Source organism: Idiotropiscis lumnitzeri, chromosome 17 (assembly GCF_059441095.1).
Source record: "Idiotropiscis lumnitzeri isolate Australia: NSW breed Sydney's pygmy pipehorse chromosome 17, RoL_Ilum_1.0, whole genome shotgun sequence".
Classification (NCBI taxonomy): domain Eukaryota; kingdom Metazoa; phylum Chordata; class Actinopteri; order Syngnathiformes; family Syngnathidae; genus Idiotropiscis; species Idiotropiscis lumnitzeri.
Window position 1 is genome coordinate 10,357,120 of NC_142407.1, and position 130,221 is coordinate 10,487,340.

A 130,221-nucleotide genomic window follows, 5' to 3' on the forward strand; every position below is an offset into this window, starting at 1 on the left:
ATAAAGAAAAACAGAGCTCATGTAAACATTTTTATGTTGTCACGCTGCCCAAAATCAATTAAAGGAAGCAGAAAATGGAAAACACTTATCGGGCACTGTCCTCAATTAAAAAAAATGATGTATGGCCAACTAGTAAATTAGTAACGAGTGCAAAAGTCATGTTTAACATCTTGTGGTGGTCATGTGGGGACGTTTTATTGCACGTTCACTAACACTTGTCCTGTGTCTCAAATGACCTCCGCCAGCTGCGGCGATAAATGGAGACAAATTGCTTCGTATGTTTCGCGAATATTGGCTGAAATGTCTGCGACGTCGCGGGGCAAATATTTGACCCGGTCTGCTTCAATCACGTTTAAATGCTACACGTTGCTCTTGGATTCTTATTTTTTTTTTAATCATTTGGGGATGATGATAAGGAAGTACCGGAAGCATCATTATGATTCTTATCAGTGTGGGACCAGTTTTAACCTGTCAGTCGTTGCCTTTCCTCGAACACGCTGCATTCTGGAACAAACATTCACATTCACGCCGTATTTATTAATATTTTTGTATTAAAAAAAATCTATAATACACATCTGCATTTGGGCATTTCATTGTGAAAAGAATTTGAGGAATGGGATGACGGTTCCAGAGATGCCCAGAATAATGAGCTCATTGTTTTGAAGTTGGACTGGTTTGAATCCGACCCGAAATGTGGACGGATGAAGTAAATCTGAAAAATATTGATCCTCCAAAGTGCATGTGAATTCTCTTTCTCGCATGAACTTGACTTGCATTTCTCGTGATCCATGAGCTTTACTTTTGAATTTCCAGTCGTATTTCTTTTGGCTGTCACGGAACATTCTTCTTCACTTGCCTCTTTTTCCTTCACGGCGGAAGATTATTTGAAAGCCTTCTTTTCCCCTTCTGTCTCAAAGAGCTCCTTGTGCTCCTTCCCGACTTGAATCCAGTTTGTCTTTTCGACCACACTTCACCTAGTGTGGGCGATGAATGGCCTGCTAGTCCTGTTAATTGTCAGGCTTTTAAATACGACTGACCTTTGGCCTCTTTCTCGGTGATTCTAAACAAAACGGCCACTTTATCAAAGCACTCGCCGATTCCACCCACAGTGCTCTGATGGTTTACGGGTGTAATGCAAAAGAAACACAACAGGTTTTGGCTTGTTCCACCTACAAGGAGCTCTGAAGTATTCAGTTTCATTCTGCTCTTTCTCCTCGGCAGCCTTTGCATGAATGCACGGCGCCGCTGGTCAGACCAGTTTTCTACTCCTGGCCTGATTACTACTATTGGCTTCGGGGAGTTTGCACAGTTCACAATCTTCCTTTGAGCCCGTCCCCCTGTCGTGTTTTATGGAAAGAGGCTTTGAAAGCCAAACGCGGGACGAGTTTGGGATTTTAAATGTTCAGAACAGCAAGCAAGACGGACCCTCTGCAGGTGTGTGTTACTTTCCTTTCCTCAGACACTTTTACTTACCGAATACCTTGTTGTGACCTACTAATATTTGCCATGGTAGACTCGCAGGTCACTTGATTAGGTACACCTGCATGCTCTAATGACAATCCGTGTGCTAGATCCTATACGTGCCGTCCAAAAAGGTGATAAAGATCCGTCACATAAGGAAGTCTTTGTCGTATTTTCTAGCTAAACGAGGCCAGCAAAACCTTTTTTGGTATGATGCAATGCATTTCTACAAACACTAATAATGAATATATCGTTAAATTAATACTTCTTCAACCCTCCCAGTCAAAACTGGGAATTATTATCTTTTGTTTGTGGATGCGGCGCTTGCATTGGATTGAGATGCTTATTTCTTCTTTACACATAAAACACCGAAACCAATAATCTAATAATCAACTTGTTTTATTTACTTTTCATTTTTATTTATGTTGCTATTATTCTTCATTTATTATGTAATTAGAAAATGCTGATCCACTTTTGGTCTTGTTAATAAACACCTTACCAAAATACTTTGCATGATCACATTAGCCTGGAACTCTAAAATAGATAACACACACGCACGCACGCACGCACGCACGCACACTCAGAGTCAGTGCTGCATATTGTAGATTCTCTCGGCTCCTCAACGATGCCATATATATCTGCCGGGTAATCTGAGTTTATGTACGAAGAGATTTCTCATACGTAAATTGAACACAATAAAACAATGTCAGAGGAAGTTTACGCATAGCAGAAGAGCGGTGGAAAACAGGGAGGGTGCGGCTCCAACAATGCGGTATTGCACACACGATGGGTGGGAGGGCAAAGGCAGGCAGGTAAAAACACTCAGGAGCTTCCTCATTGTGGAGCAGGAAGGCATTCGGACGTCTGTCGCAGGTATGGTGAACTCGTTTGTTTCTGGGGAATTGTTTACGTGAAATTGGTCGTCTTTAGGTTGTTGCATTTCACTTTTCGACTGCAATGTAGGCAAAGATTAGTAAGCGACGTGAGTCTCATGTTTAATAAAACATGATTTTTATTGATTTAAATGTTGCCTTGAAAGTATTTGATTGCTTAGGTGTAATATATCTAGCGTGTTTAGAAAGAATATCAGAGCCAGTGTGTGGGGTCAAAAGTTAAAACATCCTTCAGAATACATTGCTCCTTCCGTCATGTGACGCTTTGAGATGCTCTCACTCACGGGCGGGCAAACTATTTGACTGGCGGGCCACAATGGGTTCTAAAATTTGCCAGAGAGGCCGGACCAGGAGCAGATGGATGGAGTGTTTTGGTAACATCACTTTTTCGGAGAAAAAAAATACATTTAATTTTAAATGAAATGGAAGAAAAGCATTACAACAATATACATGTCTTTAAAAAAAACAAGGTTTATCGATTTAATTGTTTTCAAGTACGGCGGGCCGGATTAAAACGTTTAATGGGCCGCATGTGGCCCCCGGGCCATAGTTTGCCCACACCTGCTCTAAGTACAATTTGGGCCAATATGGGCAACATTATTACCGTTGCTGTCACGGCGTTCACCGAAAGCTCTTCTTCTTCACAATGCTCTTCTGGGGATGAAGAATTCTAGACATTTATCGGCAGGTTTTGGCAAAAACGATGAGGATGCAAAATTTCAATTTGCATCTGATATAAAGTGCGTCATGCCCTTGTACAGCTGTGAGTCTTCCATTGGTGGACAATGTTCTCCTCGGCGACCCCCTACAAGAACCAGCACTACAGTGAGCTGAAGAAGGACTGCATCAAGAGCAAGAAACTGTTTGAGGATCCCGAGTTCCCGACCATAGATGCGTCACTGTATTTTCGGAAACCACCACCTGGTATGGTGCAATGGAAACGTCCTGGGGTGAGTGGCATTCTTTACGCTCGGGAATTTTTCGTATTATTGTTATCAATTCTGACTCAGCAAGTGAATTAAGTGCAACAAAGAAACATTTTTGACTGAAAGAGGCGCGGGGGCGGGGGGGGGGGTAATTTATGTGAAGAGACACCAAAGGAAAAACCCCAAAAAGCGACTACTGATTTAAAAAAAAAAAAATCTTTAATAATGCAAGTTATGAACCAGATGCTTGATCCATTTAAAAAAAAAAAAAAAAAAGCAAACATTCAGCGGTATTGGCACAAGATGATAGCGGTTACTCAACGTCCTATCACATGGTTTGGCGGCCTTACAACAACCATGTGGTGCCCATTGTGACTCATGTCATGCTACCAAATACGGTCGCTTGCCCCATATAAATGTCTGCTTAACTAGTCGTGGTGGTCAAATATTTTTGTGTGATTTATTTGTGCTGTGGTGCTGCAGGAGATCAGCAATGACCCTCACCTGTTTGTGGAGGGCGTCAGCTCGCATGACCTGCACCAGGGTTCCGTGGGGAACTGCTGGTTTGTGGCCGCCTGCTCGTGCCTGGCGTTGAAGCCCAATCTCTGGAAGAAGGTGAGATTAAGGGATTGGGTGATCGGAGTTACATGCCAACGTTGACAGCAGGAATTCACCCCAGGCTGTTTCAGTCATTCGAGTGAATCTTGAGTTTCTTCGACCATTTTTTTTGGTTTTGCACTACTTGTCATCATTCTTTTATCTTGAAAGATGTTTTTTTTTTTTTGGTACTATTAAAAAGTTTCCATTGTGTATCCAGGTAATTCCTGACTGGAAGGAGCAGGAGTGGGATGCCAAACACCCGGAGAACTATGCCGGAATTTTTAATTTTCAGTTTTGGGTGTTTGGAGAATGGATGGATGTGGTTATAGATGACCGGCTTCCTACAATTAACGGAGAGCTCATTTACTGTCACTCCAGTGACAACAATGAATATTGGAGCGCTTTGCTGGAGAAAGCCTATGCAAAGTGAGTCAAACACGTAACAACCGACATATTCTGTTGCTAGTCTGGAACGATGTACGCAAGTATATTTCTGGTAAGACTGCTCACACGGTAAAGATTGAAAGTAAAACTATTAGCACTTGTTTTGTATACAAAGATGCAAAAATTGACACGGTTGTTAGTCTTTTTATTTTATTAGGGAAATTTAATATTCACAAAACCAAATTCTTAAAATTTACTCCATGTTGTGAGATTTATTTGAATGATATTGATTGCTAAATTGAGTCTCTTAAGTTTGTTGATAACGAGAGGTAAAAAAAAATTGCACATATACTCAAAGTTGTTTCGGCAAAGTCTGTCAACAAGCTCTCTCTCTTTCTCTCTCTCTCTCTCTCTCTCTCTCTCGCTCTCTTTCTCTCTTAGCGTACACATCACCGCAACAGCGCCCTCTCTGGTGCGGGTGGCAACAAACACCCAGAACTCAAGAAATTTAATAATCCACACAAAAATCACAGTGTGGCGGTTGCATATTAGAATTGTGGACTGTAGCAAGTCAGTATCAAACAACACCTGCTAGACTCCTAAAACTGTCCTCGTATTGTTATCTCCTTTGTGTGTGCCTTTAAACTTTGCCTAGCAACAAGCGGCAGGTGCCCCATTGATAAAATGGCACTGATAGTAAAAACAAATACAACCTAAAAGTGCCTTGCGACGTGCGTCCAGGCTCTCTGGCTGCTATGAGTCACTGGAGGGAGGCAACACCGGCGACGCTGTGGTGGACTTCAGTGGAGCTGTGGCTGAGGCCATCAACCTGGAAGCGGAGGCTTACTATAAAGACCAGAAGAAACTGGACCATCTCTTTACGGATCTACTCAAGGTGTACGACCGTGGCGGGATCATAAGTTGCTCCATTAAGGTGGGTGACGTGTCCTCACATTTGAGCGGACTAGATTGAAAAGAAATCATCCTTACGGGTGAGATGTTTTCTTCCCATAAGGCTCAACCTCACGAAATCGAGCTCAAGATGGCCAACGGGTTGGTGAAAGGTCACGCCTACTCGGTGACGGCAGTGAACAGGGTGCGTCTGGGTCACGGGCTGGTGGCTTACTTCAAGAATGAAACCATTCCCATGATCCGCATGAGGAATCCGTGGGGCAAGACTGAGTGGAATGGAGCGTGGAGTGACAGGTGGGATCGGACCCCGAGCAATCCCTGTTCGCGTCTTACATTCGGTGTGTAATCATCTCGCTTTTCATCTTTCTCAGCTCTGAGGAATGGTCAAAGGTTGGCGACACCGAACGGGGAAACCTTGGCATCACCGTGGAGGACGATGGAGAGTTCTGGTCTGCAATTGATTTAGCACATGGCAAACGAGCCTTCGTCAGAGACCACGCCCCCCTTTTAATCATTTCGACTTGACCCTCCGCATGCAGGATGTCTTTCACGGACTGGTGCAAGCACTTTACGGATGCCGACGTGTGTCGTCTCATCAATACGTCGGTCATCAGCATCCATAAGACCTGGCATGAGGTTGTCCACTTTGGGAGTTGGACCAAGCAAGCGGAGCCTCTCTTAAACCGCTGCGGCGGCTGCGCCAACCACAAGCAAACTTTTCTGCAGAACCCTCAAGTACGACGAAGCAACACCATACGATACCGGTATTTTGTATTATTATATAACAGCGTGAATGTTGTATCTGATTTCTTTTTTTTTTTTTCTCAACATCTTTTTCTAGTACATGTTTGATGTCACAAAGGAGGCCGACGATGTCCTCGTCTCCCTCCAACAAAGAGATATGAAAATCCACAGGAAATTTGGTCAAGGGGAAAATCTCACAATCGGTTTCGGCATCTTCAAGGTAAAGTCACTCCACAGGAAATAATAAGTGAAGTTAAACAATAAAAGTTAAACTACTCGCACGGAATGAAGGGTCATTGAGTAAAACAAAGGGAGCGAAGCAATTCATGTTCAGTGTGGGATTAATTAAAAAAAACAGGAAAAAAATGATTATGTTCTTCTCATGCTTTATAAAAATGTCCCTTGGGTAGACAGTCTGGGATCCGTGGACACAGGCCAGAAGACAATTTGTTTTGGGAAGAAACAAGGCTCATTTGTTTGAATTTTGACTTTGGCTGAAGAGGTTTTAATGACACCTATTAAGTTAGATGGTATCAGGCCTTTTTTGTCAACAATACACTATGAAGAAAAGAAAACCTTGCAGGACAATCCAGACAGTGACGCAACAAACAACCCGTTACACTCTGCAATTTTTATTTTTAAAACACTCGCTTTCTCCCAGAAAGTTTCTGTTCAGTCTTGAATTATTATTTTCGCAGATTAAGCTTTCCTCAAATACGTTTGTGCCAAGCCTTTTGCTTTAATGCCGTTGATTTGACATCTGGCTAAAGTTAAACACACATCATGCACTCTTATCGTGCTGATTGCTGACACTTGTGAATGTTCTGGACAGCATTTGGGGTCAGCACCACAAATCAACATGTCATTTTAACAAGCCGCTGTCTGCACATGGCCGACTGGAAACATTCATTTTACCCTCGTTATCTCATCTTGTTAATATTCGTCTCCTCCTTCACGAGATACTGTCTAACATGGTGGGAAAACGAGGAATTGTGTGTCAATGATATTGCTCTTTTCGAGCAAAGCATGGGCAATGTGAGGGGTCCTTGCTGGTTGATGGAACTCTTCATGAATTGAGAGAGAGAAATGGAGACGGAATTCTACTTTGGGAATGCTTTTAGTCATTACCTGGTAGCGACCAGCATACGTTTCCTGACACACTCTCCCGCCTGACTCTAACTGACCAATCAGGAACGAGCAGAATCGAGGCAGGAACAAGCGAATGAGAATCACAGATTAAACATTAACTCAGCTGCTTGCGCAACACCATTGAGAATATAAAAATGTACAAATGTGTAAATAATAATTCTGCAAATTTAAAAGTCAATTATATATTTTAAGAAATTAACTTCAATACACAATTCACTTTGTTTATTGTTTATTCTTACTAACATGAATTAAGGCAAGCCTTCTGCAAATTTTATTAAAACGTATTCATCTTCCATGATCAATGAAACAGAAGGTTAGCATCTATGATAATCGTCGCTCAAAAAGGTGCAAACAAAATGTGGATCATACAAAGTCAAATAAGCCTATGGACATTTTTGTGTTTCAATACAGCTAATTTCATTATACTAAACCATATACATTATTATTAATTAAATATTATACATCATTAAGGTTATAATTCCATTAATGTGCTTGTTCTCCAAAACTTTATTTGCAAACGTCTAACATCACATAAAAATCTTTGTATTCGACACCCCACCAAATTTGTTACAAAGCGATCGCTCACAGACATTTTAATGAAAACAGACAGCTAAAAAAATGTTTTTCGATTCACTTGTTTGTTAAATTTCACTTTTGGTGGATGCTAGCAGCCATACATCGCATTACTGTATTTGTTTGTCCACATCAATTCATAACTCCGACACCAGGGGGCAGAAAAACACAAGTTCCCTCATTGTTAAGCGGTTCAGTCAAGTACATTTTTCTGCCTTGAATCCATTTCAGGTGGAACTAAACAGAAAATACAGGCTGCACGACATCCTGACCCAGAAGTGCGTGGCGACGTCGACCTACATCAACGCCCGCACGGTCTTCATGAGATGCACTTTGCAGCAGGGCCGTTACGTCATCCTGCCCACCACCTTCAAACCTCACACGCTGGGCGACTACATGATCCGACTCTTCACTGACGTGGACTCGGGCTGCAGGTACTGTCAATATCACAACACACCAACAAAAAGACAGCTCTGCAACATTTTCTGCATTTTGCCTATCATGTGCATCTAGAAAGTCTTGAATAGGAGTTAAATGTGTGTGCTTCCAGGGAGCTGAACGAGGATAAGCCGAGGGTGAGATGCTGGAGTTCTTTTGTGGGATACCCGCAAGTTGTCACCCACGTCTACGTCCACGCCGCTGAGGGCCTGCAGAACCAGGACAACACAGGGGGTTGGTTGTTTGGTTTTAACTTAAATTTAAGCACAATTCTAAAAATTGCCGTTTATCATCCCCATGCTTCCACGCAGGTGCAGACCCATATGTGATCATAATCAGCGAGGGCCACTCAGTAAAATCTACAATCCAGAAGGACACTTTGACACCAGAGTTTGAAACTAGTGGTGTTTTCTACAGGAAGAAGCCGAGGAAACCTTTAACTGTGCAGGTAAGGCGTTTGTTCACATTCTCAATTTTATCAGCTGTTTTTTGTTTTCACTAATAAGTAATAAGTAAGTATCCTCCTGATTTATTGTGAAGCCCTGTATTAGGCATACAAACATGATCACTGGTCACAGAATGCCTCACTATGAGGTCAGCCACTCTCCTCCTTCTCCATGTATAGTTGTATTTTTCACAACATTGTTTTTGTCTCTCAAAACTGCCTGCTTGACGCCAGATCTGGAATAGCAACGCGGTGCAGGACCAGTTCATGGGCCAAGTGGTGCTGTCTGGTTCCGCAAAGGACACCACCGATCCTCAGAGGCTTCGGCTGAGGAAGCAAGACCGCAACATGGCCGACGAGATGCCCGGCAGCGTCAGTCTGAGAATAATCACGTCCACTCAGCTCACCGCCATCTGAGGCTCACGCGGAACTGTGAAACCATGACAACGGCTTGCCATTAAGGTCGTCACTTTCTATGATTTACGTATTTGTAAAGCAAGGTAATGTTGGACATTTTTATTAACCTCCTTTGTATCTTATGAGTAACTTATACATTTTTTAAAGAACTATTTTCACTTATGATAATCTGTAAGGTGTTCATTTTGTCATTTTAATATGATTTTTTTTTTCCATTTTGATATTCATTGAACAAGTCTTGAAGATGTTACTACACTGTATCATATTGAGGGGTGTTTCTAATATTTAGGCAAAATATTAGAAACAGGTCCAAGTATGATGCATTCAAACCCGATTAATATGTGACACTGTCGATTACAACTGAGTATTATCTTTGTTTACGCAGCTCTTGTATTGATTACATTGTTTCTTCCGAGTCTAACATGCAAGCAAAATATAAAAACACAATATACCACCTTCCGCAATTCATGTTCTGCATTTAGCGCCGCAAAATTCCACAAAGTTGAAAAGTGGCACCTTGAATACAACTCACTACAATCAAGATCCATTACAGCAACTCGGTTTCTTTTTATTTCAGTCCAGTTCCCAAACGGCGATTTTTCTTTTTCTTCTTTTTACACTCAAGACACAGCCATGCACAATTCAAAGTTCAAAAAGTCTATTGCTTCAACCACAATTAAAAATAGTTTATCCAAAACCTCATTTCCCCCGTCGTGCTTTTTTTTTTTTGTCCTTTCTCAAAGGCGGGGAGCAGCCTGCTGAGGTACGCCAGATGGATCAGCAGTTTTACAAAGCTTGACAAGAATAAGAGTAGTAATCATGATAATAATAATTTAAAAAGTAACATTTTTTGTCTTTGTTCCATTCTCTTGATACACATTAATAGAGGAATTTTCAACACCACGTGTACAGATCGACACATTCAGAAGATAGGAATGTACAGGAGCAACCACAGAACGGGGAAGGCGGCACATCTGAGGTCGTGCTCACAGTTCGCGCCTGTTTCGTGGGCGGCGCCAAGCGTCCTCACAGGGCAGCCATACCCAGCGCGCACACACATACACACACTAACTGACACACTCATCAGTTCGCTGTCCACATGACGGAGTGTCTCGTCTGATTGGGCCCAAAATGGGAGACCCTGGAGTGCAGAGGGTGTGCGTGTTCATTTTGTTGCGATTGCGGAGTGCAAAACATTGACTGATACATATCATACAGCAACCTGAAATGTCTTATTTTGAAGTTACATCATTTGAAAAAAAATAATAAAAAAGGGGTAGGTGAGGATCGAGGGGATGGACCCCTCTTTCATATTTACATACATACATACTGTACATACAGTCGGTAGAAAAAGTCTACACCCCCCCGTTCAAATAACAGTTTTTTGTGGTACAAAAAAATAAATCTGTTCAAAGTTTTTTTTTTTTTTTTTTGTACCGAGAGGGTGACCTTTAACAAGTGCAACCAGAATGCAATTAGCAAGATAACACACCCTCTTATAATTCGGAATTAAGTCAGTACACAACTGCCACCATTCAAAGTGCCTCTGATTTTGCCTCTCAATTCCGAATCACCTTCACCTTGGTGAAGAGCTGCACTTCCAACAGACAATTGTGTTCTGATGGCGAGGAAATATGTTTGTACCAGTTTGAAATTACGGCCAAAAACGTTTGTTTCAAAAGACCATAACACATTTTGTTTGAGAGAGCTTTGTGGAGTCAAGGCGGAGAGAATTAAAAAAGCCGTTTCAATTATCCGTCAAGGTTCGCACAAAACCTTTAGGGCGTCCGCTAGAAACTCAGGAAAATCCTGGCAGGATATTTGAGATGTACTTGGGGTTAATCACCCATTTCCCCTCCCGAGTTTTTTTTTTTTTGGCGATTGAGTTGTATCACAAAAACCTGGCATTTAAACAGGGGTGTGTAGACTTTTCATATCCTCTGCACGTATCCGAACAATCTTAACCTAAGTGAATGATGAGATACAGTGTATAAGGTTGTTTTACATGCATGACTCTTGTGTCACATCGCTCCATCTTGTGGACCTTTTTGCTGTACACCGGAGGTACAAAAAGTGGCTGAGCAGCTCCCCCCCGCACCTCGAAGTCACGGTGGAGGATTGGACTCGTGGAGACTGAGCTAGCCCTCGGACACTCACGCACTCGCAGTTTAATTGGGTGAAAGGATGTCGCACAATGATAGGAAGACAAGTGCACGCACACACACGCACACACACACGTGCACGCACAATGGTTAGTGTAGTTACATAGGGGATACCCCAACGCAAACCAGGCTGTGCGGTGTAGTATTTGTGCAGAGGTGAATGTCGGGAAACATGTTTGAAATTTTCATTGGGTTCCACAATTGATCATTTTGAACAAATATGTTACGGCGACTGAGAAGGCCACTGATGAAAGCAAGGTCTTCTCATAGACACAGCAAGAGAAAATAAATATTTCTAAATCCTGGACGGATGTTTTATGTTGGTCTCAAGGAAGTAGACAAGGGCGGTCACCCTCTCGTAATTCATAATAATAATAATAATAATGGAGGGAGTGGCCATATTTTTATTTTAAAAAAACTTGGTAGGACGCTTTTATAAGTCACATCTATATATGAGCAAGTGAAAAGTAAAACACAAAAGAATAAAAGAGCAATTAAAAAAAAAAAAGGATTTTAGTGTACATTTTAAGTAAGATTAAGTTGTAGTTTGTTAAACTCACAGGAAATATTCAGCAACTATGTATAAAAACCATGTAAATAAAAGCTGCCGCTGAGCATTTTGTACGTGTTTTAAAATACTCAATGAAACATCGTAAATATGAGGTATAAACTCGGCAAAGCACGCGCATGCAAATTAGCAACTACAAAGGGCTTAGTGACGACTATGACAGTTAACTGGAGTCTAAAAGCATACGGGATCAAGGTTAAATATATCCTTATACCATATTCAACGTTAAATATTTGCTCAAACAATTTGAAATGGAGTCAGATTCGGGACAGAACTCTTGGAAAAAAAAAATGTCAACCAATTGACTAATTTATTAAGAGCAATGCTAAGCTAAAAATAAAGCAAGATGAACGAAGAATGCTCAAATCCAACTTTGGTCAGGTTAAATTAACCATGGCTTTCCCCTTGTAACTGCACTTTCACACACACACACACACACGCACGTACGCACACACAGCCACAGTCATACGAGCACAGTTTGGGTCGACGCGTGACTGACACACTGCAGGCGTGGGTGTGACTTGTTCTCCACACTGATGACACAATTGTAGGAAACTCAACCAAAAGCTCTTTGTTGAGAGTCTTGTCCCCCTCTTTTTTTGTTTTTTTTTTTGGTTTGGAAGCAGTTGTCCCCCGCCACAGAACCTATGTGCACGCACACACACACACACACACACGCACACTAGTGACAGACTGCTCTACATGTACAGAGTGCTGAAGACGTAAACAAAAAAAAGGTCTTTTTAGCAGCACGGTGCCGAGAGGCTGCAAGGCCGCCGTTCGTCCGACGTACTGTACGTATGGGTGGGCTCGGGGGGATGCTGGTGGGGGTGAAGGCGTTTGAGAAGGGGAGTCACAGAGCTCCATCCAGCACCCCCCATCCCCTCTGCACTTTGGGCAGCCACAAATATCAGAAGCACCCTTCCACTTTCATGAACGCACCCCAAACAGGCAGGGCTCCGGCCTTGGGTGAGGGCAGATGGCGCCCCCTAGCGACTGCTGTTCTTTATGGCTTCCTTGGCAGCTACAATCAGAGGCGTCAGGCTGGACAGAGGCTTGGCCAGCTTGAGGAACGAATGCTACACAGAGAAAAGAGGACAAGAACGAAATATAAAGATGAAACCTTAAAAAGCTTTCATTATTAAACAAAATGGAACCATGTTGAATTACATTGTGAAGTTATATTCAGATGGAAATATCACTTTGCTGCCATCTTGTGGTATCTTGGTGTCAAGGAAATTTGTTGAAGCGAGTTTAAGCATTTTTCACTCAGACAAAAAATGTTTTTATGCCAACTTGTGGAGTTCAAAGGAAAACAATTACCTCAGCTAATTGTTGGAAAATAAAAAAAAAATTTGAATGAAAAGCACTTGAAAGCATTTTTCAAACCTTGAAAACAATAACAGCTTTTGAGGTTTTCCCTCTCTTGGCAGTTTGCCTGGAAGACTACTCTAAATAAAAAAAAATAAGTGTCCACTTTCCTCCCATCTCGCATACTTTAATTTATCAGCTCGCTTTTACCTGAAGCAGCTCCTTGGCAGAACCTCTGCGGTCCACGTCCATCTCCAGGCAGCGGTTGAGGAAGTCTCTGAAAACGGACGACAGTCTCTCTGGATTCTGGAGCTCGGGCGTCCCGTTGGTAGCGATCAGGTATAACGCCTGCAAAGAAGTGACGTGATCATACAAGAAAACGTGAATATTTAATCGCGTTGGCAGTACAATTAACTCATTCACTGCCATTGACGGATATAGACGTCAAAAATTACATTCATTTTAGCTGGGTTGAATGCGTTAAAGGAAATTCTTACCCTGAGAGGATTCTCATTCAGATACGGAGGTTCTCCCTCCACCATTTCAATAGCCATGATTCCCAGAGACCAGATGTCCACTTTTGGACCGTAAGCCTTCCGGGTCACCACCTCCGGTGCCATCCAGTAGGGCGTCCCCACCATTGTGCTGCGCTTGTTCTGCTCTGGTGTTATCTGAGCGCAGAAGCCGAAGTCGGCTGTGGCGAGAGACGAGTGAACACTTCAAATCGACTTTCTTGGCCATTGGTCAGGTTTGAGTCAATAACTTACTGAGTTTGACAGATCCATCCATGCCCAAAAGGATGTTGTCACTTTTTATGTCTCTGTGGATCACCTGGTTGGAGTGCAGGAAATCCAACGCTTGAAGACACTGATGAGAATACAAACACGATTTAAATTTGAATAACTGCATTATGCGTTCCATTATATTGAATTTTGTATAATGACGACGGGTTCTATAATTGCAATGTGATAGTTGCTGCGTTAAAAAGGCTGATTACGTCCCAATGTAAGAAATTCTGATGGGATACTGGAAGCACAAAGGTATTGAGAAGAAATAATTAAGGTCCGTCACGCCTTTTCAGCTTTGTTGTAACGTGTCCATGGGAATTTTTCCCTTTTCAACCCACATTTACTCTGTTCTATTCCAAAATGTCTTTCCATTTTTTTAAAGGTCAATCCAACCGGGCTCAGTTGAGAGCGGTTGTTGCCGCTCAGGCCTCAGCTGTGTCCCTTACTTCTCTACAAACTGCTGCAATCTGGCCCTCGTCCATGCAGGTCTCAGTCACGACATCTGTCAACGAGCCGCCGGCCAAATACTCCATCACTACCCAGAGCTCGTCTCCCACCAGGTAACTGGGAAAAAAAAAAACACATGAGCAGAATACAACTAGAAATTTGTTGTGTGCTTGATGAAGTCACCAAGACAGTGACGTCATTTTCTAATTATAAAACTGATGGAAAACTGGTTATTACTGTGTGTATTCTTCATTCCTTAACAGTAGGGGGCAGTAAAGCAGCTTCTAAATAATGCTGGCCAGCATAAACACAAACTAAATGAAATTGAATAAATGACATTTTAAACTTTATCACTGACCTGTCCAGGTAGTTGACTATATTGGAGTTTTTGTTTTCCCTCATCACCAAAATCTCATTGATGATCAACTCCTTTTTGGGTTGCTGCTGCAGATTCATCTGCTTGATGGCCACCTGTAGTAGGAGTAGGATTAAATAAATCAATATGGTTCAAAATAAACATTTGTAAGATTATTTGTAAATGTCTCTTACCTCTTGGCCGGTTGCTATGTCGATGGCTGTATACACAGTGCCAGAAGCTCTGGAGGAAAAAGATTCATCATGTCAATAAACACTCACATTTATTATTTGGTCTTTAAAGCTAAATTAACAACAGTAATTTTAAAACTATTTTACATGATTCCATACACAAAACGAATCCGAATTGGAACGGGGAACTGTTAAAATGGTTTAAGTCATTTTTATTCAATGACCATACTTGAAGGGAAATTCTATTTGAATTTGGCACATGACAATAATCCACAACAATCATTTCCACCGCATCACATTTCCTGCTTAATCATCAGACTGGAGACACAAAGGACTGATTTAATTTTTACAAAGGCTACGAATGGGAATTAACAACAGCAGATTTGATGTTGCATTCTTTTATTAGTAATTTAATAAAACCACATTTTAAAGGTCAAATAAATATAAAATATAAATATAATTACCATATTAAACAAAGGTCTTTACGTGTGTTAATGTTTCCAACGATTGTCATTATAGTTCAAATTTATTAATTTAAGATTGTTCAGTTTAATTCAAAAAAGCTTTTAAAGTTTCCACTCACCCTTGTCCTATTTTCTCAAAGCGTGTGTACTTCTTTTTGGGATCCCCCACACTCACGATACTCCCTGAGTCAAAGACAAAACACATGCATAATGATTGTGCGTGTTGTGGGTGCACAAATGCATAAAAAAAAAAAAAAAAAAGGCAAAGACACTTTGCTCTCCAGCACATCTAATTTGAGAAATTAAGGCGAAGGAAGCATTTTCATCGTACAACTTAGAGACTGTCACTGATATGCATTAACCAAAAAAAAAAAAAAAGTGTAACGGGTCAAGTTATTTAGGACATTAATAAAGAGCATATCAAGACACATACTGAGTCTCTCCAAAATCTCCTCATCTGTCATTTTGGACTTCTTCCTCTGGCGGTCAGTGTGGCGATACATTGTGCTCGATGTGTTGTCGGGCTGGACTTGCGACTCGGGTGGCGTTACAACCTCTTTGATGGGAGTGGGAGGCTTGGGCGGGTCCATGACTGAGCGCGTGTAGATCTACGAGAGCGTGTGAAATGACGGAGTTATGGCAAGGTTTGATTTAGCATGTTTTGACAAAAGAAACAAAAAAAAAAAAACGCACAGATTTAGTGTGCTCGGGTCGAGGCGCGATGACGGGTGGCAGCTCGTCGTCGTCATCCTCCTCCTCCTCTTCCTCCTCCTCTTCTTCCTCTTCCTCCTCGTCTTCCTCTTCGGACACAGGTGGAGCAATCGGGGGTTCCGACGTTGAGGTTTTGGCACCCTGCTGGATGGAAAAACACATATAACACCACTAATAATTCCGAGCCAGTGGAACCCAAACCAGGAGATGTGCTAATTTGGTTAGAATTCATCTTATAAACCTAAAAAAAAAAACAAATCCTGTAAATGAGAGCGGTGTCACATTATTAAACGTGGTAGGAAAATGAGGCAGCACAATTGTCAGGAACAATTGTGCTAAAGGGCAGGAAAGTGTTAGCAGGCGAGTGAGAGCTCAAGGGAAAAAGGTGCACTTTGGTTAGTTTCTGTGCGGCAAAAACCGGCGATGAGAATGCACTTCCTATGAGGGACACGCTGACATATTGGACCATGCTAAGTGATGTTGCAAGATTGCAGTAAAATGCAATGCGGAGATGACCAGCGGACAATCTCGATTTGCACCATGCCTTTCACCGAGTGCAAAAGTCGACACTAAAACGCTTGAGCTTTATTTATTACGCCCAACCCTGAGTATTCGTCCCTCCCCATCCAAAAAGTCAGTTAGCCTTGGATCATTTTCCCCTTATGGAAACATCCAGTGCCAGTCTTGTCATGCATAAATGAAGCAGTGCAGCTTAGTTCTGGTGATTAAACAAGAAGAAAAGACCCAGTCCTTCCTTCGAACCCGTTTCAAGAAGGATTGGGCCAACCGTACAGAGCACAAATTAAGAGTCTGGATGTTTGGAAGTAGTCAAATAAGGCCATGCGGTTATGTCGTCAATGGTGATGAAGGTACGAAGGTGACCTCTCGATCAAGTCGGAAAGAAGATGAGCTGCAGGACATGCGCTTATTAAGTCATCGCGACCCGCCGTGGCACGCGCCCCTGCCTTGTCTCCACCAGCAAGAGGTGCTCTGACTCATACACGTTGTTGACCGCAGCCGCCATGTCGGTACAGAGAGTGATGATGCCTCGAAAAGAAAGCTATTGGCTACTCGGCGGAGGGCGTGATTTCGATCAAATGATTGGACCTTAAAAGCCAATGCAGAGATGAGCAATAGTAATATGGAGGAGTTACCTTGTCAAATAATGCGCTGCAGGTTCTAAGGCTGACAGGAGGCCCAGATGACAGCAGTCGGTTCTGAATGTGAAGGTTGAAAATGGATTTACTCAAAAACAAACCCACACAATGTTGAAGAGTGAGTGGATGTCAGGGGAGGGGGAGGGCAGGTGGTGAGGGATGGACGTCGTGTCCGTAAAACTGAACGCGGCAGCTGGAGTGTTGACGCAATACAGACGTCTTTCATTTCCATTGAGTAAAACGACTACGTTGTGCGCAAATCATAGTCTGCAATCAATACAACTTTTCTTGAGGCAGAAATTCCAATTCGAGATATCAGCAACCCGACAGCCTGCAGGTGACCTTGTGGTTCAAAAACAGAAAACAAACAAGAGGACAAACGATACCGGTGCGCAGCAGTCACCATCATGTCGCATGTCATCATCGTCACATTCATAGCTCCGAAACTCAATCCTTATTTTGAATTGAATAAACCTGGGTGGCCTAGGCCGCGATAAACCAATCAAAGCTGACGCTAACACCGATTTGGTGTGTTGATGGCAAATTCCTGTCAACGAATCACAGACGACTGCACTTTTATCAGGAGCAGAAGTTGGCTTTTGTTCTTCAAACAACAGTGCACTCATAATTACCGGCCTTGTTCTTGTATCAAAATCGTGAGGACAGTCCTTTTTTTTACCCGGCTGGTAGTGAATGAGTTAAATTACTCAACAGAGTATTATGAGATAACGGTTTAAAATATCACAAAATCCTAAGCCTTGATAACACGCAATGAATGTAAAAAAAAAAAAAAGTTCTACAACCTTCTTCTTCGTGTCCACTTTTTGATCATTCTGCCCACCGGACACACTAACATCCATCAACGGCACAAGTCCAGAGTCCTGTCTGCAGGGCAGAGAACCGATGCAACCGTCTGAGACGCCATCAAATACGCTCTCGCACGCAACCTCTTCGGCTTCCCGCCACCCTCGTTGGCCCTTCGCTGGCACTATCCAAGCAGCAGCCCTGCATGATCCCAGTGTGGTTGGCCCGGGGCGGCGAAACCCCCCCCCCCCACTCGCCAGACTCGGATTGCACTTCTTCACCCGACTGAGCGTGTGTGCAGAGAAAGGCATTAAAAGCATAGATTACTCTGGTCAGAGCTAGGAATGAGGTCAGCCTAGTGGGAGTCCTCCTCAGTGCAGTTGAGCCTCCACCGAAGTTCCCGCTATTGTTTGTATTTCAAAATCTAGTTAAGTCGAACGGAAAAAATAAACGATGAGCAGCGGTCGTTCTCACAGAGGATCCGTTTTTGAGTTGCAAAATTGACTGCAAAGTTCTGGGAAAGTAACATAAGAGGAATGTGCACATATTGCCCATGAAAGGGAAGCATGTGCACTGATCGTAATTCCAACAGTCATGTCGATGAATCGATTTGCACAAAATGTTCAAACTTACCTGTTAAGATTTTTACATTGTTATGGAAATTAAGATCAAATATGTCTCGTTCTATTGAAGACTTTGCGTGTATGCACTGTGTATTTTTAATAAGATCATAGGCTAAATGCTCCCGTTATGAATAAACAGGGCAAAGTAGCCACTTGGAGTGGGATTAAATACATTTAAAAAAATAAACATACTAAATAATAAACCAGAATTATACAAGAACTCACCAGAGTGTTTGCCGCTATATAACCGTGGGCAGACTTGTCTGAAACAGAAAGAAATGATCTCATTCAAATCGTGTTTAAAAAACATTTGGCATTTCCTTACTTAGCATTTTTGGAGTTCCGTACCTCCTGAGGTGAAGCTCATGTACTTCTGGTTGTTGACCGTCTCTTTGGAGTCATAGAACTTGAGCACATCCAAGACAGCTTGTGGGTTCTTCTTCTGCTCCAGCTTGGTGATGTTGGAGGTCTGTAGGAGACGCGCCCATTGCTCCGGGATGCCCTGCAACCCCGCACGTGAGGTCAAAGTTCAGAGGTTTCAGAATCATAATACAAACATCTGATGTTAACAGTTGGACTGATATCAGTTTTTATTTCCAACTACAAGTTTTCGGTTTCCATTAGAATGCATCAGGAGAAATTGTAAACTCGCTGAGCTTTGTTGCCATGGTAACTGCAGAAGGCGCTTGCTGACCAGTGGACTAAATTGTGAAAAAAAAAAAAAAAAAAAAAAAAAAAAACCAACGTGATGTTGACACTGCATGACGTGACAAAGAAAAAAAAAAATCTATTTTGTCAAAGACGTGTTCATTTCCATTCATCCATTTTCGGTATTGATTATCTGGCGCTGACCGCAGTTATAGACAAACAAATTTAAAGTCACACCTAAGGACAATTGCGAGTCTTCAAACAACCTGAGACGAATGCCGCCTGTGACATAGGCAATTAATATCCATGACTATCATGTTTTCTGATATTACAAAATATATACTGTATAATATGAGTCATAATAAGCATAGCTATTTTCCTTGCAGGCAAATCTTTTCATCAATAACTGAATGGAACTAAAGGATGTGACATGGTTTGTTTTATGTCTCATAAATGCCCAAATTTTCCAGTTCTAGTGAAGCCAAGATAGCTTTGAGCAACGGATGATTGTTGGACTTGTAAACGCCAAACCAAGTCTGCACGGCGCCCTCAGTGTGACAAAGAGCCACAGCCTGTCAAACGAACAAGCTCTTATTTGTTATTTTTAAATGACACAATTAAGCTTTTGGAATTCACGCTAACAAGCAATCATGCTCGCCAAGTAAAAAAAACTGGAAGACTTTGTTCAGTCTTTTGCTATTTGAGTTCATTGATGACAATGAAAGACCTGCCTAGTCATCATAAAAATAAAAAAATAAATAAAAAATAAAAATCCACACTCACTGTGAATTCTCCCGTCACTGCATCGAAGCCGACATGGATGGTGTGTTCAAAGTCGGAAGGAAGCGAAATCTCGGGACGCTCCTTCTCCTTCTTCTTATTTGCTGTGTAAAAATCATCAACACAAACCAATTTCAAACGGTTTTATTCAAAATGAACTTGACAAAGATGAGCGCGAAGGTGACTACTCACTTTTATCACCTCCAGGGAAGATGGAGCGCAGGCGCACTTTCTTGATTTTCTCTTCAGGAGCCATTGGAAGCGGTTTCGAGGCGGGATTCACTGATGAAGAGTCTCTGGAACTACTGTTCATTCTCAAGGGGGGGGCTGGCGGTTTCTCTTCAATATCGACACTATCAGACATCTTTAGCAGCACTCACAATGTCCTGGAAAAGAGAATGGGCGAGGGTAGAGCAAACTGACAATCAAGTCTTCAACGTAAAACATTTTGGACAGTATAGACGACAACCCTGTAAAACTTGAGATTAGGAGAGAGAGAATGAGTGTGGCAACTGATCAACAGCACTTCCTGTTTCCTGCGATGTGACGTTGCTAAAGGTCCAGTCAGGGTTGTGATGTACACAGTTCCTTTTCTGGTCAGCTGCTCTCCAAGGCAGCAGAATTGGGGTAATGGGACTGTCACATCAGACAGATCACACTGCATACAGAGGCATGGAACAGTCCTTGATGCAAAGCGGTCTGAGCTTTGGCCTAATTTGGCCTTCCAACAGCAGGAATCTGGTGAAAGCACCATTGGCTTTTCTGCGCTCGCAAAGTCAATTGAAATGTCGCACTTGTGACAACCTGGACTATATTTTATATTAAGATGTTCAACACTCGTGGATTGGCTTTTTCCACGTCCCCATCCCAAGAGCGTGTTCGTTCGACTCCTTCACTGCCTCGCCCTGAGGCCGAGCCCATCATGTGATGTGCTGCACGATTGTCCCAGAAAAACGGGCCAGCCGGGCCGCCCCCTTCATGGAGACCTACATTAACAAACAAAGGCCACCCCCTGAGCTCTTGCAAAGTGGGCACTATGAATCTCACGAACCACACGTGCCTTCATGCTGATCGAAAACTATTTCTAGATTAAATATCATATTATTAAGTGGCCATGTCTTTGCATAGGGCAGTGCTTCTCAATTATTTTCTGTTATGCCCCCCCTCCCCAGCAAGAAGAAAACAATTCTTGCCCCTTTCCCACCACAACTATAAAGCCAACACCCTGGAGTTAATACTCGCTGAGCACAATGGACAAGGAGAGCGCCACTGCCACCTACTGGAGTGGATGTGCAATTACACTTTATTGTAGTACGCCGTAAAAAAAAAGCATGTTCCGAAGGGTCACACGAGCCCCTCTCAGGAGCTGAGGTTTTGCAGCTTCAGTTCTCAAGAAAATCGAAAATCATCAAGAGTGAGAAAAAGGACAGCTGAGGAAAAGCGACTTTGAGGTGGGGGCTTTGAGAGGATGATGGACAGGATGATGGGATTGTGATGACACCACCCAGTCAAGAGATGCTTAAAAGAGAAAATTCTTTTCTCACCATCAAAAGGTGTCAAATCTGACAGGGATAGGATCTGGCAAGAGGCCATGATGATGGAGAGATGGAGCTCAGGCATCTGATCAGAGCTGCCTGGGAGAAGGAAAAATGTTGGAATCCTGAAGGTCACTATGTTGATGTTGGAATTGTGCAGCACATCAAACTGGCTTTCAGGACCGTGATTTGCAAACCGAGGCACAGCGACGAGCAGATTGTCCCAAAGAGCTTGGCAAAATGCTGAATTAAGATTCTGGGCAAGTGCGGGGATTAGCCCCGCCTCTGATTGATTAATTGATGAGATGTCTGTCTGTCAGGAAGTTTGGAGCAAAAGCTGTGTCAGCTTCAAAGGACAACAGGGAAGGACGTTCAACCTTTTACAATCTTTCTTCTTATAGGCGGCTGCTTTCTACTTTTTTTTTTATATTTATTTACTTATTTTTTTTTAAAAAAGGCTACCTTTAGAGTTCACATGACATTACCATTGTTGCACACAAGTGTGAGAAGGGCAAACTATAAATGAAATGTTGCGCTCATTAATGTATTTTTGGAAAGATATTTTCCGTTTGGGTCCGTGACCGTGTTTACAGTCTAAGGCAGCACAGTGTGTCTGACAACAACAGGGGGTGGGGGGGAGTTGATTATATCGTCACCTTCCGAAAATAATGGCCAGAGGCATGATTACATTTTTTTTTTAAAATATTAATAATTTTATTTCAAGGGTAGAATTGAATGATCTGTAAGGATGTAGTTGATTATAGCAGAAGCGGTAAGTATTATGAGATGTTTGAAGGAGAATTAAATTCCAAAATTGTGTGTTCTTTGCAACGTCACTACATTAAACTCTGTGTTCTGATTAATATTGTATTTTTGGCGGATATAAATTAATTAATTAAAAAGATCCGCCTGCTATTATCCATCTCAGGTGGCGGCCATTTTGCCTTGCACAGCTACTTGCTGACGACTGAAAATGACGACACACCTCAGGGCTCGGGGAACAACTGTCAACTGTTTTCTAGATTTGGTCATGTGACATTTGCAAACTGATCCCTAGGGCACTGTGATGTCAATTTCAGCCGCCAGCATGGGTCAACACAACACAAAATGGCCGCCCGCTGAGATGGTGGGTTTTTCCGCTTTAGCAATATTAATCAGAATATGGGCTCGTAGAACATATTATTGAAAATAACATTTTTGCCTTTTGCCTTTCAGGGAAAAAAAAAGAAGATATTTGTCAAAATACAACTCAGGCCAATTTTTTAAAGAAGGTGCTGATATGTGACTCACCATTGACGCAGTTCTGCAGTATCTTTAAAGCCACTAATGACGATATCATTGTGAGGACACGGCTTATGAGAAGTGCAACTGCGATGCGATCGATGGCGGGGATCACTATCTGTTCACCAATTACTGAGGGAAAATTGATCAATAGTAACAACACGGCATAATCAACTCAGCTGACATGCACATGACTCTCACTATAGAACTCATACTCAATCACAACCCCTCATGTCCTCCTTTGTGACACGTGGAAAAAAACACAAAAAAATGCAGTTATGAATGATAACACAACATAAAATGCAATTCCACTTTTAGCGCTATGATAAACAACTCCAGAAATTGACTGCAGTCGCAAAAAGTCATCGGGTTAACTACTGTATGTCATCATCACAAAGTTTGGGCTCTGCTCTTCAGCAGTTTTCTTTTTTAGCACCCGATGGCTGCTGGAGTCAGCTGTTTCCCAGACATCACTGATATGTCCCTTGCTTAAAGGCCCATTTACAACGCAAAGCTGCACCGTCCCTAAAATAAGCACCTCCTTGATTCAAAGTCTGCATTTCGCTTTAACACGTTTCTATCGTCTTCTTGAAAGCACTTAAAAGAATGTAAACAATGTCAACAATTGCGTCAGTATCCTTTGCTAAATGTATTTAAAAACAACTCCTGACACTTCAACACTCAGACGGATATTACAGAAGATGTTTTTACATTTCCTTCTCATGAAATATTTATCTCACCGCGACGGGCGGGCCTTTCAAACATTAATGCCGAATTTGAACTGCTAACACAGGAAGAGCTTCTAATCTTGAATCCATGGCAGGCCGGTAATGGCCTCGCCGAAGACGGGTGGCTGGCTGGCGGGGGAGATGTGCTCTCTTGTGGAAGCTTGGTGCGTTGACGCCATGGTTCGGACATATTCTTTTTGAATAAATAAATAAAAGGACAACAGACCGTTTGTGGTTATTTAATTCCGAGAGAATTAGAATTTCTTTAGAAAATTTTAATGCGTCGCAGGTGTTTTGTCCATACTTTGGAAAATGCTAACATTTTGTGTCGACATAAAAGGTCTTATATTCATTGGTAATATGCCAACTAGAGCGTGATTGCACAATAATAAAGGCTAGGCTAATGGAGTCTTTGACCGCGTACACTCGTCCATTCAGCCTGACCTCTTGACAAGCCGCTTAGTTCCGAAGATATCTCTTTTTACGTACTTCCTGAAGGGAGCTTCCTTTTTTTTTTTTTTTTTTAATTTTCCAAAGACAAATCTTTAGCAAGCTATCCCTCAGCCACTCGTTTGCCTGCAGCGCCGAGCGCAATCACCGCTAATCAGTTAGCAGGCTAGGCTATTAATAGCCACTAGCCAAACGTCACTGTCTGCTCTTACTTTAAGTGATCGTTGCCTTTTCATGAATCCCTTCAAAATCAAGTGTAAACCAAGAATTACATTTTATTTATTCACAAAGGTGACTTTTTCCCCCCCCTTATCTTTATGCTGTCGTTCATTTTATTCCCTGAGTTGTGAAGGCTTCAGTTGATCAGCTCCAACGGTCGAGGGATAACGTTCCCCTTATTAAACAAACTGATAAAACGAGTTAGTCCACCCTGCAGGCTTATTTATTCACCAGCAAAGCTTCATCTTTCCCCAATCCCCCCTACCCCCCCCCTGCTGGGGAGGTGTGAGAGCCCAGACTGTCTGCCATTTAATATTTAGCTATGTGTCACACTCGCAGGAGCATGCACGCGCGCAAAAAAACTACGGGTAAAACCTGACACTTTAATGAGATCATTTGAATGGATTCATGCATCTGTTCTCTTTTTCAATGACACGTCGCCAGCGAAGACAGAAAATTAAAAGTGTGAAAGAAATGAAATGAACGTCGCAGCTGACAATTCTGCTGCATGCAGCGACGGGATGAAAGTATTTTGACGTTGTTTGGTGTCAAGGGGACATCGGCTCTAGGATCCTGAAAGCATTTCATTAAAGAGGCAAGTTGTCTGTTTTGAAGAAACAACAATCCTTCCAAAAAAAAATGATTAGTCTTTTATTTTGACAGGCATTTACTGCACTTCCCAAGTTAGTTTAAAAAAAAAAAACAACACATTTCAAGTGAAATTAAAATTCAAATATTTGGTGATAAATTTGTATGAACGTTATAGTGTGAGTTTTAATTGAATTTTGTTCGATTCGTAATCGTCATTTTATTAAACGAGAAGCTGTTCAGGACCTGTCCAGATGTTTCACCTTCCATACAAGCAGGCAGCAGTTTCAATTAGCACTCACATTTGCCAGCAATGACGCCACACAAAAAAATAAACACGTGTTTTCTCGCACAAGCATGCTGTAATGCCTGTTTTCTGAACAGCCAATCAATTCTTGTCATGGGTGTGCTTCAAATGACACACTGTTAAACAAGCATGTGCAATCGAGGTGTGCTGTCGTCGGTTGCGTCAAGGACATGTGACCCAAAAAGGCAAAACGAGAGCAGACAGTGATGAAATGCTGACCAATAAACTTGCGTGTGTGCGGGAAAGCCAGAAGCAGAAATGGAACAAATTTATTCGAACAAGCTATATTTGTAACCAACATTTGCCTCATGCTTGTAACATCCCGAAGGCAGCTTTTGGGGTTTATTTGTGTGTTTCCACCCACCATCAAGGAATAGATGACTGAAAAAGTATTTGGACTCAGCAGACACTTCATAAAGTACACCAGCAGTCAAAAGGCAATAAATGCATGCGGTGGCTTTATATGTTTAGATTTTTTATATTCGTCTCATATTCGCTTTTGAGCCAGTGAATTAACAGAAAGCGTACACAATAGTTGCACCTCCCCACAGCTGAGAAAATACACCGAGCGCTTTGGAGGCGAAGCAACACGGTGCGATCTTCCCTTTCACCTGCATTTGCAGGGCTTGAATCATACGCGCGCCAAAACAGCTTTTGGGGGAATTAAGAGCAGTTAAATACCGCAGCTGGGGCGGACAGCGTGTGCAGCTCTCCCACACTAGAAGTCAAATCCAGTGGTGTCAAAAAAAATAAATAAAAAAAAATAAGAGGGCCAAAATGTGAGTTTACAACACTGTTCTTCTTCTGAATTCCCTTCACATCTAACTTCAATTGTCGGACCTCTTCAACGCAAGACATTCCAGTTCAGCCAGCCCCTCGGCGAACGCCTGACCCAGTGAAACTTGCTAATCTCTTAAACCTCTGCAACATTTCATCCTTATATTCAGCACGTCTCTGTCCATCTTCAGCCTCTGAGTCAGCTTACATTAAAAGGGTGTAGCGTCTCCAACTTGCCGGAACGTTGAGCCCTCCCAAGGAAACACTTTGGACTGTCCTTAAAGTCAAATTTACAGCTGGAGTTTGACGCATCGGAACGAGGACGCCACTCTCGGACAAACAAATACATGAATGCGCACAGACAAGCAAGTGTACTGTAAGAAGCAACAGACATCAAGTAGGGAGATTACGACTGAAGCTGTGTCAATGTGTCAGTGTGTGACTGTCTCCCTCCATCCATCTCTCACGCTTACTACCCCCCCCTCCCCTCCCCAACGCGAACAAAATGGCCAGATGGCTTCCAATCCTACATGCTAATCCACAACACACACACACACACACACACATACTCACTGCAGCCCTGAGACACCTACCACCAGGCACTGCTGGAGTCAGTTCGACCCTAAAACAAACACACGCCCTGCACAACATGTGCATTGATAGAAGACACGGGAGACCTTAACGGTAACTTGACGGAACAATATGCTATCCAGCAGCAAGTCTCACCCCGACTCCAACAGATGGAGGCCTCCTTGTACGTGTATCAGATTTCACAGAGTCCACTTTAAGTGGGCTGCAGGCCAAGACGATGTTCTGCTGCTTTTGTTAGTCGAGGCGAGGTAAGCGAGGCTGCGTGTGTTGGGTTACATCTGCCATAATGGAAAACAGAAGGAGGCCAAAGAAACGCAAACACGGGAGGGAAAATAGGCCAGCATGAAACCATGCAGATTTTTATTTTATTTTATTTTATTTTTTCATGGCATCACTCAGTGGAGAGCAAATCTCCGCCAAGGTCAAACGATATACACCGCTCAAGACACATACTTGAATGACTCAGAAGGAAAATAGATACAACTAAAAGTGAAAGCGAAAAGTGAATTTATTCTTATCTGCAAGTTCAGTCAAACTGAAAGTTGATTAGATAACGCCCTGATAATGACACAAGTATCATAACTTATGTTCGTTCCCTCGCGCTCGCATATTTATTTACTATCCAAACAATATAGTGGACGGTGCAGTTCTACCGATTTTTCCACTAAAGCTGAATACAAACGTATGAGTGTTGTGGGAATCGGCCATGTTACCCTTTGCCGACTTGTTTTCAGCTATGAAATTTTCATGAGTTGCATGTAACCTTCAGAGACAAGGGACACGGACAGAATAGAGTGAATTCTGCGCGGTGGGCAGAGCCATGTCAGAGGGACGTTCCTGTGCTTGATATCTGCAGATGAAGGTGTGAGGACTTTACGAGCACAACACAGAGGAAAGAAAATACTTAGACGACAGTGGAGAATACGTATGTGTGGATCAGTAAGTTGTATCTATAACTGGGACAATATGGTAAGGCAACTAAATATTTCCTCTTAACTCATTCAAGCAAGCCCAGGAAAAATACATTTACTTTTTGCCGTCTATATCCGTCAAGGGCAATGAATGAGTTAAATACGAGGGCAAGGAAATAATGTGTTCTCAAGTTGTGAGATGTGGAAATAGAAGCGTCGACTGGCTATCAACATACAGCAGACCCGTGTTAGCAGGGAGTAACACCTTCAGTAACCCATCCCCCAATTCTCCTTGCTATCATCTCACCCTCCCCTCCATCACTGCGTTGACTCCCTAAAATCTCCCTTACGCCTGACAGCTACACAACAGGTTTCCCAGCAGGCCTTGCGCCTCACAAATCTCAGGGACGGATCCCGCCGGAGATGGATCTCTCCCTTTAGCATACTTGTGCGCCGTGACTAATATGAGCGGAGCTGACGGCGGAAACGCACATTCATCTGGATCCCATCCGACCAATCGTCCTCCCATCGATGGGCTGTGGAACAATCTGAGGAATAGCGGCTTGGCTCTCACAGGACCGGCCCCCGCCCCCACTCCCATCCCCAAAGAAGTCAGGTGGCCAGATGTTGTATATCTGCTTGTCAGTGGAGCCGCCATGAAACGGCTGCACACATCCATGTCAAAGCCGGGAGATAGAAGCACATCCCGGCTTTGTGTGAATGGCTAGTGACCCCCCCCCCCAATCGCTCTTAAAAAAAAAGACATTTTTTTCTTCTACATCATCCTTTAAAGGGAGGCCTCAAACGGATGCACCGCAGAAACAACAAAAGAGCATCCGTGAGCATATGAAGCATCCGTACATACAGCTCCCATCCAACCATCAGATTCAGGTCTAAACCCAAAATAGCAAAGCGTCTTTATATTTTGGGGTCCTTGTGTTGCAACTGCAGCTGCTGCGGGCCTACACAAACGCCACTATTGATTAGAAACACCTCCCCATCACTAATTTGCGAGGTGGTGCCTGCACTCCGTGCGGCGTTGATGAGATGCGAGATGCAGAGGAGTGGAGGTGGGGGTGCAGATATAGGATGGTTTTAAAATTAAAAAAAAGAAAAAAAAAAGAAAGATCACGTCAAGCCCATTTTAATGAATGCAGTCACCCGGGCCCACTCGAACAGACTGCAGAGCAAACAGCTGCCTGCTTAGCCGGGCCCATTGCAGAGAGGAGGACGGGTAAAAAGGGCTACAAAGCACCCCGACATACATACACTGTCTCCCCCCTCCCTCGTCCTCTTCCAGCCTCCTCTGCCTCCCCCCTCTCTAACATCCCCATATTACATAGACAGAGGGGGAAATACCTGAAATATGTCTTCACATTCTCTCGGTCCGTGTTTCGCCTATGAGCCATCACCTGCGGTGGAACCATCGTCTTCGGTCCTGGTCCAAGTGACAGTTTAGGGCACGATTGCCATTCTCTTGTCAGACCAGTTCCTGACCCTAAAAGCAGGCTTGCTCGGCAGGCTGCAGGCTTCACTGGCTGGCTGCTCTCTGTTCCCTGGCTTGTGACGTCATCCGCCCTGTTTCGCCTATTGGTCTAGAGAATGAATATTAATGAGAAAGGCAGCTCTCGGGGAGGAGCCAGCAACGAGTAAGACTCGGTTGGTTTTCTGTTTGACAGAACAAACATGCTGATTGAGGCGGTCGGGAGGGCGGAACAGAATGGCCACTTTCTTCGTTTTTTTATTTTTTTATTTTTAATTTTTGAGGCATATTTTAACCGCATTACTCTTTTAAAAATAAATAAATACATAAAGAAATACATAAATAAAAAAACTTACAATATCAATGACAGATTTCCTGTGGATTTGTTCAGATTTTAGTCTATGTATGCACACAAATTTGAAAAAAAAAATCTGAAGCATTAGCATGCAGATGCTGTCAAAAGGTATTCATTCATGTTACAATAAAAATAAGTCATCGTGCGTGTGTGTGTGTACTTATTCAAGCACTAGCCCCCCACAGAATATTATCCAGAAATAACATTCGACCGGTTTTACGTCATTGCAGGCAATGGTGCAATGGAAAATATTTCTTTATCTGGGTTAAAATAATAAAAATAAATCACTGATGTGTGTCTACACATTAAGTTGTGCACACACTGTCTGTCTCCACCTGGCTACACTAGTGTCTGAATAAGCAAATTTTATTTTACAAAGTGCAAGTTGTGTGACTAGACACATCATGACGATTTGTGGCCATATTCGAATGGTAATCTGGTACATCAATTAAATATCTCACAATAAAAGTGCCCCAATATTTCTTATTTAATCATTGTAGAGATTTTTCTGATTTGTACGAAATACCAAATCAAGAGTCCATCTATAACAGCCTATAGCGGCAGTTGAGGATTCAGAGGCAAGCAGACACGGCAACCAAAATACTGCCTGCATTTGCCTTTAATTTTCCTATGATGTCATCTTTTTGCTCTTGCTCCTCTGTGATTGGCTGAGCAGCACAGCATCTGCTGAGTCTCATGGCTAGCATCAAGCTCAAGGTGGAAGCTTCACCTCGGCCCTGCGGATCCTGGTTGGTTCCCCTGACAACGCCTGTAACGTCAACACTCCTTGTTGAAAGGCTTCATAGCTGTTCCGTTGACAGCTTTGACTCAAATGAATAGCCCCGGTGATTTGAAAAGATAACACCATGAAACGTGTTTCATACATTTCCTAATTATCACTGTGAATGTTGCACAATTAAAGGCCTTTAATTCAGCCTCAAAAGCTCAGCAGAGGTCCGTGTATTTTGCCTTAAGCGGTCTTAGCTATATGGCAGATGAAGTATAATCCGACACGCATCTTTTGAGTATCTATTTGTTCTTGAACTCTTAGGACCGCTAAGCTTCAGTCGCAACATTGAAAGTAGAGACAAATGCAATTTTAATTTGCCGGTACAAATCCAACATTCTCAAGTAAGCACGAGAATCGCACACAAGTCACTAAATCATAATGAAAACTTTAAGAATCTGGGACAACATGGGCTAGATATGCACTATATTACGGAACACGTCATTATAAACGAGAAGTTTTACTCAAACACTTAAAATCTTAAATGCATACATTAGCCCATACTGTAGCATTACACTACACAAGAGCACACATTTTTAAATATAAAGCAATTATTAATTTAATAAAATGTCCAAAAGCAATGTCCAGTATTAATGGAATGGATGGAACTACACTGATGTCTGTTTTGGACAGTCTATTAAATGCGCTTCATTTTACAACATCAGATTAACCTCTTTAAGCCTTTCACTGGTAAACTTGGCATACAGAACATAATAGGTCACGCTCATCCATGCTACAGCCGCAGCCACAAACACAACGACTACTTTTAGTGTGTCCGTAAGTGTGCGCGTTGGCACGCTAGATCAACATCCAGCAACCCCCCCAAAAATAAAAATAAAAATAAATAAATAAATCAAGGAATTTAATTGAGGTTAGTGGGCCTCTATCCAGTTGATCACGGGTAAATATTGATGTTTTTTCTTTTTTTTTCTGATTGTAGCGTTAAGCGTAGACAGCTGAGCACAGTAATGACAGATTACAGCTTGATTTTAAATGTCGTGCACTCAGTACTTTGCAAGGCCTGGCCACGTGTGGAAATTTCGGTTTTATGGCACGTTTCAACCTGCTGCATCAAAGAGGATAATAAGGCTCAGTGGGAGCTAACACGGAGCATACCTGATGCATGTGAAAATCAAAGTGGTTGAATGAATTGCATTTGTCCATTCTAATTTTTTTTAAAAAAATCACCAAACGTAGACAACGATCAGAAAATTGTGAATTTAATTCCTCTTTTATACCTCAAAGGACATCAACTCTGATTCAGATGAGGTTGCGTTGACCTTTTGAATATAAAACAGGGAGGCAAACGTGGAGCCTCTATGGATTGTGAAGAGGACTTTAATGTTCATGAATACATATTCACATTAGTGTTCATTATTAAGCAGTTGCAAGCATGATCAAAAGCATATGTGAGCTCCAGGGACAGAAATGGCCATCCTCAATGAAAAATAAAGTCATTTATTTGTGTATTAGCCTTGAATGTGTTGCTGAAATTTAGTGTCAGCGCTAATCAGTGCATGTCAAAGTCGCTCAGGATCACCTATCATCTCTGTGAAGGCGACGCAACACCCTCGCCATGACAACCGCGGTTTGGGCAAACCCCACCCTCTGACAGCTGGCTTATTGTGCACAGAGTCTCTGAAGCGGCCTTGTTTCCCTTTGCTTGACCAGTTCAATAACTAATCTCAATGCAGCCGGCAGCGTGGAGATTGGAAAATGAGGAGGGCAGGCGGGTCCGATTAGTATGCTGAGGTCACTTTATGATTCATTCAGCAGTTCAGAAATGTGCATGCAACTTTGTTAACGATCTTCATATGCCCTGTTATTTTTGTTGACATCAATGCATTGCATTTAGAGGCAAACTCAACTTAATTTCCTAAATGTCACTTTGGTGATGGACATAACGGCTTGAACGACTCAGTCGAAAAAGAGACACTCTTTTTCATTTTGAAATGAAATAATTATGTTAAAAGATTATCACTGCATTATAGTGTTTCTCTAACCAAGACGGTAGATGACATTTTAATTTGCATCATCATTGTTCCGTGCAACACAACGACAATGCTGCAAAAGGTTCACTTAATTTGCCTCCTTTGTGTCAAATCTAAGACATCCAAATTTGGTAAACATCAACTAAAATGCATGCGTTTTTGCAGGACACGTGTTCATATCAGCTGAAAATCATCACACATGATCACAAAAGGGCATTTGACCGGTCAAGTCAACAGTTACTTTGAATGACATCATATGCAAAGCCTGACCAGACCTGAAAGGCAAACACACGCCCTGATGTTATGCCACACAGGCCACGCTTGAAGCCTCCCACCCCTCTTTTGTCACATGTAGGCTAATGAACAGCAGGCCCGTGCTCTTGATGTAAAGCGCTTTTTTTTTTTGGGGCCACAAGGGCCGCGTGTACTCACCATGTTCTGCTTGGGCACACACAAACAATAGAGCATGTCTGGAGTGCTTGGGGCCCAAACCCTGAGGAAGGGCAGATGGTGCCCGGAATCGAGGGCCGCACCCTTATTTCCATGAGAATAGATACTGACATAAGCGGGGGAACAGGTACCCTCTTCCCCTTTTTCCCCTCCTTTATGGAGATTAGAGAGTGGAGCGCATTTACCCGGCGGCGGCACTGATTTAGAACCCAATTAAGAACAAGCTGTCAGATCAAGGGCAGAGAATATCAACGGCTGATTTTTATTTATCGCCCCTATTCAGAGCATGTAGGCTATTGGTTAAACAATTTTAAAATGCATTTAATAGCATCCTCCCTTAAAAAAAACAAATACTGGAATAATAGGACAATCTGACGCGCCACACTTTTTACAGCCTTGAACTGTTGCACTGGCGTGATGTCTCCCTCTAGTGGCCTTTTGTGGAAAAACAGTCTCATAATATCAAGAGATGCATTTTGTATATTTTTTTTCCAAAAATTATATCACATTACTTAATAGTAATAACATTTTTATTAACAATAACCAGGACACAAAGCTGTGATGTGATTTTTTTTATTAAAATGTTAAACTGCTTAGCAAATGTTCACCCAAAGCACACTGGTTATTATATTAAAAAAAATAGCACTTAGATAATAAATGGTAAACAGTAAATGCTTAAAAGCTTAATTCTATCTTCGGCCCTTAGTGGAAAGAGTTTGAACATTTACAGCTTTTAATGATAGCACTGTAAAATTGCTCTCTGGCATTGGTGGAAAATGACAAAGTACAAATACTTCATTACTGTACTGATGTAAATTTATGTATTGATGTAAATTATCTTACTTATTTTATTTTCAGAGCAACTCAAACTAGCCTCATTGATCTCTTTGTATTCTAAATGGTGCCCTTTTTTTATATACCAGTTGCTCCTGCTCTGATGTGTCGCATATTTCTTTGCACATTATTATGCAAAATCACCAAATAATCAGTGTATTTTAAATCAAAAACATTTCTAACCCTTTCTTTAATCTTTGAATACCATCTAAACTGTGTCATCTTTATAGGCATTTTCCTTACAATTTTCAAAACTTTTCCATTTAATTCTGCCCACAAGCACCACAATCCAGCAGTGTTGGTTTGCAAGGCCCAGTGGTAACTTGAGCAGGCTGTTTTGTTATGAGATGATGAGCTAAAGATGTACACCTAATATGGTACACTGTTCTATTTTGGCTTTGCAAGATATGCAAGCAAAAAAAACTGTGTTAACTGAGTTCAAGTATTTAATTGTTTGAATTTTTTTAAATTAATGTCGAGTTAACGCTTTAATTTTGAGAGCCCTAATATATGATATATATATATATATATATATATATATATATATATATATATATACTTCTTCAGCATAGTACTTTGTCACGTCTACTCTCTGGCAGTGTTAGTTAATGCAAGCATAGAGGGGGCATAGGGAAGAGGAGCAGCATTGAAACGTAATAAACACGTCAAGGTTGGACAAAATGAGTCCATATGACCTGCAGTCGTGACATTCCTGTCCTGATGGTGACCGTCATATGGATCAAAGAGGCTGCTGGTTGTCCCACATCAGGCCGGCCTCTCGCCATCAATCCTCGCCTAAATCATCTCCGCCCCCCGCCGTTAGCTTGAAGCTACATCCCTTAGCCCGGATGCGCCGCCATGCGGACTCTAACGCCACAATCATTTAGTCACCTACCTGCCTGACACGAGTATCCAGAGTTGACCGAGAACGCAGACAGTAGCGTGTGCTGTGCACTGGAGCCCGCACTACGGCCAGACTAGCGCATACACACACGCTCTGTTGATATTATTATTATTCATAACAATATTTGTATTAGCCGCGTGTTAGCATCGATGTGGTTGCACTTGTATGCTAGTTAGCTGCCAGCTAACATTGGCTCAGCTAGTGACAGTCCGGCCGGAGGCGGGGAGAACTGCGAGGTGAGTCTATTATTTTGATGGTGCCCACACTCTGGACTCAGCTCGAAAAGGTGACCGTTGCCGAAATATTTTCACCACTATTCGAGTCACAAGGAGTTTTTATGGCGTTCCAGGCAGCGACAAGTCGAAGTGGGGACTTTTTGTTTTTGTGGTCGTCGGATGTCTTTTAAACTGAACGTTTATTCGACGTTGGCCCGGATGCTAGAAGCTAACATGCTAACAGGATAACTGTCCAGCATTGTGGCTCGAACTTTTGCACATTAACCCCTGCTTTGTCTTAATATGCCGACATACGAATTTAATAGTGGATACATTTAAGTAAGTGGGGAAAGAAAAGTTAGCCTCATACATTTTGCATGCAAGACTTAATGAAAAGTAAAAGTTTATTTGTTATTGAGTTGATAGAGGTGTATTTCATATTCTTGTTGGTAGTAGCAACGTGACAGGACTTCTAAAAATGCTTAGTCTCGTTGGATTGGACACTTAAACATAATGTACGACCACTCAGAATTTTGCAAATTATTTGTTGGGTCACAGAGAATTTTTTGTTTTCCGTTTAAAAAAGAAAAAAATTAATGTTTTTTTTTGTCCTTTCACCTATGGGAAATCTGATCAAAAAGCACTTTTCAATCAAGATTAAAGCCTAAGTTTGTTAGTTCACTGACAAGTTTCAGTTCAAAATATTAAGTAACTAAGTAAGCTGGTACGGGCCAAAATTTGCAAGGATTTTACAACGGTTTGAAGTGCCCATTTTGCGATTTATTTTTTGGAAAATTCCACAAAGGTGACCGACTCACTATCACATTGCTGCTTAGTCTTATTATTGTTGTCAGTGTTCAATTTAAAATGATTGAAATTAGTTATTTTTTTTACTCTTTCCATCTGATCTCTCTAACTTTCAGATCACATATAAGTTTCCATGTCCAAAGTGGCTCTGGAAACCAACCGCAATGTCTGTTGACGAAGACACAGTAAAAACCGCTAGCACACAGGCTAGCTCAGCTTCATCGCTGCAGATTTCAGAATGTTCTGGAAGTTTTAGCGGCGCTTCAATTTTGGCCGAAGGTGCAGCCGTGGCCGCCTCACACTTGGCATCTTCATGCCCAGTCCCCGGCACCGCCGCCTCACCAAAACACACCAGTACAGTGGACACTCTGATCCATTCTCATGGTGCTGGGCCAAGATCCAAAGGGAACGAGACTAGCATCAATCGCAGGAATAATTTCCCCCACACCAAACAGCATCAACAAATGAGGGTGGCTAAGCGCCGCAACACATCAAACTTTAGTTTCAAGCATCCGAGCTCTGGTAAAAGAAGACGGCGGGTAAACTCAGAAAGTGACTCCGTTCTACCCACCAACTTCCTCCTAGGTGGGAACATTTTTGACCCACTGAATCTCAACAGCCTGCAGGATGAGGAGGTCAACAGAGCGCTGAACGCTGAAACCCCCAAATCGTCCCCGTTGCCGGCAAAGAGTCGAGATCCTGTGGAGATCCTCATCCCCAGGGACATCACAGATCCTCTCAATCTAAACAGCTGCATAGGAGATAGCAGCTTGTTGGTGTCCCCCTTAAAAAGCGGTGGAAGGAGGAGGCATCGCAACAGGCATCACGGTGGCAGCTTTTCAACCCAGTTACACCTTTCCGAATCTTGCAAAAATGAGGTTAAAACTGGAGACTCAGTGTCATTACCTGGTACGGTAACCCGTTCTAATCTAGAAGCCTCTAAAGTGTCAGACAGAGTCTCGGGTGGTGAGGGGGACCCTCGTGACCACCCTGCAGACGACTCATCCAACTGGAAGGAAGATGCCACGTCCGTTTCTGTGGAGGATTCCACTTCTTCCGTTCTGATGGGGGCTAACCAGCACATTAGCAGGCGCAAGCGGCGGCGCAACTCTGGCAAAATGGACCCCCCTGTGACTCACTCTACCCCTGTGGCAAAATCGGCATCTGGTGAACAGAATGATAAACCTAGCGGGTCCAAAAATTCCTTCCACACGCCCAGGAGTGGATCCAAGTCTGCTCCGGGAGGTCGCCAGCACCAGCATCCTCACAACCAGGCCAGGGACCAACAGAAGAAGAAGTTCCAGTATGGCAACTACAACAAATACTACGGTTACCGCAATCCGAGTGCAAGTGAAGACCCGCGGGTGCATGTCTTTCGTCCAGAGTGGTTTGAAGGGAAACGCGTGCTCGATTTAGGCTGCAACTCGGGCCACCTCACGCTCTACATTGCAAAAATGCTGCGGCCCGCCCGCATATTGGGTTTGGACATTGACAACGGGCTGGTGCACGCTGCCCGCAAGAACATCCGGCATTACCTCTCGGAGATGCAGACGCAAGAGGCCCGGCGTGCAACGCAGGAGGAGCGCATCGTCTGTGACGGTGAGGAGAGCCACACGGTGAGCAGGGAAAACGGCAACACGCTCAAAGGGGAATGCGGCGTCCCTGATGCGGCGGACGACGGGGACTCATGTGGCTCAGAACAGGTCAAGACTCAGAGACAGGATGTCAAAACGGAAAAAAAGGAGCACGTAGGTAGCGATCAACCCGGGAGCTGCTCTTTCCCTCTGTCCCTGCAGATCTCCCGGGGGCCCATTGCTGCACCTCCTCTTACCGAATCCTCCACCGCAAAGCCAGGGGAGTTCCCCGCCAATGTGTCCTTCATCAAGGTAAGATGGCGTCTTCTGCAAACGGAGATGGTCCATTTCTTGAGCAAAAAGAAATAAAAACACAACAAAAGCATCCATGTTGATATAAAGTATTCAACATCATTTATAAAAGCTGGCCACCTTCTATTTTTTAACATCACATGACTCTAGCCCCATTTCCACCAAGGAATTGAGTTGGGTAGTTTTTGTGTTTCTATAGCAACATGATGTCAAGGGTGCCACTTTGTGTCACCCTGCGTTAAGGCTGTCCTCAGCTGTGATAGTTTACCACGCAAAAAAAAAAAAAAAAGAAAAGAATCGAAACACGCAACAGTGGTTTGATTGGTGGACAGAATTGTCAGCCTATCAGCTAGCTCTAAGGAATGCCAAAACCACAAAATGGACCTTTTCGCAAAGAACGCTTATTTTCTAATAAATGTCTTCCGTTCTCTTTGTCTGTGTACTGTTGATGTTTGCGTTTTTCTGTAAATGCGAGGTAGGTTGTCGAGTAATGTTTTCCCTCATTCTCTTCAGGCCAATTATGTGCTGCAGAACGACAACCTGCTCGTAACTCAGCGGCCTGAGTACGACGTGATCCTGTGTCTGAGCGTCACCAAATGGGTTCACCTGAACTGGGGCGACAGCGGCCTCAAACGCTTCTTCAAGCGAGTCTACAGACATCTTCATCCCGGCGGCCTCTTCATCCTTGAGCCGCAGCCGTGGCAATCCTACGTCAAGAGGAAGAAGCTGACGGTAAAATCAACGTGTCATTTTATGCCAAGCCTTTTTTTTATTGTTGTTCAATAATAATAATGATGATGGTTTCTGTCTTGTTCACTAGGATAATATCAACAGAAACTTTCACAGCATTCGCCTCAAGCCGGATCAGTTCTCATCCTATCTCACCAGTGAAGTGGGCTTCACCAGTTGCGAGTTCCTCGGGACGCCCAAGAGTTTAACAAGAGGTGGTGAATTAGTCCTTTATCAAAAACAACAATCATAATTACGTGTTTGTTCTGCATTGTGGTTTGATGCCGTGTTCAACTTCTTCCCTCAGGTTTTCAGAGGCCAATCTACTTGTTTCACAAATGACCGCTTCTGCCTTGTGAGGCTACTGAATGTGAGTAACCAGCTGCTGGACGGTTCCGTCGGCGCCTCAGACTCTTGACAAGGGACATTCTTCAAGAAGGGGACCAAAAGCAGGATCGTTTTTTGAACAGATGAACAGACTCTCCAATCACTGACACATTGATACGTGTGAAGCATGGCGCTGTCGTCCGTTTGGATACTTTGAGCTATATATCTTTTATTTCTCTACGACTACCACAATTGGCACATGCAGCAGGTCTTGTTCTGTAATGACTATTTCAAAAGCCGTTTTTATTCGCTCGGTTTGGCCAAACGTGATCGAGTGACTCGTTCCCGATCATGCGAGCAAGACGTGGTCGAAACAGACCACTGAAGTTGTTTCCGTTATTTAGAATGGTCAAGTTGAAATTCTGCTTTTAGACCATCAGCCTTAAATTTAGTTTTTCGCTGCCAAATCACAGCCTTGATGATCCGTTTTTATGCACGTGATGCAAATTAAGGCCCAGGAGTTGACTGAACATGAATAAATTACAAGTTAAAGCACCCATAATCTAAAACACGACAGACTTTATTGTAAACGTTGGACTCGCGTTAGGCAAAAACACGGTCAATTAAAACCACCAACCCTCCAGTTCATAATCAACATCCGGTTTTCTTTTGATAACAGGGCTAATTTTTTTCCCGCTTGGCTTTAAATGTCACCTCATATTTTCAAGTGTGGATGTTTTGGAAAAGGCGCCACCAATTCAGTCACATTCGTTCATCGGGCAGTTGGGATGCACCATTCTAATGGTAGGCAGCCCCTTTTGCCACGTGACCATCCGCTATACAGCAAGACGGTTGCATGTCAGTGACGCCATACCTCTACTTTTACATTCTGTTAAACAAATGATGTCCGTGTTGAGCTCTTCATGAATGTAGAATTGAAGCGACACAAGATCCCTAGCAGAGTTGTTGCAGCATCTTCAACACGCACAATATCAACGCAAATTAATGCACTCGGACCTGGTGGCTAAACCACAAAACCGTGTCATGCCTTGTTTTTAAGAAACGCATTCGTATGCTAATAACGTGCAGTTTAAGGTGCTGCCAAATGTTTTATGGGTCTTTTGCACTTGAATTTTGATGACAGTATGTCAGCTGTTTAATGCCAGCGGTTGTCACATACAGGCAGTCAGTGATTGATTGTTCCTGCTTTGGCGTGCACAAGCACTGCTGATCTGTAATTCACTGCTGCCGGGCGCATTTTGCCCGAGGAGAAAAATGTATGTTTCTGTTTCATTAAGTGATCAATGTACATACGTTTGGAATTTTGTTTTTTGTCATTTTTGGAGTTCTTTACTGCTTATTTGGCTGAAGTTGTGCGGCGAAGATTATTATTTTTTTTTAAACAGGATCACTCATCCGTCTTATGATGTAAATTGCATTTGTTTGCTTATTCTCCTCCAGAAGGCACATGGATGGAATATTCCATCGGAATTTTTTTTTTAAATGTATATAATGTATATATATGTGTAAATATATAAACTGATTACAAGGATCGTTGCACTCTCTCTTTGTTTCGATTGGTTCAGTGTTTTTGTTTTCCATACCTCCATCAGATCGTTTAAGTTATGTGATTTAATTGACCTCACCAAATAACATGCTCTGCTAAGACAATCCGATTATCTGGCATTAATCAGCCCAAGGACCTTCTTTTCATCTTTAACAACTTTTTTTTAAAATTATTATTATTTTGGGCAGCGCACATGTGCTGTAATCTTTTACCTCATTGCACCTTACTCCTTGAGCAGTGGTGTCTTAACTTTAAAAATGTCCAAGCTAAAGTGAGTCTTTACTGCGTATAACATTACATGAAATATATGCACCGTAAAAAAATCGAATAAGATGGAAAAAGACGTCCTCCCCTCGAGTGCTCTCAATCATCTGTGTACTGTACTGTAGGCTTAACGCCAATTTGAAACGGTACTTCTTCCGTTTGCAGCAGTAGACCAGAGATAAATGTTGCACATTTTGACACATAACAGCCCTTAAGCTGCAATTCTATTTTTGAGGAAGCAATATGCCAATGTATGGAAATTTCAACTGCGTTTCCCACACACACAAACTTAAGTTCCTCCAGCTGCAGCTTGAGGAACAAGGGGTGTATGATTTTTAGCTGCACTATATTTCATGTTGATTTTGCGCTGATGACTTGAGGGAATAAATTAGAGGTTTTTTTTCCATCAATCTTGATGTTTGTTTTGATTTGGGAGGAGAGGGTTGTGGGAATGAAATTTCCCCGCTGTTAGGGAAACTTGATTTTCATGCCTCCGAGCGACAAAATAGAGTCCGAATGTTTCTCTGTGGTTAAAATCTGAATGGATTAAAAATGGTTCCAGTCACGATGGTTCAATATTTCTCTTGTTGTCTTTCAAAATGAAAGAACTATGCTGCTAATAAACATCATTTTGATGGTTTAATCGCAGCATCAGTATAATTTAGCCAATGAATACTTCTGGTGAAGGATTTAGTAATTCACAAGCGGTGGTGTTGTGCCTTTTGGCGAGAATGCATCTTTAAATAAAAACCAATGTTTTAACCTGCCGTCCAATAAATGTGATTAACTTGAATAAATTGTATGGCCATCGAGAAACAATAATTCAAAAGCCACTTGTTAAAATGATTGACACGATATCTACTAATTTCAACTATTCGGTGAGGTATCACTCCTTTTGTCGCTTCCGTTTACTCTTTGACGTCAGCATAGTTTCATAAATCAACCTTTTTGCTGCTGGAAAACCTGGACTGACTTTTTTTTTTTTGTTCTCAGCTGTCATGTTAGCAGAGTGAAGACAGACAGCCCGGTGTAAACAAAGTCTGGGGGTGGTGGGGGTCTGCTGTTTTGACATTAGGGTCACGTTCGTGTACAAAAAAATTCATACCAGATGACAATGCATGACACAATAGAGCAGAGGTGGGCAAACCTTTTGATTGACAGGCCACAATGGGTTCTAAAATTTTACAGATGGGCCGGACCAGGAGCCGATGGATGGAGTGTTTTGGTAACCTCACCTCATCGGAGAAAAGAAAAATCTATTTAATTTTAAATGAAAGTGAACAAAAGCATTACAACAATATACATGTATTTGAAAAAAAAACTGTATTTTGAAAATACATTTTTTTTTCAACTTTGGCGGGCCGGATTAAAACGCTTCATGGGCCACATGTGGCCCCCGGGCCTTAGTTTGCCCACGCCTGCAATAGAGGCTCATGTTGATGAATCGCATCCAAAATTTTAATCCATTTTTAAATGTGTTGCTCCACTCATAAACAAGTGGCCAGAAATAATAATAAAAGTTTGTAATTGATCGCAACTCGTGGTCTAGTTTGTCGACATTCACCTGCACAGACATTTGACCTTTCTGTCTCACAGGCTGCATAACAAAGAATGTGCTTTGCAATCAAGACTGCTGAACTGGGATGTTTGATGTCTGGTTGGCAATGTTGTCCACAGACAGACAGAAAGACAGATGACAGACAGACACGATGGCGAGAACAAAAACAAGAGACACTTCATTCACAAAAGCGCTGGCCCACCACAGCTACTATTTGAGTCACTTGACTGTTATTGTGTCCTGCCAGTGCAACATTGGCCACGATTGGATTCCTTTGCATCACAAAGACATTTTAATAAATAATCCTTTTTATGTGTTCACAATCAAAGCGGGAATTCACTCTGCCCTGCGATTGGGCCGATGGGCCTAATAATAACCCTCATGAGGATGAGCACTACTGTTTAAAAAAAAATGGATATGTTCCAAAATCTTAACAAAAACAATTGTTGACTCCTTTATATATTTTTGATATATATTGCTGCTTCAAAATAATCACGATCAATATGACATAAATACTGTATCTGTTTTTGTCTTTCACAAAATATGTTTGCGAGGAACTGATTCACAAACTCAACGTCTTTGCTTTGCTTTTGCGGGAATGAAAAGAAGGGTGACTACCAAACAGAGTTTGTATTTTCACACCTTTATTAGTAACACTCCATTTCAGAATGTTTTTGAAATCGTCCATTATGAAAAAAGACATTGTACAATATTTCAAACAAAGAGATGGAATTTTTTGGAGCCTGTTAGCTTAAAGATTCACAGCAAAAGTGCTCATTTTCAAATCACTCTGAATTTTAGAGGGGCTGGAAGCAAAACTCAAGGCAGAGGAAGAGCACCCATCACTCGGTGACTGTTCTCGCAGGTTCCGGCTGAAGATTGGCAGGTCTTAAACGCGTATGGCACAGCACCTGCAAATAAACGTGGCCATATCGTGATCGTCATACATTTCCGTCTGCTGTAACGGTGCGGTACAAAGTGTTCAGAACTTTACCGTGAAGTTTTTTATTCGAGAACCAAACCATTCAATTACGTGATCCTAAAATATATTATTTCATGCTTGCATGCTCACCTGTATCGTCGAGGGCACCCATGATGACCAATCATGTACTCCTGAGCATAGCAGAACCGTCTGCAGAGTCCTCTATGACCACATGTCCAATATTGTGGTTCTGGATCATTGCCTGGAGATAGCAAATATTAATGACAGTATTAGATGCAACATTATTCTGCGGTCTCAAAGACCTTATCTGAAGTGTATGATTGACCACCATAATGAGATCAGTGTATATGCCTTTACACAGTTAAGAAAATGTTGCGATCCATTGCTTACCCTCCCCGACGGCAAACAGCAGGAGAAGCACAAGGAGAACCAAGCCCAGTCCCTTCATGTTTGAGCACCAATAAAGCTTTCAGATTCGGCTGTGGTCACGCAGCTGCTGCTGCATTTATACAGTATTTCAATCACGGGGGTGGAGTCGGCCGGGCTCTGACCAAATCCCAATAACAAAGTGTCTTTGAATGAAGAGAGTCTGAGAAGTAAAGCTCACAGCTGTCAGCTCACCCAATCGGGTCAACCTGCTACATGTGGACTCTTCAGTATTGGACAGAACACATGATGCTACATCTATTCATTTTTTTTCTTTTAATCTGATTAGGAAAGGGTGAGTGATCTAGTTTACTTACATGTGCATCCCTATAGAAGGATGGAGAGGATGCTCCCTAATGAGCAAGGCCCCCAACAGGAAATGTTATAGGACTGAGTCGAGTTTGAAAGACAGTGTGCCCTGCTTCGTGTTAGGGTTGCCCTCTGTCCGCCCACTGCTCTGCCCACATCTGAATACAGCAGTAGTTAATGGGTTATTGCTGATGCTGAGAAACCACAATCAAACTATACAAAACATGCTGCTGCCATGACACAGGGCGAATTGTCATCCAGACAATAAGACTACAAGGCATGGACACATGCAGTGCGCAGGTGCTTGTGCACAATGCCCCCTAGTGATTGTTTAAAATGTTTGAGCCAGACTGTTTCTATTGTCGTCTATGACTCTATGATTAATCAATCCTCAAAAATATATGCATTTTTTAAGGGGGTAAAGCCAGCTAAAGAAAGACCATAGAATCGGTTGGCTGGGAATTAATGTCCGTACATATATTAAATTTGTGCTACTTGTCCTCAGGGGAACCAGCGGACTTTTGGGAAAGTCAATCATCAGGCACATAAAGACAGACAACAATTCACTGGGATGTAATAAATGACGTCACTCAGGAGTCCAAACTACCCAAAACAGTCATAAAACAAACGCTGGTGACAGAAAGTACAATTTAGACTGTATGTATGTATGTATCATCATATGTCATTGTAAAAAAACAACAACAATTAATTGTACAAATTAATATTATCGTCATCTCCATTAACCACTGTGCCCTGCGACTGGCTGGCGGCCACTTCAGGGTAAAGCCTAAAGTCTGCTAGGATAAGCAGTGGTGAAGATGACACACACATCCTGACCGTGGCTTTAATCTTGCAGCACTATATATTGTTTTAATGGTGCATTAATGTTAAAGAAAAAGTCAAGAAAATACGACACTGGTGTCAAACCAAAATAATGCAAGTGTATCTGTTTTATGCAATTTGTAACTTGGGGGCGCAATGCCTTTTACATACCGATTTGAGAGGCGTCGAAGAAGACGGTAAAGGTTGCGCATGCGCAGTAGTTGCTCTTGCTATCAAGTCAAGATGGCTGATCTACTCGGTTCAATATTAAACTCGATGGAAAAACCTCCAACAGTCGGCGACCAGGAAAGCCGGCGAAAGGCTCGAGGTATAATTATATATTGGCCATTACAGCAATTCAATCTGCGTTCTCCTTTTGAAACTTTTATCACATGATATGATACATGACTGGGAAAAATATGGAAAGGGCAAACGAGGTTATTTCTGGTGCTGCTATAAGCCGGTTTGGCCATCCTTCTCACGGTTGGGAAATAGCTCTGTCCTAGCCAAAGACACCGCCCACAATCTCATGTTTATTATCGGGTTCCATAGGTTTGGACCCCGGTAAGATAAATTACATTCGGCAAAACACACAAACTAAAAGCCAAATGTGTACTGTATGCCCAATGTTAACTGTTGATGCATTCGTAGAGTTGTGATTGGTTGGTACGATAAACATGTGTGACGTCACGCTACGCCAACACATTAGTTTACTTTTAATTTTTATTTTTTGGCAACATTAGAATTATGCAGAATGACCTAACCAGCGTCCAAAAAGCAGAGGAACAATAGCTTTTCAAATATAAGGAAATACGTTTGCATATTTTATCTATTTGCTGCAATAATGTTTATTGCTGCCTTCTAGTGTTGGTTTTGCACAAAAGGAGGTCATGTGAGACTGTATGAGGAAATCTGGAGCTGCTGAACTTTTACTACTTTTGCAGAGCAAGCAGCAAGATTCAAGAAGATGGAAGAAGAGGAGAAAAGAAAGAAAGTCGCATTCAGAAAAAAGGTGAGCGCTTGACCCGAGCGATATTGCTTTTTGACATGTCAATTGTCCATGCAAATCGATACTGGACACTTAACTGCTTCTTTCAATAATTAGATGGAGAAAGAAGTGTCAGATTTCATCCAAGACAGTACACAACAGAAGCGAAAGTATAACCCAATGGGGAAGATTGAGCGAAGTATATTGTGAGGGTTTTTAAATATTGCAGTTACGCTAGTGAAATGAGTCGTTGAAGCGACTTAAATTACCCCAAATAATCGCTCTGCTTGCAGGCACGATGTTGCTGAAGTGGCTGGTCTGACTTCTTTTTCTTTCGGGGAGGATGAAGAGAGCCGTTACGTTATGTTATTCAAAAAGGTTGGAAAAGATGCTTTATTTAAATCCACTGGATTTTGACATAAAGGAGTTAGTGTGATGAGCTTCTACTTTATTGCTCTTGTAGGAGTTTGCTCCGTCCGACGAGGAGCTGGAGGCTTATCGCAAAGGAGAGGAGTGGGATCCTCAATTAGCAGAGCAGCGACGCAGATTAAAAGTAAGACAAGGAGCTCGTTACAGGACGTATCATTCAGTACTCTTAATGTGTTCCAATCTCTATACTAAGACTTTACACTGTTTAAAAAAAATAAAAACAAACGTTGTGGTCACACAGTAATTGACACTTTTACTGTGAGGTTACCCTTAATAAGAAATATAAATATAAGTCCCTTTTATGATTTGTTTTTGGTCTTATTGTACATTTATTTCCAATAAGCGCGCCAGTTTATCATCCTATCACTGTGCTCTTAAGAAATGTATTTTTTAAAATTACCGTAGGAGCAGGCAGCTCTGGAAGAAGAAGCGTCCCGGCAGAGCGGCAAGCCGGAGGTGTGTCCGAATTCCAACTACAGAGACAAGTACAGCCACCTGATTGGCACCTCTGCAGCCAAAGATGCGGCTCATACACTGGAAGCCAACCAGGCATACGGATGTGGTGAGTATAGCCAATTGCATCCGGTGGAGCACACAAGATCTCCCCATGACATCATTTACCTCTCGTTGACCTCTTTACGCAGTGCCGGTTGCCAACAAGAGGGACACCCGCTCCATAGAAGAAGCGATGAACGCAATCCGAGCCAAGAAGCGGCAGAAGTTAGAAGACAACACAAGCGCACGCAGCAGCAATTTCTGAGTCACTGCTTGTGGACGTCCCTGACTAGAAATGCAATATCCTGTGTTTTAGAGACTTTATATATGCCTGGTGGATGCTCCATTCAGATCCCGATTGTACAGAAGACACTCAGATTTCTGAGTTCTTAACAGTTTGTTAGCAAATAACTTTTCGGTCATAATTGAGCCATTGACAGTATAAAGAGCATGCTTGTGTTGAAGTAGGATGCTTCAAGTGTTATCAAAAATACTGACTTTGATATTTTAATGCTGATTCTTAGTGTTGAGATCACATGACCAAGGTTTTTAAAGGTCATACATTGATGAGTATGTTATCAACCCCCTCCCCGCCCCATTACCATTTTTGCAGCATTCAAGCCTTGACATTTAAGCAGCTCAAAGGTCTTTTTAGAAATATAAACATGTTTTAAGCATCAGGGATTTTTATTCCTTATCTTTTATCAACCGCCACGCCATGATGTCATGTGAATGCGTACAATGAATAGAGCTGGAGGAGGCATCTGACGTCATGTTTTATTTAATGTGCTTTTGTTGGTTATTCTTTTAAGACAAAGGTTTCTTGTTTTTTTCTCAATGCTATTTTTTCACCCCATCTGTATGAAATGTAAAAAGTGCTGAAAAAAAGTTTCATGGGTTTGTCATTTTTACAAAAAAAAATCATTTATTTAAAAGGAAATTATCAATCAGGTGTTTACAAGTATCAGTTAACGTTTCTTTTATTGTACTGGCACATTTGTTTAAAGTGTCTGTAATCGTATTTTCATTTAAAATAATTGGTATAATAATAATTGTACTCAGCAGTACAATATCACACCCTGACAGATTTAGTTCGAACCTTATTTCGGTTATAAAAGTCCTGGTCTAAAAATCACAAACCAATTTCTGTGATCGCATGTCATGCTATTCTTTATCCCGCAGGGGGCGCCATCGCTCTACCGAGCAAAACCTTCCTCCCGTCGCGGTGCACTTGGATACGTGTAGAAACTTACCAGTATTTTACGGCGTTACTTCTCGGACCGTATCGCATCACACACGAGTTGCGGTTGATAAAATGAAGTCCTTGCTGGTGTCTTTGATGCTCGTTTGGTGCGCAAATGCTCAACTGAAAGGCCGCAAAGGTAAGACTTAACTTCCACGCCACGCGCGTAGCCTTTCATGAAGGGCATTCATCCAAAAGGGGAGAAAAAGATCATCTCGCTCTTCTCCAAAGTTGCATTCAGTTTGGGGTCAAAATTTTCTTTATTTAGTTATTGCCACATAAGATCTGCGCCAGTATGGGATTAGATAAATTTTTCTTCTTTGTTGTTCCTTTGTAATTGTTTTATAATGACATCCCCTGCATATGTTTTTAATTTCCTTGAGCTCATCCTCTCCTTTGTAACCACCAATGCAGGTTCGGGGGTGTTGTGCACATTTAAAGACAAGACATTCAAGCCCGGAGACAGTTGGCATCCTTTTTTGGAGCCCTTTGGACTCATTTTGTGCATGCGCTGCTCCTGCACTGAGGTATCCCTTTGTAACTTTTTAAATTGAAACGTGGATTATGATTCCATGTGACGTGACGATCATGACGTGGTTTGTTTCAGACAGGCCATGTAAAATGCAGTAAAATTAAGTGTCCTCCTCTGCCGTGTGGCAAGCCAGTTGCCGACCCGCAGCAGTGTTGTCCACGATGCACAGGTACAACATTTATTGAGCCAAGGCAAACCATTGACTACGATATCACCACACAGCCTCAAACAAACTTTTTTATTATTTATTTTTCAAAAAGTCTAGTTAGGACTTAGCGGAAAACCTGTTTAGATGGCAACAGGTGGTTACACAGGTTAATTGTCCCCTTCTGCCATCTAGTGGACGAACAGTTAAATGTTACATGGTGGCAGTGAGCTCCAACTCACTTCACAATAAATATCAGTTTGAGAAATGGTGAAACAAACATAAAATAAGAGGCGTCAAGCTATTAAGTGCCACTATTAATTGATCTTTACTGTCAAATTAAACATGACGCACATTACATGCATATTTAAAATAACCACAAATATTAGCTTTTGGGAAGTACCATAATGCTAACCGACAGATATTTGAAAACAAATGGTGGAGCAACACATATAGACTTACAGTGTTATATAACAAAACAGTCATATATTCTTTATCCTCTATGAAGAAGGTCTAGTAATACAGCATCTTATTTCATTTGCCGTGGCACAGGAGTTTGGTATCACAGCAACCACACAAAGCCATCCTTGTTGTGACTCAATACATACAATATACTATCCTATTTTGTTAGATGCGTCCAAGATCCCAGCAGGTCTGAGAGCTCCTGTGAAGGTGTGCAGACATAACGGAACTATCTATCAACCTGGAGAGACTTTCACCAAGCATAATCTACCAGCCAAGCCCGGCAACCAGTGCACGATGTGCTCGTGCTCTGTGAGTCACACCATTTCCCATTATTGTATGACAGAATGGAGTAGCGCCATATCCTGTCGACATGCATTGACACGATGTAACACGTATGGTTGAAAGGGCGATTGTATAATTGTGGGAGAAAACAGCAACAATGGTGATAGGTCTTTACCTGTCGTGACCATTTGCATGAGCATTCTCCATTATACCACGTGGAAATATCTCACAAAAGCTATTTTCTCTTAGCTTCTGGAACTAAAAACACCTCTCACCATTTTTTTTTCACCCTCAGAATGGAAACATCTTCTGCGCAACTAAAACTTGCCAACCAGTCACTTGCTCCTCCCCGGTCACGCTTGCCGACACCTGCTGTCTGGCGTGTAAAGGTAGTCCAACGTCTTCCAGCTGTCAAAGAAACATATCTCTTTTCAACTTGGACTCGAATATTTTTTTGGTCAAAGGCTTGAGTGAGCGTGTGACGAAATTTTAAAATAAGCGCTAAAATAATCATTATATTCATTTATCGTTTCATATTGTTGTGCAATTTTATTGAATTCAAATTCACTCTTTGTTTCCTTTTAGACTCCAACGCTAGTGGCTCGTCATCAGCAGAGGATTGGAACCAGCAGCTCAACAGAGGCGTTGTGTGTTATTTGACAAATACATTTCGAAAGTTAATTTCACATGAATTACATGAATTTTTTAAATCTTTTTTTTGATCATTTACACAAAATATTTGCATTGCTCAAGTATCCGTCCTGTATGTGTGTTTCTAAAAGAGACATTCAGTAGACCAGTGTTCCGGAGAGCTGGCTGGAGCACGTTCCCCCCGGGTCAGGACTTCTCCCAGACACCTGAGCCTCAATAAACTTAACCTCAGAGGGGCTGCAGAGACCACTGTGAAGATTTTGTTGCAGAGGAAGCATCCGAAAGGTTTGGCCGCAGTTTGTTTTGCTAAAAACTGTGCTGTGTGTGAAGATGGAATAGTCCATTGCATGTGAAGCGAGGGGGTGTACCCGTAACGATGACAGATTTAGATCTTCACCCTGTATTACATATAAATTAATATTTGGACAAAAGAAAGAAAAGCAGGTCCATCTGGGGTTAGGGGCTGCCTCCCCACCACTAATGCAGTTTTTTTTTTCATTTTATTTTTACGACCTATTTTTTCTTCCGACAGTCACACACCAACAATTACAATTACCCCCCCCTCTCCTCGTCTCGCTCATCAGCATGTTTATACAACGGCAAGACATACTCGCATGGAGACATGTGGCACCCGGTATTGGGGAAGGTCCTGGAGTGCATCGTGTGCTCGTGTAGCGACGGCCTGCAGGAGTGTAAACGCATCACGTGTCCCAGCCAGTATGCGTGCCAACATCCGGTAAAGTCACCGGGAAAGTGCTGCAAGACGTGTCCAGGTAGCCAAACACTGCGCGCTATGTTTTCGATTAAGCTGTTGAAACTCATCCACACTCCCCACTTGTCTTCTCATCTAGAACATAAAGCTGCAAGTAATCAGACTCAGTGTTACTCGGGCCACAAAAACAAACTTTTGGTGTATAAAGTGGAATCAGGTTTGAAGGTGGACTCCCCCAGCACAGTTCGGATAATGGCCGTTGAACGAGCAAATACGGCTGAGGTGGAGGTGCAAGTGTGGAAGATGCTCGATGGTACAGTACATCTCGTATTTGTGGATTTGCCTCCCAAAAAAAAAAATTCTGGTATGTAAATGACTGACTTCTCTCATACAGGTATTTTACAGCTGATGGAAATTGGAGATGTTCAAAGGAAAGATATTCAGCATCATCCGGAAAATTACACATTACTGACAACAGTTGACGAAGGTAACTTTCGGACTGTTTCTGAATCATAATTGCGTGTTTTTATTTAGAACGTTGCTGATTCCTTTTTTTTTTTTCAGACATGTGGAGTAAATTCAAAGAGGGAGGGGGCAAACTGCATCAAGCCGCGGCCGTTTGTGAAGACGGCATTCGGGAGATGGTGACGTTTCTCAATCCCAAGCAGGTCGAAGGCCGGTGTCCGCCTTAACTCGCTTTCGGTATTGGATTGTGACTGGACACTTTTGGGAACAGTATTAACGCATACTCTAACTGCATGGGAATCATTTGCTAATCCAGGGTACGAGGCTACAAGACAATTATTATTTTTAATATACATATTTATTGTAAATAAGACTTTTTCCTCACATGATGTAAAGTTATTATTAGTAGAGTGCTCTTACAGGTCTTTAAAGAGGTCCATTAAGTTGGCATCTGGGGATGACTGATATGTTGTGATGTATTAAACAGACGTCTATGAGAAAACAAAAACAGCTCAGTTTTCATTTTCAGTTTCACATTTTGTGTTGTACAATGAGATAACAAAGCCAAATGTGTGACTTTGGTTCTGAAAGTACACATGGTTCTCAGTTTCAAAATGGCAGCAGCGTATCCGAATATGGTGGCCTTCAGAATCCACCGAAATATAACCTGTTTGACGTCAAAACCAATGAATCATTTGTCTGTCTTTGCTTTTATGTTCACTTGCCTCCAAATTTCCATACAAGAGAGTTATGATCACATAGTATGATTTAAAAAAAATGTCAATATGGCAGCTGAGCAAATGGTTCGACCATCTGTCCCTCAATCAAGCGGGTCAAATGTCAACTCAGGCCTTCCTGTGTGGAGCTTGCATGTTCTGCCTTTGCTTGCGTGGGTTTTCTCTGCCTTCCTTACACATTGCACAAAAATATATGTTAGGTTCCATGAAGACTCTAGATCAGGGATGGGCAACTTAAAGGCTGGGGGAACCCTCAATTTTTCATCAGTGCTACTTGAGGGCCAAAAGTACCACACACTTCCGAACCAGTTGTATGACAAAACTGCTTTTTTTTTTTTTTTTAAATATGGACAAAATGCCTGCAAAATACATGCCAAATATTTTTGCACCTAACCCAACATTTACGGGTTTGAAGTAATTAACAAAATAATCACAAACTGTAATTTCTTTTCCTGTGCAAAAGGCTCTTTTGCATAAAAAAAAAAAAAAAAATCTCCATTCAAGGACGGCACAAAACTGCGGATCAAGAAACCAACATTAAGCGCACAAATTCATTTTGTAGATGTTTTCAGAAAACAATCAACTTACTTGAAATTTTAATATAAGTGAGGTATTACGTTTACCTGCTTATTCCAATTCCATAAAAAAAAAAAAAAACACTCCCACGCACCTTGTAGTATAAGGCAGTGTAAGAACCAGTGTAAGCACAACTATCCTCCCTTACACCTGGTAATCCAACATGCAGATCACCTCAATCCTATTTGATCAACAGGTGTCACGTTATCTGTGCGTTTCCCATGATTCAGCGTGCGCTGCCAGAACGCTCCAGAATAATATTGCTCCTCTATGAACTCCTCGTGTGCGCCCTCCCCTCCAACAATGACTCATTGTACTCCTTTCACACTTTTCGCGCCAGATCGCTCGCTCCCTCTCACACTACGGGAGATATTTCCAATTTTGCATGCCTTCATTACTCACACAAAGATGTTGGTGTAAGACAGCTTGCGCGGCCTCTCAGTTCACATCGATACGCTTCTGTCTGACCGTCTAGTGGGAAAAGCCCGTCGTTTATTTTGCTCAAGGTCAGAATTTGTCACAGGCTCTCGTTGAGCTCGGCATGCTGACTCTCTTGGCTCCGCGAGTTGTAGCAGCTGGGGGCAGTCACTGGGTATAAATCACACTTTTGCTCTGGCGTCCGTTTACCTTCGCTCCACCCTACTGCCATGCACAACAGTGAAAAGTGAAGCACATTTGAGAATCAGAGTCGACGACTTAATTAGACTTTGAGCAACCACACAGTCGTTTAACACAATCATTTTATTGGGATGATAATCAGTCACGGTTTGGGCTAGTACCGGTCATGACTTTATTTCCGTCATCTCCATGAAGGCATGCACGCAGAAAAGCAACTTCAGTCATTGCTTCTTGTCAAGTGTGATTTTCCGGCGTACTCCAATAAAGTGTAATTGCACATCCACTCCAGTAGTTGGCAGTGGCGCTCTCTTTGCCCATTGTGCGCAGCGAGTATTAACTCTGCGGTGTAGGTTTGTTTTGCAACAAAAATGCTATTATTTAGAGTTGCAGCGGTGTGAGAGCCGTGGTGGGGGGGCGCAAATGGTTTTCTTCTTGCTAGGGGGGGGCGTAACAGAAAATAATTGAGAAAAAGAATATTTAAATTTTTTTTCTAGTATACAAAATAAGGCTTCAAAATCATGAAAAATCAAGCCCTTGTCTACACTCTCAAACGCTGTTCGCTCCTCTTAAAATCTCCACTGGCTGCAATATGGTAAATTCTATACCAAGTTAGCTTTCCCTGCCACATTTAGCCTAGCTAGCTAGCTAGCGGGCTAACTTCACTTTCCAGGGTCTTCAATGGGAAGTGAAGGATCGAAAGAATTGTAGCCAGTTGTATTACACGGTAATTAAGCCTTACAGGCGTGTTTGCTTTCATTGGTAATTCATGCACTCTGGCGTGTTTATACTTCATGACAAATACTTCAGAGATATGCTGAGGGCCCTGTTATTGTTTTCACTCCCTAATGTGAGTCATGCCAGAGATTCAAAGACAATAACAGCACAAGAGTCATGAACACTGTGTTCCTCGTCATCACCTTTAAATGTGAACTTTTTATTCAGATGCTTGCAAAGAAATATTGTTTGAATGATTGCGATGCGTCATGGCCTCTTGTTCGGATCGGAAAAAGGGAAAGCATGAAGGGCGCCAGTCTGAAGCGAGCTCATTTGGCACTTGATTAATGAGCAGTGTTGATGAGGTTCTTTTTCGCCACGGCCAGATTTGGTGTCGATTCATTTGATAGCCGAGCTCGGGTGGGCTGACCTTTACTTGGACTGTCAGGTAAACAATTTGGACAACGTGAGCCGTTCAAAGAATTTGGACTTTGTTTGATTTTGGATAATGGCAGTGCTATTTTTTATTTATTCATTTATTTTCAATAATACTACCACATTCATTACAATACTTGTCTTTTATATCTTTGGTTATATTCGTAGATCATTTTCACGTCAGACAATTTCAAACTGCTGCGCACCAGATGTCCCCCTGCATGTGGTGTTGTTGCAACTTGTCACAAATAATCACAAACAGGAATTTCCATCAGAAAATGCAGCACCGAACTTCGATGACACATAAAGGTCAGTTTACCGGTCACGAGGAGCTTTAAACGTTGTAAACTGTCTCAGGAGCAGGAAATGGTGTCGAAAAAACATCGTCATAGCCGCTGGGATGTTGTGCGGTAGTTAATTATTCAAAACAATAATACTTAATATTCATCATCCTTTGTACTTACTATCAATATAATTCCTTTGTTTTGATGTCCTTGCACATTGCCTCTATAATTCTAAACATCCACACACACGCGTCATGAAACGCTTTCAGTTATTTTCTCCTTGGATGCGACTCAAACAACTCTTTCAGCTCGCTCCAGCTTCTCGGTATTGACTCCATTTTCCGTTTCTCTCCTGAGAAAGCGCCTGTATTTTGTCTCCAAATCCCTGAGCAGCATAAGTGGCTCCTTGTGTTCGGTCTTCTCACAAGTGAAAAAAAAAACGTACACGTGTAAAAAGGTGTTACAACACAATTGTCGGTGTGAACTGTGGATGCCTCATTTTGTTTTGCACTTACTCTCATTTCCTTAATTAACTGGAGAACCAATTCACTAACTTGTTGTCTTGGTCTCAACAGTGGGAGATCTTTAATTTGTGCCAAAAAAAAAAAAAATAAATAAATAAAATTCTGTTCTCATCATAAATCTCTCGATTGTAATTTAAAGCATACAATGCAAAGGGTTTGTGTGTAGCGTGGCCAAACCAGTTGTCTCTAAGGCGTCTGGATGCTATCAAGTCTTGCTTTGGAGCCTCTGTAAATATTAAGATTCTTCAGTGTGTTCTCCAGCATCTGAGCAGCTGTTTGAATTCCTGTTAAAAAGAATATGGGCATTCCTCTTCACCATGGGGCCATTGTGCAGCCAAAGCGTTTTTAGGCCTGGAAGAAATTCTGCCGAATAAAAATAGCCGCAAGTCCTCACCATCGGACCGCACCACATCAGGATTTGATTTAGCTTGTATCTTCTTTGTGGAGGGAGAGAATCTCTCAGGCGCAACTCCATCCTCCTGTCTCTTGGAACTTTCACCGTTGTCTTTTGGAATGTCATTTTTCATTTTCATTATGGCCTAAATCAATCTGAATGTATGTTGTAGCACACCTAATTAGATAGGACAAAAAAATCACGTCATTAAGAAAAAACAAAAAAAGGAGGGGTAGGAGGAATAGTGACAAATGCAGAAGTGTATATTTTAAGAATTTACAAGTAGTACATCTATTAATTAAATAAAATTAAGTATAATAATTTTAATAAAACATACATTTTTGATATCAGAAAGTTTTTTTTTAATATAATTTAATAAGTATATATATGTATTATTTTGTAAATACTGCATCTCATATTCTCAATGCAGTGTTACATGGGTTCCATCTCGTGGTATGACAAAGAAACACTGCCCAAATACTGTTCAGTTGTATTTCATTTTTAAATTCAATACTTTTGTCTTGATTTTGACAAACACATAGACCAACTACCCGACTGTATTTTGACACTTGCCATGATGCCTTGTAGCGCTAATATATTTTTAGACAGTTTAATAGCCACTGTTACAAAATGTTGATATATATCATTGTTGAATGATTTGAAGATAATATATCATCCAAGCAGTAGAATTACAAAACAATCACATAATGACCTCTTAAAGTTTTAAAGGCCTCTAAAGACGTCAGAGGACAATTTGTTGTTATCAAGTGTCAGACTATGTGCTGTCTCCAGAACGCTTGTACTAAAGAATGCAATAAAATTAATGGACAAATACGTTTAAGAACTCTTGAGAGCAGGTAGTTTTCACTTTGACAGTTGTGCACCACCTGCTGGCCAATTTAAGAATTGTAAAAATTCTATTTCAAATCAAATAATAAGACGACTTCGCAATATTCTGAATATAAAGGCCCCGTTTAGTGCCCCAGAAAACAACTTAGGCCCAAAGGGACACTCAACACCTGCTCACTGATGTTGACAGAGCACAATTTACAGTACTACTCCAGACTCTGTGGGTTGTTAATTGCTCTTGGGCTGCTCTCTTTCTTCCAAGACTTATAATTTATTCACCTTGTTTATTTGGAAATGTCCATGATGGAAATGACTGAGACCACGCTAGCTCTCAAAGACAGAAGCAGTAATAACCGAAGTCCCCCTCCATGTCGAGTGCCATCGCCTAGCAACAGCGAGTCATCACTATGCCTCCTGTCCAGTAGGTGGCGATAAAGAATTTATCACCAAACGCGGAAGTGAGAAGTCAGCATTTTCGTTAAGTCATATATTTATTCATAAGAAAAATTAACTTGAAATCCGGGCATCAGACACCTACTCTAATGAAAATATACGACTATTATTTCTATCAAAACCGGTTTGGCAATATGACAGCTGAGAAGGATTTTTTGAGGACGTCATACTGCGCATGCGCTGCAATGGCTCCTCGACTCGACGCGCAGGTACATTATTTCTTTTTATTTTATTTCACGAATGGTTTCTGCCGTCTCGATGGATAGTATCGAAAAGTAAGCACACAACAATTATGGCGCCTTGCGTGGTAAAACACGGTGCAGGTTTGCGTAAGCGGCGCCCAAGCGAACACGGAAGTGTGTAGGAAGTAGTTCTCTCTTCCGCGTCTCTGGCGTTCGTCCCTCGGCGTCCGTGTCATGATCGCTGGGGCTCGTTGCTCCCCTTAATGAAACGAGACAGTGTGTCGATCAGCTCAAGGTGACAAATGTGAAGCGGTACAAGTGAAGGTAAGGACTTTTCTTTCCGTACCGTGTTGCACAACGACGTGATGCGTGTCAATGTGAACTCTTCTTCCCTGCTTTAGAACGTGTGCAACCAAGATGTTGTGACTTGATAATAAACGTGCTACATGACCCCTCAGGAGCTGGTGCATCATGGGGAACACGCCATCAAAGAGCGACGGCGGTGAGGAGCCACCAAAAACAACTTTATTTGAGAGGGAGCCAAGTGGCATCACGTACAGAATCCCTGCTCTCATCTACTTGAGGCACAGTGGCACCTTTCTTGCCTTTGCGGAGAAGAGGACCTCTTCACGTGATTGTGATGCCAAACTCCTGGTTATGAGAAGAGGGGTGCAGAGTGATGACGGATCTGTTCAGGTAGGCAATAAAAGGAAAAAAATTGAATGTACTCTCCTGCCAATGGTCGTGCTGGTGATTCTCTTTCGGTTTAACCTATGAGGTGTGTCACAAAGGTTCCTGGAATGGTGTCACCACATAGTTTTCATCCCTTTCAGTGTCTCTCTTTTCCCTGTTCTAACAGTACTGTATTATATTTATTTTATTTCTATAAATCTTTATATAATCACGTGAAATGACTACACTAATTAGTACACAACCTGTTTATCCGTGCATTTCTCAGTGAGCACAATTTTGATGACAATTACATCCAAGATCTAAAATTTAAGCTTTGCCACACTGGTGGCACCTCCGAAACACAAATTGGCAAAAGTACAGATTTGTGTGTGCACATTGTCAATTTATTATTAATGGACCACATTTATGGGAATATTTTGAAATACAATATGATGTGTTCTTGTGCACATTTGCTTCACAATTTTGACATTCAAATCTTGGCTTTGGAACTTCATGGAGTTAAGAATTGGCTTATCCTTGTTGTTTTATTGTGGTGGTTTGGAACTCCCCTGGATCATGCCGAGAGCTGTTTCACATATTTTAGTTTGTTTTTTATTAGTGTTTTGAAGGATTTAATATGAAGCAACTCTTGTATTATATTAAAACGGGTTGTGGCTGGTGACCTGCCAATAACATAAGACATTTGAGGACATTTCAGCGATCGCGCTTGATATGATTTTATTATACATTAACATCATTCCACTGTGTATGGGCAAAGGTCAAAACTGCGAATGATTGTTTTTTAAGGCTTCTGGTGTAGTAAATGTTCTTAGAGTTTGCAGGAGTACCAAATGAAGAGTCCAGTGAGTGTAGTTAACCGCAGACTCGTCCTTCCAGTGGCTGTCGTGCGAGGAGTTGTCAACGGCATGCCTGCCGGACCACCGCACCATGAACCCTTGCCCCGTGTTTGAGAAAAACACCAGCACCTTGTTTTTATTCTTCGTCTGCATCCTGGGCAACACCTCAGAGCAGAGGCAGATCATCACAGGTAAGAACAAGACGCGCCTTTGCTACGTCACCAGCGGCGATGACGGCCACACCTGGAGCGAGGCCAAGGACGTTACGGCGAACGTGATCGGACAAACTATTCGCGAGTGGGCCACTTTCGCCGTGGGTCCGGGGCACGGGGTCCAACTGGAGAACGGGAGGTTGATTATCCCAGCCTACGCCTACTACATCCCGTATCGGTGCTTCTCCTTCCCTGTTCCTCACACGGTTTACCCGCGTGCGCTGACGGTCTACAGCGCGGACTTCGGCAAGACTTGGCACATGGGCAAGATGCTCCTCAAGAAGTCGTGCGAGTGCGAGATGGCGGAGATCATCGATCACGAGGGCCGAAGTCACTTGTACTGCAACGCTCGCAACTTCGGCGGCCACAGATGCGAGGCGCTGAGCGAAAACAGCGGCGTCTGCTTCGACAAACCCCGCACGGCTCGTGAGCTGGTGGAACAACCCAAAGGCTGCCAAGGGAGTGTCATCGGCTTCCCCGCGCCCGAGTTCATCCCCAGTGAGGACAGCGAGAACAAAACCTGCGACACGTCCCCTCTGTCTCCCGACACGCAAACCTGGCTCCTCTTCATGCACCCGACCCGCAAGCACAGCCGGCGAGATATGGGCGTGTACTTGAACCGCTCCCCCCTGCACTCGCGCGGGTGGGACCGACCCAGGGTCATCCACAGCGGCCCCAGCGGCTACTCAGACCTGGCCTACAACCGGGACAACGACCTTTTCTCGTGCCTGATGGAGTGCGGCAAAGAAAGCGAACTTGAGCAGATTGCGTTCATGTCGTTCACGCTCAAAGAGGTCATGCAGACAAACAGGAAGATGTGCTAAATGACTCCCGTAGCTTCCGCAAGCTTAACATCTTAGCATGAACGATGCTATGCTAACATCGCTCGGTATCTTCTCGTGGTCCTCTTTGTGGAAGTGCGCATGCATGCAGGAGTTGTGTGGTCTGATGTTGACTTATTTACATGACAATGTATTTAAGTCCAATGTGCTACCATATTTCCTCAAATAGTGGCTGCGGTGCAAATGTATGCAACTGCAGTATCGGCCGTTTATTTGTTGTCAGCATGTATCTGAGAAATGCTTGTGTCAAGTTTGAGCTGAACACACGGATATCTTGTCCAGGGAGAATTCTTATTTGTGTTTTACAGCGGGACGAGATTGTGTAACTTCCTCGCCGTCGCACTTTCTCTTTGCGTGTCCCTTTTTATTGTTAGTCCCTATCAATAATGCAGTGCAGTAGCGGTAGATTTCGCTTCCCAAAGTAGTCAACAGATGGTGATTTGAGTCATTGCTACTTTTACCGTGACTTGATTTGACAAAAAGGCTCGATTCTGAACGTTGCACTTTGGCGTGAAAGACTCGGGATTCAACTTGACTTGAAACATGATGAGATGTTATACATAAAATACCTACAGGTTAGGTAAATTGGATCATACAATCGTTATTTAACCTTCATGATATGTTTACATCATGTTCTTGGTGGCAATGACGTGTCTGTCGCCCACGGACAAAATGTGACTGGCTGTGATTGCCGTGGATGCCGGGCCGGATTTTGAAACTCTTAAACATTTGCTACGACGTTCATGATCATGGTCGGCCATATTAAAACATTTGTAAACGTGAGATTGGAGGTGGTCCGTTGTGGGGTGGGAAGGATACACCGCATATAAAAAGTCTACACACCCCTGTTGAAACATGTGATTAGAAACAAATCAGACAAAGATGATTCTGTCCAATTTTAAAATATTATATAAAAAATAAAATAAACTTAATAGGAGAATTGCTGTTCTAGTGGGCTTTGCCTGACGTCAAATGACATGAATGATGAAAGAAGTTTAAAAATTCATCATCTTGGTCTTATTTTTTTTTACCATGACACAAAAAAAATGATTTGAACCGGGGTGTGTGCACTTTCCATCCATTGTACTTGAGACAGAGTGTAAAAGCGTTATTTAGACCGATGCAAGCTGTCTTCTGACGTCTTTTTCGTTTTTTTAGTCGCTGCACTGTTGTGAAGCCACGGCACTTGTGTATTTTTAAATTTGTCATCTCATTATTTGTTGAAGATCTTAGCGTACTCTGCGACTAATCAAGGCACGCCGTCTATTAGCGTGAAGGCCACTATTTGAGGACATAAGCTATTTAAGGAATGAAACTGTTTTTTCGGCTGATTTTAAGCATGCCGCTCTGCCATTAACCGGCTTTGTGTGTGTGTGTGTGTGTGTGTGTGTGTGTGTGCGTGCGTATGTGAGGGAATGTGCGTGTTTGCGTAGCATGCTTGACAAGTGTTCCTTACCACTTCCTGCGTCTTATGAAACTGTCTACATTTTTCCTACCTCTTTTTATTTTCCTTCAATCTGGGAGCGTAGCATTTCTTCCATGATCCGGCTTTCTTCTAATTTCATTGGACTGTACTGTGATTCACATATGCCTTCTCGTGTCATGCAGCCTTCATTCGGGGGACGGAGGGCGGCAAACGACCAGATTGCCACATTCAAACTGTGCCAAATTAAGTCATCTAAAACCTGGGAGTGGATTTTTTTTTCTTTCTACATTTGCTCATTTGGAGCAAAAAGTAATTCATATGTTTACAATTTGCCCGTCCATGTATGTTTTTCAGGGAATTTTTGTCCAACGTTTTTGAAGACGACGGCTGTGAATATCGTGTGCAATAGGCTGGTTGAAAGTAACGTGATCTCGCAAGAATTTAGTAGGAAATCACACCAAAATTCGACACTATATCTAGTCTATTTTACCTCAACCGAGACACAAAAAATACTAATGCAAGACTGCCAGAATCCTGCAAAATTCTTGTGAAGGGCGTGATTGTTGTTGATGGCTGATTTCTTTTTTTTTTTTTTTTGTAAGATTTCCAAAAGAAATTGCACGCACTGAGGACCCCATCATTTTAGGATCATTTTTTTTGCCAAATGTTCATGATTCTCCAAGTGATTGTTTACTAGTGTCAATGTGTTTTGTGTTGACTTGTTGTGGAAAGTGAAAAAAAGATGCATGGCATTTTTTTTTGTATAAAATAATAAAAATGATAAGCTGTCTCTTGGTCATGTTGTACATTTATGCCCTCAGAGGTTTCCAACTGAACTCTGGCTCTTCATACCAAAACAATTAACCCAAGTTTGGGTAAAAGTAACCCAATGCTACCCAGTGAGTAGGTTTGGAAAAACAATCCTTTATTTTTTTTAAGCGTGTTTCCCTCACTAAGGCCCTTTATTTAAAAAAAATAAATAAATAAAAAATTCAGACTTCACAATTGATCACTTGTACCAGTGAAATTCCTGAGAGCTGTCATGTGCCAAATCATGCAATGGATTTTCACTTTAGCTTTGCTTGAGTCTTGTTTAATGTCTGAAGATAAATGAGAGAAAATGAAAAGCATTTTGGGGGAAGTTCAGGATGAAATGTGTTCACATGACTTGGATCAAATGAATGCCTGTATAGCAAAAAAAAAAAAAGAAATAAATTCAGAGGGCCCTTTTTTTTAATTGCCGTCAATTCTCGATCACACAGTGAGAATGAAGATGGCGAAAACTGCGAGGCTAAACACATTGTGCAGTTTATTGGAAATGGGTCTGTTTATTGCGTTTGTTTATCTCGTTTTCATCACTTTTGCCGACCAGCACCTTCCCAGATTGGATGAATCACATTATGACTCACTTGTATTTATTTTTTTTTTATATCTGCGTAGTGTTTTGGGTCACAAATTCTCGGCACGTATGCTAATCTGCATCACAGAGTGTCTATAAAACACCCACACACACACGCACACACACACACACACACTTGTCATCTTTGCTCTGATGATATTCAGTGAGGCTCACCAGTTTTGGCGGAACAGATGTTTACTGTTGATGTGACAAATGTCTCTCTCTGCATTGCTCTTTTTTCCCCCCCCTATCGCTTCGACACGCCTCTCTTCCAACCAGTTAAAATGAAGCATGTGCGAGCATCTGTTCAATTTCATGATAGCCAATCAGAAAAAAAAAAAAAATCAAATACTCGGCCTTTTACAAAGAGTTAACGCTGAGTTTTGAATTCATTAGCATTATTTTTTATTTATTGTTCTGTTTCAATACAAGGGACAATTAGTTCTGTAAACTCTTATTTTGTTGTTGTTGGTTGTGTAAAGCCGATTTTCACATTAACAAAGCTTAAAATATTTCGTCAAATTGCCCAAGTTATAATTTGATTAGTTTGTCGACTTGAAATTTTAAGTTCACTAATTTATTTATTTATTTTTTTTTTTTTACAATGGTATACATCACATTTAAGTTTGGTTGAACTCTAGATGATCACTCATGTATATGTATATAAGCATGAAGATTCTTATGATCCAGCTGAAATGAAACTGTTAACTCGTCCTAGAAGACAAAAAATGTCTTCACCCCAAGTACTGTTTTTAAAATTCTTCATTCTTCAGATGGACAACTATTAATTAAGTGAGATGTACGGTACCGGTCATCGCTAGTTAACACAAATGTGTGCTTGAACCTCGGCCAACTTTTTGATCATAAAATGACTCACACACGCACGAAAAAAAAAAAAAAATACCAAGAGAACCAAAACACCCCTTTAAATCATGTAATGTGCTTTCTCTTTAGACACAGCAACAGACACATTACATTCAGCATGTTCAGCATGTATTGTTGCCTCTCTTTGCACGCTCTCTTTGTTGCAAGACAGTAAAATAGAAGTTATGCAGGCAAAGTTTACATTTTTCATAGGTTGGATTGAATAATTCATGTACACTGGACGCAACACTCAGTCGGACTGCACATGGTCACAGAGTAACAGAGGGCGATTCGATTCCTTCCTGATTCCTTTCTTTGCTTTGCTGGCACATAGATAGGCCTATATACACTTTTCAACAAGTCATCATCACACTTCCCACCACGAGAGTCCTGACGGTGGGTAATGACAAAAGGAACACGACCCTCACTCTACATAGAAGTCATAGAAAACTCAAGGAAATGGCATGGAAACCAAAATATCAATTGCTCAAGAACGAGGAAATAAAAACAGAAATTCCCAGAGAGATGATTAAAGAAGCTATAAAAGGTTTCCATATAAAACAAAACAACACCCCAAAAAAAATCAGCATACTTTTGCTAGCAAGACTTTTACGACTGACCCCCTCCGTGTACTCAAATTGTGTTAAACATTTCATTTCAAGCTTTTGGTCTTTCATCCATTGCCGTGAAGTCCGGCTTTTTAGGCTACTGCAAATCTACATCCGCCGATTAAAGCCGTGCCATATTTGACAACCTTTTTGGGGGCTTTTCTCTCTTAAAGGGACATGCGCACCGTTGAGGAACAAGATGAGGCAAAAAAAGACTGCCAAGAGACCAGCAGGGTTGGAAAATGTGACCTCCGCGCTTTGACCCCGTTAACGTAATGCATGAAAATACGCACGGTAATCCAAAGACTTCAATCTTTCCGCTACTTTTTGAAATGCATTCATTTTCATTAAGAGCAGTAATTCTCAGCCAGACTTTGGAAACTAATCTCACGTTCTTAGTGCTTTTTTTCGTACCTCTTGAGTAATCTGCCTAATTTCTAAAAAGCATGTGATGAAATCTTCCCATTTTTTTTTTAACCTCACAAGTGAACCAGTGTGCCCAACTTGGTGAAGCAGTGAATCCTTGCCAAACCAGTCGCATGCACAATTCGAGATATGTTGGGCACGACATATTCGAACCAACCTCTGACCCTCTTCATGCTTTTTCTGCTGCTGTGCGCACAGTTCAGACTGTCAAGATGCAGCAAGCTGTAAGGAGGCTGAGGACTCCCACGTGCAGCGAACGCACCACGGACTCAGCCAGGTGGCTTTTTTGCACAGAGGCCGTGTCGTCATCTTCCCCTTTTCTCATTCAAAGTCCATATTTGCTTTTGCAACCACTAACTGTCACCTTTGATCTCCTCTACTGAAGACTTAATTTTCCAGTCAGCGAGTGTTAATATGACCTGTTTTTGTTCTGATTAGCAACTGCAAGAATGTTTTTTTTTTTCATACGTGATACGATGTACTGCGCACAATGATTTATGCGCTCATTCTGGTAGCGTAATGTTGCTGAGGACATGCAAGTTGTTGAGTATACGGCAGAGAGAAAGCAAAGTCTTTTTTGTCTTCATGGTCGTTCTTCTTGCGTTCGCTCGGACGGGTGATGTTCAAGCGCGAGACTCCTTCTTTGAGTGCGGCTTGTTTCCCAGCACGGCGTCCATCTCCGTCACTGTTTGGGGTGTCATTTGGGATAAAATCTGCAAAGCAGGAAAAAAGGGGAATGAAACGCTGCCCCCATTGTAACTTCACGACAATTGAGTGAATTCAGAATATTATCAGAACGTGCTGTTGTGGAAATTTAATTCACTGAGTGTCTAATGCTTTGTGAGCAACATATGGTCTGCGGGCCACAGGTGGCCCTTATCGTTCTTAAATTCGGTCCGCTTTTCGTAATCAGAGTCCTGTAATAGTTGATGCATGAATGTAGCCGTTTTTCTCCTAAAATTGAATCATCAAAATGCATTTGGTCATTTTTTTAAAGATTATTTTCATTTATTTTCCTAAAAAATGTTCATTGGAATAATACAGTGTTTTATTTAGTATAATAATAAATTTAATTTGGTAATGAAATGTACGGACACTGAGCACATTAAACAATATCAATGAAACTTAATTTCCATTGCAGCCTAATAACATGTCAACATAATGACAGTGAACCTAAATCGATCAGATGGACGTAGAGAAAACAAGCATCTTTACCCGCAGTGCGCCCAGGTTCTCCAGTAGCTGGTCTGTGTTTGAAACACCCAGAAGCACTGAGCTAACTCCTTCACTGCGAAGACACCATGCTGAGAGGGAAAAACAGTTCAGATATGTGAATGAGAGAATCACATGGAATGCATGCTTATGTGGTTTAATGACAAAAAGAAAAGAACCAAACTAGACTTCTTGACAGTAAGGCAGGTGTGCTAACCTTAGCTCACCATGATGCAGCAAGACAATTTTTTTTACCTTTTTATACTCTCCATAATATGAAAGCGTATTGCATTCAGTTGAAACAAAATCCTGTTTTCCAGAGTATTTCTTTTCAGTTTTTTTTTTTTTTTAAATATGTTTTGGTTTATGGGAAAATAAATTTGAGATTTTTTGGAAATAATTTCTGTTCTGTTTTACTGATTTTTTTTCAGTTTTTCTGAATATTTGTTTTCTGTTTTTGGAAAATTAATTTTTCATTTTTTTTCTGAATACTTTGTTTCCTGGTTTTGGCTTATTTTTTTCCTTTTTTTTCAGTTTTTTTTTTAAATGATGACAGAAAAAAATCTGGGAAAGGGAAAAAAAATTCCCCAAAACGGGGGGGGCGGGGGCATTAAAAAAACAAAACAAAAAAACAAACAAAGATCCCCCCCAGAAAATTAGATAGAAAAACAGGATATTTTTTTCAAGTGACTACAATACGCTTCCGCACCACAACAACAGATTAATAAGAGTGCTTTTTTGGGGGGCTCAGATCTCTGCAGTATTGTTTAGGCGGTACCGATAGCCAACTGTGCGGCGGTGCATCCCAGCCGGTCTGCCAGTAGGTGGAGCTCCTTGATTTTCGCCAGCTGCCTGCGCCCCTCCTCACTGTTCACTCGCTCCCTCAGCCACTGGTAGCCCTTCATCCGCAGCCAAATAGAAAATGAAGGGGAAAAAGTGAGGTAAAATGCTTCTCTGCTGATTCCTCAGTATAGAAAAAAAAAAACACCCCACTGATTGGGAGAGGAATTACACTGCAAGGAATCCCACAGGAGAGCCGGTTCAATCAAACTGACCTTCATGGCTGCTCTGGAACACTCCGGTACTCCATCGCTGTACTTCCCAGTGATTAATCCACACGCCAGTGGTGACCAGGTCATTGCTCCGACACCTGAAAGAGACCAATGAAGTTTGTCTTTGCCTTTTCAACAACTAAGCATTGACGCTCAACCGGAATGGAAATATTGGATGAACTGGTACCGATCTTGTGGTAGAGCTCCGGGAGCTGCACCTCCACTTTATCCCTCTGAAAGTAGTGGTACTCTGCCTGCTCGCACACAGGTGGTATCAAATTGAACTGGCGGGCTACCGAGTAAGCTTCCTAATCCAGGAAAGATTTGAAAAAAGACGGTTACCCTCCTGCATTTATGAACCGAGAGCAGGACAACGGCGAGCCATGATTGAAGCTCACCATGATCTCCATGGCGCTCCAGCGTGACGTGCCCCAGTACATGGCCATGCCCTGGTTTATGACAAACGTCATGGCCCGCACGATTTCTGTGGATCACAGTTTAGAAAGCCAGAATGAAAACCTGATTCCACTTTATTACAACGCATGATCGTAAACTCGTCCACACTTACCTTCCATCGGACTGTTGACGTCATTTCTGTTGGCGAAAACAATGTCCACATAATCGAGCTGAAGTCTTGATAAAGATCCTCTTAAACCTGCCATGGATAAGACACGATATATTACCAAATGATGCATAATACAACGAAACTGTGAGATCCGATACCGTATAATTTATTCGGATACAATGTATTATGAAAGCGAATAATACATTTTAAAAAATATTCAGACTTGATGATATGGTAACAGAAAAAAATATTTTGATGCCACAAAACCTTAAGAAATGTTAAAATGATTTTTAAAAAAATAAATAAACATGCAGTGTTATCATCTACTTCCCTATTGCTGAACATTGCCTTATTTGCATATTAGCACGCTTTGGTTGCGATGTTTGTCGATGGTAATATTCTTGCATCTCTCAGAAGGACACAAGTGTCTTACAGCAATTTGCGTAGTTATTAAAAAAAAAAAAAAATCCAATGACAAATGTCAGACTCATGATGATGCTTGAGGAAAAGTCTTATTTGACCTTTTGAATTCAGTCCTACGACTCGTGACCGAGACATAAAACAAAACTTTTGAGCCAGAAACAATTCAAACAATCCTGCGTCGGAAACAAATCTGTTTTTAGAAGGGATATGTCGACTTAAAGCCCATCTGTTATGTATTCTTCTCAAATGTCACGGTTCATCCCGCGTTCCAACCTCGTGTGTGTCATCATTTTTGTCCACATTTTAGTGACAGGCCTGAAGCCGACTAAAAGCCCAAGTATGAGCGCTGTCCCAGCGTGCCGTGCAAACGTTAAAAGCTGCACAAACTTGACCTGTTACGTAACGGCATCAAATCAAAAGACTCGTGACAATGACGCCCGGTCAAATCCTTTTTTAATTGGACAGCCCGAGGCCATGCTACACAGTACGCGCTAAACAAACAAAAGTAGCCTTCTTTAGGATTATGTTGTGCGGGAAGAGCCGATTAGGCGGCTGGAAAAACAATGATCCCGAGTTGGATTTTCCATGGGAGCTTGATCGTATTCTTTTGTCCCCCTCAGCTGACCTCGAGTCACTAATTCGCACCAGATAGTTTCATTCAAAAAGCATCGGCATCATGCTTTACCTTCAATAATGTGCTTTCTGGAGAGCCCTCGCTCCGTTTCTGCTCTGCGAAATGACAAATGCATACTCTGATTATCTGGTTGGGTTTTTTTTTTTGCACAACGGTAACTGAAAAAAAATAGCACTTAAATACTTACTGGCCTCCCCAGTAGATTTTTGTCGTAATGACAAAACTTGAGCGTCTATAAGGAAATAGGAATTATTGTTTTAAAACATGAAAAGAAAAACTTGCAATATAATACATGAAATACAATCTTTTTTTTTTTTTGTATTTCCTTCTCTTGTTGCTAAACACGGTCCTCAAGAACGTGATCATCCAAAATATGCAGCAAACGTTTTAAAGCGGACATCATGTACAAAATTGATGCTATAGACTCCATAGGGGTCCTCAATCCTGTTCCTCGAGGGGCGATTTCCGGCCTATTTTCCATCCCTCCCTGCTGCAACACAGCTGATTCAAATTGATCAGATAATCAGTCTGCAGAAGCTAGATAGCGATACTGATCATTTGAATCAAGTATTTTGCAGCAGGAAAACAGACAGGACAGTGGCCCTTGAGGAACAGGATTGAGGACCCCTGGTATAGCGATACACTTTGTATTTGTATGCCTTTATTACGCTGCCTCTGGTGGACGGGCCGAGTGTGGTCTTGGTACAAATTCAACTCGTAAGTTAGGGCTTCACCCATAGCACGGGTCCTCAATCCTGTTCCTTGAGGGTCGGTGTCCTGTCTGTTTTCCATGTCTCCCGGCTACAGCACACCTGATTCGAATGATCAGGATCGTTATCTGCAGACCTTCTGATCATTTGAATCCGGTATGTTGCAGCGGAGAGGGATGGGAAACAGACAGGACAGTGGCCCTTGAGGAACAGGATTGAGGACGCCTGGTGTAACGTATTGCTTTGTAGTAAATCAAAAAGACACAAAGATTGTATTTCACATGTATTTGTGTGATTAATAAGAAGTCGTAGATAGTCAGTGACCTCCATCCTTTCTTCTTGATTATGTTCCCCAGCGTGATCTCTGCTCTGAGGAGAGACATATGAAAGACTCCTTCATTTCATCATAATAATTCCAACGGAAAAAAACTCAAAGGAAGGTGTATTGTTTGATTTTGTAGATTACACTCTCTATAAACAAAAAGACTAGATCAATGTCTGACCTTCCCGAAGCGTAAACCTCTGCCGTGTCAAATAGGTTGACCCCGTTCTCATACGCTAAGGTCATCAGGTTCTCCGCCATCTGAGGGAAGAAAATTGAGGTTGAGACTGAGCGAGGAACGTGATGGAAGCGTGGCAACCACTCGGCACGCGACCGTATGACAAAACCACACAGAGGCTGTGGCTATTGATTTCATCATTATGGTGGCGCTCCAAAAAAAAAATATGAGTAAGGCCTCACCTCATCAGATATTTGTGATCCAAACGTCACCCAGGTGCCTGCATGAGAAGAGAGTTGTGGATGGGTGTTACATTTGAGAAAAATTAAATTATTATTTCATACTCACCTAAGCCGAGGCAGGAAACACGTAGGCCGGACTTCCCGAGGTTCCTTTGTGGAGAGAGAGAAATTATTTCTGAATTTTTTTATTTATTTATTTTTTAGAATCATCTTGCTTGATACACTTTGTGCAGGTTTATGTTCAAGAAATATGCCCTCTGGATTTTATCCTTCAAGGGAGCGAACACAGTGAAGCAGTGAGCTCAACTTTATTGCCGTCTCTCAGTTCCATAGTTGATGTTGCACAAATTACTTGAGGGATATATCTATATTGATTTATTGATCAATACGGTAAATGCTAATGAGGAGCAAAAAAAACAACAACAAGCGAATAAATTGAACTCAATGTGCCTTTGCTAGTCTGAAAATGGCATTTGGATTAATGTTGCAATTGTGGATCATGAGATAAACTGTAAAATCCACTCATTTTTAGTCATCTGAGCGGGCGGCCATCTTGTCACTTATGTCAACTGAAAATGAGATCACCGTTGCTCAGGTGACAACAAATCACGGCTCACCTGTTTTCTGAAACGGAGCCATGATTGGACGTTATGTGAGCCCCGAGCAACTGTGATGTCATTTTCAGTCGACAATGTGACAAAATGGCCGTCCCTTGAGCTGATTATGAGCTTGAACTCATAATTCACAAATGCAATATTAGTCAGAATGCCATGTTTTGACAAGTGGGAATGCATAGAACATATTCTTGAGATCTTTTTTTTGTGTTGACTTCCTCTTTAATATAAGCATAAGAGATGCAGTACGAGCTATAACTTTTTCTATGCATGCCTTGCGGCTGTAGTCTGTTGAGTAACATGGAAGTGTGCTTATGAGGTCGTACTGGAGGCCCGGCTAGCTCCTGGCTTTAACTTTAGCCACGCTGGTGATGGTGCCAATTGAGGCTACCAGCAGTTTTGCTAAGAATTAGCTTCTGTTTACTGTACTGGCGGCTGTTATGGATTGAAAACTAATTTCAAATCAATTTGACAACATGCAGAACATAACAATAAATTAGAAGGTAATTTAAGATCAGTTGACTAGATTTTGATATTGTTTTCACTGTCATAGCCCTCAGAGGGCAACCACAACTACTGCCATAAATGATACGTGACAAAATACAAAATGACACAACATAATAGGATTCAAAATGATATCGCGAATCCATCTCAAGTGAAAGAAAACTAAAGTACATTATCGGGCACATGTGAGTACTTGCTCCCACATTGCTGCTCGGTGCCAGTGTGCCTGTGGTTAAAATGTGTCTAATTGTTGCGAGAACAATTGACCTTCTGTCGTTCGTATGTTAACAGCTCACAGTAGTGGTCTGCTTCTGCGAAATAGCTGCGGGGAAGCGGGCTCAGATGGAGTCCGAGCCAAAAGCCCAGAGGCTCGGGTCGGAGCGCTAAATGGCCCAAAATGTACCAGCAGGAGCTGAGGAGAGATTTATTACCCAACATGCCACATTAGATTACCCAGACGGCTAAGTTTTGAAGGGCAAAAAAAACAAAAAAAAAACGAGCTGCGCTTGTGACCGCGGGAGCATGTACAGATGAAATGGCTTAATGCTTGCTCTCCTCCTTGCATGTGTGCTCTCCTAAATCCTAATTAGAGGCAAGTAAAAGGGTGGAAGAGGAGCATCAGAACTGCAGCGCTACTAGCTGCTCGCTGTCTTTTCATTGCCAGTGCCCCCCCCACCCCACACCCTTTACACTGCCTGTCTGCCTGCCTGTGTCCGCCACAAATAACCAAATGCAGAAAGACAGTCTGTCAGAGCATTTAGACTCAGCCCAGCGAGCCCTGCTTTTATTTTCTCTGCTCTATTTTTAATGCCTGACCCCTTGAGCTATTTTTAGATTTCTGTACATGTAAGCGTTTGTGTCCTGTTGTGTGGGTGTGTGCGAGAGCGTGCATACACGCGCTGGTGTGTATGCGACGTGTGGGTGTGAAATGCTCATTGTTTAGACTCTGTCAAAATAGCACACTCCAGCAGGGTCAGGATTGTTTAGCTACAGGGAGGAGGATGCAAGGAAAAGGCAAGTGGGCTCGACTAAAGCCGATTCCTGGGATGCGGGGTCCGTCTCTCCAACACGATGACAGCATGACGCCTCTGAGTGCGACAATACACTCACTTTGAACACTGGCAATATTGTAGATGAGGCACATGGGACTTCTTCTAAAGCCTTTCTCTGAGCACACGTCTATATTGTTTTCATTTGCTTTGTCCATTAATTATAGATTATGTAGGATGGATGGATGGATGGATAGATAGATAGATAGATAGATAGATAGATAGAAAGCCACCTAGATAGTGAGTTAGCTAGCCTGATAGGTTGGGTAGCTAGCTAGCTAGACAGATAGATAACCATATAGCTAGCTAGCCATACAGATAGCTAGCTGGCCAGATAGATGGGCAGCTAGCTGTTCAGATAGACAGATGGATAGATAGCCAACTAGATAGGTAGATAGATAGCCTGATAAATTGGGTAGCTAGCTAGCCAGATAGATAGCCATATAGCCATATAGGTAGCTAGCCATACAGATAGCTAGCTGGCCACATAGATAGCTGCAGGCATAAACGTTTTCTGAAGGACTGTCATAATTCATTCCCATTATTTGTCATTCTTTTCTTGGCTGTAGCGCTTGCAGTTGTGTACTGTATGTGGATGTAAGTATTTTCTTGTCCAGTGAGCTTTCAGCCTCTCTGTGTTGCCATGTCAGTCGCAGTATGCCTTCAGAATAAATATTATTGGCCGATGTAACTTACTAAATCTATCAGCAATGGGACTGTTTATTTAACCAAGCAGATTTCAAATTCATACTCACAGTGTCGCTGCGCTGGCCCTCGATTGAATAAATATTGATTCTAAACTGTGCTTTGGACAGTATTGATGGTTTATATGATTGCGTTGTGATAGTGGTTATATAGAGAGATGGATTAATGTAATAAATCTCCAATGATGGTACCGCCTGTACCACTGTGTGAAATGTGGCTATCGTAAAGGTAATTTCAGTCACCTAGTGCTACCATTATTCTATTTGTGAGTAAGCATTTATTAGTCATTTAGATTGGTGTCTTTTGGAGTAAAGGCAACTAACTCAGCACATTATGTACCGGTATGATATATATAAGGACATAATCATACTTGAAATAGGCTTCAAACACGCAACATCCCGGTATTAAATGGATGTGCCACCGCTGTGTACAGTAAAAAAAAAAAAAAAAAAAAAAGTCAATGGTGTATTTCAGTGTTTCTCTTCCATCTGCACCCTCCCGCACTGAGCCCAACTCCACAGCTCTCTGCAGTGCTGCAGTCTGCTTATTTACTATCAGTGAGTGCAGAGGGGCACATCCTCACTCTTGGCTTTCCCTGACAACCTGCCCCTCACTTTCTTCTGACACACACTCACAAAAACACACACACACACACACTCCAAGACGAAAGTCTGCAGACATGCCATTTCATGTGACTGAAGCTCTTCTGCAAAAAAACCCAACAAAAAAACACATTCGTAACGTGCTGTGCAAGCACGAGGGCGGCCGGCCACTCGATGCGTCGACGGGCCCGTTCACGCTTGATGGCGACGAAGCTGCAACACGGGCACACATCTACATATGGCTCTGCATGAATGCACTCATGAGCAGTGCACACAGATGCTGCTCTGGCCTTCATAAGAAGCGCCGCATGGTTTCTTCTGTATTATCATTTCTGTCGCACAATAAATCACCAAGCCCAGACAAGGTGATTGGACGGGACTCGGTTGTTGTGATGCATTATTAATGGCGCAGGGCAGGAAGGCACACAGGTGCTCTGTCATGGTGTAGTCAGCATTTTAACCTGTGCTGACACCTCCAGTTTGCTCGCACCCGCGGCGGCGGCAAGACAATACATGCAGATGGTCGCGAGCACTTGATGGATATTTTGCACCATGCAGTTGTCTTCAGATGGCACAGTCATGCTTAGCAGGCTGTTCTCCACAGGGAAGCACACCTTAGATATTAATAACACTCACGTCAATGTCTGTGCGGTGTGTGTGTGCGTGTGTGTGTGTGTGTGTGTGCATGCTTGCTTGAATGTGCATTTTTCCTAGCAAATTGGTGGCAAGATGGTGAACTCGCCGCATGTTTTCAATGAAGCCCCGTGGCTGCTAGGTGTCTGGACACGTACGGTTTCACGTATATGCTTACGTACTTAGCTCTTCTCAAAATCCGTTTCAGCCTCCCCGAAAAATCGCAGAAAAACAGACAGTAATAACATCAAGATTAAAAAGTCTTTTTTGCCGCATTTCTATGCTTCACTTTCATTGACATTGTGCTGATCCTTCTGGTGTGCGCAACTTGGCCACATATGACGATAAACAAAACGTCTCAGTTAGCGGTGGTGATAATTGTCATTCTTTGCAGAAGATAAAGAATATATGTCGGTGAGTTTTGTTCCAGTATTCCGTATTCACTGTCTACATGCGTTGTTGCATTTTTCAGACGTTGGGCTGTATTGGTCCAATTATTTTGTCAGGATTGAGCTCATCATTAGCAAGTACTTCCGTGTTACAATGAGAATGCATTCTGCAACTGTCTCACATTTGCAGTTTCTATTTATGTCTTTTATTCTTGGCTCCTATAAATAATGCAGCGCAGTTAGAGGCAGAACTAATTTTTCCCGATACAGAAGTTTCCGCACTGTCACTTAAGATAGATGCACTTGCATAAACAGTTTAGCCTGAGCAGAGGTTCCCAAACGCTCTAGCAGAGTTACAATTCCATGTGCAACTTCCACAGAAATATCATAAGAAGTACATTTCTACTTACGAGGTTATCATATTGTTCTCAAATCCAATTTACTGTTTCTTGTCGAGTGAATGCATGATTCATTTACTCAGCAATTTTTTCGTTTAATCCCTGGCCATCGTCAACTCTGTCACTTTTAAGCAATTTTCACATTTTCATTCATGTTTTGGTAGAAGCCTTTTTTCCGTGACAGTGTTTCTCACTGTAGCGTGTGACAGAAGTGGTTCTTGTCTGTGCTCTACTTCTCACTTCAGCTATTATTAATGAACCGCGCAAAACAATAAAATCTTTGTCTAACATGACGTCTTTCTTGTGCAGATACGGCATATTAAAACAGTTAAGAAAGTGGGTCTGTCCTAATTAAACAAACTGTGCACATGCTCCGAGTGAATTGAATGGGGGGCGTGGGGGGGGGGGGGGCAATATTCAGTTTCACTCATGCAGCTTTATTAGTGGTCATGACCCGCCTATTAAAATGCACGTAATGAAGTGGAGCAGCTCCAGTTGATATTAAAGTAGTGAACCACTTTATGACGGTTGGAAAGGTCCCAGGAGACACGGTCATGGACAAAGGCACACATATAATTCCTATAGCCCAAACATAATGATGCTTTTCAAAGGATTTTTACTTCACTTGAATAAGATTAAACATTCTCGTTTTATATGCCTGACGATAATTATTTTTTTTAAGCATTCAAATTTAGCAGGGTTGTTAACTCCTCTATACGGTATGTCAAATTTCAAAGCCGTATTTATTTTGGACTTTACAGGCACTTTGAAATGTGTATTTTTGGTCCAGGGTTAGCCTAATAATGCGATGAGGTATATGGGAAGGTCAGTGCCACCTGCCAACTTGCTCTACTGTATGTCTGGACAATGAGCGATGAAGCGGAATATTTGAATGACGGCTCACTTTCCTTGGCTGGCTGCCTCATAAATACTATACCTCATAGGCTTGGGAATTTAACATGATTGAATGGAGTTGTCCACATGTTTGGGCCCATTAGGATGTCAGCTGATGCATTTTTGCGTGATGGAAAAGCATATGAGCTGAGCTACTCACTGTCACAGAAACAAGCTGGAAAAAAAAAAAAACAATGCAAATGTATCCATGCATTCGTTTTCCATATCCACTTGTCCTCATTAGGGTGGAGAGTGATTTGGAGCCTACCCCAGCTGCCTTTAGGCAAGAGGCGGGGTGCTAATTGGACTGGTCGTCAGCCAATCGCAGGGCACATATAGGAAAACAATAACATATTCCATTCTGGAAGGCTAGAGCCAAGACTCGAACGCCGAACCTCGGTACCATGATGTCCCTTAATTGTTCGCACATCCCATCTGCGTGTTTGCAAATTGTTGTAGGAAATTATCCAATTGTACAATTTAACGTAATGAAAATTATTTATTTACTGCAGTAAAATTGATTTATCTTTGCTTAACCGACTGCACGAGTCATTTTTGTCCTATGATGTTTTTTTTTAGGATAGAGTGGCAACACACACACAAAAAAAAACTGGTTTTGTTTTGAGGGAATATGGAACGGATTAATTGCATTTTCATTCATTTAAATGGGGAAAGACGATTTCTCGATGACAAATTAAACTTATATCTAAAGCACGGTTATTATAATTTACCAAATTGAAAAAACTAGCTGCAACTAAAATTGAAAAAAAAAAGTTTTTAAATTTACTGAAACTCCATTTTACATTTATGAAACTAAATACTCTTCCTTTTTCATCTTTGTCAATTAATTTCTTAGATGATCTTTTGGGATAAATTTTTATTTATTTTTATTTTTTTTTGCTATTACTGTTAGGCCATACAAAAGAAGGAAAGTTGAGCAGTTATTTGGGAATTGTAGTTTACTTTACGACCCAATAGTTGTTACAATACTTATTCTGACCTTTTTGTTTTTTAATCTTGCATGAACAAATACTACATAAAAATTAAAAAAAACTAAAACTAGTTCTAAATCTAATAAAACCTCAACTAAAACAAAATATTTCAGAAGAAATAAAAAAGAGCACAAAACCCAAAATGAAGTAAAATCGAACTATAATGAAAAATCCCAAACTATAAATAAGCCCGATCTCAAGGCGTCACTATTTATCTCATAGATCAATAAAGTTTGGGAAACACTGGTTGAGATCATATTAGCAAACTGAGGCGGTCGAAAGGAGCGTAATGAAGGTTATTCAGTATGTTGAGGGTGGATGATTTGTTCATGTGCTGCTGGGAGTTGAGGCGTTTGAAAATGCACAGTTGAAGTGCACTTGGAGAGCATCGCAGACTCAATGTCAGCGCACTCACATCGCAATGCTAATTGATGCTAATGCACTGCTCTGTCGAACCACAGCCTAGCGTATCGAGTCATCCAGATCGCGTCGGAGCTTGGAAAACATGTTCATTCGAACGCAATTTTGACTTTGAGGAGTTGCGTTGGAGCTCTCGTGTGGACTGTGGAGCCGAGTTGCTGAAAGGAAGGCCGAGGGCAATGTGACACGTCCAAATCTGTGGAAAGATTCATAGGAAGCTTTCTGGTTTTCAATTTATTCCAGCCCTGGCAACAAAAGTCGAATACACAATGGAGCATTTTGGGGCAATCAAATGCCGCCATTGTTGCCAAAAAAAGATCAAGATAGATTCCACTGGTCCTGCAGATCAGTTGACTTTTCATGTCCAATCGGGAAGCAGTGCTGGAAATAATTCTGACCTGCTTCCCTGCTTGATGTTTGTTCCCCATTATAAAAAAAAAAAAAAAACGAGGGCTTGGTTTCCATGGAAATGCCCAAATGGCTAACGAGTGGAGCTCGGGAGGTCTGGTGTCATCCTGCTAGGTGGCGCTCCGCCGCATTAACGCCGCTGGTGCTCTTTGCCGGAACGGTGGCCCGCTGCGAGCGTTTCCTGCATATTTCCTGCTTGAGTGGACTGACCCAGTCACGCCACAACCATTCATTTCTCCAGCACAACAATAATTCATTCATATTACATGTGCATATCCTTCACATATACATTAACTATACACGGACTTCCTATCCTGCTGTATTTCCTCTCGTGCGTCATCGAGAGCTACTTTACATTATGTCTTAATGGGATGTGAGCGACTGGCTATTCCGTTGTTGATTTCCGCTGAGAAGCGCTTAATAAATAAAGTTATATTTTATAAGTTGACCAAAACAGCCTAACTGGCATGACTTGCAAAAGAAGTGTTTTCATGTGTCTTCGGCCCATGAATGACTGCGGCTCACTAATTCTGCCTAGCAACAAACGGCTACAACAAACGTCTGTTAACGCAATTTATTTGAGTTGTGTTTAGTTTCCTAATGAATCACTCATGATTTGACTTATTCACCCCATATATCGTATTGTATAAAATCGCTCGTTTCTCGAGCCATCACAAGACTATCGACTTCCTACCCAGGCAGATAGCTAGCGAACTAGCATGGCTAACATCAGTTTATTTATGCTATTACTTTACTAAACAGAGAAGAGCAGTGAAGGCGTGACTCATTGCCCGATAAATAAGTACTGTATTTTCAGGGCTTTAAGGCGCACCTGCATTTAAGCCGTAGCAACTCTTTTTCGGGGGAAAAAAATATACAAGCCGCACCAGGCTATCAGCTGCAGTTTTCTATGTTGAAAAAAGTTGTTTACTGCATGTACACAACGATTTTGTACTGTGAATGCACATAAACAGATTGTTAAAACAGTGCCTTTTAAAACGCCAACCACTTTGCTCATTAAAACAGAACAGACTCAAGCGAAAGAAAAAAAAAAATCGAGATTTATTTAGTGAATTTTCTAAACAATAGAGCCCCCCCTACTGGTGAAAGAAAAATCCACAGAAAAGCTGCACTGTTGTATTAGCCAAAAGTAGCAGTTTATAGTCCGGAAAATACGTAAAAAAAATATTTTACTGTTCGCGCCTGGTATGTTTTCGTTTAATTTAGCGAAAAAAATAAATCAGTAGTTTACTTATGTACCTAAAGAGTCTGTTCAATGGGAAAAATCTATTTGCACAAACCTTTCAAAAACAATATATTTTAGAGCTTTAATTGCTACACGTCATATTTTTACCCACAGTTATCATCCCGTCATAATCTGCCTGGACTCGATTAATCAACAAACTCAAGTGAGTTCCAGCAGGGCAAAGCAGTAGGTGTTGCTGTCACCGAGTGCTACTCAGGTTAATGTGGAAACCCGTGGGGATTAGCAAACATGAGCAAACAGCAGGAACGACAGGTGCCATCTGCAAGGTGTGACCCGTGTCACATCTGTATCGCCAAGTCCTCACATCTGCTACACCAAAGTCAGCAGCGCAAAAGGGCTACAGTTGCTGAGCTTTGAATTTGGTCGCTATGCTATAAAATGCGCAGCACGTAGTGTGGCCGGCGTAGGCCTGATAAGCAGCAGGAGCGGCAACGCTTGCGGTGTTGCTGATAAACTAAAGGCTATGCCGGGGTTGTTGCCATGGGCAACTGGAGGTGGCCGCGTACCGGCTCGACAACTGCACTGGCGATTAGTGACACTTTCTCGAGAAAAGCGGCGTGGCAAGGCTAATCCATGAAGTGTGCGTGTTGCTTGACTGCGTTTCATTGTGTGTTTCGTTCTCCTTTGAAAAGCTCATAAATGGAAAAGCAAATGAACTGAAGAAAGGACGGAAGCGGTTCAATCAACCTGATTAGCAGGGAAACCGATCATGAGACCACCCCGCTCCCCTCTCCTTCTTATTGGATTCTACAGTGACACAGCGAACAGATGAAGCGTCGTTCGCTAGTATGTGCGCACAAATAGGATTATATTTTTGTCCAAACGTATTCCGTGTCTAAACCTCAACAAGCTCAAATCCAAAAAGAAGATGATGTTGCTCTGTTTTCATACATCATGACTCAGACCTGATGTTGTGTGCTGCAATGTTTTTTTTTCCCTCTCTATCCGGCCACACAAAAATCTTTTTAAAGCCTCCAAGATAGGCGCGGGTCATTTTGGGGAAAAAAAAAATAAAAAATTCTTTGAGGCAGACAGTAACAGTAATCTGAGACAAAAAAATGCTTGGTTGTGGATTAAATAAACATGCTCATGTCCTTCTTTCACTCTCTTCCTCGCTTTTTTTTTTTTTTTTTTTTTTAACCACATACTGTATACCGCAAATGCCGCGGGGGTTGAGCTAAACGCACATGTCGACAACCTGCACAATATGTTCCACAATGTTCGTTGGCAACCTCAATGTCACCTTCTAGCGTCACTCTTGCATAAAAATGGGGGGGGGGGGGACCCAGAGAATTTTTCACCCAATCTGTCCACATTACAATGCACTCCCAGTTTGCCAAAGGCTTTCCAAAGTAACAGGTGCTGCCGCAACCTTTCACCCCTCAGGCTATTATAGCCAATCAGAAGGAAAGACACGATAACAACGATAAATCAAAGGTAAAGGGATTCAACGAAGCTCATGGAGCCAAAAATAATGTTGCTTTTCTAGTTTAAAAGTGGCTAATCATCTTCTAAATTGCACATGTGGTGTGAGCTGCGTAAAAGACTGATCTTTATTTATTTTTTTTGTTCCTTGAAAATTTTTGGGTTCTGACAACCGTAAATGTGACGTCTCACAAGATGTCAGAACCACCGTAACGATTTTGCCGGCTAAAACCTCAGGCTTGAGTCAGCCTGGTTTTTTAAAACATTGATCAGTTGGAACTGCGACTGTGTCAGACTCAGCAAAAGTTGCCTAACGGCTTTTGTCAGCCTTTGTTAGCTTATGAGCTAGCTGTTAGCCACTAGATGCTAACGCTGGCAACAGGCGCCGCATGTCAGTGTCAGTGTCAATAATTTGACATTTTAGCATCCCTATTTGGCGATTGAACATAATTTCAGGATGACTTGTGGATATTGTTTGTGATGGCACTTTAAGCTGAAGTCCGGAAGCCAAGTCACAACAGCCGCCTCGCCGCCGATCGCTGGGGGGAGCAACTCAAAACAGCTTGGGGCAATACGGAGAGGAGCAGCGGGTGACAGAAATGAAAAAGACACAAAGAAGAGGGTAGAGTTGGTGGAGACTGTTTTTTTGTTACGCTTTTCCTTTCAGTTGTAGTGCTCGCTCTGGCACGCCTTGGCCACCGGGGGCACTATAAGACAGATTTAAGGTTATTCTGTACTGTAGGCTCAGCTCCTCTCAGCTTCTTATTATGACAGTGAACAAGTCATTCTTTGGAAAGGATAAAGAATATATGCCTCTTAGTATTGTTGTATGTTGCGAGGTCTGTTTAGGTCTGTGTTGCCTAAAGGGTGACAACAACGCCACATGGATGCTAATTGTTAGCTCGTGGAGTATCAGAATCAGAATGCCCCTTGTATGTTAGTCTCTTTTTTGAAGAGTATTTACAAATTACATCTGCCGAATGTTTGTTGCCGTGGCTCAATTTGTTAGATTCTGAAGGACATGCTGATCCCGTCCTCCACCTGTAGCACACTCACCTGTACTTCATACTAGTGTGGCGACCGATGGCCTCCTTCATGTGCGCGTGGCCCTGAGGAGTCTGGCGTGACCCGGGACCCTCCCTGGTTTTGACCGACCCTTGGGACGTGTAGTTGCCATTGCGCTCTTGTCCGCTCCCTCCTCCTCCACCGCCGCCTCCTCCGCCAGCTCCTCCGCCACTACCACCTCCACCGCCGCCACCTCCTCCTCCGCCGCCGCCACCTCCTCCTACTCCTCCGCTGCTGCCTCCCGGGGGCGGAGCGGTGCGAAGGCCACAAAGTCGGTCCTCGCTGCGACTCTTGAGGTTGTGCTCGGTGCAGGCGAAGGACACCTGCATCCTGACCCTGGTTTCCGGGGGTCGACTTTGGGAGTCGAACCTTTCGCTTCACAAATGTGCAACTGAATCAGTAGTGCTTGCTTGTTGCTGCTCCACCTGATAGGGTCCCTCTCCAGTGGGCCCAGGTTAAAGATTTTGTCTGAGAGTTCCAGGGGGAGGGGGTGCAGGCAAGTGTCCAGACTCTAACATGACACATGCAGATCTGCCGTCTGCTCCGTCTCCTGTCTGCTGATGCAAACCTGACAGAAGGCTCTCTGACTTTTCACAAGATGCATCAGGACTGCAGTCACGTTAGAGAAGAAAAAAACACTAGGATGCTTGCTTGTAGATTATTTTTTTTTTTTGGGGGGGGGGTTCTTCAGGGAGACCTCACGAGAGGGGCCCACAAACAAGAACACAGACTCCCGGGGCTTGTGTCTCTTCTTCAGCTGAGGTGACTTGTTCCCGCCTTGAGCCGGGGAGCTCGCCGGCGTGCCGCAGCAATGACACACACATCCTCACACTTGGCGTCGAAGTAGAGCATTTTCCTCCCGTCTTCTTTTTGTCGCAAGGTGGCAAAACACGGGCTTACCTCAAAAATTCAGCGCATCACCGTCATGCGTTGCACCGCGCATCGTCAGTTTTGATGCGAGCAGACAAAAACAAAATAGGAAGTGATCGAGGAAAGCGGCATCAAATCCCACCAATGAATTTTGTTAACAATTACCTTCTTCAGTGTGCGGAGCGGCGAACATGCCGGCAGCAGCTGTACAAGCCGTGCGCGGCTCTCCGGCTTCTTCGTCTCGCACAGAATGGAACGGAGCAAAACGCACTGAGCATTGTGGAGCCGCAAATCAAATGCCAAAAAACTCTCAATGATCGTCATCCCTACATCATTATTTTTTTACAGATTTTTTTGCCTTTCTTGCATTTTCCAGAAGCTCCCCAAAATGTTCTTGACACACGGCGCAACCTCCCTCCCTCTCTCTCTTTCTCTCTCTCTCTCTCTCTCTCTCGCTCTCGCTCTCTCTCTCGCTCTCGCTCTCTTTCGCGCGCTCTCGCTCTCTCCCCCCTCCCCACTCTCTCCCTGACTCTTCCATTCATCACACGGGTGAACAAATTTCCTCACGTCATGTGTGTGCTGCTTATGCAATGTTGCCTTGTGGCTCAATTGGAAATAAATTACAACCGCAAATATTCGCATCATGATTTGTGCCACCCCCCACCCCATCAGACGTACAGCTCTATACGTATGTGAAGGCATTTCTGCTGCTCTGCATCTCATCCACCACACCCATTTATCTGAATGAGCAGCCATCACAATTCTACTGCAACATCTGTACCATCCTCTCTGGGTGTGAGGCAGATGCCCACGAGTCCATATGCCACATCATCACAACACACATCACATTAAAAATGATGAGTCACGTCGATATGTGTTCACAATCTGCAAACAACAACAACAAAAAAGCATCCCTGGCTGCAAATAAAATTGCACACATTCATCATTTTCTGCCAGTTTGCTTATATGTCAAATGGAAGCTCGCTTTGGAGCTTTCGGCAGTCCCAGAGCAGATTGCATGGCAGCAGAGTGGAACTTTTGCTAAACTGGTAACTTTCCCATATATGAAAACCGCTATGCGTGGTATTTTATTTAACAACAACAACAACGAGTGTCGATAAATATTTGGTGAAAATGCAGGAGTCATTGTCATTGTTGAAAATATATCTGTTTCTGCAAAAATGAGCTAAATAACGTAAATAAAATTTAAGCAGGTCCCAGCGATCGAATGTCTCTCTTATGCGACTACATTCTATCGATACTGTCAGTTATGTAAACGATTTTGCATCTAGTTAACTCAATAGTCAAGTGATAGAAGTGCACAACTGTACGGCAGCAAAGTGCCAAGATTATGCTGCCCTCTAGCGGCCGTCTTCTCCGAGTAAATAACCGTGCGGTTGAAATATCTACGTTGCTTTTTAATGCCGATTGGATGGTTGAAACGTCAGACACGCCGGGTGCATTTTGAACACGCTACCAAGTAACACCTAAAAAAATACTTGACTCTCCAAGTGCCACCAAAATGACTGACAATGAAATATACTATTGCGTAGTGGGCCAAAGTGTTCAAAACTAATAAGGCAGAGGTTTTGTTCCTTTTTTTCTTCGCCGGTGTAACATTAAGCTCAGTTTCAACATATAAACAAATGAAAACTGGACACAGATTATGATTCAAGGGCAGTGAGTTGCTTACAGGGGTGTAGTGCAAATTAAATGCATTTTTTTTTCTAAATGAATTAAATGCAAATGTACTGTACAGTCATGCGCAGAATTAAATACAGATATGCATGCTTTTTTAAAAATATCGAATAAAATGCGGATATTTCATAACTGGTGATATCTCATTCCAACATTGTGTCAGAATTATTTATTAAAAAAAAAAGGAATCCCAGAATAGCTTCACTGAGCACTTTAAAGTGAGATGTAAGCGAGCCAATGAGACAAACAACCGCCTGTCAAAACATGCGTCACTGACCCCCCAGTATGACTAAACCCAATACCAACCCCCCCCCCCCACCCTTGGTGATGCTGACCCTGTCAAGCTTGAGACCATCTCTGGGGGGCTTGGGGGGGGGGGATGTGTGCAAGCGATCCTCATAAAACGTCAAGACACTTTTATTCAGCTTTGAAATATCATCAAACGCGTGACGGTTCTTTCTGGATCAGTCTTGTGAGACTGACGTCTTCCATTCCAACACCACTTAAACATGCATCCATGCATTAGTCATATAAACTTCAGCTAGAATAGAACAACTCTTTTCTTCATTTAATTGATTATCATCCACATTATATATATATATATATATATAAACTTGATTATGTATTGTGAGTTATTTTTAGAACAGCTCTTTTCATTCGCTTGGGCAAGTGTGCCTAAAGTTGTGGCCAGTAAGTGTTTATTTGGCAGGCACAAACCATCTCTCCTTTTTTTTTTATATATACACATGTTTAAGTTACAAATAAAAATACAGTTTATGTAGAACAGAAATCGCCATTATTATAAAAGCCCGTTCGTTCTTCTCACCTGTACGGCATGGCCGAGCGCTCCGCCTCGCAGTCGGCCAGCGAGAGGCCGCATTCTCTGAGGTAGAGCTCCAGTCGCCGACGCTCCACCAGCCTGTGCGCCGCCTCCAGGATCTGAGATGCCAGGGCCTCGGACTCGCTCTTCTGGTCCGGGCTGTTCTTGCTGCTCCGGGCTCCGCCGGCCTTGGCCACGATACTCCCCGAGGAGGAAGACGCTTTGGGCTTCTTACTGATGCCATAGAGGTCTTCCACCGAGTACTTCCCTCCCTTGCCTCCTCCGGTGCCCCCTCGGCTCGCGAACATCGTTATCCCGAATCAAAATGCTGGAACGAATCAGTCTTTAGCTCAATTGTGTCAGCGACTTTAAGCAATAGCAGCTTGTGAGTTTGAAACGAAACAACAAGGCGGTGCCGTCTTGATGAAGATTCTTGAAGATGGGACGATGTCAGGCATCAGAATGTCTGCAAAGGAGCACTCGCAGGTCCTGCAAAACATCAAAAAGTGGTGGATAGCTCCTTTGTGGCGTCTCCGACTAAAATAAAACAAAGAACACACCTGTCAGCCGCAAACAATGATTCGCTCGCGCTGATGTGAGGTAGCTCTGAATAAAAATAAAAAAAAGGATCGGAATAAAAGCAATCCGCATCTTTCTCTCTTGATCTCCCAAAGGAGGGACGCTGGAGGATTTGTGCTCAAGCCCCACCAGCTTACATTTGTTCAGATTACCGGACAGATGAAGTAACTCCACTCTTGTGTCCGTCGTAATCTGGAAGAGACCCGTCTGATGCAGCTCAACGCTTTGACCTTCACCTTAGGAGACAGTTTGATGCAAGTGGGACAGTTAATGAGCTGATGCATGTCAGCCCAAACACATCAACAGCATTTATACTTAAAATTGGACCCTTCAAAGTCTGGGGGAAAGTTATTTGGTTGGATCATCAGGCTCTTGTGATATACAGTGAAAATCGAGAATATTCAAGGATGGCCGCCAATGGAACTGCTTTCATGGCATTTACTGATGATGTGAATGAGTTGGAACCTTGACAGTGGAAAATCACAGGAGAAATGAATTCCATTTAACGTAAAAAGAAAAAAAAAAGGACAAAAAGCTGTGCAAAAAAAAAAAAAAATTGCCGCAATAAGTGGAATATTGAGTACAGTGCAGACTTTGCAGAGTGAAGGTTGAACTTTGAACAAAAGTTGCTTTTGATTATCCATGAAGGCTACCTCCTATTCGCAGATAATGACAAACGACAGCACTTTAAAGTTTCATTATTAACACATTATTTGATGCAATGCTTGGATTATTTTTTTAAATATACATTTTATTTAGCGAATCTAAAGCAGCTAAACCGATGAAACAACAAATTATTTGCCTACCTCTCATGCTCTACTTTGTAAATATAAGTGTGAATGTGATTGTCATTTTTTCCACCAGGGTTGTAACAGTACTTAATTTTTTTTTCATTTGACTTTTGTTTTTTAAAAAAAAAAAATCATTAGTTTTAGTATTAGTTTTTTATCTATCTATTTATTTCCTTTTATTATTTGGAGTATTTGTCAATTGCAAGATAAAAAAATTAAAAGGTTATTAAGTACAACTCCTAAATGACTGTATGGCCGTGCAATAATACAAAATTAATACATAAAAAAAAATCACAAAGACAAAAATGAATAATTGTAATTATTTTTGTAAACGTAAAAGTTTGTTTTTTATTTCATTAATGAAGTGTTTTTTTTTTCAATTTAGCTTAAGCTTTTTCATACATTTTCATTAATCTATACAAATATGGGCTAAACTCCAGCCCCCCCCCCCCCCCCCCAATGAATATAATTCATACTGTGGGATGCTTTTAATATTTTGGTTCCCTTATTTCACAACATGAAAGTTACTCTTGCTTAGCTTCGTTTTTCAGAGTCTGATTTTTCCATATGTCAAAATAAAATGGAATTGTTCTGCTTAAAGCATTTCCTGTGCTGGTCAAAGGTCAGACACCTGTTAGAGGCCATACCTGAATGAATCAATCACATAAGTTCAGAAAAATCACGTTCATTGTGAACGTGAGGATCCATTGATGCGTCTGTCTTCTCATGGGAGTGCGTTCCCCTCAACATCACACTTGCGCCTGAGCCACATCTGCGTCTGCTTCTTTGCAGCAGTGGCTTTTGAAAGCACAGATCATCTGGGATTAAGCCGCGATAAGCGCTCTTGCGATTGACTGCGGCCGGACAAGCAGATGGGTTGGGGGGGTGGTGGTGGGGGAGTGGGGGTGTCTCATTCTTTAGCTCACCCCATGACGGCGTCCTCCAGGGTCAAAAGTGGTGGGATTTTGTATGATGTGTGGATGAAGTGCTCCAATATACAGTCAATGTCTGGACTTGGTGTTGTGTAACAATACCTGAAGTACTGGCTTTTATTCATAGTCATCTGTTGTATAACTTAAAAAAATGACACAGTCTATGTATTAAAAAAAAGGAATGCAAAACAAATTTTCTTTCATCTTCCACCCACTATACAGTAAACTGTTTTGTAACGTTGTGCCTGTAGTCATAAATTTATAGAAATTTATTATAGGAACTTTTTTTTTTTTTTAACCTTCCTTCAATTTACATGGCCTGATTTTATAACAATAATAGACACTCAAAAAATAGACATCACATTTTTATATGATAACTAATTTCAAAACATCTTTCTCAATGTATGTTTTAGAGGAAATCCACAGCACTTTAATAATTCAAAGCATTTATGGGGAACCATACGGCCCCCAAGAGCATTTGATCAGATCCATTTTGCAGTTGCGAGAGCCCCAGTGGGACTGTTGAATGCTATAAAACCCCAAAACATTAGCCCCACAAAAGCCCATATGATATATTGAGTCATATTTTGTTCATAAATTTTGTATGGCGCTCGAAGGGCCATTATAAAAAACTGAAATAGAAAATAGGAAAACGATTCCCCAGCCAATACAGCTCAAATTGCTCCCAGAAATAGTTGCCGAAATTTTGCACCTCAGTTAAAGCCACAAAAACGAAAACTGTAGACAAACAAGGTCACTTTTGTGAATTGGCTGCTTTCAGTGAGTCGATATATGTATCAATATGTATGACGTTTTTCGTTTTTATATTATAATGCTGATATTATTTTAGTTTTTTAAACAATGGTAAAAAAACGAGTTCTCTAGTTGAAAACGTATGAACTGTTTTGCTGAGGGAGAAGGGCGAGATAAAATCTCGCCTGGGGCGCTAAATTGGTGTGTCATGTCATCTCTTTGCCGCTAGAGGGAAGCAGTGTGGCGCTACTGTTCGAAATATAACTGCACTCGCAAGGTTTTCTGAACAATACTTTAGATTTGTTATTTTCCCCCCATTAAAATAATACATACACAGTGTATGTCAAGTGTATTACATCTCCTTGTGGCACAAAGTTAAACGTTGATTGAGCCAAGGCACATATTTTACACCAAGAAACAAAAATGTCACAAAATGTGAATACGCAATCATACAGTTGGTTATATTAAGCAACAATGTACTTTGAGCGATAACTGTAAAATTAGACCGTAAACAACATTAGAATCGCTCTGTAATCTGATTACATGTAATACTCCAAACTTTCCTGCTGTAATTTATTTACTGGTTGTACTGTGTATGTACTCTGTAATCAAATCACTCCCTAAATTTAATAGGAATGCTGTTAACTGATTAAATGGCATTAAAATAACCATTACACTTTAAAATACTTGCATTGTACCACTGTAATCCAGTTCCAAACGCACTCGGATGGCTGTATTGTATTGAGATTTTTTTTTATTTTTTTATTGTGAATTCTGCTATCTCAGTCACTTTGTTTCCATGTCATTGTGCCTCACTCTCATCAGATTGCAGTTTAATAGAATCTTTGCCATTTTCAATCCTGGCGACCAAATTCCTCGTAATCAGACACCTCCACCAAATCAAATTGGTGTCATTAATGAATACGCTTTCCTCAATGGTTACTTCTGTGCGGTTGTTATCAGATTATTGCAGCCGCTTTAATTTCCCTATCATATTACTTTAACCACCTGCAATTTGATTACTTATTCCAGATTACAGTTTCACTTTCCACAAACATGCAGTGCTGCCCCCTGTCCCCCTTTGTCTCATATTGCATCCAGATGTTGCTCAAATTACAACCATGTGCTGTGGGCTTTAAAATGGGGGGTACACACACAGACACACGCTCGCACACACATTGAGCCTCTCCCCTGACTGCCCTGCAGATTGACACAATATGCGGCAAACGCGCACGGTCAGTAATAGACGTGAGTGGCCATGTTTTTACAGTATAATTCAACAGTTATGATAGGCCGTCATTCATCCAAAACGGGCTGACACAGCATGAGGGCATCGGGGGTGAGGGGGGAGGGCGCCATATTTATTATGCACCCGAAAGGCAGACTTGATGGGAAAGAAACGTCTCATGTGGCAACTTTTGCTTGTCTTTGTGGTCATCGTGGATTAAAAGAGGCCCTTTAAGAGCCATTTCAGGTGCACTCTGATGGGGGTTGTGCAAACTGAATGATGATGATGATGCTCAGTGAGAACCTTCAGCTTTTAGCTCAGATTTATTTTTGAGTAGCAGAGAGGTGAGAGGGTGCGTTAGGGTGAGCTCACACGTGCAGGCGAGGCCTCCATTAAAGGTTAAGAACGTAAAGCCATCAATCTGACTTTTGGCCAGCAGAGTTCACGAAACAAATCCATCACAGCGATCAGAAACATGTTGAACATGCTGCCGGACACGCTCGCGTGATTTCACGCACAAAGACGACCTCACACGGACGGAGGAATTCAATCCTCCGACTGGCACGCGGGTCGAGTTTCCGAATCCGGGCTGACGATTCACACTGAGAGCGATCGAGGAGGTTCACACTTCTTTCATTTCCTCATAAGAAGCCATCTTGGCGCTGAACAACAAAAAAAAGGCGCCACAGGGGAGCCGGGGAGGCCCAGACGCTTGTTGTGAAGGTGTTAGTGTTCATGTTCACATTCTTCACCCCAGCGACACCTCCAGTGAAAATATGATCTGCGCTTTGAAGTTGGCTGAATTATGGACGTTTTGGAGTGCTGCCATGTGGAGGGGGGGGGGGCGTTTTAGCCTTTGAATAATCCAACCAAAATATTGTGTTTGCTTCCATTTGCCATGAATTGCGTATGGGCAAACATTCTCTTAGCTTTGGGTCACACGTTTGTCACAAATCTGTATTAGTTGAGCAATATATACAAATATACTAACTATGTGCTATTAATATATTTTCATTTTTTGATAAAACATTTTTCAACGCATGTATAAAAGAGCCACTGTAGTAACCTGGCAACAAAGGGTTTGAAGCAAATAACAAAATAACCACATACTTTATTTATTTATTTTTTTTTATCAGCGCTAACAGGTCTTTTGGATAAAAACGACATTTCAAGGACGGCACAAAACTGCTGAACAAGAAAAAGACAAAGTGCAAAAATTTATTTATTCATACAAAATACAACACTTTTTAATTTTTAATCTTTTCTAAAAAATGTAGGGCCTAAATAGGGATCCAGATGCGTACTAAAGAAAATTATCATTACACAAATAGGTGAGTCTCAATAAAAGGCCGAATTAAAAATGTGCACTTTATCTTCCACAAACACCTTTATTATACACAATTTATTTAATGAATATGTTTCATACACAAATATTTTTTTAAATTTATTTACAATTTCTTTATTTTACTATAATTAAACACGGTCACAAGACGACTGGAATTCGACCCTCTTGAAAAGAAATAAGGGGTTTCATCTCAACAGGTTTTCCCACTAAAAATCAAACCAAAAAAAAATGAAAAATAAATAAAAGGCTTCTCTGGGTTGGGTTGGCCTTCCTGTGGGGAGTTTTTATGTTCTCCCAGTGCTTGTGTGGGTTTCCTCTGCATACTCTAGCTTCCTCCCATGTTTCACAAACATGCATGTTATGGAAGACTTTAAATTCTTCTTAGGTGGGTCTGCTGTATGAATGTGAGTGTTTGTTTGCTTGGCTTATCGGAATATTATATTAAATTGAACTATTTCATTATTACCATTTCCTTTCTTTGTCCATTGGCTGGAAGCAGTCACATGATTTCTTTTGCAATTCAAAATGGCTCAAGTTCAAGTGACCAAATCTGGCTCCTTACTCTGTAAAAGACAGAAATGGAAGATGCGGGTTTGCTTACGGGAAATCTTACTTCTTTAGTTTGAATTCATGGATAAAAGTAGCAAAAACAAAATCAAAACAAGGAAGGAGAAGCAGGCTGTGCGCACACCTTTCGGCACATTTTTTAATTTGGAAGTCAACAAATACAATTTGCACAAACGCATTCTGAAGGCGACAGCTCGAAAGTAATCTCCCTGAGAAATGAAGTTCGAGTGACGATGATCATCATGTTGAGGAGACAGCAGGGGGTCTGTCGTCTGCAGATGAGCTGGGTGTTGGAAAGTCCAAACTTAATTCTACATTGACTTCCCTGCTGCCGGAGGACGTAATGACAGTCTTAGCCGCTCTGTTTGAGCAGGTGCGCCAGCCGCTGCCTGGATCCAAACTAAGTCAACAGGCAGGACGGCGAGCAGCAGGGAGTGACATGACAACCCAAAAGATCGCTTGAGGGCGGGTTGTTGTGCAAGTGCTTCATTGAGGGGTGTCAAACTGGTTTTCAACGTGGGTCACAACATAGTCATGGTCGGCGTCAGGGGACTGCATAATTATTAAGCCAAAAGCAAAAAAAAAAAAAAAAAAATACAATAAAATAAAAAAAATAAAATAAAAATATATATATAAATTATATGTATATATCAAATATGGTATATATATATATATATATATATATATATATATATATATATATATATATATATATAAGCCTGGAAGCTGCATTTGTACCACGCACATTTTTGTTTTTATATATATATTTTTTTTATTTAACACATGGCTCACCCTGATGTGCGCTAAACCAGAAGCGGTTCTGCACTCCATTTCCTACAAGCAAGGCTACTTTTCTTGTTCCTTCCTTAATATGTTCTATATGGGAACCCTAATGATCACAGCATCATATTACATAATTGCCGCCGTATTTGATTATGATTAGTTTTAAGGCAGAAGTCAAGGAAAATTTTGGCGGGCCACATCAGATGATATACGGGGCCAGATGTGGCCCGGCGACCTTGAGTTTGACACGGGTGATCTAAGGTGAAGCGTCATCTACATTGGCTGCTGGACTCATAAACATCAAGACGTTTGGTTCAAACGGTCTGCCAAAGGAATTCTGGCTCAGAGGAGAACTGGCAGTTAAAGTTTGCATTTGATTTAGTTTGTAATCTAAATGTCCTTCTTTCTGCTTCCAAGGACGAATAAGAAGGAGGAGAAGCCAGTCAAGTCTGATTATAACGGGTGTATAATATAAATACAGTGGAGCCTCCCCAGAGCTCAACGGCCCAATCTGAGATCCAACTTCTACAAAATGTGAAGAGCTCTAACCGCTGTGTTGTTTCTACTTTTCACTACTAACCGTAATGATATTTTTTTTCCCACTTGTGTGACAATTTGACTGTCAAAAAGTGAGATGCACGATCTCTGTTGCCAGTTGCCGATGCGTTACAACATCCACCCGTTTTTTTTTTCCCGCGCTTGTTGTCGTTGGACGGTACGGGTCAGCTGGAGTGCGGTCAAGTTCGGGGTGGTGAACATCCAGTACTGCTTGTCCAAAAGTTCTTAACTTTAGGATCAATAATCTACTAATTATTATTCATAAGGATTAATTCACTCCTTATTAATAATAAACTGCATACAGTAACTTCATGGCTGACCAGTTCTTTCTGCACTGACGCATGACAGCAATTTATTTATTTTTTTTATCAAAACAGGTTTACACAAATGAATCTAACCTAACTATTTTCAATATTTTTTTCTAAAAAAAAAAAAAAAAAAGACTTTCAATTGATGTCACACGACTCAGGCATTTGGGTGTTCAAGTGTGTCGTTCCAAAGCTTGTAATTCGTTCCGAAGGTGTCGAAACAACAGATGACACGGGGACAGACCAAGAGTATTGATTTGAGGGAAAAGTATATGATTGACATATATTTGGAAATAAGAGGTTTTCGCCCCGACATATTTTATATTTCTGCGCCGTCCTTCCTACTCTCCCTGTCTCCGGGGTCACATGCTGCCTATCGCCTCCTCCAAAGCCCTTCCCCACTTATACTTTCAAATCCAAACCGTACCTGTCTGACTGGCTTCTACACACATCTGAATGCACATCAGAAGGATGAACTTCATACAAATGGCTTCACTTATTTTCATTGATTACTTTCCATATGTGTGTGACATGCATTTGTCAAAGTAATGGAACTATTTTCTTTCCATACCGGATCACATGCTGCTTCCCCGACAACCCCCCCTTTTTCCTTCCACATACACACACACATGTACCTGTCCCACTGACAGACCCCCACCACGCACACACACGCAGACCCACACTTGAATGCACACAGGAATGCGAGTGGAATGACACAATCCGCCAAATGCAAAAAGCTGGCCTGCCTGCTCGCTAATGAATAGCCATTCAAACGGCGGGACAAAGCTGCAGCTGGATTTGCGCTATACGGCGAGGTCAAGGGTCACTCCGAGCACTGACACAAGTAGAAACCAGAGCTGAATGCAGGGCTGTCTTTTTGATTCAACCCCAAAAAAATATATGCCTTTTTATTTACCGGGATGCTTCTGGGCCACACAAGTAGAGCAACGAGTCACGAAAGAGATAATCAAAGTGCATTAATCAGGCAGACTTCTAAAAAGTCCCGGCAGGTTAGCCCGTTTATGGTAAGAAGCGGCGCACCGGAGTTTTAAGCCTCTTCTTCTTCGCTGTGAGCCCGAGGCGGAAGAGAAGAAAAGAACATCTCCTCCTGATTAAAAAAGGGGCTGAGGACCAGGAAGGGAAACACGGGAGAGGACAAGCTCACAGCCTTTGGGGCAAACGCTCTCTGGAGAAACACAAGCCGGTAGTCAGCCTCAGTATTGCTCTCTTATTAATAAAAGTGGGGCGGCGGGATAGATGAGAGAGACCCAAGAAAAAAAAAAAAAGAAAAAAATAGAAAAACACCCCGTTAGCTCTTTTTTTGATATGAACAAGAGAGACAAGGAGCTGCAACTTCACATCTGTTAGCAATGAAAAGAACTTTACAACAGGGAGGTTGAAACCTATCTGGAAATGTCTTTGGTCAAAAGGTGGATCTGCTTTATTGTAGCGATTAGACTTTAAGACAGGAGTCACAGCCAGGTCACGTGGGCCTGTCAGAAGAGACTGAAGACAGGCTAAATGACGTGGATTTGCACTTGCGGGCCACATGGGGACCTCTGTGATGTCATCGCAGTTGTACTGTACCGTGGAACGCTGAAAGGGGCCAACGTGATCTTTTCCAAACACGTTGTTTAAATTATGAAACATGAAAAGGAAAGAAAGAAGAAATACTCGCTTCCAAATTCCAAAAAGTGTCGCCATCATAAAAGTTTTAGCAAGAGTAAAAGCCAGATTTTTAGTCATATTTGAACATTCTTTTGAGATGAACAAGTTCAACACTGAATAATAAAACCTGAACTATTAACCTTGATGCGGAACGTTAGCGCAGAGGTAGCACGGAAGGTTTTTCACATATTTCAAATTTAATAATGGAAGACATTTATTCATTGGGTCCTTTGCAGGAATTCAATTTGAAAAAAATGAAATCTAGAGTCAAATTTGCTATTTATTGATTTATTTTTTGTTGTTAATGGATAAAAGCAGGGATGCACTTTGCACCATGGAAACTAATAATAAAAAATAAATAAATTACTGACAAATTTTCCAGCTTTGTGAAATGTGCTAAGTAAAGAAAGTTTTATTGTATTTTACACAAAAATCAATCAATAATAATCCCACTTGCGTGTGTCATGTTGATTTGGATTAAATATTTTTTTTCATGTTTTCCTTGTGTTTTTTTTTTTTTTGTCTAAGTCTGTCTCGTGAGGTTATTGGCTTCACCTGTGCTTGTCAGCCCGGTCGCTGGTGTTAGCCAATCAGCTCCCTCCAACCCTTTTGGGACTTGTCCAGGTGTTGCTTGTTGTCTCGTCAACTTGTCAGTATTTAGTTCCCTGCTTTTTTTATTGACTTTTTCCAAGTCTTTGTTGATTCATTGTCAATGTCATTTGTTCTCTGTCATGTTGAGTTTTTTTGCAGTTATCTTTCAGCTGAGTCTGTTTTTTTTTTCTGGTGGTTGTTTAGTTACTTTGATCCTTGTTGTTTTGAACGTTTGCTCTTCTTTTTTGGTTGTTTTTGCCTTATTATTTTTGTTCTTTTGAATATTAATCACATTTTGTTTTGCGCTCCTGCCTTACTTGCCTACGTTTGGGTCCTCCTCCACGAACAACAGAATATGACTTAAAAGGCTTATTTTTCCCTGAACATGGCAGTTGATTTTTAAGCTGTTTAGGTTGTTTTTTTTAAAAAACATTTTATTTACTTTTTTTTTTTTTTTTAATCAACCGACAAATAAAACATCTTAGACAGTATTTATGAGCATCTTTATTTATGAATACTGAATACAAATTAGCCTACACACAGGACAGTAATCAAACATCTTTTTTTTTTTAAATCTATTATTTCAAAGTGGAGTATATTGAGATCTTCAATATGAAGACCACATTTTCCCACGATCCTTCATAAGGAACGTCTGACACACTTGCGTCGCATCCCCAGTGCTTTGGATGAAGGCTTGTCATGGTTTAGATGAGCATTAAAAACGCTGGCATGCTAAGCGCCAGGTTGATTTACACTGATTGGAGTCTTGAGTCCACTCTGTATTGATTATAAAATGGCCACACACTTCCTGCACCTCATTTCGGCGGCTTCTTGTTAATCAGTGAGGGTTAATTGCGCCTCAATCTTCTTAAAGCCACTGAAAATGATCCCAGATGATAGAAAAGCCATATTTAAGCTCCCGTGCGCTACAATCTGCCCCATCAGGTACGGCGAGGAAAGTGAGGGAAGTGTTCTGCATTGTATTACCTCACTAATCTTCTCTGGTGCAAATTAAAACCGAAAATGCCAGCTAAAAAAAAAAAAAAGGATTCTGTGTCTTATGGCCCAGAGAATGAAGCATTTAAAAGAAGTGGTGCGCCTTTTCGTCTCCGACATGACTGTGTGGCAGGATGCATTCCCCCCCTATGCACTGCAGGCTGTCCGCCTCCTGGGGGACGTTATGCAAACTAATTGCCGTAAATGCCAGAAAGACTGGCCTCACCCTTTAAAAAGATGCAAAATCTTGGGAGTAAAAAAAAAAAAATTGAATTACAGTTTCTTCTTTACCAAGCGCCTGTAGTCAGTAAGACAGGGGGGAGGGGGGGGGGGAGTAAGGTGGGCCGGGCCATGGTGGGGGTGCTAATCAAACAGCAGCTCTGTGTAGCTATTAGCATTCCATTCTGAAACCGGGGGATTCGGCACACTGGGTGCATTATTTGTAATCTGAGTCTTTAAGAAGACATTTTTGTACAGCTTGAGGCTAAAACAGAAACAATGTACAATGTTGAAAAGAAAAATAATATAATAAAAATACAATTGCTGTACATTTAAATGAAGCAAAAATATTCTAACGCTAAAATTTGTTCACTTTTCACCAAAAATGTATAAAAAAAAAAAAAAAGAGAGAATGGCACTGGAAGATAATGAATGTGACCTAAAGCACTGACAAAGGAAGCCAGAGAAGTTTCTGGTCACGTTTGGTCCATGTTCAAGTTTCCATAAAAGCATGCTGTAGAAAATGTCCCACTCTTGGAAAAAAAAAAAAAAAAACGGACATTCCCTCAGTTGCGACAAGTGCTGTCTTTCTTTTTCTCCTCCATGCTAGAGCCAGACGGAGGCGGATGAGAGGAGTTATGATGACAAGCGAGCACGGCAAAGCCTGCTTTACACGCCACACCTGAGTAAAGAGAGGTCACGTCGAAATCAAATGAAAACAACAACAAAAAAAGTCAGTTCAAGTGTTCAATTGCTGATATGAAAGCTGTGATCCAGATGGCAGCAGACGTGTACGTGTGTGAGTGGTTCTTGTGTGTATTAACACAACATTGTGGGACCTTTTCATTGGCCTTTAGCTTCTTTGCTGCGTTTGACAAGCAGCTGCTTTTCATCACCGTGTTCTTTTATTCTCCTCTCGGCTTGGCACTTGAAATAGGGGGGGGGGTTCCTTCGACACAAAAGCGTGGCCCACTGAGCGACGAGTCCTTCCGCACGTGTCGGCGTCGTCTGTGATGATTGAGCTCCAGGCAACTGTCATTGATTCTCGGTTTTCCGGGTGATTAATAATAAACTCGACCAATGTGTTGCTTCGGGTCCGCTCTGGGCTGACTTTTTTGACATCCGTGTTCGGGTGAGCTAGAAGGTCACAGGTGCTGTGCTCTTGTTCTGGAAGTTCATGGTCTGGATACTGGAGAGGATCTTCCTCTGATGGCCGGCCAAAGTCACACCCATGTGAAGCAAGTCTCTGAAAAAACAACAACAAAATTGTAATCCAGCAATGTGTAAAAAAAAACAAAAAAAAATGCTTTAAGTAGTAATGGTAAGGGCTGAACGATTTATTGTTCCGCGATTTTGAGATCGTCAAAGTGTTTTTTTTTTTTTTTTTTTTTTTGAAGGGCTCACAAAACACGTCACACTAACCAGTAGTGGATTATTTTAAAAAAAAAGTAGTCCCAGAAGTCATTTATTTCACCGCTGCTATCTTGCGTCGCACAAACACGGACTTAATTTGTACTATATGCAATAGCAGCAACGAACCTCGTGTTACGGATCAGCTCCTCCGCGGCGACAATAAACTACCCGACTAACGAGTAACCGAGGAGGCGAACGAGGTGTCGCTAGGCGTGCTAATCGCTAAAGTGAAATACAGAGTTGAGAAAAACTCAAAATAAGTGCTCCGGTGTCTAGTCGACTTTTAACAGAAGTCGCTCGAACCGCGTTAGGGCGAAGAACCAACAGCTATGAACAGAAATGTTGGATTTCAATCAATACGTATCGAGACGGAAATGAAGACAACGTCTACATTAGCAATTTAGCAGATGCTCCCAGACCGAAACACGGAAACGGCTGACATAAGGAAATTTTCTGTAATATTTATAAACGTCACTGCACATTGTGAAGAAAATCGCAAATTAAATCTAAAATCGCAATCTAAATCGCAATACTACTTTTTCCTTAAATCGTTCCGCCCTAAAACGTAAGTAAGGACTGACTGTGTTGTGATCTGGCCCAGCTGCTCCACAGTAGCGAGTCCGGCTTGCAGGAAGCTGTCCTCGTAGCGTTCCATCTTGATGGCCCTCAGCCATTCCCCCACCGAGGCACAGGACGAGAGCGCTAACGGCGACCGCTGGCCGAGCAGGGGGTAGGAGGGCCTGGGGGAGGAAGGAAGCAAAGAAACAAAGGAACGATGACTTCAACAAGAAGAAGCTTACATACTTGTCCCGCAGCTGCATTCCTGTCGGCATGCCGTGATATCATGTGAGGCAAACAACGGGGGCAAACAATAAGATTTGTCAGGGGTGGGGTGTCATCTACTGTATGTGAGGTGGAGGACAGCGAGAATGTGGACGGAGGGAAACGTGCACAGCAAGCGGCTGACAGGACACGGTAGGACTTGAGGGGGGTATGTAAGATGAACAGCAGGAGCGGTATGAGGAACCGGCAGAGACACCGGCACGAAATGACTTTTAATCTGACCGATCACCCGTCGTCCAACCATCATCGACTCACCCCGCTCCTTCCTGGGCGACTATTTTCAGCGACGCGGGGTTTCGGATCAGTTTGTCCAAAGCGCTGACGAGCTCGGCGAAGCGAGGCCGCGCTGAGCGATCCTTTTGCCAGCAGTCCAGCATTAGCTGGTGTAGGTGGGTGGGGCAGTCGGGCGGAGGGGGCAGCCGATAGTCCTGCTCTATGGCATTGATCACCTGGACCAAAGGAAAAAAAATTATTATACGCTGCTTTGGAAGACACACATCTGAGATTTGAATAACAATTTGAGCAAAAATATATAAATACAGTACCGATATACACCCGCTACTCTCTGTAACTTCCACTAACAACCCAGGTTAAACTTAGCTTTGCTATACAACGATCAACTGTAGAGTGAAACCAGCAATAAGGTATTACCGTATTTTCCGGACGATAAGCCGCTACTTTTTTTTCTAGATTTTGAACCATACGGCTAATACAACATTTTTTTTCCCGTGGATTTTTCTTTCACCAATAGTGGCGCTCTATAGTTCAGAAAATATGCTAAATAAATCTTGATTTTAATTTTTTTTCTCTTGGGTCTGTTCTGTTTTAATTAGCAAAGTTGTTCCGTTTAAAGGCGCTGTTTTAACAATATGTTTATGTTCCTTTATGTACATTCACAATTCAAAATAAATAACTTTTTTTTTCCAACATAGAAACCGGCGGCTTATAGCATGGTGCGACTTGTATATCGTTTTTTTTTATTATTATTATTTTATTCATTTTTTTAAAATTATTTAAAAAAAAATTTTTTTTTTAATTGTTTATTTATTTATTTTTCCCCCCAAAAAGAGATGCTGCGGCTAATATATAGGTGCACTTTGTAGTCCGGAAATTACGGTACATATTTTAATCAATTTAGCTTTGCTAAGGGACAATGATTTTATTGACATAATCTGACATTTATGTACAAAGAACAAGTACACTCATACAAAATGCGGGCTTGAATATCTTTTTTTTTTTTTAATTTTTATTTAAAAAAACAGTTGCTGCAGCTTATACACGGGTGCGCCGCATAGTCCGGAAAATACGGTAATATAACTATTTATTACTGTGGTTCGTTTTGATCCACCTTCCATTGTGCTGCAGTACCAAATGATGTGCACAATAACTCCATCCTGGTCACGAGATTTTGCTCTAAACTTACATCTTGGTTGCTCATGTCCCAGTAGGGCCTCTCTCCGAAGGACATGACCTCCCACATGACGATACCGTAGCTCCACACATCTGAGGCTGATGTGAACTTTCTGAAAGCGATCGCCTCCGGTGCTGTCCAGCGGATTGGGATTTTGCCTCCCTGCACACGTGCAAAAGAAAAAGTCAACGTTGAGCACTTCAATTCACATTCACCATGTAAAATGTGTTCCGTATATGTACAATGAGAATTCTTAAAGATGCTTGTTTTTAAATACAGTTTGTGTAGAGGATCTCGTCTTTTTTTTTTGCATTAATAATTGGATAGGAAATTAGCCAATTGAGCTAAATTGGCCCCCAAAATTATTTATTTATTATTTATACTACAAATAATGCAACGTCGTTCATCTATTGCACTTATACCAGCGACGTATTGTGGCTGGCAGAACAATGAAATGATGACCGAGGTACCATTTACCCACGTATCCATAGAGCAAAATGCGTCACAGCTTGTCGCGACTATACCAGCTTTGTGACTGCGCATTAATTAAGTGAGCTTACCAGGGAGCTGGTGTAGGTTGGGTCCGAGGAGTTCTCCTGCAGGAAACGTGACAAGCCAAAATCGGACACCTTGCACACCAGGTTGCTGTTGATCAGGATGTTACGCGCCGCCAGGTCTCGGTGGACGTAGCTCATCTCCGCCAGATATTTCATGCCTGAGGCGATGCCGCGTAGCATCCCCACCAGCTGGATGGGCGTAAACTGGCTGTCGTTAAGCTACATGGACGACAGAGGAAAAAAATTCCCGTTGGAGAATGCGCTACAGACGCAACGCTGCGATTTGGCCACTAAACTGACCCGCAGAAAAGAATCCAAAGCACCGTTCTCCATAAACTCGGTGAGGATCATGACGGGACAACTGGCCGTGATGATGCCTTCCAGGTGTATGATGTTGGGGTGCTGGAACTGGCCCATGATGGACGCCTCGGACAGGAAGTCACGCCGTTGCTTCTCGGTATAGCCGCCTTTTAGCGTCTTGATGGCGACGTAGTTTTCTTTCTTTCCGGGGACCCTCAGCCGCCCTCGGCACACCTCCCCAAACTCTCCTGCCACGACGCGGACACAACGACATTTAGCCGCTTTACAAAGGCGCTTACATCATTAGGAGGCCGAGTTAATGTAAAGCTTGCTTGCAGCGAGTGCTGCCCTTTGCTTTGAATAGACGCCGTTAATATAGCTAACGTGTTTATCAGTTAATAGCTTTGTGCCGCAACATTGAATTCAGCCTGATAAAGAAGAATAACAGAAATTGCTTTTAAATGTCACTGAATCTACTTAGCTTGGTAAATTAGATATACTCCAAATAATGACATTTCAAAAGAAGATAATCTGCAGCTAAAAAAAAAAAAAAATGGGAGAAAGAAAGTTTTAATTCAATGTTGAACGCGTACAATCGGCGGCTTACCGGCTCCGATCACTTCCTCAATCTTCACAAAGGAAACATCGATTTCCTTGGCAAATTCGCGCACTGCCTCGTTGGGGTCCTCATAGGTGAAGGGGTCGATATAAACCTTGACCCCTGTGGGAGTAAAGCAAACAAAGTCGTGGGAAAGGAAGAGAAAACAAAAGGTTGGAGAAGTATGAGCAGTGACAAGCGGCGTCAAGATTAAAGGAGGAGTATTTTTTTTTTTTCATGATGTGAGCACATTGCGGTGAGGGGTGCGCGGTGCGCGTTACCTTGGCCTACTAAGTACTGGCTGTTTTTGTCGCTCATTTCTGGATCCTTGATGCGGCTGTGTCTGCTGCAGGTAGACAGTGACAAAATACGATTAGAGGAGATAAGAGATGCACGTTTAGCTTTGTTTTTTTTTTGGGTTGTTTTTTTTCCCCTGACAAAGACTGTCACGCTCCATTGGCCAAACGCGAGACAAATTAAATGAATGCAAATGATCACAAGCAGAAGATGGAGAAACGGTAACAAAACACAAGGCTGAAATTAAAAAAAAAAAAACAAAATCTATGTGGTGATGTGTGTTTTAAAAAAAAAAAAAAATCGACGATGATACCTGAGCACCATCTTTTTTTTTTTTTTTTTTTTTACTAACAATGACATGCATTTGACACGTTCTTAATTATGATACCGTCAAACTCTCTGAACCACGCATCAGCTCAAACCCTGCCCTCCTCCATTTCTACTCCCTCACCCGCCTCATAAGCCTAAAATAGCATTAATGTACCACCCTTAGAAGCAGATCTGGGCCTCCGCCACCGCTTTGTGAGTGTGTGTGTGAGCGTGTGTGTGTGTGTGTCACAAGGTCACTGCTATTGTTCTCCTGTCCTGTGGAAACAGGGTTGGGACGCCTGCATCCTGTCTCTCCTTGCCTGCTACCTCTACCGTCCGTCATTGCAAGCCCTCTCACCCACATGGACGTGTATAAACACACACTTTCTCCACTTGAGATGGCATCGCACGGCGTTTAGCTCAAAACAATGAACGTGCCCAAATGAACAGGATAAGTTTTAGCTGCGCAAGCAAAACAAGCGCTCCGCTTGACTCCACAAAGGAGCAAAGCAGAGTGCAAGACAACAAATGAGTCGCGTAAACAACAGAACAAAGCGGCGCGAGACAGTAAAACGCCACATTCCCCCCATTTTTCCATTTCCTGTGATTCTTGCCGCTTGTGTCTCCTCTCTCACCCCCCCCCCCAAGACCCCCGCCTGCCGCCTTAGTCTCACCGTATGCAGTAAGCAGCCACAAAGATGAAAGTGACGAGCAGCAGCATCCCGATGGCGATAAGGATGCCCGGCACCAAGAACTGGGAGGAAGAGTCAATTCCTGGCAGAGTAGAACAGAGCCGAGAATTAAAGCAGCCGCAGAAGTCAAGGGAGGAGATTCACATCAACGGAGAACAAAAAGTACGAGAAGAGCCGGAAATGAAGGAAAGCAGGAAAAAGAACTCGAATGCATTATTTTTGTAAGATTGTCATGCAAAGACGATAACCGGCGACGAGGACAACATGATTTCATTTCAAGAGATTATCCAGGCACACATTTAGAAACATTGTTAACCCAAGTGAGAAAAAAAACAAAAGTCTTTCTTTTTAACCTCCCTCGAGGAGGTTTTGGTTTCATCACATTGAGTATTTAGCGAGTGAGATTACACACAAACTAAACTCTGGAGGGTTGGCGCATAAGCCTCGGCAGAAGCCATTAAATCTTGGTTCCGACTCTGGAATGTTTTGTACTTTTGTTAACATTGCAAGATGTTAGCTTTTCACCATGAATAATGTATGCGTTTTAATGACACAAGCTGGAGGTGAACGGGGTCGTTTGGTACTGGCAGCCTTTGCGCTTTTTATATTTTCTATATTTGTTTTTGTTTTACCGTCAGGCAGGGTGCGGAAGACTGCGGCGGGACTGAAGCTGCCGTAGCCCGCCATGGTCCGCGCCCGGACCTGCACTTCATACTGAGTGGCCCTGCGGAGGTCCGTCAGCACGGCCTGGTTTTTGTTACTCTCCGTGTAGTGGCACGGATCCTCGCTGCGCCGCTCCTAGACACAGAAGGAAAACACAGTTTGGCAGGGATGGAGGTGTGAGTGAAACAGCGACGAGTGAGCAGACGGCAGAGAAGGGCGCCAGACAGCTACAATACAGCGTTTGTGCGTAACACCACTTGGAACTCCCGTGGGTTCTGCCCAAATTAATCAAGGCTTGTTGAATTTGATTACAGAACAAATAATTAGATGACCAATGACAAAATGAATATTGCTCATAAAATACGGGGGAGGAACGATTTTAATAAAATAATATCATTATGATTACCCCCCCACCATCAATATTGCGATTTATTATAATAATCATAATATAATAATAATAATTTTAAAACAATTATGTTTGCATTGAACACCATTTTATTAAAATATAGAAGGTATATAAGGTCAGCATGTGTTTTAGTGGCCGCTCGTACCTTCTCGCAGTAGCGTAGTTGATACTGCAGAATGGTGTAGTGGGGCTGCACAGGGACGGACCAGTGAAGGGTTAAGCTGCTCTCCGTCGAGTCACTTTTACGAATCACCGACACCAGTGACGGCACTGTGAGAAGAACCGACGGGAATTAAGAAGCGTCCGGATTACCTCGTACCTTTCTCGCAATTCTCAGCTGTTCCTTACCATCGTAGCTGGTGGTGATATTGACACCCTCGCTGGAAGGGTCCTTGCCGCTGAGCTGGGACACCCCGTTGAGAGCTTGAATGGCGAAGGTGTACGTGGTGTGAGGCAGCAGTCCCCACACCTCCACACGCCGACTGGTCAGGCCGTGCTGAGCCGGCCGGTAGCTGACGCTGTCGCCGCACGGCACGCACGAGCCCCTCGGCGTTCTGCACATGAGGCACCTGATACTGTAGCTGAGGTCCGCCCTGCCGCCGTTGTCCAGAGGCTCGTTCCACTCCAGTCGGAGCGAAGTGCCGTTAATCTGGGAGGCGATGCTGCGTGGTGCCGAGGGAGGTCCTGCGGGCAATGTTTTAATCATTAATAAACGACTAGAAAGTTTTCAAGCTCCTTTATTTAGCGCACTGCAGCTGCGCAAAATTACAAATTGAACTATATACTTTCACTCACATTAAAATTACAATTTTTTTTTTTTTTGTATTTTATTTATACATTTTATCGTGAATGCTATAATTACTCAAAAAGGAACTATTGTTTACAAAAAATGGTGTACTGTATGTCTGGTGAGGTCGTACTAGGGTTATTATATGATAATATCTTGGATTATTTTTTTATTTTGTTTTGAGTTTTATCATTTAAATTTGGTTCGTTGAAATTTGTTTTTATCGTTCGACCTTGTTTATATATATATATATATATATACATATATATATATGTATATATATATATATATATATATATATATTTTTTTTTTTTAAGTTTTTTTTTTGTTTCGTAAACATAAAATCAGTTTCAGTAAGTTTAGGTTTTTTTAAATAATTTTTGTTTACTAATATAACCTTGGGTAACACAGAACGTCAGCGACAAGCATATCAGCATCACATTTTATTGAACTGAAAAGTCACGAATATTGTGTCATCATCATAATCATAATTTCATTTCTGGGCATGTTTATAAACCAGATGCAATCAAGGCATACCAAATTTTTCCATCAAATCCAATTAGAAACCCTGACTTTTTAAAGATTTATTTATTTATATTTTTTTACGCTGTTTCACCTTTCCATGACCTCCACAGTCTATTTGTTTTTCATATAGGCAAAGAAATATTACTCAGTCCATACATGTAGGCAGGAAGCAGAACAATGATTCTCGGGAGCCTTTGCGTCACAGCGGGAGCGTATGTGTGGCAGAATTTAACTGGTGCAATTACACCGCACCGAAACGTGGACAATAATGATCGTTGTGTGAAAATGGTGAGAAGATAGCGATTGCCTCGAGCCAAGCAGAAGCGCTCCGCCGCTGAGACTGAGAGCTGCTGCCGTTGCCGCTGCCAAGGAGACGCAGCTTTGTCACAGAGCCTCCAGCTGTCTTGCGTGCAAATAGTTTTCTCACTGGAAGCCCAAGTGGGGCAACATCACAGACTGTGGGAGAGCTATGAGTTCTGCACTCACCACCTGGGGGGAGGTAGTTTAGAGGGGATTCATTTTGCCACTTAACAATCAGATTACGTTTTATCATCATAATCAAGCCTGCATATGACTGCTAAAAGATTTCATCCCGAGTGCAAAAGCAAATTGAGAATAACGGTCGGATTGAATCCAAAGTAAGAACGGACTGATTGACTTAAAATAGAGTTTTGTGCGTTTTTTTTATTTATTTATTTTTTATTCATCATGGAAAGTTGAAGAGATCTCGCAAGCGCAAAATGAAACTTGAAGTGAAGTGTTTGTGGAAGACAAACAATATTATTATCTATTGTTACGATAATTTTGATCAAGCTTGCAACTCCATAAAAAAAAAAAAAAAAGTGTTTTGTTTATTTAACTCATCCGGAGTGCACATCCTCACATTTAAAACTTGGCACAGCACAGCACACACAAAACTCGCCCCGGAAAAAAGGCCAGCGTCAGGCAACTGTCACACGTCGCTGAAATGACCCAAGCGCACGGGAATAACAAGCTTAAAGGCGAGTTGTCAAAGGTGACTGCTTCCAAATCGTCTTTTAATCCATTCAAAAGCTCCAAAATTTGCACTTGAAAGGCTCCAGGTTCAAATCTCAAAACATGAATGCTGAGTTAATTGAAGACTAATGTAATTTCCGGACGATAAAGCGCATCCGCATATTAACCGCAGCAGCTCTTTTTTGAAAAATAAATAAATAAATAAATAAAAAGATATACAAGTCGCATGGCAACAACTTTGCTAATTAAAACAGAACAGACCCAAGAGGAAAAAAATTCACGATTTATTTAGCGTATTTTCTGAACTATAGAGCACCCCCTACTGGTGAAAGAAAAATCAACAAAAAAGCCGCACCGTTGTATTAGCCGCATGGTTCAAAATCGAGCAAAAAAAAGTAGTCCGGAAAATACGGTAAATGGTCCATAGGTGTGAGTGCAAACATGTCAAAGGCTGTTTGTCGATACATCAGCTGTGACGGGCTCCGATGGAAGGATTAAGGTGTTGCATTTAAAGTTCGCAGCAACTATACATGTGTGAAATAAAATTAAATCTCAATTGTGACGAGCGCAAAATACTTCACAACCGCTTGATTGCTAATCCGAGAACGAGCACCTAATTGACAATTCCTTTCGCACATTCAACATGATCTTGAAATCCGGAATCGGCGTGAAGGTGTCACTTAAGACCATCATTGGCTACTTCACTCTTGAGTGGAAGACCCCCCATGCCCCCCATCGCAACAATTTGACACTAATGACATACATCTCAATGGCCAGCTGTGGCACAAGAAACAAAGCAGATTAGCACCAGAGGTGTCCAAAAAAAAAAAAAAAAAAAAAAAGCCGTAGCGAGTGTGTATATTTGCGAGCACAAATTCATTCATAAGTCATTTTTGTGGTTACTCACTGGTGCACGGAGTGTCGGGGGTGTCGGATTGTGCTCGGAAGTATCCGGGGCGACATGCGCATACAGACTCCCCCCTGATGGAGGCGTGGCTTGCTCCCGGACAGACTGTGCACTGTCCCTCTGCGCTGGACTTGAAGTGACCCACGGGACAAGCTGCAGAGGACAAATGAAGGAAAACCATTATGAGCTCTTACATTGGGTCTGACCTGCGGCTCCGACATGCATGTTAACGGCGCTCAGGTGCCAGATGGCTGCAGATGGGCCGAGGGAAGAATGTAATGAGAGCTAAGTCATAAATCAGATAGCCTCGTCATTTATATGGGGGGGTTTAACCAAAACATGATAGTCCTTCGAGAGATAAGAAACGAAACAAACACATTTCCTGTTCCTGGACGGAAAACAGAGGACTCATCTTTGAGTGGAGCAATTTCAAAGTCGGTTCGATGTTACTTAAGATCATTTGGCGACAGGAAGTTCCTCCATAGCATTGTTTGTTTCAAAGATGAACTCGGGTTCACCGGGAGCTACAAATCAGCGTTGTCTTGAGTGGGAATAACACCTATGTGGACCTGAGGGAAATAAACGAGTGGACTTAATGGCCAGCAAGAGCTTTGTTTCAATGACGCCGCCCAAATAATCGTGCACATCCATCAAACGGAATCAACTCATATTTTCCGGACTATAAATCGCGACTTTTATCCTAGATTTTGAACCATGCGGCTAATACGGCTGTGCGGCTTTTCTGTGGATTTTTCTTCCACCGGTAAAGAGTTGGTGCGGCTTATATGCGGGTGCCCAGGAAATACGGTATGCATTGTTGATACGCGAGATAATGCTGACTCAATTTCATTTCTCGAAACGGTCAGCCTATGAAGCTAATTAAATATTCCGTCAATTTCCCTTTATTTTTTTTTCTTTCACAAATGAGACGATCAAAACAAATCCTGGCCAACAGCCCAATTTCTGGACAAACCCAAAATGACTTCCTTTATTTGACATCACAACATGCAACATGCGGACTTGGAAGGCGTTGGGGGCGGGGCTTGTGAATTGGACTCATTAGAAAGAGCTGCGGCAAACCTTCTGCCGTCTTTTTCATGCCTTTGATTCGATGTGCTCAAAGGGATGTGGGCTTCATACGTAACCCCCCCCCCCCACACACACACACTCCACCTTCACTCTATCGCACTCAACCATAAGTTGTCCCAGCAGTGAGCCTTTGACCCTGCTCTTCCCCTCTGAGATAAGTGCTGCTCTACCTGACCTCTCCCCCGTCCTCTCTCTGTCACCGCTTCCCCTCCTCATTATATGCACTGGTCTCCCACGTCCTCTGCAAAGCGTCTACCCTCAGCGCACCCCACCCACAGCTCGCCATTGTTTTCTGGCTTGTAGGCGTCGCCGGCCAGGACGCACTTACTCACTCACAGTATGTAAGCGAACCTCATCTCATTCCTACCTGAACATCTTGTGTGTCCCTCGGCGGACTCGTATCCGGGAACGCAGGCGCAGGAGGTGGTCGGCTGGCCCACCCACTGGCCGTCTTCGCCGCAGAAAAGCTTGGGAGCGCGAGCTCGGGGGCCCTGTTGCGCGGCGTGCTCCACGCACACACCCTGCGCCTCCTGTACCAGCGTGCGAGGAATGGTCTCGGGGAAGGAGGAAAGAGCGCTGACGAGGGGGGGGCACTTCTTGAAGAAAACTCTGACGGAGAGCAAGGCCATGCAGGAGCCCTGAGCCTGAAAGGCCAAGTAGAAGCCTCTCTTGGATAAAGGGCCGAGTCGTATGGTCTTCATGTTGGATTTCCGCTCGCCGCCCTTCCTGAGGAGAAAGTCTGCTGCCACTGTATCCACCTTGGACAGGAAGAAAGACGTTTAAGTCTTAATATGGCCCGGTTCCAACGCACGGGATCAACAAGCCTTTACAGCATTCAACAGATTTGAAAACATTGACGACGCGTCACATGTGCTTTACATTATTGCAAGTTTTCCGAGCACACGAATTCGGGGTTTACATTGATTTACTGCCTTCCTGGCAAACGTTGTTTCCCACTGCTATAAACCTTTCGATGCGGAGATGTGAAACATGCCCCGGTGTGTTGTGGCTGTTCATCACAGTGAGGATTTCATAACTTAAAAACTAAAACAATTTGGAGTCAGCTAATTTGAAGGAGAGATGTGATTTGCAAAGTCCCCCGGTGCGTTCAAGAGCAGCATAAAAAATGGAATACTTTATAAACGCTTGGAGCAAATTTGAGGAAAAACAGCATCATTATTTTAAGTTTGGAGAATTAAACTAATAAAATAATGTTGGGAAACAGATTACTACATCTACTATAAGCCTGGAAAAATTTGTGAAAGTGCTCCAGTGTCCAGTCGACTTTTAACAGAAGTCTGGCCGCGTTAGGGCGGAGAGCCAGCAGCTATGAACAGAAATGTTATATTTCCCTCAATACGTATCTAGATAAAAAAACAAGATGACGGCAACATTAGTAATTTAGCCGGCGCTCTTAGACTGACGTCATCATGACGAAAAACGTACATTAATTATTAAGAATATTTGTACCAAATAATATTGTGTTTTCAGATCTACGCAAAATTACAGATTTTCATCAATTTAACTAGCTTTGATTTTACTTACTGTATTTTCTGGACTCTAAGCCGCTACTTTTTTCCCAGTTTTTTATTTTATTTTATTTTATTTTTATTTATTTACCCCCCCCCCAAAAAAAAGGGTTGCTGCGGCTTATATATAGGTGCACTTTATAGTCCGGAAATTGCGGTAAATATTTTAATCAATTTAGCTTTGCTCAAGGACAATGATTTTATTGACATAATCTTTATGTACAAAGAACATGAACACTCGCATACAAATGTAAAAATTATGTAATTTTCTGTCATGTTTGCAAATCAAATCAAAATCGCAATATCTGTCAGAAAAAAAATCGCAGTACAAAATTCGTCCGACTCTGCTTCCCGACCACCATTTCGACTAACAGGGACATACCTTTGTGTAAGGATTCTCCATCCATGGCGGGTACGTATCCGTGGCCTCGTTGGAGTCAGCCTGGTAGTAGTAGAGGTTAAAGGTCTCCTTGCAGCTGCGATGGTGGCTGTTCCCGGAGGAGCATTCCATCATGGTGAAGCGCAGCTCCACGTAAACCTGCGAGGCTCCCCGTCGCTGGATGAAGCCGCTGCGCAGCCAGTGGCTGAATGAGCTGTCAGTCTGACAGATCTGGTACGTCCTCACGCTGTTGTTCTCCTCGTCTAGACCGCTCACTTCCTCCCACTGAGAGCAAAGACAAAGTTTTAGAACGCCACTTGAAAAGGAAGCTGACCCAGAAAGCCAAACAGGAGAACATTTCTATTAGCCCGGCTGCTTTTAATCGTCCGGTAAAAACCGAGAGTCTTTTTGAGGCCAGCACATTAAAAGTCTCTCTTCTAAATAATGTTCTGTTCTTTATTGGCCCACCGCTTCGGCTACGGCCACGCTTGCCTCTCTGTGAGGCTTCAATTCAGCTCCATCACGACTTGGATTGGAGCTTTTTAAATCATTCCACACGCTGAGCTGCAGTGCAGCTTGTGGGATTTTTAAGTCCCACTTGTCAAGCAGAGCACATTGCAGCAACCCAGACTTGTCTTTTCGTTTGAATAAAACAGCAATGAAGAAGTAATGGAACAAATGTGCACAAATGTGCGAAATACCGAAATGCAGCGCCAAAATATTTGATTGTACGGCAGTCATGTTCATCATCAAACGGTCGGAGGTGCAGGAAACACCCTCGACAGGAACATAATCAAAGCGGAATCTCGCATGTGCTGAAGAATGTCACTTATGTAAATATGTAAATGTTTACAAAAAAACGTGTTGAATGAGGCTGAGCGCGAGCAGCCGAGCAGCGACGCAGGTTCACCGCCTTTTGGAGAAAGATTTTCTCTGCGAATCCTCAATGAAAAAATGTGGACTGTGGCAGCTCAGCTTTTATTTTCATCAACAAATGCTGCTTGTGTCGACGACGTGTGACATATTCTGCAGGCGGGGACGAGAATGCGGTCTTGACTTCAACCCTGTCAAATCATGCAGACATCTTGGTGAATCTTTTAAATGCGCCATACAAAAAATGTTTGATTCGTTCAATCGAGGAGGGCGAACAAGAGACTAACAAAATGTTTTAGCAGCATATACGCTGTAAAAAAAAAAAAAAAAAAAAAACCCAGATGTTCTACAAAAATCTTACAAGGTTTTTTTCAGTAAATTTTACTAGTTTATCGAATTAAAAAAAAAGCCACTCAAGTTTTTTTTTTTTTCACATAGCACAATCCATACGCAAGTCTACTGAATGTGATCGAGGAATTGAACCCACAACCTCCAAATTAGGAGACGGTAACCACCTGACACCAGAAAATAATAATAATAATATTCTCAAAAATAAAATAATAGTACTCAAAAACTCTTCTTTGTCAAATTTACTCTGAATTTCTGAGTGAAAAACTTTTATACGATTTATCAAATAAATATCATCCTTTTTTTTTTTTTGCAATGTGCTTTCAACAAACTGTTTATCAAAGCGGCCACAGATGCGAACATTTTACACATCTTATCAAAGCAACATGCTTTTTTTTTTTCCTTTTTAGAAGACAGTTCATAGCACATATTCCCATCCAAGACACAAATAGAGGAGAAAATATGGTTGCTGTCGACAAAAATAACCAAGCAACCACTCATTGGTTGATCAAATTACAAATCTGCCTGTTTTTCGGGGTTGCTGGAATCCCAAATTGTGGGCTGCCAGTGGATTCCACTCCACGGTTGATGGGATGCATCAAAGCATCTGCTTCCAATATACTCGCAAATCGCACATTCGCTCTCCTCGGTTACCTGCCATATAAGGAGCTCTTTCATAGCCAATAGAACAACTCGATGCCCATCACCCCCCACCCCCTTCCCAAATCTCTCCCATCACCATGATCTCTGGGTTAGAAATACAGATAAGGTGGCGGCGCCGTGCTTACATACCTCAGGTTTGGCCCGTGAGAAGATGGTCCATCTCAGATCAGATGTCTCTATCTTGGTATTCATCAGCACTTCTGCGAAAGACAATTACATGCTTTAGATACGGTTAGCAAAAATATAACAGCCACGACATTAGTTACACCTGCTGACTCATTGGATCCCTTTGGAGCGGGTGGATGGATCTCGTAAAGGCAAAGACTTAATGTATTGTTCAGATGCAATACTAACTCATTCAGTGCCATTGACGGCTAAAGACGTCCATTTTTTTTTTTTTTTTTTAACTCGGCTGGTAGTGAATGAGTTAATTGAGCATGAAGGAGTTTGGCCAGCCAATTACAGACAAGACGATCGCCACAACTCTAAAATCCCATTCTTCCTCTTCCTCATATTTATTTTCCTTCTCCCGCGTCTCGCCTGCTTCCTGTGACACGTCACGCTAAAGCGGCTTAACGACCACACTCAAAAAACGCACATGGATACTCATATTGTATATCAGGACTTAAACCCCTCCGGTCCCAATCTGGTCTTACAATTGAATGGATATCAACACACACACACACACACACACCTTATCGTTTGCGGGGAAGGCTGCTAGGCGACAAACCACCAACAAGGTTGTGCAGTGATTCAAGATGTCAGTAAAACCTGAAGAGAATGCGAAGTATTTGGTTTAAAATGACTTCTTTCACGGGAGGACATTTTCCCCCTTCGCAGTTCCTCTCCAAGAATTGTAGCTCGGATGAGGTTTTAGAGGCCATCGCGTTCCCCTCCTGAAATCTCATCTTCAGGGTCCAGCAGTTTGGTTTGACCAATAAACACGATTTAATGCAACACACTCGTGTGCCACCATCAATTGCATGAAAATGGATGGGGGAGGAAATTGAGTTTTCAGGCGGCATTTATCATTGTGGTTATTAAATTGCTTGGTTGAATCAGTCAGATCGCCGTCCACCACGTAATCGTTTCGCTCTACAATTTACCTGTATGGGAGATAAAAGTTACCGAAATGGGTTTGCCGGCAAACAGAGAGATTAGAAAAAAAAACAACTTGAGAGTGATAAAACAATCTTTTAACTGCTCACATTTACGCAGGAAAGGAACTCTGTTTGATTGTAAAATCAACAACCAGGGATCAAACAGTGATCTGGAACATCACCTTTGGCGGCGACTTCCTCCCTCTATCGCCATTGTTGGGATTTATGGCACCATTGTTGCCGTACACATCTGAGAGTTTGCCACTAGTTAACTTCAATTAAAATCAGTTCACAAGTTTCACGTCAAAGTCAAACAGTGGTGTGACTTGTTGCTATCCCAGACTCGCCTCAACATGTTGCTGAGTTGTCCGGCACGTGCTCACATTTCACGGGGTGGGCGTCTCAGATTGACTCATTTTAGCAGACACATCATTAGGTACACCTGTATAATCTCATGGCGAGCTCCTTGTCGAGAAATTTGCATTTACAAAGAGAATAATGCTTGGCACTGTCAGAGATTAGGTTTGAAATCACTCGGTCATACACACACACACACACACGCCAATTCTCTTAACACTGCAAATTCTTTCGAGACATATTTAGGACAGTAGAAAAGTCCAAATCAGGAATATGCTACTACGTGTACAGCACATTTATCAACCACGATCGCCGGTTATGTTCCTGACGAAAACTTTACCCACAGGAACAACCGCTGTTCACATTCAAACTTGTCAAAAGTATGAAACAGAATCTGACTGGAGATGTTCATGGCTGCATGCGGAGTCTAAAATTCCTTCCCCGACTCCCTTAGGTTGAAAGACGACTAGCAGCTGTGAGCCGGTCCGCGCCTCCCTGGTGTTCAACACCGCTGGCTGTATTTGATTTAATTACACTAAGAACTGCAGTGCCTACACTCATTCATCTCTGTGATCCCGCGTAAAGTGAGACACTTAACACACCCCAAAGAGCAACATAGAGAGGCACCCCCTTTTTTTTTTTTTTTTTTTTATCAAAACACAGCAAATAAAATGCAGATTATTGGACATCCTCCTTGGTACAGCTGCTTTTCGTTCTTAAGATAACATTTGAGCAGAAAATAAATAATATCAGGTGTCAGGTGACTCCTGGTGTCCTTGTTTTGCTGCTCACGCCCACAGCAGCTCACATCTCGCCTCCAGCTAATTCAATACATTTTTCAGGCAACACACACACACACAAATGCAGAACTCATAGCAATCCCGACTCGACTCTCGCTGTCACAACACCAAATTGCTTAAATCTCTCTTACAGCCTTCCACCTCAGTGTTGTTTTCTCGTCTGGGTGAGCTTCTCCAAAGATGTGGCTTCGTTGATGGAATTATGCAAAATCAATAATATTCACCAAAAAAAAATCATGTTACGACTGCAAGGTATAATTACTTTTTTGTATTAAATAATATATGGCACTTTATGACATAATAGGATTATGCTTATTTGCATCAGCACCAAAAATTTTCTATGAAATCCATTAACGTGAAAATTTGGTTTGTTTGCAGGATGACCCAAAAACGACTTAATTTTTTTTTTTTTTTTGTGGATGCAGATCCAGGAGTTATTTTCAGTTTGTATTTGCTGGTGGCTGATGCTGGAATCCTAATGATAAAATCCAAGCACATACGGGAGGTGTGTTGGGTTGCGTTTCAATGAATGCAAACAATTTGGAGGCAAGCCAAATTAGGATTGTTTGGCTTGGGCTGAGACGGCTCTCTCCTGAGCGCCATGCTTGATTTTATCAACATTCTCACTCCTTGGAAAATAACAACATGCTTGACATCGATTTTCACTTCAAAAGCAGAGAAGCCCAGCAGCTTCAGTCGGATGTTTATGTGAGGATGTTTTAGTTGCAAACCCATCAAGAAAAAAAACACAAAAAAAAAAACGGTGTTGTTTCGGTTGTTTGTTTATATGATGTCTGCAATTTTGGAGGAAGAACATGCAAACATTTGGCTTTTAAGAATCAAAGAGGACATTTTGTATAATAATACCACAGCGTTGTAGATGCATTTGTGATAACGCTTTTCAGCCACATGTGTCTGACAGTCACGTTAAAGTTGCCATTTGCATATTGTCAATGTTGGAAAACTTTCAAATTGTCCAAATTTAGGCAATTTAAATATAATTGAGTTTTTTTTACAAATTGATACTATTGGTTTGTTGACACATTATTATTATTATTATTTTATTTTATTTTATTTACTTTTACAAAGTGTTGATAATGGCTTTTACTTTAACCATACAATACCATTGACTCAACAAACATTTTTTTTTCATAAGCAACGGACTGATTTGGCATGTATCCACATAATTATTATTATTTTTTTTTTTTACAAGGTTGTTTTGACATCCTTCAAGCTACTATTTATTCACAAAACGAGCATAATTGGAAGACAAACTTTGCGATTGCATCGTCACTTTGATTCATCCAACCATTTCCGACTGGCCTGTATCTTTCTTTCAAGTGCACACCTGCCACACTTTCATATGTTGATTGGATATGTTAAAAAAGAAGCAGCACCCAAACGTCACACCCTCCCAACACCCCCCCCCCCCCCCACCCCCCTAGCCCAAGCATAGTAATCACTGTTTATCGCAGCTCTATCATTAAAGTTTATGAGACAGGATGCGTGTGCGTGAGTGTTTTCGATGAGATGGTGAGCGTTTCCATTATGTGCATGCATGGCCTTGCCTCACGCTGGAGTCGACTCAGAATTAAGTCTCATTAGAGGAAGCCGCCGGTCAGCCCCCGCGCCCCCCCCCCAAACACACACACATTCTTTCAGCAGCAGCGGGGTTGGCCACCCACCCGCCGGAAAATTGCCCCCCCCCCACCCCTCCTCTCCTAATTCACAATACCAGAAAACAGTAGAAACAATAAAGGCTCGTCATCTGGCCAGATATAACCGCAAAAACAAACACGTATACGGTAATAACAGCGCAATTGTCCTCGTTAGAGTTCGATTCGAGAGGTGTGCACTAAGCTTCAGTGGTCAACGATAATGGGCCTGTACATTATATATCAGTAAAGAAAATGTAGGCGGGTTACGTAATACAATTCATCCAAACATTTCGGTACAACAAACGGAAAGAGAAGGTTTTAAGTTTTCTGCAAGAAAGGGCGACAACAATAGAGGGTGTTGCATGGATCTCCTTTGAAATGTAAAACCTGACCCTGTATTTTTTTTTTTTTTTTTTTTTAACAAAAGGGGAGGCTAAAACTAATACTGCACCCTCAATTTGTCGAGTTCTGTCTTCAGGCTCGAGATTTACAAAGTAAGATTCAATTTCAGGACATTTTTGAGCTGACATCATGCACAGAGTGTTAGTCATTTTTTTGTGTGTGCGTTTGTGTGTGTTGCTGCTTTTGCGTCGTTGTTTGCCATTTTGGCTGTGGCTCGGGAAGCTAAGAGGAAAATTACAGGCGCGCTTCTGCTGCAATTAGACCTCATTTAATTCAAGTAAAAATAATCTCATTTATCCGCACACACCTTCGGCATAAAAAGAAGTGGTCGTGAAAAAAAAAAAAGGAGGGTAGATGTTAAAGAAAATTGAATGCTGAAAAATGTATGCAGCACAAAAAAAAAGCGCTTTTGGGTTTTTTTTGGTTTTCCTTTCCAAAATTGGCTCCTGTTAGTTGTGAGGCGGAAAATAATTACTTTTAGGAGTAATTGTATCCTGGGCGTCACTAGATCCTAACTTGCATTTTGAAGACTATAATTAGAAAATGACTAGTCAACAAACTGAATGGAATTAAAACAAATGAACGGCTTTATGCAGCTTTCTTTTTATTCTCCAAGACAAAAAAGCTTTGGCTAAGCCGAGAATGACAGCGTAATTTGAGAAGAAAGCCGAACACAATATGAGCAAGAAGCGGGAAAGGTCAGCTCGCATGTGAAGGGGAAAAAATATTTAGCTCTAGCGCCCCCTATGGCTAATGTCGAATTCCTTACTTCTGTTACTTTAGTATTAGGGCCACGCTGAAAAGAAAACATCGGCTGCTATAACAATGAAGTTATCGAGTTCCAAGAAAAATTTTCCAATATGAGGGGGAATAAAAAACAGATTTTTGCAATTGTTGTTTTTTTTTTTTAACGTGGCCCGTTATTTTGCAATAACAAAGCAACAAATTAAGATTTTTTTTTAAGTGCTTAGATGAATGGCCAACTAGATGAGGGTGCTCTTGCATGTGTTTTAGATTTTGTCCGAATGGTGCCTGAAGAAATTAGACGCAAGTTTCACAATCACGAACGAAGCTTTTGGAAGAGATTTATTGGCCCAAAGTAAGATTAAGAGATTGATTTGCTGAACAATTAGCTTAACGTAAAGACGGCAGCTGGCCTGCTTTGGTTTAAGAAAATATATTTTTCAAAATAATACAATATCTGGCTTGTCTAAGCTTTATTATCGTTGGACAGAGCCACGTTGGCCGTTTCCACCTCATTTACGCTCATGACAAACTTGTATTTTTAGAAGCCTTGTTAGGAAAGCATGCATCTTTTCCAAAAGGCATTTGAGTTCTCTGAACCCCCAAACCCATTTAGATTAATTCCTTCTGCCTGCTAACATAACAGTGGACTAAATTAATGTCTCTCTTTTTTTTCTTAACATTACTTTTGAGTATGAACGTCTGGGATTAATTACGGCCGTTTTGTCAAATGAGAATTTCAATAATTGCGGAGGATTATCGTACTTGTATGATGGGAATGCCTTTCCTCTCGGTAGTGGTGATATATAGCAAACATTATTGTTAGCAGCGAGTGCAAAAGATCGGGAATTTGTAATGCCGTGGCAGCTTTCCATTTGTCAATGTAACTATTTAGATCCAACCTTGAGCGTGTGTGTGTGTGTGTGGCCGTGTTTGTATGTTTTATGGCAGAGTTGTGTCTGGTCAGATTAAAGCTCAGTTTCCTGTAATTCCTGTCCCCTTCCTGTGTCCGGGGGTCTGGTGGTGGGCGGTGGGGCGCTCACCGACGTGCAAACCATTCACATCGAGCGAGCCAGACACTGTTTAACCGCTCAACGCTGAATAACAAAAGCCTCCTGTGGGCCCGCGTGGATGCGCTCAGCTAGTTTGAGTACGTGTGAGCTCATGAAATGCTTGGAGTGAGCTGCGAGTTTGAGATGAAAGAAAGGTGTTAATGTTTGACGCCTCTCCTCCTTTTCTCGTCTGTAGGGATGCATATCAATAAGCGCGAGGGCTGCTCTCTGTCCCAGTGCAGGATGTGACCTAGTTTGGGAGTCTTCTCCAAACTGGACAGGAACTAGACTGGACCGGAGAGGATCCACGCTGCTGTCAATCAGATCCACGGGAGATTAAAGTACACTTCTTGGGAATATTGGCTCTGGATTTTTTTGGCCGAGAGCCACACATTCATCAGAGTGGACAAACATATTACTTTAATAGGCGGTTTCGCAGCACAGGAACTCACCAGGTGGCAAGAACATTGACAGGAAAATCCCCCTAATTGTCCATGTCTGGCTTTCTGCTTCAATAGTAGCATAAAGCTCTGAGTTGACAACCCGTTTTTTTGGGGTTTTTTTGCAACATTTTCTTGTGTCCTATTTCAACATTTGAACAAAACCTCAGGGAACAAAACAAACTCCAGGAGAGAAAGAAATCGTCAGCTTCCTCCGCTAATATCAAGCTGACATCGTTCTGGCAGAGTTGGGTTACATTCGCACGACAACCGAGGCAAGAATATTGAAAAAAAATGAAGAGATTTTTTGAAAAGATTCACAAACAAACTACCAGTCATTCCATTCTTATATGAACTTCATCGTGTCTGTTTACTCAAGCAACCACTTTTAGCTTTTGGGCAGAAATGCTAATGCTAGCATTTTATGAACGCCCATTTAGTATATTGCCAGTTCAAGCCAGGATATATTCCCTTTTTTTTCTGGGTCACCGTTTGTTATAAAGGGCTTGGAATGTTATTCTGCCAATATTGTGCCTTTGAGGTCTGAGATCTGGAATGACGCCTGTGTAAAAGGTGAACACCGACATTGTTGGCTAGGGATGTGGCGCTGATGTTACACTTCAAATTGTCTGATTTGGGGATGTCAACTCACGGTGTAAAAAGGAAAGGCGGTTTATTTTTTTGGTGCTACAAGATCTGATGCGGGAAGGATATTGAAATTGAACACTACCTTGCAGAATTGGAGTATCTATCGCATGTTCGGCCCCCCCAAAGCGTCCCCGGTAGACGACCTTAAGGGGTCATTTATGCACAATGGCGGCAGAAACCGCCCAATGATTTTTTTTTTTTTTCTTTTTAGTCAGAGGTGAGTCTTTCCTAAATTACAGCCATGTCAGACTTTGCACAGGTCAGCTTTTTAAGTGGGAAAAGGTTGAGTATTTCTTCTTTGCAGTACAAGCCTAAAATTGCTTCCATTTCTGCTCCCCCCCCCAACCTAACTTTTATTCTCACCGCCAAGCCAGCAGTCCTTGTTCGCCTTGTCCGAAATTAAATAGTTCTGAGTGGGGTGATAGCAACAGAAAAGCGTTCAATAAAGATTTTGTCTGTGGTGTTTGAGACACAAAACAAATGCTCCCTGCAATTGGAGCTGAATTAATAGTCGTTCAGGAGCAAGCAAAACATTGTTCAAAAGTCGCACAAGTTCAAATGGCGACGTCCATCAGGGCGGTAGAAAAAGTTGTGACCCCGCTGTGAGATGGAGGGGGGGGGGGGGTTAACAGAAGGTAAAAAGGATATGAGACATCAACTTGGTTCTGCGCCATTTACATCACCGCCCACAAGTAATGAGTTCTGACCCGGGGTGTCAAATGCTGTACAGCGTTTGTGCGTCTTGGACTCGAACAATCTCTTCTTTGTATAAACAACATTCACACACAGCTCTCTGGTCCAAATTATTCCCAAGGAGACCGTTGTAGGCTATGAAAAATTAACGCGAACGAGCTGGAAACTAGATTGGAAGCGTTATGTGCGCTTGTGATATTCTTGTTTAATTACGATTAAGACACAAGGACAAAAATCTAAGCTTAAATTTGCCCGTCGTTTAGAACACAATCTTTCATCGACACGTTGGCGCTTTAAATGTGATGCACTCTCCCCGTTATGATTGATGCAATTGCTTCGCTCCACAGCACATTTCAGCATCTCTGGAATATTGATCCGCCACTAAGTGAGTTCACCTCCCTCGTCTTCCAATTATGGGCACCACTCTCTCAAGCGCTCTTCAAAAATAAACCGGCCATGTGAAAAACTCAAGAGCTTCTTGAAAGCACTGTTGCAGCTCCCCGGTGGTTAGCTGATACGCAATCCTTAGTGAGGAGGAATGAATTACAAAAGAAAAGTTGAAAGAGAAACTTTTTTCATGAGCCTTAAAAAAAAAAAATGTACCATGGAAATCATGAGGAGGCAACACTTGAAAGTGAAAAAATGGAGTATTTGATTTTCGACGTCCACTCTTCATCCATATTTCGCATCTTCAATCTTCACTCAAGAATCTCAACTGCCTCTCCTTATTCTGACAAATTCCAAGCAGGAAGGGGGAAAAAAATTACTCCAAATGAATTTCCACGTCCCTAAATCTCCAATCTTCCTTGCTGCTGGATGTGAGAAAAGTCCCCCAAAATGTGGGTCACTTGTATTGATTAACGCAGCCAAGAACATTTTTATTCATAATGTAAACTGTCACACCGCAGGAAGCCTGGAGCTGAACTGATGAAATACACCCAAAATATCATTCCGTCGGATTTAATAGGCCAAAAGCATGCAGCTTTGCTGCTCTCTGATGACATCATTTCCAACACTTTGATGTTAACGGGATTTTTACAAGTTGCGCGACTCTCACGATTGAAAGCACCGTGGTCAAAACAGTTTTATGATTTGCAATTACTGTGTAGTTCTCACAAAAACTCCAAACCTAAACAGACTTAAAACAGAAAAACCTGCAATGTGTCTAATGCCAGGTGGAAAATGACGCTTCGGCTGCTACTGCTAGCTGCTATCGCTAGCTGCTATCGCTAGCCAGAAAACAGCTAGCCGCATACCGGTTCAATATTTGCTATCAAAGATTTTATTGATTTGACATTTTACATTAGTCACTAACTTCTTTTCACACAGCAACAATGAAGATTTTTTTTTTTATTATTACTCATATAGGCCTGGGGACCGATCACGAATCGCTCCACAGTTGCTACAATATTCTGAAGCTGCTATCATCTTCATTAATGCACTCGGGGAGCAGATTGTGAGTGTCGCCCCAACAAAAGCACCATGGGAAAGATTTGGTTATGTGCTGTCTTTCTCTTGGAGGAGCGTTTCCATCCTCTTGTCAACTGTCCACAAAGAGGCTCAGGGTTCAGGGGTCACTGACCTCCTGTGGCTTGGGCAATTTGAAGCCACGCAGGGATAAAATCTGGGATGATCTCCTAAACCAGCAGGAGACTGCCACACCCCCCGGTTTGGATGGTTCTAATAACCTGAGTTGATCATTTACCAGTCCTCTACAACAAATTGTCACAGTATTTATTTATTTATTTTTTTTAGATTCGCCCCAACTCAATTTTGTCCGTCCTAAAACGTTTTTAAACATGTTATCCAAAAGCCCACATTCTGATTCATTCCAAAGCATTTATAAGCCCAAGAAATGTTTGCTGATGTACTTAAGTTTTTATTTATATTTTTAAATCAAAGATTTTACCAAAGCAGAATGTAAAATGTATTTCCGGAGGAGAAAAAAATACCACGGTGACTAATCTGCTGTGGAGGTGGGCTGCTCCAAGCAGTGCTGTCTCTGGTGAAATAAACCATCCAAGAACTATAACAAGACTCCCTACGAAGCAAAAACGCCTTTCATTTGGACGCATTCTGGTTTTAGTCACTCAAAATCAAAACAGATACACAGTCATTGAACTCTTTTAATGAGTCCGAGCATTACCCCAGCCAGCGTGCAAGTTTGTGGCTAAAGATAGACTCATCTTTGGATGCGAAGCCATCCGACTATAAAGAGCATTGTTTTGTTCTTTGCCGCTCACGTTTTCCAAACTTTTTTTTAAAAAATGTACAACCACGACTCTGGCCAATCTCAGGGTGTAATCAACGCAATAATATTCACCAGGCTCTTCATTATGCACACCCAAACTGTCGAATGAGAGCCAATCCAGGATCGGCATCAAATAGGGCAAAATATCAGAAAGAGCTCCGTAGGATACGATGCAAGCTCACGCTACTGCAAACCACAACCATAAAACTCTTCAAATGTCAGTTACGAGTCTCATTTGCTTGTGCAAGTGTACATTAAATAGCAAATGACAATGAGCCAAGACAAAATCTGAAGGAACCTGTTAGGTTCAGCACTCCTTAAAAAGAGGAGTCAGCCAACTGCCAAAACGGGCGTTTGAATGCTTGGTCACGTAAACTCCCTGACTCGGGGTTTAAGACGCGGCTCCCCTGCTTAAGCTCTTAACTGCGTGCAGCTGGAGGAAGGCAGCCCGCTCACAGGAATGTCTCTGTTACGGCGTATAAAGCAGAACCCACACAGCGCGGTGCGTGAAAGCCACAGCCCCTTCGAGACATGCTGAGCCGGTGTGCGCACGGGTGCGAGCGAACGTTGCACGGGGTCTCCGAGTTGCATTTTCCGTTTGTGCGCATGCGACATACGATGTAGGTCATCTTCTCGTTATTGTACGTCCAGGTTGCAGATACTGCAGATAACTGTAAGCTGCTTTTTTTTTTTTTTTTTTTACTATTCAATCCTTGAATGAGGAGGAAAAACAATGGCGACAAAAGTGGATTTCCAGCTGAAGTAATGGAATGAAAGATAAACGACAATGATAAACAAGAGGTAATCAGCAGTTTCCCCTCAAATTAAAGGCTCTTTAATCACATCATTATGATCACAATTGCGGCCTCAGGTGTGTGTCATCATAAAATGCAAATTGCTCATTAAGCAGATATGCTCAGACTCAGGTCAGTCTTCCCATTTCTTCATGACTGGCGTAATAGCGAGCCCCCCTCGTCCCCACGAAAAAAAAAAAGTGCCATTCTCCTTCCAGGCTGATAGGCAGTGGCCTCATTCACACTCTGCTGCAGCCCGTCCTCATTGTGTCCCGCTCTCAAGGAGGAGCGTGTGGGTGGAGGACAGACGGGCTCTCCAAAGTGAATGCCTGATGCGGATGCATTGGGGTTGGCGTGGAGGGGTTGGGGTTGGGGCTGGGGTGGGAGGGGGGTCGCATCCTCTCGACTATCATCCACCTGCATATCCACGAGGGACTACGCATCCCCGCAACGAGGGTACTTGTGGCACTCGGATGCCTGTTTAACTCTTGAGGAAGCTAATCATGGGATTTAGGTGGCGAGGATGACGGGCGAGCAGCTTTTGGAGAGAGGGAGCACAGGGGGGAGGTGGAGGGGGGGGGGGGCTTGCTTTAAATGCAAATCCCTTTCTTATAAAAATCGGTTCCGTTTAAAAGGATTTCTGGGAAAAGATCCACATTTCTGCGGCAGGGGGAGAGAGTCAGCAAGCGAAATAAATAGCATAGCTGCAGTCAGGCATCAAGGAGACAAGAGGATGTGCAAAAAGAGCTGTAAAAGAAAAGCCTACATGTGCGTTAAAGAAAAGGATTGTGGCTCACGTGAGGCCTTGTGGGTAGTGGATCCGCAAGGAGAAAAAAAAAACCTTCCTTTGAGCGCTTAATGGCTTTGAAGATGAGTGTTTCAGTTTAGCAACATTGTCTTATTCTTTTTGCTTGTCATGCCCAGGAGGAGGCGGGGAAAAAAAATCGAGAAGGTGAAAATGTTGATTTATATGCACACACATATTGTGTCACCGGGCTTTTAGCCAACAAGTCGGCTACTACGAATATCTAATAACATATAAGTTGTGAGCAAATTTCCTGAAAGGACATCAAGATCTGTAAAGCTAAAAATCTCAAGTTTATGGTGGAGTTTAAAACGGAAGCAATGGAATAAACACTGCTTATCATTTGAAAAGAGGAAGATAAAAATAATAAAAATATATTAAATATATTTAAAAAATAATATATAAAAATATGAAAATAATATATAAAAATATTAGTTGTTAATATATATATATATATATATATATATATATATAAAAGTTGAGTAAATTGATGGCATGCTGATAACACTGATAACGTGCAATAACTACAAATCACGTCATTCGGATTGACCGACAGGACCAAAAGCAGTCGTATTCCAATTTGCATGCGGAGCAGCCTCGTAAAATTTGCAACAGTCAGGGTGGCGCCTCCCTTTAAAAGAGTGCTGTCAACGTTTTTCGTCCGCCACAATGAGGCTGGCCCCCCGCTAAACAAACTCGACTCGCGACTTGAACTCTCTCGCCCAAAAAACAAACAAACAAAAAAAAAACTTTACTCGAAGAAAGTATCTGTTGCTGATACATCACCGCACAGCAGCTTTAAGATGAATCTTCACACGTATAAAAGAGTTAATAATTTTCGCAGGGGAGATAATGCCTTAAACTTGCTTCTTGAACACCAGCAAACAATAGCAAATGGCAAGCATTACTTTAATACGCACACCTGAATGGAACTGACTTGTGTTGACCATGGCAACTCCAAATAGTCCCATTTGGTGAAATGAGAGTCATCGTGAAGGAAGAAGCAGGCGCGGAATATAAGAGGCATTTCCAAATGTCCACATCAACGCTGCCACATCACAAGCTTTGGCGTGCCCCTCAAAATAATGGCCTGTTTACAGTCGTGTGGTGTTTTTCTTCCAAATGTGGTAATGAACAAAAGCCACCATCTTCTAAGTGGTTTTTAACGCCACCACAGAAACTCGGTAATGTAAAGCTTACACTCATATAATTTAATCTGCTACCACAGCGTGTCGTCTTCTAAGAACTGAGAGCTTCTGTCTTTGTCAATATGAGGGCCGAATTACTTTTTGTATATAAAGAGTAATTCCTACATGTGAAGGGTGCGGGCAAAAAGCTTTTTTAAAATTTTATTTACCACTTTCCTACTTGAAACCCCAACCCTCAAAGTTTATTATAAATTTCCAGCCAAAGTAATTATCCGATCAAGAGGTCTGGGTTTTAATCTTCACAGGGACAAAACGACGAGAGATCCGGCCCCCCCACTAAGTCATTTACGGCCTCGCTAAAATAAAAAAGGAGAGGCTTGGCAGCTGTGCGGCATCATCTGCCTTCACTTCAGTGCGCAATCAACAACTTGGTAGATGACGGCACAGCGGAACCTGCAAATTTCAATGCCCTGAAGAATTTTGAATTTAAAAAGGAATGAATCGTCATACATGAAATCAGGCATGTCAGTGACCAGATAAAGCTTCTAGATGGTTAACAAAAGTCTGTTTTGCTTTTTTTGGGACTTTTTATTGTGATGCCAATCACAAGTGGGCACTCGGATGACGAACGCACGATTCAACTTACGACATGGGAATGTTGTACGCAAAGCGGCAAAAAGGTTGACATCAATAAAGTTTAGTGTCGTTCTTGAACGATTTGTTCAAAAAGAACGAATCTCTTCAGTGAATGTGAGTGAATGGATCACTTCCTCAAGTGTTTCGTTCTTTCCTAGATTTATATGAGCTCAAGAACGCGCACTTCGGCAATCATCGCAAACGACCAATCAGCAGGCAGCGTCAGATGAAGGCGGGATTTGACTGAAAATACCGCCACGCTATTGGCGTTCATGGAATCAGTGATGTAATTTCCCGTTCATGAACGATTCAGTGTGAACGTGCTGTACTGCCATTCTCGTTCGTCCATTACAGCAGCAACGTTTTTAATAAAAATAATAACAATACAAATGCACAAATTCCAATTACTGAAACATCAGAATGTGCACGAAATGTTTTATTTTATTATTTGTTTATTTTTTAAACTCACTCCATCCATGCCCCAGAAGGGAAGCTCGTGAACGAATCTTTTGAACGATTCTTCTTGATGAATTGATTCTGATGATTCAGTTCAGAGTTTCTGTGAGTAGAAGCACCGTCGCTGTCTTTCGGCTTCTCCCATGTGGTATGCGTTACGATAGCAAAACGTTGCGGGAACTTGTTTTACAGTATAAACAAATACGGGGGCATTGAACTTTAAGATTCCTCTGTTGTCTAATGAGAGAAGGACCTTTATCCACAACACAGGAAATCACATTGCATGACCACCAAACAAACAATTGTCTGTCAGAGGCCAAATTTAACACAAAAAAAAAAAAATGCTTGACATGACATCATTTGTACATCTGGAAAGCATCAATAAGAGCGCAACTTCACTGGTCATCAAGACTTTTCTCATGCAGATTCCCACATTTTAATGTTTGACTGCACACAACAAAAGCACGGCTGACCTCGTCTGAGCTGTAACATTGTGCTTCTATAGCTGAACACACAGCGTTAAAAGCCCCCCCTCGCCCTCCTTCTAAGAAAGGGCCAACCAGAGGCAGCTGACAGATTGGAGTTCCTGCCACAGAATAAGTCAAGTCAAGCATGTTCCGTGTGTTCCTGTTGACAACTAGCATTGATTGAAACTTGGCATGAGATGCTTTGTTTCATGTTCAAAAGTGATGAGCAGTGCTGGAATTGTTTGGGAAATTAGCCAAAGAAATAGCGGAATAAAATGTGAGCTCTTCTGTTTGATTTACGGCAACTGTTAACAGCATCGGGGCATCTCTCAGAAAATAAGGAGGAGGTTTTAGGAAGAAATATGACTGTTGGCTGTTATGCATAACATGTGTAAATATTTTTAACCAGAAAAACCTGACGGGGAATTAAAAGCACCACACAGGGTGAGTGTTTAAAATACAAACCTAACAGCTGGGATACTGATCCGCCAAACACACGAATTCCCCAAAAGCATTTATATCAAAATACAAAATCCGTCAAAGCAACACACTAACTGACACTAACTGTTGAGGTCTTCTTGACAGATATTCAAGATTTATTTTTTTTTTTTTTTGCAGGGACACAATTGTAATGAAACGAATGCGCTGTGGCCTCCCCCAAGGCTTTGTCATTTGCTTCCTGAACTCCATTGTTCATATATTGTTTTTTTTTTCATTTTATTTTGACTCAGATGTAAGGAAATGTAATACGAGCTTTATTACGCACAACAAATTACCACAGCAATATAATTGTGTGAACATGTTCAATCGCCATTGCTGCCTAATGCACTGAATAATTTAATCTGGATACTGTCCAGAGTAAACAACGGCCATGTTTTGCCCATTACAAGACGTCTGTTGTATATTTTTACGACAACTCCAAATCGGTACTTCACACTTCGTACCTATTACAAGAAATACATGACCAAAATAAACTTAAATGACCATTGACACACACTCCCATTGGGATTCATGTCATGGCTTTACCGAGGTTTCTATGGTTACTGCCATGAAATGTAACTGAAGTGATGTTTGCGGTAGCCTCATTTGAGAATTCCTTATGGTTTGGTATCCATGCGCTTTTTTAAAATGACAATTCCAAACTGGAACTCCCCCTCCACCACCACCAAAAAACAAACAAAGTACTTGGGACTCACCTTCCTCAGCAGAAGTCAGAGGAGCCCAGTCCAGGAAGATGCATCCCAGCAGGCCAAGGATCCTGTATGTCAGCTCCATCGTTTTGACGAAATGTGCACAATGGACTTGTGTCCTCTGTTTAGCCTTGAATGAACAATCAGATGGCACCGGCGTCTCGGCTGTGTTCTCGTTGACCACAGACCAGTCTGCATTTAAAGTGGACTACTGAGAGTCAAAATATTGGAGCTGGAGTTCGCTTTTAAAAATAAATGAGAAGTCGTCAGACGTGTGATGTTGAAAAATAAAAATTCAATAAAAAAAAGTGGGGGTGCGTCACATTTATTCCCAACTTGAGAAAGTCCTGATGGCCAAATCACAAGTTTTCTGTCATCTTGACAACTTGTTGTTTAAAAAGCTCGTAGTGCACCACGAGACTTTTCCCAAAGTCTCCAGTTTTCAGAGGGGTCCACCCAAAAAGTCAAAATCTCCAACAAGAACGCTTCACATTTTTATCAGTCCTCTCATGCTCATTTTTTTGCTCAGCACAAGAAAATGGGCCAACGTGCTCAGAGGTTCATCCGCAAATGCACCACACTAGTTGGCTCGCCGTTGAAATAAGAGGAACATACAAAAATAGGGTCACGACATGTCTTACCTGGCGAAAATGGACGAAAATTGACAACCTGGTTTAAAAACGACAACAACCAAGACGATGCAGTAGATGAAACTTGTGTCTTCTGCAGTCGGCTGCGGGGAAGCTGCGCACTCGCCAGAGACTTCTTCTCATCCGCGCCGCAGCTTGCTGCGTCCAGAGCAGGCAGCACCAGCAAGCTCCGCCCACTTCTGTCTTCAGGACGCGGCACTCGGAGGCCGGTGATATCACGGACTACTTCCGAAAAGTACCGTCAAAATAATAGCACTACCGCCACGTTATTTATTTGACGTTTTCCAAATTAAAAAAAAAATCTGGTACCCACTAAGGAAATACTTTGAACGTATTTAATAATTCAAGTCATTATTGAGAAAGTGCTGATGATAAATCAAAAAGTCTTTCTCAGCTGGAAAAAACGGTGTCAGTAGCACAGACCCAGAGAATAGCGCTTTTAACTGAAATCCGTCTTGGTTTATTTCGAAGTGAAATTCTTTTCATTTCCGTTTTGTATTTCACTTGACAACGTAACGAGCAAGCCGGTGCAAGCAGCTAAATTGTGCTAGATGAAACCTGGTGGTCGACGAGGGTACTATCACTCTATCCCAATTTAGTTGGCCCGATTCTGTCCTGAATTTGGCCCTCATCTTGGCTCTGCTGGCGGTGGGGGAGTGATCTGATTTTCTAGGCCACAATACATGTTCAGGCCTGAAGAATATGAGCTTTCAAGGACAATCCCTTAGGCCAGATAACCTTTAACCTGGGATTTAAATGGCTGAAGCCTGTGAAATGTAGATACTAGACTTAGTGTATTTCCATTCTGCCAAATATAGGCATTGCAGCTTCTGCAATATTCACAAGCTAGAGTCTGCGGAAAGAGTCTGTTGAGATAATATTGAAGTTGCATAATTAAACCCTGCCAGCATTCAAAATTAGCTTTCATGCATTTGCAGTAACTCGGTGGTTGCTTTGATACGTGTACGTCTAATGACATCTCTCGTGCAATGTTTTTCTAACAAGCCATCTGAACATAGCATTTTTTTTAATGAGAGTCATAACATTACGCATTCATTACATCAGTGATGCAGCATCGGCTGTTTTTTTTTTTATCTAATTAATGAGTTCTTTTCTCAAGGGAGGATGGATTGAATAACTTCTTGAAAAAGATCTGTGAAAGACAGCTACATTAATAATAGCAAATGCAAATTTCATGTATAAATGACAAAATATAAATAAGACATTAGAAATTCCGCTGACTAACAAGGCCAGGCAGGGTTTAATCTTTTCAAGGCAGGGCCAGTTTTTCTTGTTCTCTTGGTTCAGGTTGTGTATGTTTTTGGCAGAAGTTGAAAAAGTGAGAAACTGAATACATTTCAATGGCTCTCTCAAATTGCCGTCACCTCGAGCTCGTTTCTGTGAAAGAGTTCAAGCAACTGTCGATTAAAGCTGCCATATGTGGGCCAAGCAGGCCTTGTGGGGACACTGCAAACAACAAACCCAAGAAAAAGAGCACTGACTTCTCTCCCGCAGTGCTTTGAAAGGACTCTGCAGCTAGGAGGACACATCAACCCACTTTAAGATATTTTTCATTCCTCTTCAAGTTCTGTCAAGAAGAAATTCTGAAAAGCCATCATCTGTCAGCCTCTTCTCAAAAGAAGAAGGCAGGTCAAGAGCAGACTTTGTCACCCTAAATCAGATTTAAAAAAAATGTTTAAATGTGTTTCCACTTCACTGAAGCCAATCAATACTGGCGCTTGTGGGGAAGACGGCACGCAGGGAGGTTTTTACTTTAGAAAGAAGACAGGTAGCTTGCCGGACAGATGTCTTTTGTCTCAGTCGAAAATGAATAGGATTAGATTGCTGCATTTAGTGGGCGGTGGCTGGCTAATTCCAACCACTTTAATTTGGGGCCAGAGGGGCCAGCTAACGCCACACTCAAAGCTGTATTCGGAACACAATTCCTGCCTTTTATAACAAGCCCAATCCTATTATAGAGAGCAACCGGAATGATACCTTTTCTACCTTAGATAGATAGATAGATAGATAGATAGATAGATAGATAGATAGATAGATAGCCAGCTAGCTAGCTAGCAAGCTAGCTATGCCCGCACTCTGAAAATGCATCTTTATAGGATGCTACAACAATTTACTGAACAGTTTGTGTCAATATATAAGTTTGTAAGTGAGAAGGTGATACCATGGAAGAGACCGCTGCTCATCCGTCGGCTAAAGAGAACCCAGTAAACCTGCTAGCTAGCGAGTTGCGGAGTAGAAAGCCTCAAGATAACCCGATGGGATTTCAGGCTCCCGAGACATTAAAGGAGTAAAATATGCGGGGATTTGTGGGCATCAGAAAGTTGCTTGATAAAAATCTATCAATCTAGTTTTCAGCGGAGAATGGTTTTATGGTTGAGAGTAGAAAGTACACTTTGATTTCATTTAACAATTCAAACTTGGCAAGGCTGTTAACAACACTCTTTTCTGTGGTGTCAAACTTTGAAAGCATATTTGTTTTCACTTTACAAGGACTTTACGAGATAATTAGTTGTGTGTCGGTGTTCGTCTGGTGCGACGTATACAATGTCAGTCAGACGGCGACAATTGCTTTCAACACAAAAGGGGTAGTCTAAGTATTTGCTGAGTGTTAAACTTCACACATCTTTCTAAGTCTTCTGCAATTCTCTTTCACACTTTCACCGCTCCACCTCTGATACTCTCACTGATACTATACAGGTCTTCCCTTTATCTTCCTATTCTGGTCACTTTCGCAAGACCAGCTACACAGGCGGGGTAAAAATTGGGAAAAGCTCGTTTCCATGGACAGTGTGAAACCGCCTAAATGATCTTGACCTCTGATTTTTTTTTTTTATTAGAAAGCTTTACCATCATTCACTTTAGTGGCGTGACCGTCATGTTTTGTGTTTCTTTGTGTGTCTATTTCGTTATAGTTTCCCACAGTACACTAGAGTTTTTGTTAATAAATATTGTTCAGTCCACACTGCACTCCTGTTTCCCTGCGTTTGCCCCCCCCCCCCCCCGCCTGAAAAACCTGACAATGAGGAAAAATCCTCACAATATACTGTAGCTCACTCCACATTTCCGTGGCGCTGAAAGCTGAATTGATCATTCATGAGTGTGGTGGCATCAGGCTGCAGGTGTGTATACCTCTTCTGCAAAAAAAAATAAATAAATAAAAATGAGGCTTTTCTCATCTGAGTATGAATCAAATGATGTCTGTTAGCTTCCCATGGTACATCGCGCTGTACATGCCATTAACCAGATTGACCAACACGTTACAAATGAGTGCACGGTTCGAAGCCGCCAGCTGCGACCTGGTGGGCCAAATAGCTCCCAAAAAAAAATGGTCGGGGGAGCGACACAAAGAGTGAATGAGTAAAAGCAGCTCAGCAGGTTGAAATAAATAATAGAATACGACAATTGAAGGCAGCTGTTTTGAGCCTCGACTCCCGACTGGAG

The 130,221-nt window shown here is 42.1% G+C and overlaps 8 protein-coding genes and 1 long non-coding RNA gene across 18 annotated transcripts; 5 read left to right on the plus strand and 4 right to left on the minus strand.

Annotated features, from left to right (window-relative positions):
• Positions 1–1,401: 1,401 nt before the first annotated feature.
• Positions 1,402–9,644, plus strand: LOC148320166 (calpain-5-like). 2 transcript variants are annotated; one of them, XM_088278880.1, is made up of 13 exons: positions 1,402–1,434; positions 3,116–3,304; positions 3,764–3,895; positions 4,098–4,306; positions 5,006–5,198; positions 5,280–5,470; positions 5,548–5,625; positions 5,716–5,911; positions 6,018–6,140; positions 7,874–8,076; positions 8,193–8,314; positions 8,392–8,528; positions 8,760–9,644. In XM_088278880.1, the coding sequence occupies exons 2-13, from the start codon at positions 3,140–3,142 to the stop codon at positions 8,940–8,942; spliced, it is 1,932 nt and encodes a 643-aa protein (XP_088135006.1). In that variant the 5' UTR covers positions 1,402–1,434; positions 3,116–3,139; the 3' UTR covers positions 8,943–9,644. The 2 variants fall into 2 exon arrangements, with proteins under 2 accessions (XP_088135006.1, XP_088135005.1); XM_088278879.1 differs by lacking the exon at positions 1,402–1,434 and adding an exon at positions 2,234–2,334.
• LOC148320167 (serine/threonine-protein kinase PAK 3) lies at positions 9,495–28,917 on the minus strand. Of its 4 annotated transcripts, none has more exons than XM_088278884.1 (16): positions 28,698–28,917; positions 20,144–20,337; positions 19,955–20,055; positions 18,872–19,025; positions 18,749–18,786; positions 17,094–17,156; positions 15,922–16,080; positions 15,662–15,836; positions 15,348–15,411; positions 14,768–14,816; positions 14,577–14,689; positions 14,218–14,335; positions 13,751–13,850; positions 13,481–13,677; positions 13,194–13,331; positions 9,495–12,751 (listed from the first exon to the last, which is right to left on the minus strand). In XM_088278884.1, the coding sequence occupies exons 2-16, from the start codon at positions 20,313–20,315 to the stop codon at positions 12,662–12,664; spliced, it is 1,731 nt and encodes a 576-aa protein (XP_088135010.1). In that variant the 5' UTR covers positions 20,316–20,337; positions 28,698–28,917; the 3' UTR covers positions 9,495–12,661. The 4 variants fall into 4 exon arrangements, with proteins under 4 accessions (XP_088135010.1, XP_088135009.1, XP_088135012.1 ...); XM_088278883.1 differs by having other exon boundaries at positions 15,922–16,083; positions 28,698–28,916; XM_088278886.1 differs by lacking the exon at positions 17,094–17,156 and having other exon boundaries at positions 28,698–28,916.
• Positions 28,918–33,984: 5,067 nt separating this feature from the next.
• On the plus strand, positions 33,985–39,659 carry mepcea (methylphosphate capping enzyme a). 3 transcript variants are annotated; one of them, XM_088278874.1, is made up of 6 exons: positions 34,396–34,428; positions 35,281–36,867; positions 36,961–37,050; positions 37,564–37,782; positions 37,871–37,994; positions 38,087–39,659. In XM_088278874.1, exons 1-6 carry the CDS (start codon positions 34,396–34,398, stop codon positions 38,119–38,121), a joined length of 2,088 nt encoding a protein of 695 aa, XP_088135000.1. In that variant the 3' UTR covers positions 38,122–39,659. The 3 variants fall into 3 exon arrangements, with proteins under 3 accessions (XP_088134999.1, XP_088135000.1, XP_088134998.1); XM_088278873.1 differs by lacking the exon at positions 34,396–34,428 and adding an exon at positions 33,985–34,378 and having other exon boundaries at positions 35,281–37,050; XM_088278872.1 differs by having other exon boundaries at positions 35,281–37,050.
• A 2,501-nt stretch (positions 39,660–42,160) lies between these two features.
• LOC148320169 (uncharacterized) lies at positions 42,161–43,282 on the minus strand. The gene is made up of 4 exons (XR_015839555.1): positions 43,182–43,282; positions 42,829–42,984; positions 42,568–42,679; positions 42,161–42,406 (listed from the first exon to the last, which is right to left on the minus strand). It is a non-coding gene; the product is annotated as an uncharacterized LOC148320169 (long non-coding RNA).
• Positions 43,283–44,176: 894 nt separating this feature from the next.
• On the plus strand, positions 44,177–46,990 carry spag7 (sperm associated antigen 7). The gene is made up of 7 exons (XM_088278899.1): positions 44,177–44,323; positions 44,940–45,007; positions 45,101–45,189; positions 45,277–45,361; positions 45,447–45,536; positions 45,818–45,974; positions 46,057–46,990. Exons 1-7 carry the CDS (start codon positions 44,206–44,208, stop codon positions 46,170–46,172), a joined length of 723 nt encoding a protein of 240 aa, XP_088135025.1. The 5' UTR covers positions 44,177–44,205; the 3' UTR covers positions 46,173–46,990.
• Positions 46,991–47,187: 197 nt separating this feature from the next.
• On the plus strand, positions 47,188–51,087 carry chrdl2 (chordin-like 2). The gene is made up of 11 exons (XM_088278891.1): positions 47,188–47,289; positions 47,565–47,677; positions 47,758–47,851; positions 48,459–48,601; positions 48,870–48,963; positions 49,160–49,221; positions 49,357–49,510; positions 49,810–49,998; positions 50,077–50,250; positions 50,332–50,424; positions 50,502–51,087. Exons 1-11 carry the CDS (start codon positions 47,223–47,225, stop codon positions 50,627–50,629), a joined length of 1,311 nt encoding a protein of 436 aa, XP_088135017.1. The 5' UTR covers positions 47,188–47,222; the 3' UTR covers positions 50,630–51,087.
• Positions 51,088–56,158: 5,071 nt separating this feature from the next.
• On the plus strand, positions 56,159–60,238 carry LOC148320172 (sialidase-3-like). 3 transcript variants are annotated; one of them, XM_088278895.1, is made up of 3 exons: positions 56,159–56,492; positions 56,570–56,864; positions 57,738–60,238. In XM_088278895.1, exons 2-3 carry the CDS (start codon positions 56,640–56,642, stop codon positions 58,731–58,733), a joined length of 1,221 nt encoding a protein of 406 aa, XP_088135021.1. In that variant the 5' UTR covers positions 56,159–56,492; positions 56,570–56,639; the 3' UTR covers positions 58,734–60,238. The 3 variants fall into 3 exon arrangements, with proteins under 3 accessions (XP_088135021.1, XP_088135020.1, XP_088135022.1); XM_088278894.1 differs by having other exon boundaries at positions 56,627–56,864; XM_088278896.1 differs by having other exon boundaries at positions 56,161–56,195; positions 56,627–56,864.
• Positions 60,239–62,496: 2,258 nt separating this feature from the next.
• LOC148320173 (voltage-gated potassium channel subunit beta-2) lies at positions 62,497–84,224 on the minus strand. 2 transcript variants are annotated; one of them, XM_088278890.1, is made up of 14 exons: positions 83,572–84,224; positions 68,919–68,962; positions 68,813–68,850; positions 68,574–68,653; positions 68,395–68,439; positions 67,548–67,592; positions 67,412–67,455; positions 66,307–66,393; positions 66,137–66,222; positions 65,926–66,046; positions 65,742–65,836; positions 65,465–65,585; positions 64,690–64,778; positions 62,497–64,187 (listed from the first exon to the last, which is right to left on the minus strand). In XM_088278890.1, exons 1-14 carry the CDS (start codon positions 83,871–83,873, stop codon positions 64,098–64,100), a joined length of 1,287 nt encoding a protein of 428 aa, XP_088135016.1. In that variant the 5' UTR covers positions 83,874–84,224; the 3' UTR covers positions 62,497–64,097. The 2 variants fall into 2 exon arrangements, with proteins under 2 accessions (XP_088135016.1, XP_088135015.1); XM_088278889.1 differs by lacking the exon at positions 83,572–84,224 and adding an exon at positions 80,169–81,500.
• Positions 84,225–94,169: 9,945 nt separating this feature from the next.
• Positions 94,170–126,924, minus strand: ephb4a (eph receptor B4a). Its single transcript, XM_088278867.1, has 18 exons — positions 126,751–126,924; positions 126,116–126,301; positions 110,598–110,668; positions 108,588–108,869; positions 107,044–107,434; positions 105,588–105,740; positions 102,721–103,056; positions 102,518–102,642; positions 101,936–102,101; positions 101,286–101,385; positions 100,287–100,351; positions 100,015–100,128; positions 99,408–99,655; positions 99,111–99,326; positions 98,563–98,712; positions 97,395–97,588; positions 96,878–97,036; positions 94,170–96,129 (listed from the first exon to the last, which is right to left on the minus strand). The coding sequence occupies exons 2-18, from the start codon at positions 126,192–126,194 to the stop codon at positions 96,021–96,023; spliced, it is 2,958 nt and encodes a 985-aa protein (XP_088134993.1). The 5' UTR covers positions 126,195–126,301; positions 126,751–126,924; the 3' UTR covers positions 94,170–96,020.
• Positions 126,925–130,221: the final 3,297 nt, after the last annotated feature.

Excerpts from the sequence above, each read along its gene's own strand:
- LOC148320166 (XM_088278880.1), top strand. The coding sequence starts at position 3,140 with ATGTTCTCCTCGGCGACCCCCTACAAGAACCAGCACTACAGTGAGCTG. Across the intron at positions 5,471-5,547 it reads AATGGAGCGTGGAGTGACAG|CTCTGAGGAATGGTCAAAGG; the intron begins GTGGGATCGGAC and ends CATCTTTCTCAG. Across the intron at positions 8,315-8,391 it reads GAACCAGGACAACACAGGGG|GTGCAGACCCATATGTGATC; the intron begins GTTGGTTGTTTG and ends GCTTCCACGCAG.
- LOC148320167 (XM_088278883.1), bottom strand. The coding sequence starts at position 20,315 with ATGTCTGATAGTGTCGATATTGAAGAGAAACCGCCAGCCCCCCCCTTG. Across the intron at positions 14,336-14,576 it reads ATAGTCAACTACCTGGACAG|TTACCTGGTGGGAGACGAGC; the intron begins GTCAGTGATAAA and ends TTTTTTTCCCAG. Across the intron at positions 13,678-13,750 it reads GGATGGATCTGTCAAACTCA|CCGACTTCGGCTTCTGCGCT; the intron begins GTAAGTTATTGA and ends CTCTCGCCACAG.
- mepcea (XM_088278872.1), top strand. The coding sequence starts at position 34,396 with ATGGTGCCCACACTCTGGACTCAGCTCGAAAAG. Across the intron at positions 34,429-35,280 it reads TCTGGACTCAGCTCGAAAAG|ATCACATATAAGTTTCCATG; the intron begins GTGACCGTTGCC and ends TCTAACTTTCAG. Across the intron at positions 37,783-37,870 it reads TCAAGAGGAAGAAGCTGACG|GATAATATCAACAGAAACTT; the intron begins GTAAAATCAACG and ends CTTGTTCACTAG.
- spag7 (XM_088278899.1), top strand. The coding sequence starts at position 44,206 with ATGCGCAGTAGTTGCTCTTGCTATCAAGTCAAGATGGCTGATCTACTC. Across the intron at positions 45,362-45,446 it reads ACGTTATGTTATTCAAAAAG|GAGTTTGCTCCGTCCGACGA; the intron begins GTTGGAAAAGAT and ends TTGCTCTTGTAG. Across the intron at positions 45,975-46,056 it reads CAACCAGGCATACGGATGTG|TGCCGGTTGCCAACAAGAGG; the intron begins GTGAGTATAGCC and ends CTCTTTACGCAG.
- chrdl2 (XM_088278891.1), top strand. The coding sequence starts at position 47,223 with ATGAAGTCCTTGCTGGTGTCTTTGATGCTCGTTTGGTGCGCAAATGCT. Across the intron at positions 47,852-48,458 it reads GTGTTGTCCACGATGCACAG|ATGCGTCCAAGATCCCAGCA; the intron begins GTACAACATTTA and ends CTATTTTGTTAG. Across the intron at positions 49,222-49,356 it reads AGCAGCTCAACAGAGGCGTT|AGACATTCAGTAGACCAGTG; the intron begins GTGTGTTATTTG and ends TGTTTCTAAAAG.
- LOC148320172 (XM_088278895.1), top strand. The coding sequence starts at position 56,640 with ATGGGGAACACGCCATCAAAGAGCGACGGCGGTGAGGAGCCACCAAAA. Across the intron at positions 56,865-57,737 it reads GTGATGACGGATCTGTTCAG|TGGCTGTCGTGCGAGGAGTT; the intron begins GTAGGCAATAAA and ends TCGTCCTTCCAG.
- LOC148320173 (XM_088278889.1), bottom strand. The coding sequence starts at position 80,506 with ATGCAGGTGTCCTTCGCCTGCACCGAGCACAACCTCAAGAGTCGCAGC. Across the intron at positions 65,837-65,925 it reads GGAGCTCTACCACAAGATCG|GTGTCGGAGCAATGACCTGG; the intron begins GTACCAGTTCAT and ends GGTCTCTTTCAG. Across the intron at positions 65,586-65,741 it reads GTTCCAGAGCAGCCATGAAG|GGCTACCAGTGGCTGAGGGA; the intron begins GTCAGTTTGATT and ends CTGCGGATGAAG.
- ephb4a (XM_088278867.1), bottom strand. The coding sequence starts at position 126,194 with ATGGAGCTGACATACAGGATCCTTGGCCTGCTGGGATGCATCTTCCTG. Across the intron at positions 100,352-101,285 it reads GTGGCTGCTTACTGCATACG|CAGACACAGCCGCATCAAGG; the intron begins GTGAGACTAAGG and ends GTCTACCTGCAG. Across the intron at positions 97,037-97,394 it reads GTCGCCCAGGAAGGAGCGGG|GCCCTCCTACCCCCTGCTCG; the intron begins GTGAGTCGATGA and ends TTCCTCCCCCAG.